The sequence below is a fragment of the Convolutriloba macropyga genome, chromosome 8 (genome assembly GCF_964194025.1).
Source record: "Convolutriloba macropyga chromosome 8, txConMacr16.3, whole genome shotgun sequence".
NCBI lineage: Eukaryota > Metazoa > Xenacoelomorpha > Acoela > Convolutidae > Convolutriloba > Convolutriloba macropyga.
The window spans coordinates 55,251,925-55,396,103 of record NC_134475.1 but is presented as its reverse complement, the minus strand read 5'-3'; the positions used below and the strand labels follow the sequence as shown (position 1 = coordinate 55,396,103).

General features: G+C 35.9%; 2 protein-coding genes and 1 long non-coding RNA gene across 6 annotated transcripts in view; 2 read left to right on the top strand and 1 right to left on the bottom strand.

Moving 5' to 3' along the window:
* Nucleotides 1–8,538, bottom strand: part of LOC142344199 (uncharacterized) — a 23,481-nt gene extending 14,943 nt beyond the window's left edge. For 2 of the 3 annotated variants that reach the window (XM_075395737.1, XM_075395739.1), the window contains exon 1: nucleotides 8,434–8,538. The gene's annotated coding sequence lies outside the window, so the exon portion shown is untranslated. Of the gene's footprint in view, nucleotides 1–8,014; nucleotides 8,152–8,433 lie in introns of those variants that run through there. The other variant, XM_075395738.1, reaches the window with a different exon arrangement.
* Nucleotides 8,539–32,840: 24,302 nt separating this feature from the next.
* LOC142344843 (uncharacterized) lies at nucleotides 32,841–38,468 on the top strand. Its single transcript, XR_012759292.1, has 2 exons — nucleotides 32,841–32,946; nucleotides 37,540–38,468. It is a non-coding gene; the product is annotated as an uncharacterized LOC142344843 (long non-coding RNA).
* Nucleotides 38,469–43,330: 4,862 nt separating this feature from the next.
* On the top strand, nucleotides 43,331–122,792 carry LOC142344842 (uncharacterized). Of its 2 annotated transcripts, XM_075396843.1 has the most exons (14): nucleotides 43,331–43,996; nucleotides 71,660–71,978; nucleotides 83,203–83,283; nucleotides 83,722–83,808; nucleotides 84,059–84,320; nucleotides 84,536–87,598; nucleotides 88,435–88,938; nucleotides 95,834–95,917; nucleotides 95,998–96,075; nucleotides 100,185–100,448; nucleotides 110,962–110,976; nucleotides 111,316–112,055; nucleotides 112,428–112,801; nucleotides 121,696–122,792. In XM_075396843.1, the coding sequence occupies exons 2-14, from the start codon at nucleotides 71,901–71,903 to the stop codon at nucleotides 122,570–122,572; spliced, it is 6,507 nt and encodes a 2,168-aa protein (XP_075252958.1). In that variant the 5' UTR covers nucleotides 43,331–43,996; nucleotides 71,660–71,900; the 3' UTR covers nucleotides 122,573–122,792. The 2 variants fall into 2 exon arrangements, with proteins under 2 accessions (XP_075252958.1, XP_075252960.1); XM_075396845.1 differs by lacking the exon at nucleotides 110,962–110,976 and having other exon boundaries at nucleotides 43,333–43,996.
* The last annotated feature ends 21,387 nt before the right edge of the window (nucleotides 122,793–144,179 follow it).

The window sequence follows — 144,179 nt, the reverse complement described above, 5'->3', positions numbered from 1 at the left end:
ATTAAAAAATTTTCGCTTTTTTCCTACAATACATGAGAACCTAAAAGCAAAAGCTCCTTGAAAATAAAGACTTCAAAACTGTCACACAACAATAGGCTAGCCCTTACAGGCTCACAATTTTCCAGCGCAAAAGTTCAAAAACATTAAGAAAAAGTTGATGATTGTAAACATTATTTTCACAGTTACAATCAACTCATCAAAAGATTTGTTTTTTGAAGTCTAAATGAAACATAACAATGAGGATGAAATCCCTATCATAGCCTGTAAATCCCTATCATAGCCTGTGAATCCTAAAAAAAACCTGCAAACCCCCTGATCAAACAGTAATCCAAAAAAATCAAGAATTAAAAACAAAAGAAAAGTTAATAGAAAAATCCTCATGTGAAAAAAGTTAACTGGCTCAGAGAAAATTAGCCCAACCTCAAAGTGTTTCTCAATTGCTTAAAATAAATGATACAAACAACAGCTACTACATTTTCTCTAAACACCTCAATTCTGTTTGACAGTCAAAGCACTTCAAATTTTTAAATTTTTTCTCAGATTTTTTCAATTTACTCCAATGAAAAGGAGTTTAAAACAAAATTTCTTCGGTTCTGCTCATCGTTTCGTAATAAATACAAACTTTGTCTAAAAAAGTAAAAGTATTTACTATACTTATTAAGTGAAACTTATTACTCTCATTACTTTTAATAAACAATTCCGTTCATCCGTTAACTTTGAGTTATTCACTGAGGTAAGTTTTACCTCCGACTAAAAAATCAAGTGTTCATATATGTTCATGCGTCGCACTTTTGTTGTTTCTAGTAATTCCATTCTTCGTCAGTTGATTCTCAAATTCAGTTGATTGGCAATCTCTTCTGTTTTGGACTGAGAATAGTTTGTTAGTGAAATCGCGTCAGCATTTCCTAACCAGAGAAAACAGTTGGAATCGTAACACTATTCAAATATTCCAAAACAATCCTGAAAGCTGTAATTTCAATCTACGTAAATTAAATTGGATTCGCTCCTTGAATCCAGTAACAAGTCTTAGAAAAATATTCGCTCTTCAATTACATACCTTACAGACTAAGGTATCACATGGCGCAGTCAGCACCTAAATAACGAGCACTCCTGGGGATAATACAGTTTTGGGAACAACCAACACTAGAACCCCTCATTACGATGTGAACAATGGAGGATCATCCTGATGTTGGCAATATTGGCAAAAGAAGGTATCTCAATTGACAGACTACGAGAAGCATCCCCTAACAAAGTTAAATTTCCTCCTGAGCCTATTTATGATGAAGATCTGGACAATAGCACAGCTCAAAAAGAGAGAGATCGAAGAAAACGAAATGAACAACTCGAAAATGCGCGGTTCAAAAAATGTCAGAAAAACGCAGCAGCGAGAATTTTGTGTGGCAATAGGCCATGGAAATTTTGCAAAAACAAGCCGTTTCACTTACATACTTTAGTTTAGGCACGGAAAACCGACGGATTTTTAGGTCCCAAGCACACACAGTACAAATCGATCAGATCTCTACGAAGGATCTCTGCATTAGTCTGGACAATGTTTTCACAAAACAAAAGAATATAACATTCGATTGATATATATTCCGTACACGAAAACAACTCAAAGGAGAGCCAGTAGAAAAGTTTTACGGAGGCTTCCGTGAACTTTTCCTAAATTGTGATCGCGGCAGCCATGGGAAATCTTTAATTCGCATCGTTTTTATCGCTAAGATGCAAGTCGTATTAAATACAACTAGAACTGTTAAAAGAGACAAGGACGGCCAGGAAAACCTTGGAACTGGCAATAAACATTGAAATGAGCGTTCAAAATCAATTGAAAACATCGTGAACTGCGGCATATACTGTCTCCAATCAACTTGCCAATGCATCTGTTAAAAGCCTTCAAAACTCATGGAACAGATGCAGATCAACAACAAGTAATTCAAACGCACGATTTGTCCGAAATGCAGATACGCTTGGTCAGTTATTCGTTATCAAAACTGCCCGGTACGGGAAAAGAACTGCAAAATTTGTGGAATCACAAGTCAATTTGCAAAAATTTGTCGCAAGACAAAAAACCAAATAGAACCGAAGTCATTCAACTTGGAAACACTGAAGCAAAAGCTTTAACGGATTTGGGGAGCATTTGCACTATAATAAAAAAAAGTCTAGCAAACGTGGTGGTATTGGATAGTTAAGAAAGCTACTGGACACAAACAACCTATTTCCACGAACTCAAGACATTCACCAATGAGTTAATCAGGACAATTGGTGTTATCAATACTACAGTGGATTGTAACGATTGATTAGCAACAATTGTGAACTTTACCGTCATAGAAGATGGTCAGAGACCTATAAATAGCCGAGATCTTTTCCCACAACCCTGATTCTCTTCAGCACAATCAAAATAATTATTAAACTTCGATCAAAATCAATGATCAGTCAAGAAAAACAAATAGCCCTTGATTTTCCAGGTCACATCTCCAGAAATGATAAATCTCTCATACACACAGTTAAACCTAAATATCATAAAAATTTCGCACTAACGCATCAAAAACGAAGACGAGTCCTTATAAATCCTCAACCCTTAGTAAACGCTGAACTTAAAAAACTGTTAGATGAAAAAGATATTAAAATTGAATAGTTGCTCCGACAAAGTTCATATATCCAATTGCTATAACTGTTAAAAGAGATAAATTTGTTTAAGTTTGCACTAGATTCAAAAATACTGAATAAATTAATACACAAGAATACATATCAAATGCCTAGTATTGATAATTTAATTGACACGATACGACAAAAATTAAATACAAACGCATCAATTGAAACTACATACTTTTCAACACTGGATTTGAAGTACGCATACAGCCAATGAAGCTTAGACCCGAAAACCTCTCGCCATTGTAACTTTAAATTTGTTAGTTGTGAAAGCACCGGCACATATCGTTTTATTACGGAATTTTATAACCTCACTGATATGGCTGTGGCATTCCAAAAAATAATGGATTACACTATATTCGGATTTAACAATACTCATTGTTTTTAGACGATATTATCATTGTTAGTCAAGGATCAAAGAAAGACCATATAAAGTCAGTCTATGAATGCTTGAAAAAATTAGCCTAAGTGCCACTTCGCTTAATGGGAAATAGACCGGTTGGGATATAAATTTAGTCAATCTGGAGTTGCACCACTTGAGACTAAAACATCAGCCACCTCAAGGTTAACAGCACCCAAAAATTTGAAACAACTACGTTTATTTTTAGGATCTGTCCACTACTTAGGTAAATTCGTTCCCAAATTTTCTCGATTATGTCACCGAATCTGACCACTCCTTAAACAAAACACTAAATTCAACTGGAATAACGAACTTAAAACACGGTTCCAACACATAAAAGGCAGAGTAGCAAGCGCTACAGAAAATGCACATTTTAATCCACACTTGCAAAACCCGAATCAATTGCGATACTTCTACAGCTGGCTTAGGGGCTGCATTAGAACAGTGTTCACCGACAGGATGCCATACATTTGCATTTGCGTACCAATTCCTCAAATCATTCGGGGAACGGTAGAGTGTGAACGAACTAGAATTATCAAAAGTGGTGTGTTCTGTCGAATAATTTAATGTTTTTTTGTTTGGAAAATCATTAACTATCATCACTGATCAAAGAGCGTTATTATCAATCATGAAGGAACATAGATCCAACAAACCTAACAAAATCTGACTAACCCGTTGGGTAGATCGATTATTGCCCTTTTATATTAACATTGAACATATACCAGACGCTCAAATGGGACTGGTGGATTACATTTATCGCCAACCGAATCTAAAAGCGAAAATTAAAAACAAATATAATGAGGAATTTGAGGTTGCGACAATTACCTGCAATCGTGACGGGATTGCAGCAATTTATATAAAATCCACAACAAAAAAACTGTCAATCACAGCAGTTTAACACAGTAATTCACACATATTCCACGCGTGCCTCAAATGCTCAACAAACAAACCTTTCCAATTTCTTTCCTGCCTTATATACTCGCACGAATCAGTTCTACTACTACTAAAAACGCAACACAAATCCAAACTACAAACAGTTCAAACATGAGTGCACCGAATACATCTCCACAAACTCCCTCTGCAGCTACAAATGGACAAGTAATTTTCCAGTCCACAACAAATTCAGGAGTAAACTCAACGAGGTCGTCGAACGAAGGTCCCACAACACCTAATCTCGAACTTTCCAAAGAAGAGGTGTTCGAGAAGAAACTAAGATAAATTTTCACCAAGGGATTCTCGGCTGTCTTAACAAGTATGAACGCCGTATTGAAAGAGGTACGCGATTGCATATTACAAGGAGACGCGCAGAGATGTAAGGACGTGAATCCCTACCCAAACTCCTTCTGGAGCGACCTCTACGTCAGATCAGGTTCTGTCTGTTGACAAACGGTAGCAGTACCCAATTGAAATCAAGATGCAGTACTAGAGTCCCTGCATCTAACACATCCAGGAATCTGGGGAAAGATAACTCTGGTCCAGTATGCATTATGGCCGTATATGCATCGCAATATATTGAATAAGGCTGCAAAGTGCAAACCGTTTACAAAAATTGGTAAGAACCCTAAACCAATAATTCTTGCGTTGAAAAGGCTTTCTCATTAAAGCTGTTCTGAACCTAATAAAGAAATTTAAATAGACTTTGATTGAACAATTACAAGTGAAGAAGATCAAGATATACCTTTTCTTGTATGCATTGATCGTTTTTCCAAATACCAACCATAGAAATATTTGAAAAAAAACAAATGGACCTGATGCATTAAAATTCTTAGATGACTAAAATCAAATACTTGGAGTTCCCGAAAATATTAGACTGGATCAAGCGCGCTTCCTCGGAAGTAAAGTTTTAAAAATTTCTGTAAACAAAAAATATTTTCATTGTCACAGCACCTGCAAACGATCACAGAGCTATTGGATTAGTAGAGCGTTTGATACAAATAATTAAACGAGGACTTAACTGCAGGAAATTGGCCAATATAATTAAAAAATTCACAATTAAAGGTTCAGTGAAGTGAAAACTATATCAATTAGGTATATGCAAATAAACGACAACAAATGTAACAACTTTCCAAGCAGACTTTGAAGGAAAGCAAATGCAAAATTTAGTCCACAATTCTCCAAATCACTCATATGAAAACATTTTAAATCAATATTTAGATGCCGATTCGGTCACGGTCGCGGATTACCTCAATGATAACGGATGAGTGACGGGCGAGAGAAGCGACATAATCATAGAATAAGCTTTGAACAAAACCCAAGTGGATGCGGGTCGGAGATACAATAGCGAAAAGAACAAATCTGTGTCTCGCTTCATACTCCAACCGAAACTCACAAATCCTCTACCAAGATCAGAAACTTTTCTTGAACTCAAATATGCAAGGAAAGTAACCAAAAGATCCAAAGAGTCCTCAGAGGCTTGAGGAACGCGTTGGCCATGGGAGTACCGTTGTCCGTATTTCACACTAAACAACAGTTATCAAAGAGCCCGGTGTTCCCGAGGTTAAAGCACGGACCATCAACATTGCCAAGTTCGAAACAAAGGCCCAAACAAATACGGATTTTGTCAAGGCGCATTAAGACGCCCCCTCCCGTACGATAAAACTACGGAGTAAAAAATTGTCTTCAATTCGAAGGAATTGAAAAAGAATTACCGGGGCGATATAAAGATTAGCCATCGACAGTCGGATATTACTTCGGAAGTGTCCTCGGCTAATATCAAAATCTCTAAAACTATGAGTACAAGGAAACCTGCTAAGCCTCAGCCTTCCACAAGTCCCAGCCGCAAACCTTCGGCAACTGCCAATACTTCGGCAGCATAATCCACTTCAAGCCCCGCAACATCGAAAGGAAAACGCAATCGTCGAGCTCCGGACTAGTACGGTTTCGGAAGTTCCGTTTGTTCAGTGAGTAATCAAGAAACTGCACCACTTCCGAAATGACCACGGACAACTAATCTTGTCATCGATGGAGTAATACAAGAGGAGTCTTCACAAACTCCATTGGTAGAAGCTTATTTCGAGTTTCCAGTAGTTAGTCCACCTGATCCGCGAGTCCGACCACTTACAAACTTCCCTCCGTACTACGAGTATGACAATGCTGAGTATGAGCGAGAGGCCAGCATGGGTGTCTTTGATGCACAGAATCAAATTTAAAACATTTTCAAAACATTCTACAAACAATTCTATTTCAGTTTGTCAATTTAAATTTATTTTCAAGCATTTTTAATTTATTTGTCTCTGTTTAATCTGCTACTCATTTGTGGTACTTTTGCCGTTATATGACCTCAATTTTAATTCTTTTTATCATGTTAACGTTAATCGGTTGTTAGTTTCATTAACACCACTACATTCGTTTCACTTCTCCTGTTTCAACTTGAAATTTTTGGTCAACTTATTCTGTACATGTCGTTCATAGGCACTTTATTTTAAAACTTGGAAAAGCACTGCTTTTCCAAACAAGTTTGTTATTGTTTATATTCAGTACAATTGTTATAATTACCCTTTGTATCTTTTTATTTATATTAACCAGTAAAAATGTTGGTTGTTTTTCAAAATTTGATAACTTGTTGATTTCAAATTTTGTCGAAGTCACGGATATGTGATATATACATATCAGATGATTGAAGTACTACGTTTTTACTTCTCATAAACCATTCCGTCCATCCGTTAACTTTTCGTTATTCATTGAGATAATTTTACCGCCCACTAAAAAGTCAAGTGTTCATATATGTTCATGCGTCCCACTTTTGTTGTTCCTACTAAATTCGATTTTCGTCAGTTTATTCACAAATTCAGTTGCGTGTCAATCACCCTTGTTTTGGATTGAGATTTGTTTGTCAGTGGAATGGCGTCAGCATTCCCTAACTAGAGAATAGAACTGGAATCGTTACACTATTCCACAAAAATCTTTAAAGCTGTAAGTTGAAGCTACTTAAATTATATTGGATTCGCGCCTCGAATCCAGTAGCAAATTTTAGACAGGCATTCGCTCTTCAATTACATATCTTACGGACTAAGGTATTGCAACTCGCAATCTAAATGAAAAACTGAAGCTTCGTTCTGTCAAATATATTGCACTCCAGCTCAAGCAAAGTTTTTCACTCGACATAAACTTGATCCAGTTCTCTTAAGTTGGACTTTTGGTGAACTAACAAGTTAATTATTGATTTTCTGCTTGATTTTTGTGCACCGAAGAATATAAAAGAAAACATCCAGTTTATCGTTAATTAATTCTTCAGTTGTGTGAAAACATATCATTGACTTATCGCCCTTCCTTAGTCTGCTTTTTTTACTCGAATTGTTAACATACGTTTCTCAAATTCAATTATTTGAATGACGTTGCGAACTTACTTTATTCAATTTTGATGAACTCACAGTGAAAAAAATTTCTGATGTTTTTTTTTTCAGTAATGAAGTTAAATAAAAACTCCTCATTGACTTCTTTCTGATGATTGTGGACTAAGTTTTGTTTCAACAAATTGTTGTTGCAGTTTTAATAAACCAAGTAATACGGCATTGCTGCCCAGTTCCAATAAATAATTTTTCTATAACAGCGAATATTATTTAGGCTTTTAGCATTTTCACAAAAATCTGTTAAGTTGGATTGCCCGCCTGTGGTATTTTTTAGCGCTACAAAGTAGCTGCTCCAGCATGTGCAAAAGCAAAAAAAAAAATTAAAACATTTAAAATGCGAACTTATGATAATATGTTTCCTCTAACAATGAAAAGACCAAAGTTTACGAAAAATCCTATCCTGGTTTTCAACAAGGTAGCCGGGCTGTATATTTTTTGTCGATATTGATGGTCAGAAAAATAGAACAGATTTAGTGACTCGTCTTACAAACAGCCAAACCCGAGTGAATACTTTCAATAACCATATAAAAATCAAGTTTGTTACCGCATAAAATGCACCCATTTTTGCATTGATTCAGCCTAGTAAGTTCGTATTATTTGAAATATCCAAGCTCACCTGCTGAGGAAACAAAGATGAAAATTTTTGATCTGTTTCCTTTAATCCATATACGACACTTTCATGTTTAATAAAGAGGTCCATCCCGGATTTTGACTAGTTTCGTAATTTTTTTTAGTAGGGTAACTTAAATGCTAACCATGTCCGACTCTACAATGATTAATAATAGTTAGTATATGAATTATAATGACCTTTCCCATTACCACCCCCCCCCCCCCCCACCCCCAGCTTAGTGGTCATATAACCTATATCCCTCCCCCCTCAATCATGGTAATTATACCATAATGGGGGGCTATAATTTCGTGGGGGGGGGGGGGGGAGGGGCTACAATGGGGAAGACCCAAATAATAATAATATAGGCCTTGGTATGAATTTTAAATTAAAAAAAAACTATATGCTGTTCATCCCGGGCAGTTAACAATAATTTTAATCGACTCTAGTTGTAACTTATAATGAAATTGAAATTGACCGCTCTTGAAACACAGCTGTTGTTGGTGCAAAAGTTGAAAGAGATCGGATATAGCCACGCATGAAGAGACAAGTGTTAACAATTGGTGGACCATGAACAATATGATCGTCGAATTGTCCGACATTGGTCGTTAGCCGACAACCAAAAATTAACAAATTAAGCCGTCAGCAGGGCCGCTCTTAAATTGAATGTTAGGACGAACTAGCGATAGTTTGACCAAATAGATTTGTCAACCAATCAGAATTAACTCGAGTCGGTTAAATTTTTCATTATTCTTTGGTCGGCTACACGCGCTGTAGGCCAATGTTCCTGACATACATATGAAAAAATAGGTGGTAAAACTATAGATGATATGCCATGTTATCAAATAAAATCCGAAGATCTGTCATGGCTCAGTAAGTAACGTATTATCGGCGACAGCAATATTTGACTAATGTTGTTCATAAAATAAGATGCTAATGTTTTCGCTTTCTCCTCCCCCCTGAAAAGTAAATCAATGTGTACCAAAAGTATATAGGGACGAAATAAACGATAGAGAAAATAAAAGGAGATGTTACATAAGGTTCTGGCGCGCTGGATCGAGTTTTCAAGATTTTCGGTTCCATACAGCACACGCTTAATTGGGTACAATTGGCAACTTTCAGGGGGCAGTGTTGCATTTTGCCTGGTAATGTAACACATCCTGGGGTGAGGTGGTAGAAAAAAGTTGATAGAATCTGCGCAAAATCATTTGGCTGCACCCGTTGATGTTTCAATTATCAAGGGGCAATAATCAAAGAAAAGAGACCATCAAAATCGTGAGAATATGATCAGAGAAAAAACTCGCTGGCTAATCAAGACGTCAGAACAAATTTGATGCTAATCTTGTACGCAGGTAAAGTTAACATGACCCGAGTAGAAATGCTGCCGCTGAAAGCGCGCATTTAGGAAGTTCTGGTCCATATGCTGGTTTTGCCTAAAATTTTGAAATCAAGCAGAAGCCTTCAGACTCACTTTTATGAGCCTAACGAAATCCTTATAATAGTTTGTGAGACTTTTTTTGGAAAAATGGAATTCTGGCTCGAAAGTGCGACAAAAAATAAGTGCGATAAGAATTTTTGGGACAACGACACGTAAATGATTCATTTCATCTCAGTTATATAACTCCAAGTTCACTCAAGATATTGGATTTCCTTATTTCCTTTTTGATGAATTGGACTCGGATTCCTTAAATTAAAACCAAAAATTCAACAGTCTTTATGCGAAAAATGATATGATGGCAAGTGAATTATAAATAGTGAGATGAACTAAATTATTGAATTAAAGCCTCTAGTTCAAAAGTAGGAAGAAATATCAGCAAGAACTTTGCTTAATAACCCACACGCTAGCTTATTAAGCTTTTCATCAACCAATTTTCAATTTACCAATTTTTTCTGGCGATCAACGATAGAGGACTTATTCCTGATGATAACTGCAAAATAGCTCTCAGAAGTAATGTAACTGCTTCTGACAAACAAAAGAAATCAATGGAGATCAAAGTAAACAACAAACAAGGAAAAAACAAACACAAGAAATCAAAACCTACGAATAAAAGCATCAGAAAAATAAGAAACGAAAGAAATCAATCGAGATCAAAGTTTTTCCAAAAAAACTTATTCAGTCATTCTGCAAACTAATTTTTAGAAAATTATTTTTACTGGCCAACTGATAACACAATTTTCAAAGAACCACCTTTTAAACATTGAGAAGCCCTTTTCCACTATATAATAAACTTTGACGCTTAGAGAAGTTTTAAAGCAAAACTTTTGTTTCCTATATCAAGGAACAAATTTCGGTGGGCTTCTTGCTACCCGCTCCCAATGATCTTGGGAATCCAAGACAAGAAATCAAAATGATGGTTAAAGAACCCAAAACTATAGAATTCACGCTTTCTCAAAAAAATTATCAAGCAGTCGCAACTAGTACCCCCATGAAAGAAAAAAACCTACCATCTGAAACGATTTTTTTTAAACAAAGAGGGTACCAGCACACGAGATACAGACAACAGTACCACGTTTTTCCCAGCAAGCAAATCAACACGAAGTTGCCCGGCAGCAAGAAAACCAACAGGAAATTGCCTTCCAGCAGGAAAACTAGTGCGAATTTCAAGGGCTTAAGATGTCGCCAAACCCAGAAAGCTAGACTTTTTCGGGATTTTAGACGTCAACAGCAAAAGTTCGCCGGACGTCACCTCTGTAGTTCTTCTCCCGATTAGATCTGATTTTTCCAGACAAAAAGTCTCAAAAACCGAAATTTGTCCAACAAAATTTTTTGGTACCAATTTTGAACCAGTTTGTATGACAAACAGAGTTTGGCGAAAAGTGATCACTAAAAAGCGCATAAGAGAAAAACGCAAAAAAACAGGTTCGATCGTTAAAAGATATTAACGTATTCTGAAATTGTGCCCCACTGGCATTTCTCATATTATAACACTATTGCTAACCTTGTTTCACAGTTGGTTCTCGAAGTGCAAAATAACGCAAGAAACTATTTTCAGATCGTTAAAATCAAAACAGAATTTCAAAACTTTTCGGCGAAAAACTCCGGCATTTAAAAATCCAACTATTAGATTAAGCTCCCCACTAGTTGCAAAATAATTTTAAACCACTGCTACACTGCTACATTTATGTAACATTTGTTTCTCGATGTGCAAAATAGTGCAAAAAAATTATCTGTAAAAGCATCAATTGTTTTCTGATTTAGGTGCTTACATATCAAACCATGGAATTGATTTTCTTTTGTACTAACAAAGAGACTTTTAGTTTACTGTTTCAAAAACAGTTTTAAACTCCAAATTTTCGGATTTTAAAAGCAGAAAAATTGAAAAAAGTGTAACTTTTACAGATCAAAAAATTCAATATTCAATCACTTTCTGATCTTTGAGACAATTAAGTCGACGCTGAATCAAACAATTTATTTATTTCAACTTCTCTGCATATTACTGAAAAGCTTATATTCTTTTTAGAAAAAAGGTGCGACTGATTTTTAAGGAAGTTGAAAATTGCAAAAAAATCAAACCGTTGTATCGATCAGAAATTTCAAGGAAACTTCTCTTATCTTGACGACAGAAAAGTTCAATTGTGAACAAAACCAACATTTGATTTCTAATTTTTTACTTTAAGATAATTCATCATAAGTGCTTTTCACAAAACTTCAGTCGAAGTTCGTCTCATCGAATCAAAATATACACTGGAGAAGACATATCCACTTTTCCTTTGAAAAAAAATTTTGTTGCATTACGCTAGCAGCTAGCTTAGTTAATGTGGTAGAATTTACAACTGAGACAAAAAATGATTAAAATCTGACTCTTTTGTTTAGGTTAGCGCATATTAGGAGCCGCTTGGTTAGTAATTGGGATAGAACGCACTGAACAAAAAAAAAAACAAATTATAAAAGCAGAACGATTGAGCAAGAAGAAGTGCAAAACGTTGACATCTTCCCCTGAAAACTATTCACTACCTTGGTCATTTCTGTGATTAGACAACGCTCAATTTTCTTTCAAATAAAAACGCTCTAAGAAATTGCGCAAAGAACTCCCTAATCCACCTTTTGTCTCAGTAGTCACTAATGGAAGAGAAAGCTATTTTCTTGGTCTCAGTAGTCACCAAAATGAAAGTAGGCAAATCATACGTGTAAACACTTAACTAAAAGCAAAGAGAAGTAGTTGCACGGCAGTAGTCGTCTTTAATTTCAAAATTTTTTTAAATAAAGATATCTCTTTGAACAAGGGTTTCGAAATAGCGCCAGCATTTAGGTAATCAGTGTTAACTGTGTGTCTGTATTCCATGTAGCCTCGTCGCAGCGCACTTGGAAAACCAGAATATTTCAGCAGAGTTAGTTAGACACAATTTGTTTGAGTCTTTAGGTTTAAATATTTCACAAGAATTAACAAACACAAAAAAATCTCCTTAAGTTTAGTTGTTCCCGTAAATTTATTGTGATTCAACACAATTAAAACTTGCAGAAGAACTATTCATGAAGCTGTTCTTTTTTACCTTTTAGCACGGAAAGACTAAGAAGAGAAAGATGTCAGAGAAGAAAAGGTGGAATTGTCAGTATGCGTGGAACAAATTCAAAATTATAGAACTGAGTTTAAAAATCAAATTGGATCTTCTACAATCAACAATCGATGAGCGCAAGAGTTTCAGAAACCTCAACTTTTAATAAAACAACCAAAAACAACAGTCAATGGGCTGAAAACAACATTGGTTGCTCTATTAAAGGATAGTCCCGTAATCCCAGTTTCAGTAGCATTTTCTTACGTCACGGAACTATTCTTTAATTTTCTCTTGCGCATATAGAATTATAAAACGACATCGACAGCCTGGATGACGAGAGAGTATTTAGACAATCTTCAAAAATGGCGTGCGATGACGTCCTTTCAACTGCCAGGTATTTAAAATCCTGAAGGCGGTCACCATCTTTGAGGATTGATGAAGCAAGCAATCCAGAACGTTCAACTTTTTTCAACAAAAAATTCCGAAAAGACCCAGAAAATCTTCCTTATTTTTTTCTGAAGATTGCAATGACCGACCAATGTTGTCACAGCTTTTTAAAGACTAATACAGGAATGCCCAATCTATTAGAATGAGAACTACACAGAAATTGTTTCGGACCAATATATATATATATATATATATATATATATATATATATATGTATATATATATATATATATATATATATATATAAATATAAATTTATATATATATATTTATACAAATACAGCTATATATATATATATATATATATATATATATATATATATATATATAAATATATTTATATATATTTATATATATATATATATATATATATATATATATAAAGTACAGGCCAAGCAAAAAGAGGAGTCAATGAATTAAACAAAAAATCTTTACAAAATCAGAATCGACCAGTCGACCATCAATCGCCAGTCTATCGGCAGCAACCTAGTGCAAGTAATGAAGCAATTAAGCCACTTATTTTTGAGATTCTGCTAAGTTACTCTCAATTCCACTTGCCTCAGCCCTTTTTGATCAACAGATACAGTAAAAAAAAAGAACTCTGATGTTTTTCAAACTGTTGCAAAGGAACAGATTCAAACTCAATCATTTCAACCGGGGGTATACTTTTTTCATACTGTTAAGAAACGGGAACGCTTTGACAGACAGACCTCAGTCGCGTCACAAATTACAGACAAGAAAACTTGAAAACAATTCGTTTTCAATTGAATAAATTAAACCTCCGTTTAAATGGAGTAACTTGCGAGTAGAGAAATTGTATTTTTTCTCTAAGAAACCATGTGAAAGCGCAAAATTTGTTCACGTTTTTAACATAACTTCACAACATTTGCAAAAACCAGAGCAATTGAGAACATCAGAAAACAATCTTTTACCTGGAAATTCGACTCTATTTGAGAAACAATCCCAAATTCAAAGCGTCAAAATTGCCCTAAAAACCCATTGTATGTTCAACAATACGCAAATTGAACATAGTGTCTGCAAATGCTCCTGTTGCACCTTCAATAAAAAAACGTTTTAAAACAAAAAAATACGTTAGTATAAAGCAACCCCAAGCATCAACTTCATAATACATATCAATTATGTATATCCCTTCAATCAAACTCAAGTTTACAGCTTTCAAAAAACCTACTTCCAAAACTCCGGCACGTAATTATTCAATATATTTACCACCTCTTACTATTCGAAAATTTAATGGTAACCCATCAAAAATCCAGTAAAGCATCAATAACTTCAGCCTTGTGCACAACAAAAACAGAATTACTGACACATATTTTATTACCTATTTGCTAAACGAACCCACTGGCAAAGCAAAAGATGCTGTCGAAGACAATTTGTGTGATCCTGCCTATTATAGCACTGCTTTGAATGAATAAAAGTCTTTTTTGCGATTCCTACTATCGTAGTTAAAACCTTCATTAATCAGTTAGAAAACTGGCGCTCAACCAGTGACTATAACATGCAAAACTTTGTAGCATTTGCTTTGTTTTTGAAAAATTTAATACAAGTTTTCTGTTACCTAGGTTACACAGCTGATCTAGAGATCTCAATTCTTTTGAACAAAGCTAAAGATGAGATTCGTCATAACATAAGATTCCGCTAAAGGAGAAGATTGTGAATTGGACAGAGCACATCATAACGTCCAACAAGACACCTGCTGCCTTAGTTGTATTTCAGAATATAATGGAAGATCTCCGTAGAAAAACAATTTCGTTAATTTGACGAATAAACCATTCAAGAATTCTGGTTTTTCTTCAGAGCAGACAACCAAAAAACAGTCGTCAACGCAAAACGTAAACACTTCGGTTAAAACACCAACCGCTGCACCTTTTCAAACCTAATCAAGATAAATTGATCCAAGCAACCTTTCCAAAAATTTTGAAGTAACATACGTTTGCGATTTGTCCCAATCATCAAAAAAGCAGCTGAAGCCAGCAATTTTATTTTTCTAGAAAACGATTATTGCTAGAATTGTTTGAGCATTAAAAACAAAAAGCAAAAATGACTTTCAACAAAGCGCTGCCAAACATGCAACGGATACCACCACCAAGCGCTTCATGACCCTATCAAGATCACCAAAAACCAAAAAATCACCAAGCGTTCACCAGCTGCCATTGCTACCAGCAACCCAACATGTTCAAAGAAATTTTGTCTGGAAAACCAGACAGTCTAACAGCAATCTTAATCAGGAAATCACACAAGCGCAGGCATTTTGTCAAAATCAGAGAACAGATGCTACAGACATTCCTTTACAAACAAGAACCAAAGTCAAATTCAACGCACTAACTTGAAAAATAGTTCTAACCAATTGTTCAGCGTTCCACATTTACATTCCACATATATTCCAAACCCACAGAGTATTTTAAACAACTTCAGCTAATACGGGTCTCATTTTAAAACTGAAATAAAGCTTTCATACGCAAGCCCTGCTCAGCCTAGAAAGCCCATTCGCTTTCAATCTTTACAATACCACAGAATTTCTTGGCCGTCGTTGTGAAGCTCGAGAACCTACCACGCCTTAGTGTCTGAACCACAGAACACAAGAAGCCATTGTCAGAAAATTCAGAGCCATTGACGGTTCCACTCTAAAAAAAATGATTAAACCTCCTATATATACGTAACTTAAGCCAGTGTATTTAAGATCAGCCAACCATGCGATGCATTCAAAGAATTGCGTATGATTCATTTCTCCGAAATTGCGGTAGATCAATCTTGAGTGGACCCTCTCTGGAGAATATAGACCAATTGTAGACCGAAAAGAAAATAAAAAACAGTCACACCTGCAGAAGAGATGTTTATAGCATGTGTTGCGGCAACGCTCAGACCACCAACCAATAATTGGTTGGTGGTCCAAAGTTGTTCCAATTACACGAATAATTGGAACAACTTTGGATAACTGACGACAGAGGAACTCAACCACGAAACCAAATTTTGAATGCTAACAGCAGAGAAGCTCTTGACACCCTGGAAAAGACGATAAATCACAACGTTGAAAAGTATGTAAAATCAGTGAGAATTGAAAACAGCAACTTTGCAGAGCTTGGTCAACTGAAGAACCTTGGCAAGCATCTTAGTAATTACGACAGTTTGAAGCAGTTGTATGAACACTCTCTTGCAGCAAATATTCAAAATCTCTACGTCATACCAGTTGGATCGCAACAATCTGAACCCAACAAAATCTTATATCTGCCGTATCTTCCAGTTGCTAATCTAAACAAGCCAGGGAAATTTTGAGGCCAGTCGCCGAATTCAACTTTTTTCCAGAACCAGATTTGCTAACCATTTTTGTAGTTTCCCTCTTTATTAAATATTTTTGAACCATTGGGCAGATCATAATAACCTTCAGTTTCCACAAGCAGTTTTTACAATAAAAAAGAGTTTTATGGACAAATTTAACCAATCTTAGCCAGCGAAACTATTCATCACACGAATGAGCTTTCATAAAAAAGGAGGTTTCCAATTGAACGAGTTTTAGTCAAACGAACCTTAAGACCTCAAAATGAACATTTATCGAAACTTACGATCAGGATGAACTGAAACAGACCAATAAAGTTATCGGTGGAATTTCGAACACTAAAAATGACTGAATTCTTTTGAAGATACTACAACAGTTTCCTCAAAATGTAAACACGTATACGCAAAGAAAAATGTTCAGTTTAGTGAGAACAATTCAGGTTATCACAGCAAGGGATTAAGTTAACTAAAGCAAGGAATCAAGCGGGAAATTTCAAATTCTTTTAAACTTAGTTCCCTTTACTGGCCTTTTTATTTTATTTTTCTATTGTTACAATTGCTTCTATTTTATATAGTGAATGGTTCCAAATCGTGATTTCAATGTCAAGTTCTTTGTACAATATTTTGTTTCTGCATATTTTTGACGTAGTTTATTTAGAGAAACTATAATAAATCCACTGCTCGCGTTTTCTGTTGGTAGATAACCAACCAACCAGTTTTGCACAAAGACTCAACCTGAACCATAGATGTAAGTTTTCATCATTGTTTTCTGTACGCATGTGCATCAACTTGTTTTTGTGTTGGAATACTTGGTTTTCACAAAACTTACTGAGTGGCATATAATGCTAGGTATTAAGTTTAGATATTTCAGACTGTTACTGGAGTAATTCATAAATGTTTAAAATTTAGGGATTCATCAGCGCAGACGCACACCTTGAAGCTATCGTAGCACAACAGTTAGCATTTGACATATCAGTACGAAATTTCCTATAGTTGCAAGAAGTGAATACTTGTCCGATCTCATTTGAGTTTCATCAAGGCGAACTATTGACGTCTTAAAAGTGCAAATTTCTCAAAATAGTAACAAAATTTAAATTTGTACATGAAGATTTTTTCGACATGGAAATCTTTTAAGTTTTTGGTTCGAATAAACTAAAGTATTTTATGTCAGCAACACATTGCTCTATATTGGTTCATTAAAAAAACAGAGCTGACGTTAAATACGTTTCATTTCTTATTTTTCACGATTTCGCAGTTTTGCTAGAGCATTCGTTTCAGGTACCTTGAAAAAAATATTTTCATAAAAACCTTGAGACTGTTGATTCGTGTTTCAAGAGTAAATTGCAGAGCAATAAAGCGTAGTTGACGATTACGTTTTTGCTATTTGAGTACTCAAGGAACAAAACTTTATATGTAGAAGATGGTTTAAAAATCTATTGTTATAGAAGGTACTAATTATCATGAAACTCAAAATTGCGTTTAATTACAATGGTTTTTAACGAAAATAGTGGCAATCAGCACAAGAAGCAGTGGTAAAGTTCGATCTTAAACTTAAGTCAAAGACGCAGTTTTTCATAGTTCTCTTATTTTTTAAGGTCAGAAAAGCTAAAAAACTGCAATTATAAACCGGGTATATTCTCCTATAATCAATATTTGTCTTTTGACAGTTGTTTTTCAAACCAACGTTTGAAAACATAGCAACCATTTTAGAAAGATGCCATCGAAACAAGGTACACAAAGCCATGAATACATTTTAACGCCTAGAAATTTGAAACGTTAGATTTCAAAAACTTCGAATACTTTAATTTTTGAACTTGATGCACTATAGATAGCAAAGTTTTGAATATTTCAATATACTTGCCAATCAAAACGGATAATGTGAGTATCTTAACTTTTTCTATTGTCGGCGTTGACAGTTGTTGATGGCATCAAAAAGTCAAATTTTTGCGTGCTATTTGCTAAAAATTCTGACCATAACCTGAAACTATCTCCATAATGGATATTTTGCAAAGCTTAAAGTTCATTAGCAGACCATTTTTTGAAGAAGTTTAATCATTATAAAAATTGTGCTGAACTTTTCTTTCAAGGATTACTGGTAAAAAAAATGCATCATGAGCAATGTAGATATCGTTTCAAGAAGAAATCGTGAAACTCTCGGGAAAAAAATTAGGTTTTATAATTGATGAATAAAATTGCAAACCTTATAACTGGTTAGGCTTCTTTACTGTACCTTTAGAATATATGGCTGTTTTTCTGGTAAAACAAAACAAACAAAAACTTTGTGACCATGCTTGTTTCCAATACACTGAACGATTACAATTAGTTATAAAAATGAAGTCTCACCATAAAAAATAATTGTTTGTTAGAGATTTCAAGGCATTCTAAAAACTTCTTCTGTCGAACAACCGTTATATTTCTAATATATTTTCATGGAACGTGTGTACAAACAAATGGAAGTCTTTTTAGATATAAAAGACGTATTCTTCTTTGATAAAAAATATTAGAACAAAAAATTTTACGCAAAATCTTTTCTGTGGGGTGTCAGCGTCCCTTCATAGTGCTTACTATCTGTTTTGAGTTAATTATTCTCTGATATAAACAATGCAACTTTTTCGCGTAAATTCTTGTTCGGATGAAACTGAAAGAAGCATCAAAAAAAAGCATTTTACTCTAGATTTCTGATCTTTATCAAACAAATTTGAGATAAAATGTAGGACAAGTTCTAAACTACCAAAACGCTTAGTGAAAACAAGAGGTCTGTTTTGCTGCTTTGACACTATTATAGCTGTAGTTTTATTAGATTTTGAGAAACTTGTTTATTTGTACATTTTAATATTAACTCTACTTGTTTTATTAAACTATATCACACAAATCAACCATTATGACGTAATTATCCTTTGAATGCTGTTTTCAGAACACAATTTCAAAAACAAAAAAATACCTTTATAGAGTTAATGACCAAGTTTCTCCGTTTTATTATACTCGCTACTCCTAAGGTTGTGGAGTTTTGAATACTAAAAAAGTAGTCTTTTTTTAGATTCAGTGAGCACTAATTTTCTGGTTTATTTTGTGTCAATTGAGTGTAAGCAGACATTGAAAACAATCAAATTTTTGTTTACTTAAACCTGAAAAATTATGGTTTTTGTTTGAGGTATCACCCAGCAAGACCGTTTCAATTAGTTTCGCTGAGAAGCGTTTTATGTGGTTGATTTAGTTTTTATGAACAAAATATGATCAAAAATTTTCCTATGATCAGCAAAGATTAAAATAATATTCAATAAAGCTAGGAAAAATTAATACAACAGAAAATTCAAAATCGTGTCTCGCTAAGCTCTTTTTCGAATTACAAGTTCAAAATTATTGTATTAGCTGGCAGCACTAATCATTAGCCAAAACTATGGTTTATATTGAAAATCAACAAATACCTTGTCTTTTTTGTCAAGCAGTCCCAGCAGTTTTTAGCTTGTACAAAAAAATTAAATTGAATGTAATAGGAATAAGTCGTGCATTACAGACAACTGAAATATCATGGGCTTTGAAAAAACATATGAAAACAACTACCTAGTGAAACATCAGTTGTTCGGACAATATAGGTTCGTTATACTGTAATGGTTGCATTGAAAGTACACACTACAGACTTTCTTGAAAAAGTTTGCTTCTTTAAGGCTGTTATTAAAAATAGACATAGCGCAGCGTCGAAGAGAAGCACTCAATGTTTACGCCATAATATGCCTCGAAAGAGAAATTTAAAGAGGTTCGTTTTTCATCTCTTAATTAATCGCTAATGCAATCACTAATGTTTTACAATGAAGAAACAAAAAAACTCAGTTTTTGCACAACAAACATCTAACTCTTGTCACCTTAAGGTTACGACTGACTCATCATTATTAACAAAAGTACAAAAAACGAACATGCAAAAAACCTATCAGAAGTTCTTTATAAAAATTAGTCTTGTTCTGTAAACAGTACATACCCCAGACTTCTGAAATTATTAATTAGTGACCACCTCATATTTCATACTATGTATTATTTTTCAATTGTTAATTCAAAATAATAACATTGTGTTGAAAATGCTTTGTTAATGGATGCAACAAAGCTTTAGTGTTTGGCATATCTTTGAAAAGCCTTCAAACAACTGATTTTTTAATAAAACGATTGGCGGGTAAAATTTTTCTACCTGCGTTAGTCAGGACATGGTACCTAAAAAAAGATAAATACTTCTGTTGTTAATATTTAACCAGTCTTTAGAGATAGGACAGAAAGAGCTGAAAATAAATTGTGGTTAGTTAGTTAGTAATTAATAAGTAGTGTTCGGAGTTATAAATTAGGTTGTAGTGGTAAGTATTAGTATATAAAAGAAAAGAAAAGTAATTGTAGTATTTAGTTGCAGTAAATAGTACTTGTTGTAGGTAGTGATAGTAAGCAGTAGTATTAGGTAGTAGGTTTAGATAATAGTAGTAGATGTTAGCTGTAAGTAGAACTAGTAGATAGTAAGAGTAGTAGGTAGCAGTATTGTTGTTCAGTTCCAAAATGTTCGCCAGATTTATTAGCCCAATTTTAAGGTACATGAATTCAGTTCTTTTTAATTTCAAATTCTTGTAAATGTACCCCTTTTCGATGCTCTATCAATGATTATTACAAAAATGTTATTTCAAAACGTCAACTTAACAATACGTAACCGAAAGTTTTAATTCGGAGTTACTGAATGCACAAAAAATTTGACTAAAAAAATATAAAGTTTTATACTTTTTGTTGGCTTCAGGTGCTCTGTTAACTTACTTCCAGTAAGTTTAGTTCCAAAATGTTTGCCAGATTTATTAGCCCAATTTTATGGTACATGAATTCAGTTCTTTTTAATTTCAAATTCTTGTGAATGTACCCCTTTTCGATGCTCTATCAATGATTATTGCGAAAATGTTATTTCAAAACGTCAACTTAACAATACGTAACCTAAAATTTTAATTCGGAGTTACTGAATGCACAAAAAATTTGACTAAAAAAATATGAAGTTTTATACTTTTTGTTGGCTTCAGGTGCTCTGGTAACTTACTTCCAGTATTCAGTAGTAAGATTGTATTGGAACCATTTACTGAAGAAGTGATTCGCTTTCGTTGAGAATTCAGTCCCAACATGCATTACTTATTAGTATTATTCGTAATACATAAAAAAAATAACTATATACAATCTAAGCTGTTTCTAGCAAGGCCCGAAGATACAGAGGTTCTTTTCGCTCTTTCCTAACTCTTCAAGTCCGTAACTAACTTTGAATATTAAGCGCCTTCTAACGTTCCAGTGCAAATAGCTCTGCTTGTAAAACCTTAGGATTTTTGTCTGATACCAGCTCTTGTTGACTTCTAATCATTCTAACTAATTAAGTTAAAAAATAGTTGCTCGTGCATACCTTAGTTTGTTTCAAAATTTTTTGGTTTTATACAGAATTTTTTAAATTGGCTTAGTTTATTATGTTTCCGTCAACAGATTATCTCATTTACGTTTGCCTCTAAATAATCTTGCTCATTTTTAAAATTGGAGCTGGATAGGTGTAGAGAAATCTGTTTTCAAAGAAGTTTCTCAGAACATACAAAAACTGTTTCGTCTCTGGTTGTCGCATTTTGCTTGCCAAAGATTAAAAGACCAAAACAAGAATTCAGTAGCGCTGAAGGTCAAAAGCTATTTGTAATATATAAATTCACTGATTCCTGGAGACAAGCAACAAATACAGGTGAACAACTATAGTGTCTTCCAAGTACTTCTCTCTTCGTACATCCATGCATTTATAAACAAACATATATAGATACATACAGCCATACATAGATACAAAGCACCATATAAACATAGAAAAACACGCACACAAATATAAAGGTCTTAACTCTTACACATAAACAACAAAATGTAATCACAGGTATAACAACTTACATACACAACGTGTATACTTTCATTATTATAATCATGAGTATTCAATTTTTTTTAATTTCAAAACTTTCGACGCGGCAACCCCCATACTGCCTCCGAGAAAACTGAAGTCGTCAAAAAATAACTATTGAGTGCTATTTGTTTTTTCAAGTTTTTTCAAGTTTCTGCCCACCCCATTTTGTAAGTGAAAAATTTGAAATCAACAAAAACCATTTCTGAGTGATCTTTTATAGCTCAAAATCCAATTCATACTATTTTAAGACCTCACGAAATTTTTGAAGTTTATAAAAATTTTCCAAGTCCAGGCCTTTCGTCTACATAATGGGAAATTTTTCACCAAAAACATAATGAGAGTATAGGAACTGAAGAACACATAATTTTTTCAGCAGAAAACATTGAAATAGAGGTAAGTTGGCAATTCTTTTGCAAGGGCGGGGGTTCAGACCCCACCGCACACAAGAACTTTTACCACTGAAAAACTGATAGTTTGTTGTGAAACAAGTTTTATTCAATTTTCAGCAGTCCATTTCACGCCCCAAACAATACATCAGTTTTTCAAAGCCCTCTACAAGCATATGGCAACTGACTATACTACTAACGGCTCTGCAAATTGAAACTAAAAATTATGGATTATTTTTGGATGGATAAATATTTAAAGACGGGCGAGCTGTCACATTCCTAAAATAATTGTATCCCCCGTTCATTCAAGTGGATAAGTGTGGAAAGAAGGGTACAGTTTGAAAATCATTTTAGAACAGTTTCAGCATTATAAAAATTCCTGTATGAGCATATATTTTCTCGCAGGCAACTATATACCGTGTTTTTGAACTCTCGATACCCTGATAAAAAATCAAATAAATTTTGAGACGTCATACTAGTTTTCTTTAAAAACAGACAAAAGTTTGTGACGTTACCTTAGAAAAGGTTAAAAAAACACGTGGTGGAACATGTACTAGAAAACTAAGCCTTCGAAACATGACAGCCAATCAGACAAGAGCTGTCTCAGATAAAAGGAAACATAAACCACAAGTTTGAATACGTAGTAAAAAAATGAGCCTTCCAACATTTCATCATTTAATTACCGAAGGTGACGGTTCATTTGCACACAACTGCCTAATGCTTACCAAAACTTTCAGTTAAGGTGTTTTAGTAGCCAGAGTGGGCAATTGTGTATCAAGCTTAAGCATGTTTGGATTAAAATTCACAAATATCCAAAGATTTAAGATCAGACTTTTCTCTTTCTAAACAACGTAGAATTCAGTCGCACATCAAGCCTTCATCTTGAAACTTTCTTTAACGCTACTCATTTGTTAACCCAAAAATAATTTTTATATTTTTATAGATTTGCAGAAAGTTTTTTGTTTTCCAGTTTAACGGCCGCTATTTCTTTTAACCAACAATTTATAACAGTTTTTGAATAGCTAAACTAATTTCTATTGGAATTTTGAGATAAAACTGTCAAAAATTTGCCATTTTTGAATTCTCCAAAATTGACCATTTCTTGCCAAGTTTAACTGTTTTTACCTTTAAACATGTTTTGATATGTTTTACCTCACAATTTAATATACACTAATTTGGATAACATATGGCCAGTAAAACAATAAAATTAATAACAACTGTGGATTAAAACCAAGAAAATTTGAGTGAAATTCTTCTTATTGTCAAAATTTAGCCGTGCCTTGTCACTCTATATCACACACACAAAAACACACACACACATACACGCACACACACACACACAGAGAGAGAGAGAGAGACGAACGTTATTTTTTAAATTTTGAATGCTAAAGCCCAGAACATCTGTTCTGACTTAAAAAGGGTTTAAGATTTTTTAATTTCGATATGCAATTTAATCAACCCAAAAAATTGCAAATTTGTTTCAAGTTTTTTCCCCACGTCCACGAAACCTTGAACATTTAACAAGTTTTTGTTGTGTACAAATTTAGCCAAAATTTTTGTCCCGTAGAACGATGGCCTAAGTTTCTTAAATTTTTTCCTGGCCGCACAAAATTGGTGAAATTTTTAATACAAAAGTTTCTGCCGCAGCAGAGAATTGACAAAAATTTTAAAAATTTTGGTCACCATCAAATTTTAAAAAAATTACACATTTTTTTCTGTCTCTAGGGCAAAATCGAGAGAAAATTTTGACACAAAAAAATATAACTCACGGATCTTCACGGGTTGTTGGGGGAGGTGGGACATCCCCCACCTCAGTAAGAATGCTTGAGCTTACTACTGATATAACAAGTGTAAGTGATTTTCTAACAAATGCTGAGCAAACTAACCTTACGAGTGTGATTTTTTCGTTTTGGATTGGACTTTAAACCGCTCGCGTAAATCCTAGTGAAAAAAAAAACAAGTTTTTTGTTCAATTGAACTCTAACGCAAATAACAAATTACAGTGGAATACGGATTTAGACACTGGCTAAATTGGAAAGTCAAGTAAACAGCCCTGTGTTTACTTTCGTGGGTCAGAACAATTGCGAGCAATCTCGTTGTTAATCCTCATGTTTTGCTATTTTCTTACACCACAGAGATGATGATGCGGCATATTGCAGGCCTGTCTGTTTCATGAGTCTCATCAGCATTTTTTTTCGATCCGGAAAACAAGTCATGTATCGCATCAAGACCTGCATCAAACGTATAGCGCGCCCACAGATTCGTTAGAATACTCTATATCAACGATTAATTAAATTTTGGCTGTATTTAGATCATCTGCGGTCTATTTGCTACAAGAATCCATTGCCCATTAAATTAATGTTGTGATTTTAGCTTATTCTTTTTTTGTTCTCGCAAAATTAACAAAATTGAACAGAAGTCGTGACAGTAGGAATCATGGCTCTATAAATGACAACTTTAATTTATGGATAATTTATGGATCAATAATTATCTAAAAACGGGCGAGCTGTTAGAGTTCCCAAATTCATTGTTCCCCCCCTCCGTCCATTCAAATAGATGCGCACTGAAAGAAAGACAGTGTCATTAACTTTAATGCCCAATTTAATTGCTTGCGAAATATGATTTGTTTTATCTAAAATTGATGTGCATCAATTCATTAACTTTAGCAGTGGTCTTTCCCACGTCCGATTTATATGTACTCCAATGGTCTAAAGTAATTTAAAATTGGACTATAAATATTAAATGAAACAATCAATAAATCGGGGAGGTGTTCAAAGGTAGCTGTTTTTAACTGTAAAAGATATTGAGGCATAACTCGTATGGGGCTCCAGAAAGGGGATCGAAATTTGGCAAATATACATCGAGAAGTATTACATTGAGAAGATTGGATAGTGTTTTCATGAGCGTTGTTATTTGGCAATTATTTCCAAATAAAACTGGCTTGAAAATGTGAAAATGTTAGTTTCAATGCTTACACCCAGCGTTTATTGTAAATTACACTAATATCTGTTACTGGTAAAATAACATCTTACTTAGTGCAACTGATAAGTAGCAAGTTGATCGTAAGCGCTGAGAAAACCGAAGGTTGAGATGGCCAAAAATACAAAAGAATTAATTGGCTAGTTTTTCTATTTGGTCAGTTTTTCATTTCATAATTGCGATTGGCCGATATAAATAACGGAAATACAAACGTGACTAAATAGCTGAGTTTCACTTAAAGATTAAATTTCAAGTGTGCGATCAGCTTATTTGGCTACTTTTTGGGCCATGGCTCATACATCAAAGCATGGTAAACAAAAACCTATTATTACGACCCGACTCCAACAACTCGAATTCATATATATTTTAGGGTGGTGGTCAAGCAAGCCGATAGGCAAGCAAGCCGAATTTTGAAATTGAGGTAAAGTAAGCCGAAAAATTTTCGGATACCCGTATTTTAAGTTGCCCCTGGCGGGCTGGTGGGCGCGCTTCGCCGCGATAACCGACTCGCTATTTCCGGATTACATCCCACAGCGGATGAGAGGCATGGCCATGGACAGCGGTCCCCTAAGGCCAGTACCCACTAGATGTCTAAACATTGACGCATTTTTGTTTCTTTGGTGCATTGGAATACATTATGCACTATAATACTACGCGCAGTATTGATTGTAACGGCTGACAATGTATTATTTCTGATAGATTACATAACTATTATATAACTTTCGGCTTGCTTTTCTGTCGGCTTGCTTGCATATCGGCTTACTTTGCATTCGCCATATTTTAGTTCCAGACAATATTCTTAAGTGTTTTAGTAATGTAATTCATAATCCCGGACCGCTAAACCCTTTTCCGCTATTTGGAACTTCGTCTATCTGACCTTCTACTGAAATTTATCTATCGCAGTACAAATTACGCATGTACAAATTCTGAAGTTAGTTGATGTAATGGTCATTTAACCGAAACTCTCCAACTGTGCGCTGAGGCTAAATTTAAACAAAGAACGGCCAATTAGTAAAGTGGCTACTGGTTGTTTCAATTTAGTCAACACAAACAGCTGAATGGTTCATTGACCATTGATTGGACTTCTTCGATCAATATTATCGGCTCTATTATTTTTATTAATATGTAAATCAATTGTTACATTTCGTAAATGGACAGAATCTTCGGCTAGGACAGGCTGTAAACTCAGTAGCATTTTGTAAACTTAACCAAAGTAAAGGAAAAATACTCGCTGTTCATGTATACCTGCTCGGAAAGAGATGAAGGAAATTTCCGAAGCATTTTGATTGGACAATAGCTTGGAATTACATAACGCACTATATATTGAGCAAATCACCTTGAATAATTTATTTAACCTTTCTTTTTGTTTACAGTGCAGCAAGAAATTCTCGCTTGTTTATATCATCTTGCTGCTTGGGAGGAAAATAACTTTATTTATTTACTTTATTATGTATAAATAGTAATTTCTGCTGAAAATCAGGTAATGATCTTTTTCATACAATTGTTAACCAAGTCCAAATGAAGCCATGGATTTAAATCAGGTCTTCCTACGGCAGCAAATTTTGCCCTAATAAAGACCAAAATGCTATGAGTAAATTTTCTGCTAGTCGTACTGCAATATTTGATTAAAAGACCAAAACAAGTATTCAATAGCGCTGAAGGTCAAAAGCTGTTTGTAATATATAAAGTCACTGACTCCTGGAGACAAGCAACAAATACAGGTGAACAACTATAGTGTATTCCAAGGACTTCTCTCTTCGTACATCCATGCATATATAAACAAACTTATATAGATACATACAGCCATACATAGATACAAAGCACCATATAAACATAGAAAAACACGCATTCAAATATAAAGGTCTTAACTTATACACATAAACAACAAAATGTAATCACAGGTATAACTATTTACATACACAACATATTTACTTCCATGATTATAATCATGAGTACACACAAAAATAAGGTTTTCAAACTTTCAATTCTTTCAATTAATCATTCATACATGAACTACATTTTTGATCACATACAGGCAAATATACATAATTCTTTAGATAGAAATATTCATAGTTACAAATGTTGATACAAAGTGGTGACATGTTATCGACATCATACTGCATTGCTGCAGAAATATTGTCTACAGAATTTCATTCTGAGTGTTGTTTCTCTCATTCTATTTTTCTTATTTCAGACCAATTTAGTGCTTGAGAGTTTCTTGCCCCACTTGACTGAAGAGATTGAAGTTGAAAAAAGTCCCTTTTGAGTGTTCTTTATAGCGCAAATTCTTTTTCAGACCATTCTAGGACCAAAATTTTTCCCCTATTTTTTTTAATTTCAAAAATTTTCGACGTTGCAACCCCCATACTGCCTCCGAGAAAACTGAGGTCGCCAAAAAATAACTATTGAGTGCTTTTTCTTAGCGCAAAATCCATATCAGACCATTTCAATACTCAATTTCTTTCTCAACAAATCTTGAAATCTATTCAAGTTTTTTCAAGTTTCTGCCTCCCCATTTTGTAAGTGAAAAATTTGAAATCAACAAAAAACCATTTCTGAGTGATCTTTTATAGCTCAAAATCCATCTCATACAATTTTAAGACCTCAAAAAAATTTCGAAATTTATAAAAATTTTCCAAGTTCATGCTTTCATCTACATAATGGGAAATTTTTCACCTAAAACATAATGAGAGTATAGGAACTGAAGAACACATAATTTTTTCAGAAGGAAATATTGAAATAGCGGTAAGTTGGTAAGTCTTTTGCAAGGGCCGGGGTCCAGACCCCACCGCACACAAGAACTTTTACCACTGAAAAACTGATAGTCTGTCGTGAACAAGTTTTATTCAATTTTCAGCAGTCGATTTCACGCCCCAAGCAAGACATCAGTTTTTCAAAACCCCCCTACAGGCATACGGCAACTGACTATACTACTAACGGCTCTGCTTATTGAAACTAAAAATTATGGATTATTTTTGGATGGATAAGTATTCATAGACGTGCGAGCTGTCACATTCCTAAAATAATTGTCTCCCCCCGTTCATTAAAGTGGATAAGTATGGAAAGAAGGGTACACTTTGAACGCCATTTTAGAACAGTTTCAGCATTATAAAAGTTCCTGTATGAGCATATATTTTCTCGCATGAAACTATATACCGTGTTTTTGAACTCTCGATACCCTGATAAAAAATCGAATAAATCTTGAGACGCCATACTAGTTTTCTTCAAAAAACAGACAGAAAATTGTGACATTACCTTTGACAAGGTTAAAAAACACGTGATGGAACATGTACTAGAAAACTAAGCCTTCGAAACATGACAACCAATCAGACAAGAGCTGCCTCAGGTAAAAGGAAACATAAACCACAAGTTTGAATACGTAGTAAAAAAAATCAGCCTTCCAACATTTCATCATTTAATTACCGAAGGCGACGGTTCGTTTGCACACAACTGCCTAATGCTTACCAAAACTTTCAGTTAAGGTGTTTTAGTAGTCAGAGTGGGCAATTGTGTATCAAGCTTAAGCATGTTTGAATTAAAAATCACAAAAATATCCAAAGATTTAAGGTCAGACTTTTCTCTTTCTAAACGAAGTAGAATTCAGTCGCACATCAAGCCTTCATCTTGAAACTTTTTTTTAACGCTACTCATTTGTTAAGCCAAAAATAAATTTTATATTTTTATAAATTTCCTGAAATTTTTTCGTTTTCCAGTTTAACAGCCTCTATTTCTCTTAACCAACAATTCATAACAGTTTTTGAATAGCTAAACTAATTTCCATTGGAATTTTGAGAAAAAACTGTCGAATAACTGCCATTTTTGAATTCTCCAAAATTGACCATTTTTGCCAAGTTTAACTTTTTTACCTTTAAACATTTTTTGATAGGCTTTACCTCACAAATTAATATACACTAATTTGGATAACATATGGCCAGTAAAACTATCAATTAAAACAACTGTGGATAAAAAACACGAAAAATTGAGTGAAATTCTTCTTATTGTCGAAATTTAGCCGTGCCTTGTCACTCTCTATCACACACACACAAAAACACACACACACACATACACACACACACACAGAGAGAGAGAGAGACAAACGTTAGTTTTGAAAATTTGAATGCTAAACCCCAGAATAGCTGTTCTGACTTAAAAAGGGTTTAAGATTTTTTAATTTCGATATGCAATTTAATCAACCCAAAAAATTGCAAATTTGTTTCAAGTTTTTTCCCCACGTCCACGAAACCTTGAACATTTAACAAGTTTTTGTTGTGTACAAATTTAGCCAAATTTTTTGTCCCGTAGAACTATGGCCTAAGTTTCTTAAATTTTTTCCTGGCCGCACAAAATTGGTGAAATTATTAACACAAAAGTTTCTGCCGCAGCAGAGAATTGACAAAAATTTTAAAAATTTTGGTCACCATCAAAATTTTAAAAAATTTACAATATTTTCTGTCTCTCAGGCAAAATCGAGAGAAAATTTTGACACGAAAAAATATAACTCACGGATCTTCACGGGTTGTTGGGGGAGGTGGGACATCCCCCACCTCAGTAAGAATGCTTGAGCTTACTACTGATATAACAAGTGTAAGTGATTTTCTAACAAATGCTGAGCAAACTAACCTTACGAGTTTCCTGTTGTTACAATTTAAAGAAATTAAAGTCTCTTTAAACGGTTTTTCTGGAACTTCAGTATTGATGTTCACTTCAAAAACCCCGAATGGCTCCCAAATTACTGGTTCGATCTAGAAACATCTATAGGGCTGAAGAGTGGGAAGCTTTTATACTAAACCTAACTGTAACTTTGCGAAACTTAATAAACGGCAGGAAATAGTTCCATAAATGTTTATTTTGTCCCCTTTAATTTATAGAGAGTCCAGTTGCGGAAACATGCACCTAACATCAAAGAGGAACTTCACTTCATCGGATAGGTTGTGAAGCAGTGCTTATAATGGAAAATGCAATTAGTTCGAACTAAGAAGAGTAACAATCTGATTCTGAAAGACTTTAAACAAATGGAAGCTAAATGAGGGCCATATGTCGTTACGGTTTCAATTTATGTGTAATCCATTTTTCCAGAGATCTACTTTATGCAAGGAATTATAGTTTTTAACTTAATATATAAGAAAGAGTGATTGGATTCAAGTTGGACTTTAAAGTGATTGGACTTTAAAACCACTTTTAAACTTTCTCTAAACCGTTTTTCTGAAACCAGTTCTTTCGGTACCACTCAGAATCGATTTGTGAGCAGCCAATTCATAAACAGAGGCGCGTGAAAAATAAAAATACCAAATTTTGCAAAATTGGTGCGTTACTGCCTTTTTGAATTTTTTTGAGCACTCACTGAAAGTAATTTTGGGGTTTGCTGTAGTGTAGGTCGACAAATATTAGCTCAAATTGCTTCATATAAGGATCATTGTAAAGCTCTTGTAATAAACTTCAACATTTGGTTTGCTAATTTTACTAAAAATAAACAATTTTGTACTGCAGAAAATTATTTAAAAAGTTAAGGTAAGTTAAGGTAATTTTACCTTAACACAGTTCAGGTAATTTTTTACCTTAACTCAAGTTAAGGTAAAGTTAAGGTAACTTTTACCTTAATTTTACCTTAACAGAGGTTTACCTTAACTGCGTTAAGGTAACTTTACCTGAACTTTTTTTACTGTGTGCGGTCCATTTTATACAAGAATCTATTGCCCATTGAATTTTTGCTGTGATTTAGCTCATTCTTTTCATGTTCTTGCAAAATTATCAAAATTGAACAGAAGTCATGACAGTAGGAATCATGGCTCTATAAATGACAACTTGTATTTATGGATAATTTATGGATCGATAATTATCTAAAGACGGGCGAGCTGTCAGAGTTCTCAAAATAATTGTATCCCCCCCCCCCCCCCCCGTCCATTCAAATAGATGCGCACTGAAAGAAAGACAGTGTCATTAACTTTAATGCCCAATTATTTACTTGCTTGTGAAATGTGATTTGTGTTATCTAAAATTGATATGCATCAATTTATAAACTTTAGCAGTGGTCTTTCTCACGTCCGATATGTACTCCGTGTATTTATATGTACTCCAATAGTCTAAATTGATTTAAAGTTGAACTTTAAATATTAAATTAATCAATCAATAAATCGGGGAGGTGTTTAAAGGTAGCTGTTTTCAACTGTAAAAGATATTGAGGCATAACTCGTATGGGGCCAGAAAGGGGATCGAAATTTGGCAAATATACATCGAGAAGTATTACATCGAGAAGATTGGATAGGGTTTTCATGAGCGTTGTTAATTGGCAATTATTTCCAAATAAAACTGGCTTGAAAATGTGAAAATGTTAGTTTCAATGCTTACCCCCAGCGTTTACTGTAAATTACAATACTATCTGTTACTGGTAAAAATACACCTTACTTAGTGCAACTGATAAGTATAAAAATGATCGTAAGCGCTCAGAAAACCGAAGGTTGAGATGGCCAAAAATACAAAAGAATTAATTGGCTGGTTTTTCTATTTGATCAGTTTTTCATTTCATTTAATTGCGATTGGCCGACATACAAACGGAAATACAAACGTGACTCTAAATAGCTGAGTTCCACTTAAAGATTAAGTTTCAAGTGTGCGATCAGCTTATTTGGCCACTTTTCGGCCATGACCCATACATCAGAGCATGATAAACGAAAACCGATTATTACGACCCGACTCTCACAACTCGAAGTTATATATATTTTAGCTCCAGACGATATTCTTACGTGTTATAGTAATGTAATTCATAATCCCGGAACGCTCAACCCTTTTCGGCTATTTGGAACTTCGTCTATCTGACCTGCTACTGAAATTTATCTATCGCAGTACAAATTATGCATGTACAAATTCTGAAGTTAGTTGATGTAACGATCATTTAGCCGAAACCGTTTAACTGTGCGCTGAGGCCAAATTTAAACAAAAAACGGCCAATTAGTAAAATGGCTACTGGTTGTTTCAATTTAGTCAACGCAAACAGCTGAATGGTTCATTGACCATTGATTGGACTTCGATCAATATTATCGGCTCTATTATTTTTATTAATATGTAAATCAATTGTTACTTTTCGTAAATGGACAGAAATGTTCGGCTAGAAGGACAGGCTGTAAATTCAGTTGTAAATTTTGTAAATTTAACCAAAGTAAAGGAAAATTACTCGCTGTTCATGTATACCTGCTCGGAAAGAGATGAAGGAAATTTCCGAAGCATTTTGATTGGACAATAGCTTGGAATTACATAACGCACTATATATTGAGCAAATCACCTTGAATAATTTATTTAACCTTTCTTTTTGTTTACAGTGCAGTAAGAAATTCTCGATTGTTTATATCATCTTGCTGCGTGGGCGAAAAATAACTATTTATTTGCTTTATTATGTATAAATAGTAATTTCTGCCGAAAATCAGGTAAATGATCTTTTTCATATAATTGTTAACCAAGTCCAAATGAAGCCATGGATTTAACTCAGGTCTTCCTACGGCAGCAAATTTCGCCCTGACAAAGACCGAAATGCTATGAGTGAAGTTTCTGCTAGTCGTACTGCAATATTTGAACATTTCAATGTCAAGCTTGCGCTTTCAGTTCTTCCCTTATTTCGTTCTTTCTCATGGCAACAAAGATCGCTGTTACATTATACACTGAGGTATTATACACTATATAGCATTGTTCATAATTGTAACTGCGCGGAGGACGGCCTAGCATATAAAAGCAGGGCAGTGGAATTAGAACCGTAGAGGGCAGCGGGGGGGGGGGGGGGGGGTAGTTTCTGATAATGCTGTTAAAAACGGAACACTTGCCCTACATCACTGTGTTTTACGCTTTTTTCCATTTTTTCCGCTTTTTTTGCTCATTATTCTCAAGAACTTGCCTCACTTGACTGTCTTCATACATTTTTAATTGGAAATTAGGTTTTCAAGTTCTCGCGTCGAGCGGGCCGACTGTTTCAATTCTTATCTCCTTGTCAACTCCCCCTTTTGCTTTATCTTATATTCCCCCACCGAATATATTCTTCATTATTTATCTGTAATTTTGTTTCCATTAATTTTATACATCAAATTCTTTCTATATCGATCTTCATGTTCACTACTATTACATCCAGCCCTTTTAAAATGGCTGTCTTCCATTTGTGGATTGCCACTAAAGTATATTTCTCCTTGAAGTGTCATGAACGAAAATGCCTTATTCTTATAGAAAAGTGATGACCTGTTTATCCAACCCTTATAATTATTCTAATGACTTCTACAGAAATACTCACAATCCTATTGCACCTATTTTTCGTTGTATTATTTCTATCCTTTAAATATAAAATTTTTCTATGGGCTTCTTATTACAGTTATCTGTGAGCTGAGTTTTACTTATTTTACATGCCACAATTTTTTTACTTTCTTTTAAGCCCTTTGGCCATCATATATAATTCCAAGAGAGTGATTTCCTTCTGTTCTTCTTTTTGTCGATGTTTTTCTGGTTCCATTTGATATAGTGCTCTTTGCGAGTCCATTACTTCAAAAACTTAATTGTATCAATCGTACTCCTTTTTTCGATGTAGCACACATCACGAGAGCGCGAGAGTTTTGTTTAGAAAAATCTGAGTTACTCTTTTGTTTGAAATTTCCTCGTTTTTCGTTTTCAATACAATTTCAGTTTAGATATTTTGGTTTCAAGGAATTTTCTTAAGGTTTCTCTGAATAAATAAGTAGGTGTTGTGAGAATATTGCATCCACCATACTCAATTTATATCTCCTGCTCTTAATCGAAACTTCTGGAAAAACTGATTCGCATTGTCACATGATCTCATGTTTAAATTTAAAAAAAACTCCTTTACTTCTTAAACAAATCGACTATTGCATTATTATTTTGTTATCTTGTTATTGCAAACATCTTTTTATCTTGAATATCATCTCTAGTTTCGTCTGATTTCACTCAAATTGGCAGGACATACAATAAATATTTGTTCAGGGAATTACACTTTCTCCAAACTGTTTGCATAAAGAACTTTACCGCAAAAAAAATCTGACTGCTTCTTTTTTTCTTTATTGCATATAGTGATTGTTGACTACAAATTACTCTCAGAGCCTGGTGTGTTTCAACGAAAGTAATAAATTTTATTTGTTATAATCAAGTGATTCATGTTTTCAACAGAGTCTTAGTCTTTTTTATGTTAAATTGAGGCAAAATTTTTGTCAAATGTTTGCCTGAACTTATGTAATTCTAAAAACTGAACTCTCCAATAAATTGTTGTCTTTTAATTGCGACTTCCCCGTTCTTTGTCTGCATTTTCCATTGATTCAGTTTTAAAAATTTTAGGTAGCATTTTTTGTGATTTCTATGCTGGAGTTTTTATGAATGTCTTACTTCGATGCATTTATGTTCTCGAGAAAAAAGTCCCCATCTTTTAAACTTGATGATAATTTTTGATCGAGCTACAATTATTTTTGTTATGTCGGCTGGTTTAGTTTTTTCCTGGGCAATCTTTTTTCCTGAGACAACATTCCAAGAGTTTTCAATTTTGCATTTGATAGCTTTTATTAAAGTTTATCTGTCAAAATTTGGCGTCGCTTCTGTGGTTTTTTTTTGTATTCTCACATGCTTGCTGCTATTTTTCAGTTTTTTTTCTAACTCCACTTACTATAAAGTTAAATTTTTAAATAAAAAATTGTTTTGATATAGAATTTGACTGCAACGCCACGCTGCTCTTTTTGTTTTTCTTTTCGAATTAATTAACGAAAACTTGATTTTCATATGAATTTATTATTGGTACTCCTAAATCTTTTTTCTTACGTTCTTTTTTTGCATTGATATTTTGCATACCTGATTCTCTGCTGTGCATAAACATTTTTTGTTAAAACATTTTTCGCCGACCTCATATTGTAAAAAAAAACTTGAGCCATTTCTGATATTTTTCAAGTTCTCAAATTGAAAAAGCAATTTTTTAACTCCGGCACAAATATGCCAATCCGGCATGCTGAGCAAGTTAAGTCCTTTGGTGTACTTGACCTTTTTTGTACTCACAGTTAAATTGCAATTTATAATCAGATTTATTGGCTCTATAAAAAATTTTTTCAACAGAAATTTTTTCCTTTATCTGTTTTCTTTAATAATTTTTTCTATTAATTGTTTGAGACCGCTCTTGATAATGTTTGACGAAGCCACATCTTGATAACAAGGCGATACTTGACTTTTGGTTTTTAATTAATATTGAACAAAAGTGTTTTCAAATTTTTCAGTAGAGCAGACCGAATGATTCAATTCTTATCTCCTTGTCAACTCCTCATTTGCATTATCTTATATTCCCCCACCCAGTATGTTCTTCATTATTTATCTGTAATTTTGTTCCATTAATTTTGTACATCAAATTCTTTCTATCTCGATCTTCATGTTCACTACTATTACATCCAGCCCTTTTAGAATGGCTGTCTTCCATTTGCGGATTGCCACTAAAAATATATTTCTGCTTGAAGTGTCATGAACGAAAGTGCCTTATTCTTAAAGAAAAGTGATGACCTCTTTATTCAACCCTTATAATTATTCTAATTACTTTTACAGAAATACTCGCAATCCTATTGCACCCATTTTTCGTTGTATTATTTCTGTCCTTTAAATATAAAATTTTTCTATGGCTTCTTATTACAGTTATCTGTGAGCTGAGTTTTACTTATTTTCCATCCACATTTTTTTACGTTCGTTTAAGCCCTTTGGCTTTCATATAATTCCAAGAGAGTGATAGATACCATTCTGTTCCTCTCGTTGTCTATGTTTTGAGGTTCCATTTAATGTAGTGCTTTTTGTGAACCCACCATTTCAAAAAAGAGATGGCCGTGCCCACTAAATTTTTTTTTCAATTGGGCACCACGATCAGTCAGTCAGTAATTTCTATGCGAGATTATTCAATGCCCTAATGGTGCATGGTTTTCTCTGATCTATTTAATTTGAATATACAGTTTAGCTTAAAGCGTACCGATCTTCATGAAATCTGCTCTGGAACTCATGTTTGGTCTGAGAGATTTTGTCACCCTTATTTAGAGCCGCTGTCATCTCCTCTACCGTGGGGTAATAGTCCATGAGCCTCTTACCTGCACATCTAATGGAAAAAGATTGTGTTCAAGTGTCAGTTATTGCGAAATGTCAAAATTTCACCCGCAGGCCATCTTTTTGTTCACCAATGATAACCAATCTCGTATGTCAATATGTAACAAGATTCTTTGTTAAAGTCGAGCAAAGGGTTTTCATGGGTCGAGTGAAAGTCTTTTTCTCGATTATTGCTCACTGTCACTTGATCTGTTCCATCTCGCTAAGGTGACGCAGGGATTCAACGACGACGATTGAAAACAAACCTTGACACAATCCGTTTTAACATTGACATCAAGTCATGTGCTACTTTGAACCTGCCTTACAACGTGTCCGTAAATGGGCCTACTAAAATAATGGAAATTGGCCCTTCATGAAACATTTTCCAGACTACTAATTTTTAATCGGAAAAAAGGAATCGGCTTATGCTAAGGACTTATTTTATTGGTTGTGACATCTCTGTCTTATAGATTATTTTCATTTGAACCTGATTAAATTCAGCACAACACTAGGTTTTTTATTTGGCTCTATTAACACACGACTTTTTAGCAGTTGTTGCTGTATTTTTCGGAAAATTTTTTCATTCTGCTCAAAAAAAAAAAGAAAAATGCAGTTAGCTATTAAAAAGAGTTTGTGAAACAAAGTGATTTCTTTCATATTAGTTGGGCAGATAGCCATTGCTTAGAGCCGTTTCAGCTTAGTTCTCAGCTTATAGAAACGGTTATTAGAGCTTTTGATTCAATGTAAACGAGGATTCTTTCAATCTGTCAAGTTAATCAATTTTTGTCTGTATAACAGAAATTCGGCATTTAAAACAACCACACCAATATTATCACACGTTAAAAGTTAAATATAACCAAGGCTTTGCCTCCAAAATCTGTAAATTTTGAACGGCTAATGTAACTTTGCGGTTTATTGTTTGTTTATGTAAGTAGGCGAGAACCTTTAAGGAACCGTGACAGAGAAAATTTGAAGCTGCGTCATCTGTTCATGCTGAAAACATAATAATTGTTGGTCAGTGCTGATTTAAACTGGCATCACGCTCCTGGAAGGAAAACTGTTCAACTAATATTTCCACGTTCTCTCGACATTGTTATAGTTATAATTATAGTCAAATTTAATTACAAAAAGTCGCGTGTTGAAAGGACGAAAACTTGCACTTCGCAAGCCAACTCAGAATCAAAACAAAGTTTACTCGGAATTCCCTGCCAGTCCGCTACTCTTCAACGCAGGTAAGAACCTGAGATGAAGGAGCTGAGCAGAGCCAGAGCTTGAACTACCGCCCTTGGAAGAAGAGAGTAAAGTTGTTGTTGGCGAAGCCCTGTTATAAAACTTGCTTTTGTAGTCATCTCTCGCCAACTTTTACCGTTCGCATGATCGAAACATATTCATGCTGACTCAAAACTCAACACAGTAACAAAAGTGAAATCAAGACCAGTAAATGAAATTTGACTTTATTAGTAATTAAAGTCTCTTGTGAACTCTTATCGGCCTCAAACTCTTGCTAGCAGGCAACGGACGCAGGGTTGGAGCGATTGCTAGGCAGCATTTACTGAAAGTTGATTATAAGTGGAAGAAAAAACTGTCTGTGATCCCTGAGTCTCACGTGACTCCACAAAGAGCTGGACCCCAGATGGTCTTCGCACCGATGCTCTGGTCATCATGGCTTGGAATTCACTCCTGTTAAGGTCTGATGACTAAATACCTAAGGCTCCAGCCAAAGCTGAGGTGTAAAAAGAGAATAAAATAACAAGAACATTGACCAAGACGCTCAAAACAACAATAGCAGCAGACGACGGCTTCCGTTCTATAACTCAGCAAAATATTTCATACAATTTCTTTCAAATACATATCTCTGTCACTATTTTTAGCAGTAAATAAATTGTTTTAAGAAATCAATCTTGAGCAATAAGTCACCAGGTAGTGTGTATTGTTTGAAGCAATTACTCGCACAGTAAATTATTGTTACTGTGGTCTGCTTCGGCAACTAAATTGGACGGTAATTCAACTGTTAGTGTGTCTTGCTTTCGGTAGTCCAAATCGTGAGTACAGAAAGAAACACAGCTTAGGTTTAAGTCAAAAATGTTTTTTTTTGCATAAAAGCGGTCCTAGGCATGTATCTTTGCCTTCAATTTTTTTCTCTCACACATTAAATCCGGATAAACAAGACGATTCCGCAATCTGTAATCTAACAATTCCAGTTTGATATCGAACAACTAAGCTCAATAAATAGTTTCAAAGTGAATTAGTGATACAACGGTAAAAAAAAATATAGCGGATATAAGGCTACGAAAGTGAACTGTATGAACTATGTACTGACATATTTGGAATTGCTAAAACTAAATGCGCGGTTTCAAGCCTTCCTTGTTCGTTTAGGCGAGCAACCGTAATATTTACTGAATTTTGAAGCGATTTCTTTATCTGGATCATTTGAATTATACACGACCAACTTAATGCTTGTAACGTAGCAACTCTTTGAAAACATTTGCCTTAAATTCATCATAACAGGAGCAAGGACTACAATTCTGCAGAAGATGTTATTTTTATCTAATATATACTCTTAGAAAAGGTCAACGAAAATTGAAAAACCCATAATTTCAAGCACTCTGTGACAGAAATCTGTCTTCTATAAGTAATTTTAAGAAAACCTATAATTCAAATGAGTAAACGCCTACTGACTGTTTTAAGCTTTGCAAACGTCTCGCTCGAGAGACTTCAAAGTTTTTACAAACTAACAACCTAAATTTTTATTCGTGATCTAGCAAAGCCTATCAATGTTTGAGCCAATAAATGAAATTGAAGGTTTTTTGACGTTCCACTTCTTATTTTCATAAACGTAGCAATCTCTTTGCGCTGTTCATCATTAAACTAATTTTTGCGTGTTATTCTCTATTTGTTCAGTCTAGTTTTAAGTTTTTGCCAATTTTACTACCGAGAAAATTTAATAAGAAGAGAAAAAGTTTTTCGAGTGGAAACAGTTGTTGGCATTGATTATTTTTTTACTGCGTCAATCCAATTACAAGCGTAAATAATAGATAGGAAATATTTATGTTCCGGTATATTTGGCAAAGTATTTATGTTGTGTACTGAGAGCTCTGGGCGGATAATTATTCGGAATATTGAACAAAAGTTTTCAAATGCGTTACTCACCACCATAATCGCTACGCGCTAAAAAAAATTACCTCGTGCTGAGAGTTACAGCGTGATCTTGTCTCCGGGACAATCTTTTCGTGGACAATTTGTAACTTTTTGCTTTGATTCATTAACAAAGCTTGATAGATCTCATAAAATTCAGAATAAGGTTTTGAGGTTCCCCACTATTTTCTCTTACTATGATATGCCACACATTCACACCATTGACCATAGTAATGGTACTGGTCATCACTAGACTAGGACCTCTTCGGCGACCTGTCGAGTAGATTTGTTATTGTGGTACATAATTTATACCATATGTGTTGCAAACAATTGTACATCCTACTCGAGAACAATTTATTATTATTATATTTTATTAAATTTAGACTTTGCATTTTTGTAAAAGCAGTAAACTTGTCTAAATTTAGGCCTGGTTCGCTTGGAATAGATAAAAGAACAGCAAACAGACGTTCTTTCACGTCTGTGGCCCTGACTTAAATTAATATATCTTGACCCACTTAATTTCGAGGACTGACAGTTGCAGTGCCGAAACTATCCCTCAACTTAAGTAAAGAAGAAGAGATGAATGCAAAAAATGCCGCTGTTTTTAAAGAGAAGAAAGAAGGCTTTGAGCGCCTGGCCTGTATTAATTGGTTTTGCTTCTAGTGTTTAGAGATTAAAGATTCATTTAAATCTCGTATTTCACGTCCAATAAGAAAACTAGAATTTATCTCACTATGAACGTGTGACGCCTCCACCCTATCGGCCGAAAACAGAGCTGAGCATAAGAGGTGAACTTTTAATAAAGTGTGATGCGATAGCTTTGTTGAAACAAACAGCAGACGCACACAAGTGTGTTTTGCTTTTTCTTAAATATTTTCTCTAATCATCTCAATTTTAATCAAGTTCAATCTCAAAAAACGAACTTGAAAAAATTATCGACATTTTGGTTTCATTTTTTTGCTTTGTTTTATGACAAGAATTATCAGCAACACAAACAGAGGACGCGGCCTAACTGACAATGGCCACTATCATATACAAACAGCTCACCTGGACTTAACTGGTATTTGATACGCTTGTTCATTAAATTAATACCTTAGTTAAATTTTTTTGCTCCCAATACAATAAAAATTGACACTTTTGGCTTAAAACTTATTTTGGTTCTCCAAACAAAACAGCTAGATTCGCCGCCCCCTTGAGTTCAATTGGCTTTTTCCTAGGGGTTACTCCTCTGCTGATAGCTTCAATTGGCATATAGTGGATGGATTGTTTCGTCGCAGAGATGTAAAGCTGAAATATTGAATGGATTTGTTGAATTAGCAATGAAATGCTTATTGTGATTTCTTAGGTGGTAATTTACTCCGCCTTTCGAACCGCGCTTTGACTTTGGGTTAAATTTAGTTTTTGGTGTTTTCGTTGGTTTCTTGTGGTTTATGTGGAATAAATGTCTGGAGGATGGAGGCAAAGGGATTGGTTTGGTTGGGGCTTTTTTGGTCTTAATGTTAAGTGTGGAGTTTTAGTTCCGAGGGGTTTGTTTTGAGTGTCGCAGAGATGGAGACTGTTAGAGAGAGAGAGAGGGAACAGAGAAGAGAAAGAAAAAGAAGAGAAAAAATAAAGAAAGGGGGCACCCTCAGTGCACCTTCGGTAGCCAGACCCCCTTTCAGAAGAAAAGCAAGCGGCTTGGAAACTGAGAGTACAAAGGCTTTGTGTGCTGTTGGGTTGCAATTTGTGCCTCTTACTGAAGCCGGTATTTTCGCCCTTGCGGGGGTTGAGTGGTCGTTCCCAAGCGGAAACCGAATGTGGGGCGAGTATCAAGGTCTCGCAGCATGATCCCACGATGATACTGCCCTTCCTTTCTGGTACCCTGGAGTTAGATCAGCTTCAAGACCTATACTGATTCCCGTGATCAGTCTAGTCTCCAACACTGATCATCTTATCGTGGTTTTCATCCATTCTTTGGTATCGTCGCAGAGATGGAAAGTGATAGTACAACTCAAATAACTGCACTCAACAATGTTGATGTTGATTATGCGACGTGGAGCAATTTGATTGGTTACATAGCTATGTCGACATACACTTTTCATAGAGCATCAATACTACGTCAGCTAGCTCTCGATTATTCATATATTTGCATATATGCTGCTCGGCTTATGTAAATTATGTTGCTTATTATTAACAATAAGTCTGTTGATCATCTCTGGCATATTTAAGTTGGGGCTAGTGTATTAGCCGACTCACAAATTAGAAGACACGCCAATTGGTCGACAGATTGCATCAGGACGATGCAAAAATGACAGAAATCAACAGTATAATTCAAATAGTGTTATTAGAAGTTTCGACTTATTTATTTTCGGTCGTGAGACCTCGGGCCGCTGAGACATGGCCAAATTATCTAGTAGTTATCGCCAAAAAATGTTTTCAAACTAAGGGACGCTACTTTACCCGCTTAGTGCGCATGTAATTATCATGAAGAACTGTGGTTTTCGCGTAGTTATATTTGCGTAAGTGTCGGCTAATTTGTATGTCGGCCAATTGACCTGCCACGATTTAAGTTGTAAAAGCCAGGAGCATGTACGAACGGCTGAGTACGAATAGATTATTGAGCTATTATGAGGGGCGGCTGTCTTCTCGTCACCGAGTCAAGAGGCCATTACTTTTGAAACGTATTCCCTTCATTGAGTGGTTTTATGTGGCCGAGGGAGGGTGGAAAATGTTGATTACTGATTTGGTTATTAATAACCACATTGATACATTGTTTTTATAACGCAATGATGATATGTTGATTCTGCTCTGGGGATACATTTTTCAGATTTTTTTCCCATCAGAAACAGAACCCTTCCCCCATATAACGGAAGGCGCCGAATGGGCGTTTAGCAGAAATAGAAAATGAGAAATAAAGCGCAAAAGTCTCACAAAAAGCAATTTTCAGTTTTCTTCAGGCAAAAATAGCATAACTGCGGTCAATCCATGACCGCATCCATCTCAATTGTGTTTTACAACAGTGGCTTCTACTTTCTACATGTACTAAATGGCCCGGGAAAATGAAAAAGCTCCCGCCTTTCTGAAGTAATAGAAGTCAGTCTTTTCATGGGACATAAACCCTGGGGTCTTTCCAATAATAGCCCCTCTCCCGCCTTAGTGGTTATTATGTATTATCTTTCACATGAAATTCTGACGGAAACACGTGAAAAATCGTGTGTTTTTTACACGATTTATCGTGTGATTCACATGAAAAATCTTATGGTTAAGCCCGAGAAAATCGTGTGGAAATACACGATTTCTCGTGTAAATGAGCGCAAACTCGTGTGTCCGTTTTCACACGAGAAATTGGGTAAAAATACACGATTTTTTGTGAAATCCCCCCCCCCCCCCCGGTAGCATGCTAATTATACCATAATGGGGGGGGGGGGGGCATAATGGGAAAGACCCAAACCTTATGTGATTGTTCGACTGTACTCCAATTGTGATCTTCGTCTCCTATTTTGAGACAATTTAAGTAGCCGGTAATTTTAATAATTGAACAAAGGGGGCTGTTATTAAGCAAAACCCAGAAAAACCTATAGTCCACAGTTGTGGCATCAATAGCCGAGTTAATTTTAAGTTCCAGTAAGTTAATTGCTCTAACGATTCACTTAGTACACAATTGTACTCGGCGTCGAGTATTGCCGCTTCTATAAACATAGGGTAATTTTCTACAAAAAAGCTTATGGTTGCATTGAATTTTTGAACCCGTTTCAGGCCCATTTTCGCTTTGTTTACGGTAAATTGCAGTTTATATCAACAGAAATTTACAGGCAGAGCCGCGAGCGGTTGTGCATAGCTACTTACCACCATAAATGCATGCCGGATTTCAGGTCGTCTGAATTTTAGCAGACAGCTCAATCAAAACCAGCCAACAACCTAATACATGAGGCCGTCAAATGGTCACGAAACAATATTGTTAAATGTACGAATTTTCGTTAGCTGGTATTTCAGGCACAGTTAATATCTATATCCCCACATTGAGAAGAAAATTAGAGCATAAAATTATGCCAACTTATTTTCGGTTTGCTGTTGTTTCGAATGAATGTTACTTGACTGTTCTAGAATGCATGCATTCTAGTTTTGAGCTTGATACGTGCGTATAAACTGAGAAAGTGACTTTAGTTCATAATTTATCTGTTCATGATTTGACCTCTGACTTATTTGTGGAGCGAACTTCAGTGTAAAGTCGCATTTCATTTCGCACATTTCAGCGTGAAGTTCAGTTTGGAAGAAAAGGTGCGTATACCATTCTATATGAGTTCAAATTATATTCTACATTTACAATTAAATTACCTTCTGGTAAATCGATTTTGTAACTTAAATATTACGAATGATAACACTAAGTAAGCGAACTAGCGTGTGTAAATAAGCGTATTGGTCATTTACGATTCAATTGTTTACGTTTGTTATTAACAGAAATTCGCATTGCTGCTCAGAGCTTTAACAACGTAAGAGCTCAAGCCAGGTGTTGCAAAGAATTGTTTTCTTTCTATTGTTTCTTTTTGTCTAAGATATTAGAAGTTGCTCAATTATAATTTTTTAGCCTTAAAAATTAAGCTGCTGAGTATAGGCCGTAAACAAACGTGCATCTGAATTTGTGTATGCTGATATTGCTCCCCACGTGGAAAAGCACCTAGCTCGCAGCAGCTAGCTACAAACAATGGATTAAATCGCTGCGTGTTTTCCTTCAAGGTCTCACGCGCTGCAGTTTGAAGAAAGAAAATAATGAAAGGACGTGATATTCAATGACAGGAAATGACGTCATTATGCAAACACAGGGAAAAAGAATGCAACAAACGTTCTGAAAATATTTCACGCACAGCGCGTGACTACGCAAATTTTACACAGCATGAACGCGCAGTGGAATAAACTGAAGACTTCATACAAGAAAGTGGAACAAATTTGCTCTTCTATTGGGAACAAAAGCGAGTTAGTGTGAATCAGCTTGCAAAAGGGAACGGTTCAGTAACGCTAACGAACAACGCAAGACCACTCAACTATAAGAAAAGCTACCAGTTAAGTTTTCGGCCATTTTATATTTACCAGCGCCTTCAGAAAGCTGCACATTTTCAATCCTACTTCAGCTTAGATACTTTACTGAATAATTTTACATTTCAAGTTGCGTCTCGTTCCTCCGTTCCCGATTTATCTATCGAATTCCCCACAGACTACTCCATTAAGGGTTCCAAGACCTCATTTATGTCCCTTTCTTGTGCCCCAAATTTTTACGTGGGCTTATTAGACTCCCTCGCTCTGTATTATTTTCCTATCCCCTACGACTCGTTCTGTTCAATAACATAGCCAACATTAGTGCGTCTCAGTTGTGTCGTTAATGCAACGAGTCAACTCCAACGCTGGGATTTTTCCCCAAACGCATTTTCGCAGCTTGTTATTTCGCCATCCATTTTGATTTCGTGAACCGAAGTTGATATTCCATGAACCGTCCCTGAGATACCGTGTACTGAAAAAGCGCCCTGTGTCTACCTGACATAGTTGCTGGAATCAAGTTGGATTTGCAAACCAATTCGTGCACTCTCTATATGCACTTAGCGTTCTGCTTTGATGCATCAGGTCTTCTTTATATCAATGGCTGTTGATGGGATCGCTAAGACTCCGCTTGCTGACACTGGATAGGTCCAATTAACATTGTGGTCACCGAAAATACCATGTTTAGAGAGCATAAAACCTCGTTTCAGCCTTTTAAACGTCTGTGCACTGGAACACCTTATTCCCAGCCTTTATAGAAATTTAGCTGAGTTGGCTTTGTCTTGTTTGCTGTATTTGGGGCTGCGACTGGGATATCAAATAGATGGTAGCGAGCTCTTAATTTTTACGATTCAAAGAACCTAGTTCGTTGGTGACAGCAATTGTAAGCGAAAGGAAATCAAAGGTATTGTGGGTGCGTGAAGATAGGCAGAATGCTAACCATGAAGTCAGTGGTTCGATACCCTTTCTGGTCATTTGTTGCGCCCAAAAAGCATTTCTCAGATACACGCCCTCTAATTAAAATTGCCCCCGCCTGTCTTTCGAGAGCAATTCACCCCAAGTTAGGTTGGTTTATATTTAAGGTTATGTGACAAATTAAACGGAGTACTGATATTGTCCACTCGTCCTATTGATTCGAAAAGGAATTGACTTCTTTCCTGGAATAATCGCTCCAGGGATTAAAATTGACATTCCAGCTTAGAAAACGTGAGCTGGAAAAGTAGGACGTTAACTATCTGAAGCTCTCATGGAGCTTTACTAGGTTCAAACTAAACGATTGATCCATGCTTCTAAGCGAGTTTTTACGGCGTGCGGGGCAGTTTTTTTTGAAGAGGCTTAGGTTTCCCTTTCGCAGATATTGATGCTTTTTGCTGCCTTTTAACGCGTGAGGAATCTCGTTGGTTCACGAAATTTGATGTTTCTGTATAAGGCAGATTTTGTCCGAGGCGTTAAACATATTGCAATTACTATAATTTTTCCATTTATCGCTTTTGACCTTTGATTCAAAGTGTTCAGTGGGTTCAAAATATAAATTTTCGGGGTTCTTCCTCTTTCTACTACCAACCCCATCCCATCTTTTCCTGTTAACTACCCTCCATAGCTATGCTAAGCTCAAGTGCCTGCCCACGAACCAGCAAACCACTCCACTGTCGCTTGCTCGAGACCAGCTCATACTACGGTAACCAATTTCTTTAAGTTCTTTGTTTTCAAGTGAATTCCAAGTGAATTCAAGTGAATTTCAATCAATAAAAGTTGATATTCGTTCTTCGCAAAAGTCAAACTGATGAAGCCCGGGAACTTGAGCCTTCTGTGAAGCTCTTTGATCTTTATGGGGTTCTAAGTAGCCGGTTTGCTTGAGCTGCTCAGTATAGGCTTAGCTGTTCGTTGTTTTCTCGCATACTTTCTTCCAGATGCTATTCGATTAAAATGTCTGAAAGTTTACTGATTTTGCAAATGTTTATGCAGTTGTTCAAAATATTCGTAGCTTTGAAGTTTAGCGACCCGATGAGCTGCCCTGAATAATAGAAGTTGAGATTTTCTGCTTCCATCCCGCAAGTTCTTAGATTCTAAGCTTTACAGAATCCTAAATTTCTCAATTGGTCTATTGATGTGGGAAGAATTTATCCTAAACGTAATCAAAGTTTTTGCTTTCGATTTCTAATATTCCGTCTTCAAAAATTGGGATGAACTGATTCTTTCCTACACCATATAGCACTCCCCTGTTTTCACTCTTCGTTCTTCTTTTTGGCCTTGTCTTCTGAGTATAGCCACCTTTTTCTTCCTCAGCTAGGTGAAAGCAAAGCCACCCCTCATCATTCGTTCAAGAGCAATTGGACCAACAGAAGTTTGCTTTTTTATTAGTCGGACGGGATTATCAATGAATTTAGAAATTGCTTTTCAGAAATGAAGTTGTTTAGATATTGCCCGATTTTATCGTCGACTTGTGATCAGTTCTTTTCGGGAACACCTGGCTGGATCAATGAAATTGATATTCGTTCTTCGCAAAAGTCATTAACTGGTGAAGCTCGGGAACTTGAGCCCTTTGAGAAGCTCTTGATCTTTGGTGGGTTCTTCGTAACCGGTTTGCCTGAGCTGCTCAGTATAGGCTTAGCTGCTCGTTGACATCTTGTTTACTTTCGCCCAAAACGGTATTCGCTTAAAATGTCTAAAAGTTCTGATTTTGCAAAAAATCTTTGTATTTGTTCAAATTATTCATAGCTTTGAGGTTTAGAGACCTGACGAGCAGCCCTGAATCTAAAAGTTCACTGATTTTGCAAAAAATCTTTGCATTTGTTCAAATTATTCGTAGCTTTGAAGTTTAGAGACCTGATGAGCAGCCCTGAATCTAAAAGTTCACTGATTTTGCAAAAAATCTTTGTATTTGTTCAAATTATTCGTAGCTTTGAAGTTTAGAGACCTGACGAGCAGCCCTGTTTAGAGACCTGACGAGCGCCCTCTAATTAAAATTGCCCCGCTTGTCGTTCGAGAGCAATTCACCCCAAGTTAGGTTGGTTTATATTTAAGGTTGTGACAAATTAAACGGAGTACTGATATTGTCCACTCGTCCTATTGATTCGAAAAGGAATTGACTTCTTTCCTTGAATAATTGCTCCAGGGATTAAAATTGACATTACGCTTAGAAAACGTGAGCTGGAAAAGTCAGGACGTTAACTATCTGAAGCTCTCATGGAGCTTTACTAGGTTCTAACTATACGATTGATCCATGCTTCTCAGCAAATTTTTACGGCGTGCGGGGCAGTTTTTTTTAAAGAAGAGGCTTAGGTTTCCCTTTCGCAGATTTTGATGTTTTTTGCTGCCTTTCAACGCGTGAGGAATCTTTTGGTTCACGAAATTTGATGTTTCTGTATAAGGCAGTTTTTTTCTGAGGCGTTAAACATATTGCAATTACTATATTTTTTCCCATTTTTCGCTTTTGACCTTTGATTCAAAGTGTTCAGGGGGTTCAAAACATAAATTTTTGGGGTTCTTCCTCTTTCTACTAACAACCCCATCCCATCTTTTCCTGTTAACGACGCTCCATAGCTCTGCTAAGCTCAAGTGCCTGCACACGAACCTGTAAACCACTCCTGTCGCTTGCTCGAGACCAGCTCATACTACGGTAACCAATTTCTTTAAGTTCTTTGTTTTCAAGCGAATTCCAAGTGAGTTCAAGTAATTTTCAATCAATTAAAGATGATATTCGTTCTTCGCAAAAGTCAAAATGATGAAGCCCGGGAACTTGAGCCTTCTATGAAGCTCTTTGATCTTTATGGAGTTCTAAGTAGCTGGTTTGCTTGAGCTGCTCAGTATAGGCTTAGCTGTTTGTTGTTTTCTCGCATACTTTCTTCCAGATGCTATTCGATTAAAATGTCTGAAAGTTTACCGATTTTGCAAATGTTGTTTATGCAGTTGTTCAAAATATTCGTAGCTTTGAAGTTTAGCGACCCGATGAGCAGCCCTGAATAATAGAAGTTGAGGTTTTCTTTCTGCTTCCATCCCGCAAGTTCTTAGATTCTAAGCTTTACAGAATCCTAAATTTCTCAATTGGTCTATTGATGTGGGAAGAATTTATCCTAAACGTAATCAAAGTTTTTGCTTTCGATTTCTAATATTCCGTCTTCAAAAATTGGGATGAACTGATTCAATCCTACACCATATTGCACTCTTCTGTTTTCACTCTTCGTTCTTCTTTTTGGCCTTGTCTTCTGAGTATAGCCACCTTTTTCTTCCTCAGCTAGGTGAAAGCAAAGCCACCCCGGGAACTTGAGCCCTCTGAGAAGCTCTTTGATCTTTAGTGGTTTCTACGTAACCGGTTTGCTTGAGCCGCTCAGGATAGGTTTAGCTGCTCGTTGACTTCTCGTAGTTTTGCCCAGAACGGTATTCGCTTAGAATGTCTAAAAGTTCACTGATTTTGCAACAAATCTGTGTATTTGTTCAAATTATTCATAGCTTTGAAGTTTAGAGACCTGACGAACAGCCCTGAATCTAAAAGTTCACTGGTTTTGCAAAAAATCTTTGTATTTGTTCAAATTATTCGTAGCTTTGAAGTTTAGAGACCTGATGAGCAGCCCTGAATCTAAAAGTTCACTGATTTTGCAAAAAATCTTTGTATTTGTTCAAATTATTCGTAGCTTTGAAGTTTAGAGACCTGACGAGCAGCCCTGTTTAGAGACCTGACGAGCGCCCTCTAATTAAAATTGCCCCGCTTGTCGTTCGAGAGCAATTCACCCCAAGTTAGGTTGGTTTATATTTAAGGTTGTGACAAATTAAACGGGAGTACTGATATTGTCCACTCGTCCTATTGATTCGAAAAGGAATTGACTTCTTTCCTTGAATAATTGCTACAGGGATTAAAATTGACATTACGCTTAGAAAACGTGAGCTGGAAAAGTCAGGACGTTAACTATCTGAAGCTCTCATGGAGCTTTACTAGGTTCTAACTATACGATTGATCCATGCTTCTCAGCGAATTTTTACGGCGTGCGGAGCAGTTTTTTTTAAAGAAGAGGCTTAGGTTTCCCTTTCGCAGATTTTGATGTTTTCTGCTGCCTTTCAACGCGTGAGGAATCTTTTGGTTCACGAAATTTGATGTTTCTGTATAAGGCAGTTTTTTTCTGAGGCGTTAAACATATTGCAATTACTATATTTTTTCCCATTTTTCGCTTTTGACCTTTGATTCAAAGTGTTCAGGGGGTTGAAAACATAAATTTTTGGGGTTCTTCCTCTTTCTACTACCAACCCCATCCCATCTTTTCCTGTTAACGACGCTCCATAGCTCTGCTAAGCTCAAGTGCCTGAACACGAACCTGCAAACCACTCCTGTCGCTTGCTCGAGACCAGTTCATACTACGGTAACCAATTTCTTAAGTTCTTTGTTTTCAAGCGAATTCCAAGTGAATTCAAGTGATTTTCAATCAATAAAAGTTGATATTCGTTCTTCGCAAAAGTCAAACTGATGAAGCCCGGGAACTTGAGCCTTCTATGAAGCTCTTTGATCTTTATGGAGTTCTAAGTAGCCGGTTTGCTTGAGCTGCTCAGTATAGGCTTAGCTGTTCGTTGTTTTCTCGCATACTTTCTTCCAGATGCTATTCGATTTAAATGTCTGAAAGTTTACTGATTTTGCAAATGTTGTTTATGCAGTTGTTCAAAATATTCGTAGCTTTGAAGTTTAGCGACCCGATGAGCAGCCCCGAATAATAGAAGTTGAGGTTTTCTCACTGCTTCCATCCCGCAAGTTCTTAGATTCTAAGCTTTACAGAATCCTAAATTTCTCAATTGGTCTTTTGATGTGGGAAGAATTTATCCTAAACGTAATCAAAGTTTTTGCTTTCGATTTCTAATATTCCGTCTTTAAAAACTGGGATGAACTGATTCACTCCTACACCATATTGCACTCCCATGTTTTCACTCTTCGTTCTTCTTTTTGGCCTTGTCCTCTAAGTATAGCCACCTTTTTCTTCCTGAGCTAGGTGAAAGCAAAGCCACCCCTCATCATTCGTTCAAAAGCAGTTGGACCAACAGAAGTTTGCTTTTTTGTTAGTCGGGCGGGATTATCAATGAATTTAGAAATTGCTTTTCAGAAATGAAGTTGTTTAGAGATTGCCCGATTTTATCGTCGACTTGAGATCAGTTCTTTTCGGGAACACCTGGCTGGATCAATGAAATTGATATTCGTATCCTTTCCTCTTCACTTCCAGCAATAGTTTTGCTTAGTTTGAGCTGAATGCATTGAAACAAGCCAACCACTTTACTGCTGTCGCTCGTTCGAGATTAACTCATACCAAGGCGGTCGATTGTTTTTTGTCTTTTATCATTTGACTTTGAAGTTCCTACTGTTTTTCAGCGTTTATAGAATATGTTGCTTCACTGAATGGATTTTCTAGGTTTCTGAGTTTCCTGTTTGCTGTGTTTGCAGCTTCGATGGGGATAGCAAATAGCTGCTAGCAATTTCTTAGACTCTAATCTTTAAAGAATCCTAAATTTCTCAATTGTTCTATTGATGTGGAAAGCATTTATTCTAAACGTAATCAAAGTTTTGGTTTTCGATTTCTAATATTCCGTCTTCAAAAATTGGGATGAACTGATTCACTCCTACACCATATTGGACTCCCCTATGTCTTCACTCTTCGTTCTTCTCTTTGTCCTTTTCCTCTGAGTATAGCCACCTTTTTCTTCCTCAGCTAGGTGAAAGCAAAGCCACCCCTCATCATTCGTTCAAGAGCAATTGGACCAACAGAAGTTTGCTCTTTTATTAGTCGGACGGGATTATCAATGAATTTAGAAATTGCTTTTCAGAAATGAAGTTGTTTAGATATTGCCCGATTTTGTCGTCGACTTGAGATCAGTTCTTTTCGGGAACACCTGGCTGGATCAATGAAATTGATATTCGTTCTTCGCAAAAGTTATTAACTGGTGAAGCCCGGGAGCTTGAGCCCTCTGAGAAGCTATTGATCTTTAGTGGGTTCTAAGTAACCGGTTTGCCTGAGCTGCTCTATATAGGCTTAGCTGCTCGTTGACATCTCGTTTGCTTTCGCCTAAAACGGTATTCGCTTAGAATGTCTAAAAGTTCACTGATTTTGCAAAAATCTTTGTATTTGTTCAAATTATTCGTAGCTTTGAAGTTTAGAGACCTGACGAGCAGCCCGGAATTAGGAGGTTGAATTTTTCCCACTGCTTCCATCCGATACAAAACTTTCCTACCTCTCCGTCACCGCTATGCTCAGCTCAATCTGACTGCATTCAAGCCAACCTCTCACCTGTTGCTCGTTCGACATCAGTTCAGCCGACAGTTGCCGGCTATGATAAATTCTTTTGAATCTATTGAGTGTATTCAAGCTGCTGTTTTGTGCTGCCTTTCGGTGCTTGTGGAATCTTGTTTTTCCACGGATTTGACCTTTCTGTATAGACTGGTTTTTGTCTGAGTGGTTAAATATAGATCAAGATGGGTTATAAGCAAGTTTAACGATGTGAAGGGCAATATTGAATTACTGATTGTTCGGGAATCTGTTTCTGTTATCAGCCCCATCGCATCCTTTCGTCTTCACTACCAGCAATAGCTATGCTTAGTTCAAGCTGACGCAGTGAAACTTGCTAACCACTTTACTGTCGATTGTTTATTTGTTTTTATCAATTGACCTTGAACTTCCTACTGTTTTTCACCCTTTATAGAATATGTTGCTTCACTGAATGGATTTTCTAGGTTTCTGAGTTTCATGTTTGCTGTGTTTGCAACTTCGATGGGGATAGCAAATAGCTGCTAGCAATTTCTTAGATTCTAATCTTTACAGAATTTTAAATTTCTCAAGTAGTCTGATGTGGAAAGCATTTATCTTAAACGCAATCAAAATTTTTGCTTTCGATTTCTAATATTTCGTCTTCGAAAATTGGGATGAACTGATTCACTTCTACACCATATTGGACTCCCCTATGTTTTCACTCTTCGTTCTTCTCTTTGTCCTTTTCCTCTGAGTATAGCCACCTTTTTCTTCCTCAGCTAGGTTAAAGCAAAGCCACCCCTCATCATTCGTTCAAGAGCAATTGGACCAACAGAAGTTTGCTTTTTTATTAGTCGGACGGGATTATCAATGAATTTAGAAATTGCTTTTCGGAAATGAAGTTGTTTAAGATATTGCCCGATTTTATCGTCGACTTGAGATCAGTTTTTTTCGGGAACACCTGGCTGGATCAATGAAATTGATATTCGTTCTTCGCAAAAGTTATTAACTGGTGAAGCCCGGGAACTTGAGCCCTCTGAGAAGCTATTGATCTTTAGTGGGTTCTAAGTAACCGGTTTGCCTGAGCTGCTCTATATAGGCTTAGCTGCTCGTTGACATCTCGTTTACTTTCGCCTAAAACGGTATTCGCTTAGAATGTCTAAAAGTTCACTGATTTTGCAAAAATCTTTGTATTTGTTCAAATTATTCGTAGCTTTGAAGTTTAGAGACCTAACGAGCAGCCCGGAATTAGGAGGTTGAATTTTTCCCACTGCTTCCATCCGATACAAAACTTTCCTACCTCTCCGTCACCGCTATGCTCAGCGCAATCTGACTGCATTCAAGCCAACCCCTCACCTGTTGCTCGTTCGACATCAGTTCAGCCGACAGTTGCCGGCTATGATAAATTCTTTTGAATCTATTGAGTGTATTCAAGCTGCTGTTTTGTGCTGCCTTTCGGTGCTTGTGGAATCTTGTTTTTCCACAGCTTTGACCTTTCTGTATAAACTGGTTTTTGTCTGAGTGGTTAAATATAGATCAAGATGGGTTATAAGCAAGTTTAACGATGTGAAGGGCAGTATTGAATTACTGATTGTTCGGGAATCTGTTTCTGTTACCAGCCCCATCGCATCCTTTCGTCTTCACTACCAGCAATAGCTATGCTTAGTTCAAGCTGACGCAGTGAAACTTGCCAACCACTTTACTGTCGATTGTTTATTTGTTTTTATCAATTGACCTTGAACTTCCTACTGTTTTTCACCCTTTATAGAATATGTTGCTTCACTGAATGGATTTTCTAGGTTTCTGAGTTTCATGTTTGCTGTGTTTGCAACTTCGATGGGGATAGAAAATAGCTGCTAGCAATTTCTTAGATTCTAATCTTTGCAGAATTTTAAATTTCTCAAGTAGTCTGATGTGGAAAGCGTTTATCTTAAACGCAATTAAAATTTTTGCTTTCGATTTCTAATATTCCGTCTTCGAAAATTGGGATGAACTGGTTCACTCCTACATGCACTTAGCGTTCAGCTTTGATGCATCAGGTCTTCTATATATCAATGGCTGTTGATGGGATCGCTAAGACTCCGCTTGCTGACACTGGATAGGTCCAATTAACATTGTGGTCACCAAAAATACTATGTTTAGAGAGCATAAAACCTCGTTTCAGCCTTTTAAACGTCTGTGCACTGGAACACCTTATTCCCAGCCTTTATAGAAATTTAGCTGAGTTGGCTTTGTCTTGTTTGCTGTATTTGGGGCTGCGACTGGGATATCAAATAGATGGTAGCGAGCTCTTAATGTTTACGATTCAAAGAACCTAGTTCGTTGGTGACAGCAATTGTAAGCGAAAGGAAATCAAAGGTATTGTGGGTGCGTGAAGATAGGCAGAATGCTAACCATGAAGTCAGTGGTTCGATACCCTTTCTGGTCATTTGTTGCGCCCAAAAAGCATTTCTCAGATACACGCCCTCTAATTAAAATTGCCCCCGCCTGTCTTTCGAGAGCAATTCACCCCAAGTTAGGTTGGTTTATATTTAAGGTTATGTGACAAATTAAACGGAGTACTGATATTGTCCACTCGTCCTATTGATTCGAAAAGGAATTGACTTCTTTCCTGGAATAATCGCTCCAGGGATTAAAATTGACATTCCAGCTTAGAAAACGTGAGCTGGAAAAGTAGGACGTTAACTATCTGAAGCTCTCATGGAGCTTTACTAGGTTCTAACTAAACGATTGATCCATGCTTCTAAGCGAGTTTTTACGGCGTGCGGGGCAGTTTTTTTTGAAGAGGCTTAGGTTTCCCTTTCGCAGATATTGATGTTTTTTGCTGATTTTCAACGCGTGAGGAATCTGTTGGTACACGAAATTTGATGTTTCTGTGTAAGGCAGATTTTGTCTGAGGCGTTAAACATATTGCAATTACTATATTTTTTTCCATTTTTCGCTTTTGATCTTTGATTCAAAGTGTTCAGGGGGTTCAAAATAAAAATTTTCGGGGTTCTTCCTCTTTCTACTACCAACCCCATCCCATTTTTCCGTGTTAACTATCCTCCATAGCTATGCTAAGCTCAAGTGCCTGCACACGAACCAGCAAACCACTCCACTGTCGCTTGTTCGAGAACAGCTCAAACTACGGTAACCAATTTCTTTTAAGTTCTTGTTTTCAAGTGAATTCCAAGTTCCTAATGCCTTTCAGCGCTTTGGGATTTTTTTCGTTCCACAGGAATAATTTTTGAAGTTTCTGTCTGTTTTTGTGGGATCCTTTTATTGGCTATTGATTGTGTTAGCTCCCTTTTTGCACTATCATTATAGGCGTTTGAAGTTTGCTGTTTTACTATTGGGATGGGATTATAATTGAATTGAGAAGTTGCTTTTTAAAATTGTCGCCAAGTGAAGTTGTTTTGATATTGCCTAATTTTATCGTCGACTTGAAAGGAGTTCAATTTTTCTCTGCAACACCTGGCTGGATCAATAAAAGTTGATATTGGTTCTGCGCAAACTGATGAAGCCTGGGAACTTGAGCCTTCTGTGAAGCTCTTTGATCTTTATGGGCTTCTAGGTAGCCGGTTTGCTTGAGCTGCTCAGTATAGGCTTAGCTAATCGTTGTTTTCTCGCATACTTTCGTCCAGATGCTATTCGATTAAAGTGTCTGAAAGATTACTGATTTTGCAAATGTTTATGCAATTGTTCAAAATATTCGTAGCTTTGAAGTTTAGCGACCCGATGAGCAGCCCTGAATAATAGAAGTTGAGGTTTTCTCACTGCTTCCATCCCATACAAAACTGTCCTACCTATCTGTCACCGCTATGCTAAGCCCAATCTGGCTGCTGTCAAGTCAACCCCTCACCTGTTGCTCGTTCGACATCAGTTCAGCCAACAGTAGCCGGTTATGACAAATTCTTTTCAATCTGTTGAGTGAATTCAAAGGTGCTGTTTTGTGCTGCCTTTTGGCGCTTGTGGAATCTTGTTTTTCCACGGCTTTGACCTTTCTGTATAAACTGGTTTTTGTCTGAGTGGTTAAATATAGATCAAGATGGGTTAAAAGCAAGTTTAACGATGTGAAGGGCAATATTGAATTGCTGATTGTTCGAGAATCTTCTGTTTCTGTTAACAGACCCATCGCATCCTTTCCTCTTCACTTCCAGCAATAGTTTTGCTTAGTTTGAGCTGACTGCATTGAAACAAGCCAACCACTTTACTGCTAATCGCTCGTTCGAGATTAACTCATACCAAAGCGGTCGATTGTTTATTTTTTGTCTTTTATCATTTGACTTTGAAGTTCCTACTGTTTTTCAGCGTTTATAGAATATGTTGCTTCACTGAATGGATTTTCTAGGTTTCTGAGTTTCCTGTTTGCTGTGTTTGCAGCTTCGATGGGGATAGCAAATAGCTGCTAGCAATTTCTTAGATTCTAATCTTTAAAGAATCCTAAATTTCTCAATTGTTCTATTGATGTGGAAAGCATTTATTCTAAACGTAATCAAAGTTTTGGTTTTCGATTTCTAATATTCCGTCTTCAAAAATTGGGATGAACTGATTCACTCCTACACCATATTGGACTCCCCTATGTCTTCACTCTTCGTTCTTCTCTTTGTCCTTTTCCTCTGAGTATAGCCACCTTTTTCTTCCTCAGCTAGGTGAAAGCAAAGCCACCCCTCATCATTCGTTCAAGAGCAATTGGACCAACAGAAGTTTGCTTTTTTATTAGTCGGACGGGATTATCAATGAATTTAGAAATTGCTTTTCAGAAATGAAGTTGTTTAGATATTGCCCGATTTTATCGTCGACTTGTGATCAGTTCTTTTCGGGAACACCTGGCTGGATCAATGAAATTGATATTCGTTCTTCGCAAAAGTCATTAACTGGTGAAGCTCGGGAACTTGAGCCCTTTGAGAAGCTATTGATCTTTAGTGGGTTCTAAGTAACCGGTTTGCTTGAGCTGCTCAGGATATGTTCAGCTGCTCGTTGACTTCTCGTAGTTTCGCCCAGAACGGTATTCGCTTAGAATGTCTAAAAGTTTACTGACGTTGCAAAAAATCTTTGTATTTGTTCAAATTATTCGTAGCTTTTAAGTTTAGGGACCTGACGAGCAGCCCTGAATTAGGCGGTTGAATTTTTCCCACTGCTTCCATCCCATACAAAACTTCCTACCTTACTGTCACCGCTATGCTCAGCTCAATCTGACTGCAGTCAAGCCAACCCCTCACCTGTTGCTCGTTCGACATTAGTTCAGCCGAAAGTAGCCGGTTATGAAAAATTCTTTTCAATCAATTGAGTGAATTCAAAGCTGCTGTTTTGTGCTGCCTTTCGGTGCTTGTGGAATCTTGTTTTTCCACGGTTTTGACCTTTCTGTATAAACTGGTTTTTGTCTGAGTGGTTAAATATAGATCAAGATGGGTTATAAGCAAGTTTAACGATGTGAAGGGCAATACTGAATTACTGATTGTTCGGGAATCTGTTTCTGTTGCCAGCCCCATCGCATCCTTTCGTCTTCACTACCAGCAATAGCTATGCTTAGTTCAAGCTGACGCAGTGAAACTTGCCAACCACTTTACTGTCGCAGATTTTGATGTTTTTTGCTGCCTTTCAACGCGTGAGGAATCTTTTGGTTCACGAAATTTGATGTTTCTGTATAAGGCAGTTTTTTTTCTGAGGCGTTAAACATATTGCAATTACTATATTTTTTCCCGTTTTTCGCTTTTGACCTTTGATTCAAAGTGTTCAGGGGGTTCAAAACATAAATTTTTGGGGTTCTTCCTCTTTCTACTACCAACCCCATCCCATCTTTTCCTGTTAACTACGCCCCATAGCTATGCTAAGCTCAAGTGCCTGCACACGAACCTGTAAACCACTCCTGTCGCTTGCTCGAGACCAGCTCATACTACGGTAACCAATTTCTTAAGTTCTTTGTTTTCAAGCGAATTCCAAGTGAATTCAAGTGATTTTCAATCAATAAAAGTTGATATTCGTTCTTCGCAAAAGTCAAACTGATGAAGCCCGGGAACTTGAGCCTTCTATGAAGCTCTTTGATCTTTATGGAGTTCTAAGTAGCCGGTTTGCTTGAGCTGCTCAGTATAGGCTTAGCTGTTCGTTGTTTTCTCGCATACTTTCTTCCAGATGCTATTCGATTTAAATGTCTGAAAGTTTACTGATTTTGCAAATGTTGTTTATGCAGTTGTTCAAAATATTCGTAGCTTTGAAGTTTAGCGACCCGATGAGCAGCCCCGAATAATAGAAGTTGAGGTTTTCTCACTGCTTCCATCCCGCAAGTTCTTAGATTCTAAGCTTTACAGAATCCTAAATTTCTCAATTGGTCTATTGATGTTAGAAGAATTTATCCTAAACGTAATCAAAGTTTTTGCTTTCGATTTCTAATATTCCGTCTTTAAAAACTGGGATGAACTGATTCACTCCTACACCATATTGCACTCCCAGGTTTTCACTCTTCGTTCTTCTTTTTGGCCTTGTCCTCTAAGTATAGCCACCTTTTTCTTCCTGAGCTAGGTGAAAGCAAAGCCACCCCTCATCATTCGTTCAAAAGCAGTTGGACCAACAGAAGTTTGCTTTTTTGTTAGTCGGGCGGGATTATCAATGATTTTAGAAATTGCTTTTCAGAAATGAAGTTGTTTAGAGATTGCCCGATTTTATCGTCGACTTAAGATCAGTTCTTTTCGGGAACACCTGGCTGGATCAATGAAATTGATATTCGTATCCTTTCCTCTTCACTTCCAGCAATAGTTTTGCTTAGTTTGAGCTGAATGCATTGAAACAAGCCAACCACTTTACTGCTGTCGCTCGTTCGAGATTAACTCATACCAAGGCGGTCGATTGTTTTTTTGTCTTTTATCATTTGACTTTGAAGTTCCTACTGTTTTTCAGCGTTTATAGAATATGTTGCTTCACTGAATGGATTTTCTAGGTTTCTGAGTTTCCCGTTTGTTGTTTGCAGCTTCGATGGGGATAGCAAATAGCTGCTAGCAAGTTCTTAGATTCTAAGCTTTACAGAATCCTAAATTTCTCAATTGGTCTATTGATGTGGAAAGCATTTATCCTAAACGCAATTAAAATTTTTGCTTTCGGTTTCTAATATTCAGTCCTCAAAAATTGGGATGAGCTGGTTCACTCCTACACCAATAAGTCTGCGGGTAACCTCTTAAAGCTTTAATGGCAGATTTTTATGATTTAATGGACGATCTTGTACTCGCTCTATCCTCTTTTACAGCAACTTTGTGCTCTTCCTCTGAGGCTCATTTCCCTGTACACCAGCAGGGTGAAACCACAGGCAGTCCTGATCTGTTGTTCATGAGCAATTGGACCAGCAGAATTTGGTTGTTTTGTTTTCCAGAACGTTTTTTTAATGAGGTCAGTAATGGTTTTTCAGTCACGAATTGAAGTGGATTAATGGTATTGCCCACTTTGATTAATTGCTATCAAACAATAAATTAGTTCTCTCGTCTTCTTTAAATCATTTTTGGGCTCGACTAATTTTTCCCCAGGCCCTTTGATTGCTCGCCCCCAAAAACAGCATGAAAAGGTAAAGATTGCAGAGCGTTAAATTTTCCTAAATATGCTTTTCAAACTGTTTTTAATGGATTAATTTATTTTTTAAAGGCCGTTTACTAAAACTTTGGGCCCTCAATCACTTGGCTTCTCAACGGTCCGTTCTTCACTTACCCAAAACTACCCCGACGCGATACCAAGCCCTTGCATGGTATTTCACCCGTAAACCAGCGTGCCAGAACTCCCCCTCAAAAGCTAGCGTCCCTAAACCGTAGCGAGCTACTAAAGCCATCATTTTGCCTGTCGAATGAGGGCAATTAGTCCGAAGTTAGTTGTTTATAATCATTATTTATTTTCTGGAAATCTTGCTTGAGCGGTTGAAATTGACTTTGCGTCTTCAAAAACTTACTAACTGTTAACGACCCAGAACGTTTATCATCTGAAAAGCTCCCTGGACCTGCTCAGTTAGCTCGAAGCTGCTCATTGAACTTCAAGACTGCTTAGGTATTTGTTCGAAATATTCTTTGCTTTGGACTTAAACGACAGCTTTGAATTAATAGAGGTTCTCCTCTCTCTCTCTCTATCTCTTTCTCTCTCTCTCTCCCTCCCTCTCTCTCTGCCACCACCCTGTGCCAACCTTTTCTGCTTCCTCCATTTCAATCCTATGCTAAGAGGCTGGCTGCTGGCAAAAAAACAACCATTCACCTGCGTGCTCCACATCAGTTAGGACGATGATGGTCGGTTTTGAAGGTTCTTTATGATCTGTTTTTGAATGAAGTCAAAGCTATCACTGCTTTTTACTAACTTTAAGTGCTTGCAAGGTCTTTGTAATTTTGCTCCCAATTTTTGTAAAATACTAATTTTGCTCCTAATTTTTTGATCTTCACTGTTGACTTTATACAAATTTTTGTTAGTATTTAAATCCAGCTGTGCTGTGAGGGGTAACATTAAATTTTCTTTGCTCCCCCTTTCTGCTACCAGACCAATCCCATCCTCTACTGTTAACTACCCTCCACTGCTATGCTAAGTTCAAGCTCGCTAAAGTGAAACAAGCTAAGCACTCAACTGTCGATCGTCGTCCTGAAATCAGCTAATACGACGGTGACTGATTTTGTTTTGTTACTCAATTAAAAGCTCCTGTCTTTCAGCTTTTATGAAATGTCTGTTGTCTCTTGGAATCGGTTTTCTATTTTTTTGGAGCTAGTTCTTGTTTGAGCCTTTTGTTTGGGTCTGGTTGTACTGGGTCCATTTTTGATACAAGCCAACCTCTTTACTGTCGATCGTTCGATATCAGCTCATACGATTGTGGCCGATTATGTTATGTTTTCAGTTGACTTCATTGTTCCTACTGTCTTTCAGCTTTTATGAAAACTGTTTTTTTTTTCTTGGAATAATATTTCTAGTTTTGTATGGGAGACAATTTTTGACCGGGCATTTCGTGGGGTTTTGATTGTGTTTCTTGTCGCGTTCACTAAATTATGTCGCGCGAGGCAATTTTTATTTGACATCTCTATAGAAATGTAGCGGCTTCCCTATTCGCTTTATTTGGAGCTGCAATGAGGCTAGCAAACAGCTGCTAGCGCATTCGTGGATTCTATGATTTAGAAATTTGAAATTTTTAAATTGGTTAAAGAATCGTGGATCACTTATCATTAACAATTTTTTCAGCACAATTTTTTGCTCTAGACGTCTGATTTTCTTAGTTCTTACTGTCTTTCAGGGTCTATGGAAAGTTTGTTGTTTCCTGGAATTGATTTTCTAGTTTTTGACAGTTTTTGATTGAGCCTTTTGTTGAGATGTGATTGTGTTTGTTCCATTTTGCCCATTTTTCTCAACATGTTGCGCAGGGCAAATATTGATTACTGACATCTCTAATAAAAATGTAGCTGTTTCTTCTCGCGTGCTGCTTCTGGAGAGGCAATGGTGATAGCAAACTGCTGCTTGCACATTCATGGATTCTAATATTCGGAGAACCTTAAAAATCTTTGTTGCTCTACAACGAAGCGTGGATAACATTGTAAAAAAATTTCTAAATACAATTTCGCTCTCGACTTCTGATTTTCTGTCTCCAAAATTGGGATAATCTTGTACATCCCTGCTCTGAAAGCTTTAAGCTCTGATTTTTTATTTAATGCGTGATCTTGGACCTTCATTATCAAACCCCCTTTTTGTGGTCTCTCTGAGTCTAGCCTCCCTGTACATCAGCTGGGTGAAATTAGGGGCATCTGCGATCTGTCTATCAAAAGCTAATGGAGTGGCAGAAGTGGCTTGCTTTACCTTTGAAAGTGTTATTAATGACGTTAGTTTTTTCGCTTGAACGATTTTTCGCCGGATCCTTTTGATTGCTTGTCTTAAAAAACAAACTAGATGTACAGTTTAAGATCCAAGGGCATTAAAGGCCGCCCTCAATCAATCTCTACAGGTTTTTTCCGTAATCCAGCGTGCTCGCCCCCCTCCCCACTCCCAACAGATCGCCAGTCGGTTAAGAGCAATCAGTCCAATGTTTGTTGGTTATGTTTATTGACTCGAACGGAGATTTTCGTTTCTGAAAACTTTGTTTGAGTGGTTAGAGTTGACTTTGCGTCTTCAAAAAAGTTGTAAACTGATAGAGCCCGACGGCTTTAACCATCTGAAGAGTTCTTCTAGAGCTTTGGTCTGACTTAACTGCACGGTTCATCAAATGTGCTCAGTTAGCTCGAAGCTGCTCTTTGAACTTCAAGACTGCATTCGTACTTCGACTCACAATTTTCGGCTAAGTCTTCTTTTTGTTTTCTTAAAAATTTTTCTTAATGCACAAAAACACGTTGCAAGTATTTTGTTCATAATGTTCATAGCTTTGAACTTAAAAGCTTGTAGGGCAGTGTTGAATTAATAGAAGATAGGGCTTTCTCTCTCTCCTCTCTCTCTCTCTCTCTCTCTCTCTCTCTCTCTCTCCTCTCTCTCTCTCTCTCTTCTCTCTCTCTCTCTGCTACCAAACTATCCCGACCTTTCCCGCTACCTCCATTCTTAAGCTCACCAGTGCCCGCCAGAATGTGACCAGATGTGATTAGATTGAACCGCTAGAATGTGATTGTTTTTACTATTAGGTGCTGACTACACGGTAAAGCAAGGCTTCTCAGCAAATTGTCACTGAGTTCAGGGCGTTTTCAATTGAAAAGAGGCTTGTTTTCCCCTCCCTCCTTTCCTCCTCCTCCTCCTCCTCCTCCTCCTCCTCTAAACCTTACTGGATTTTTATAGTTTTTGTATGATTTTGGTGCATGTTTTCCCAATTTTTGCTGGCTTTGAATTTTAAAGGCGTGAAAGGCAATTGTTAAATCAAGAGTAGAGGGTTTTCCCTTTCTACCATTTCTACCATTCCACTGCAACCGTTCCTGGTACCTCTATATGCTGAGCGCAAGATGACTGCACTCAAACAAGCGAACTTTGACCTTTCGAGTTCAGTTCATCCGACGGTTTTGGTTTAACTTTCATTGGCGTTTGATTGCGTTAGATCCACATTTGATCGATTTTCTTAAAACACATTGCGCGGGGCAATTATTTTTGACTTCCCTACTACTAGTCTCTTCTTGCTTACTGTCATTGATACTGTTACGGCTGAGCAAACGCTGGAGGCAGATTTTCATGGTTTAAACAGTGATCTTGAAGCCGCTCTACCCATTTTAATACCCCGCGTTTATTAACTTCCAACTCTAATGTTAACCTACCTGCCCCCAGCTGCTTGATAACAATGCCGCCCCTCATCTGTCATTCAAGAAGAATAAGATTAAGATTGGACCACCAGAATGTGGTTGTTTTACTGTTCAGAAAGGATTAATAATTTCGGCAATTGCTTTGTTGTAAAGTTGTAATTGATTTTGCCCACTTTTCATTGATGCAGAAGACTTTGTTTCTCGTAACCTCGCGTGACAAATTCAAATTGACTTTCCTTTTTTGTAAACGTGGTAAACAGGTAAAGCCATAGGGCGTTAACTATATGAAGCTCTTGGAGCGTTAGGTGCTGACTATACGATTAACCCAGTCTTCTTAGCTATTTGTCACTGCGTGCATGGCATTTTTGGTTGAAAAAAGGTGAGTGTTTTTCCCCTTTCTCGTCATCTAAAACTATAACTGGATTTTGATAGTTTTTGTGTAAATTCGGTGCAGGTTTTTGTTCAGAATTTTGATAGCTGTGAACTTCAATGGGTTGAAGGGCAGTTGTTAATTGAATAGAGAATTGGTTTTTCACTTTCTGCTAACATTCCATCGCAACGGTTCCTGTTACCTCCACTCCATCTATGCGGAGCTCAATCTGACTGCACTCAAAAATATAATTGGATTTTGATAGTTGTTGTATCAATTTGGTGAGGGTTTTAATCCAATTTTTTTTAGCTTTGAATTTTACGGGGTGAAGGGCAGTTGTTAATTGAATAGAGATTAGGGTTTTCACTTTCTACCATTTCATCGCAACCGTTCCTGGTACCTCCCCTCCATCTATGCTGAGCTCAAGGTGACTGCACTAATACTATAACTGGATTTTGATAGTTTTTTCATCAATTTGGTGCTGGGTACTTATTCAAATTTTTGTTAGCTTGAAATTTTAACGGCGTGAATAGCAGTTGTTTGAATAGAGAATTGGGTTTTCACTTTCTGCTACCATTCCATCGCAACCGTTCCTGGTACCTCCCCTCGATCTATGCTGAGCTCAAGGTGACTGCACTAATACTATAAGTGCATTTTGATAGTTTTTCCATCAATTTAGTGCGGGGTACTTATTCAAATTTTTGTTAGCTTGAAATTTTAACGGCGTGAATAGCAGTTGTTTGAATAGAGAATTGCGTTTTCACTTTCTGCTACCATTCCATCACAACTGTTCCTGGTACCTCCCCTCCATCTCTATGCTGAGCGCGAGCTTACAACACTCAAATAAGCGAACTTTGAACTGTCAAAATCAGTTCATCCGACGGTTTTGGTTTGACTTTTATTGGCGTTTGATTGGGTTAGTTCCACATTTGACCAATTTCCTCAAAACACATCGCGCGGGGGGCAGTTATTTTTTGATTTCTCTCGTATAAAGAATGTAGCTCTACTAATTTACTCTTGTTTGTTGTTTTTTGTACTGTTGGGGCTGAGCAAACGCTGTTGGATGCAGATTTTCATTGTTTAAACAGTGATCTTGAGTTCGCTCTACTCCAAAATTATTAACTCGCGTTTTTTTGCCTTCCAACGCCATGGTTAACCTCCCTGTCACTCAGCTGGGTGATAACAATGCCGCCCCTCATCTCTCGTTGAAAAGTAATTAGATTGGACCGACAAAATGTGATTGTTTTACTATTCGGGAAGGATTAATAATTTCAGGAATTGCTTTAAAGTTGTGGCGTCAATGAGTTTGCCCACTTTTTTCATTGATTCACGAGACTTTGTTTCTCGTACAAAGTCTTTTGTAAAGCCATAGGTCGTTAATTATTTGAAGCTCTTGGAGCTTTAGGTGCCGACTCTACGATTAACAGGGGCTTCTCAGCGATTTGTCACTGCGTGCAGGGCTTTTTTTGATTAAAAAGAGCCTGTATTTTCCCACTCTTTCTCCTAATCAAAAACTACAACTCGATTTTGATAATATTTGTTTGAAGTTGGTGCAGGTTTTTGTTCAAATTTTGGTTAGATTTGAATTTTAACGGCTTGAAAGGCGGTTGTTTGAATAGAGAATTGGGTTTTCACTTTTTGCTACCATTCCATCACAAATGATTCTGGTACCTTCCCTCCATCTCTATGCTGAGCGCGAGCTTACAACTTTCAAATAAGCGAACTTTGAACTGTCAAGATCAGTTCATCCGACGGTTTTGGTTTGACTTTTATTGGCGTTTGATTGTGTTACTTCATTTGCCCTATTTTCCCAAAACACATTGCGCAGAGGCAATTATTATTTTTTGTTTTTTCTGGTATAGAAATGTAGCTTTATTAGTTTCCTCTTTGTATTTGGTAGCGTTACGGCTGGGCAAACGCTGGAGGCAGATTTTCATTGTTTAAACAATGCTGTTGAATCCGCTATCCCCAAATGTACTGTCCCGCGTTTATTGCCCTCCATTTCTAAGGTTAATCTCCCTGCCCTTCAGCTGGTTGTTAACGGTGCCGGCCCGCATCTTTCGTTCAAATAAAAATATTTTGGACCACCAGAATGTGATTGTTGTAGTATCCTGAAAGATTTAATTTCAAATTGCTTTTTAAAGTTCCGGCCTAAGGATATTGCCCACTTTTTTATTTAGAAGACTTCGTTTCTCGTTCACCTCGCCTGACGAACGCAAATTGATTTTCCTTCTTTGTAAACGTGGTAAACAGGTAAAGCCAAATGGCGTTAATTATATGAAGCTCTTGGAGCTTTAGGTGCCGACTCTACGATTAACCGATGCTTCTCAGCGAATTGTCTCTGCGTGCAGGGCTTTTTTTGAATAAAAGGAGCCTGTATTTTCCCACTCTTTCTAAATCAAAAATACAACTCGATTTTGATAATATTTGTTTGATGTTGGTGCAGGTTTTTGTTCAAATTTTTGTTAGATTTGAATTTTAACGACTTGAAAGGCGGTTGTTTGAATAGAGAATTGGGTTTTCACTTTTTGCTACCATTCCATCGCAAATGTTCCTGGTACCTCCCCTCCATCTCTATGCTGAGCGCGAGCTTACAACACTCAAATAAGCGAACTTTGAACTGTCAAGATCAGTTCATCCGCCGGTTTTGGTTTGACTTTTATTGGCGTTTGATTGTGTTACTTCATTTGCCCTATTTTCCCAAAACACATTGCGCAGAGGCAATTATTTTTTTTTACTTTTCTGGTATAGAATTGTAGCTTTATTAGTTTCTTCTTTGTATTTGGTAGTGTTACGGCTGGGCAAACGCTGGAGGCAGATTTTCATTGTTTAAACAATGCTCTTGAATCCGCTATCCCCAAATGTACTGTCCCGCGTTTATTGCCCTCCATTTCTAAGGTTAATCTCCCTGCCCCTCAGCTGGTTGTTAACGGTGCCGGCCCTCATCTTTCGTTCGAATGAAAATAGCTTGGACCACCAGAATGTGATTGTTGTTCTATCGTGAAAGATTTATTAATATGACAAATTGCTTTTTTAAGTTCCGGCCTAAGGATATTGCCCACTTTTTTTATTGATTTAGAGGACTTCGTTTCTCGTACACCTCGCCTAACGAAATCAAATTGATTTTCCTTCTTTGTAAACGTGGTAAACAGGTAAAGCCAAATGGCGTTAATTATATGAAGCTCTTGGAGCTTTAGGTGCTGACGATACGATTAACCGAGACTTCTCAGCGAATTGTCACTCTGTGCAGGTTAAGTTGGATTGAAAAAAGGCTTATTGTTTTTCCCCTCTTCCTTCTCTTCTAAAACTATAACTGGATTTTACGAGTTTTTGCATAGATTTGGTGCAGGTTTTTCAAATTTTTGTTAAATTTGAACTTTAATGGCATGAAGGACAGTTGTTAATTGAATAGAGAAGTGGGTTTTCTGCTATCGTTCATTCACAAACGTTCCTGGTAGCTCCCCTCCAGCTCTATGCTGAGCTCGAGCTGACTACACTCGAATAAGTGAACTTTGAACTGTCAAGATCAGTTCATTCGACGGTTTTGAATTGACTTTTTTCGGCGTTTCATTTTGTTACGTCCACATTTGCCCGATTTACCAAAACACATTGCGCAAGGGCATCTGATGTTTTTTGACTTCCCTGGTATAGAAATGTGGCTCTTTTTATTTCCTCTCTGTGTTTGGTAGTATTACGGCTGAGCAAATGCTGGATGCAGAATTTCCTTGTTTAAACAGTGCTGTTGAATCGGCTCCACCCCAAATGTATTGCCACGGGTTTTTTGCCTTCTTACTCTAAGGTTTAACTCCCTGCCCCTGAGATGTTTGATAACGATGCTGGCCCTCACCTTTCGTTCAAAAGAAATTAGAATAGACCACCAGAATGTGGTTGTTTTGCTATTATGAAAGGATTATTTCAGAAATTGCTCTTTAAAATTCTGGCTTAATGATATTTACAACTTTTTTATTGATTTAGAAGACTTCGTTTCTCTTTCACCTCGCCTGACGAATTCAAATTGACTTCCCATGTTTGAACACGTGGTAGACAGATAAAGCAATAGGGCGTTACTTATATATGAAGCTCTTCGAGTTTTAGTAGGTGCTGACTATACGATTAACCGAGGCTCTTCAGCGAATTGTCACTTTTGGATTTTGATTGAAAAAAGAGGCTGTGTTGTTCCCATCTTTATCCTCTTCTAAAACTATAACTGGATTTTGAATTGTTGGCGCAGGTTTTCGTTCAAACTGTTGTTACCTTTGCATTTTAACGGCGTGAAAGGCAGTTGTTAATTGAATAGCGAATTGGGTTTTCGCTATCTGCTACCATTCCATCACAATTGTTTCTGGTAGCTCCCCGCCATCTCTGTGCTGAGCTCAAGCTGACTGCACTCAAACAATCGAACTTTCAAGATCAATTCATACGACGGTTTTGATTCAAGTTTTATTGGCGTTTGATTGTGTTAGTTCCACATCTGCCTTGTTTTTTCAGCAAAACAAATTGCGCCGGTAAATTTCGGTTTTTCGACTTCTCTTGTTAAGAACTGTAGCTCAGTTTGTTGTATTTGGAGCTGCAGTGGGGATAGCAAAGAGCTGCTAGCGAGTTCTTGCATTCTAATATTTATACATTTTTAAAGTTTTTAATTGCTCTATAATGAAGCATCGAACAATTATCTTCAGCTATTCTTGGAGCCTAATTATTGCTGTCGAATTGAATTTCCGTGTTCATAAATTGGTTAAACTGGTACACCCCTAGGCCATTAGATGTGCGGGCAACTCGTTTTCGTTCAGGAAGAATTAGATTGGACAGCCAGAATGTGATTGTTTTACTATTTGGAAAGGATTTATAAATTCAGAAATTGTTTTGTTATGTTGGAATAGTTTTGGCGTAATAATTTTGCGCACTTTTTCGTTGATTCAGAAGACGTCGTTTCTCATACACCTTGACTGATGAATTCAAATTGACTTTCCATTTTTGAAAACGTAGTAAGCAAGTAAAGCTATAGGACGTTAAGCATATGAGATGCTCTTGGAGCTTTAGTAGGTGCTGACTATGCGATTAACCGAGGCTTCTCAGAAACTTGTTCCTGCGTGCAAGGCGATTTTGATTGAAAAAGCTTGGTTTCGCTCTTTCTCCTCTTCTAAATCTATAAATGGATTTTGATGGTTTTTGTTTGAATTTGCTCGTTTTTTTCAACGAAATGTGTGTTTAGCAGGTCAAAGTGCTGATTAATGGTATAAGTAAATTACATTATTTATGATACAGAGATTGAGCTCAATTGGTTTTGTACTCTTTGCTATGCCTGGAGCTGCAATTGGGGTAGCGAAGAGCTACAAACAAGCTCACTTATTTCAGAGGATTAAAATTTTATTTTGTTCTATATCAAAGCAATTATCGTAAACGCGTTTTGCAAATTTTTCAGTTTTAGTTGATTATCTGTCTTCAGGAATTGGATAAACATGTTCACCCTTTGGTAATTGTGTCTCCGGGGAACTTTCCGGTAGATTTATTTAGCTGTAAGTGTACGGTTAATAAAGGCTGCTAAAAAAACTTGATGGAGCAGCTTTTTATGATTTAATGGGCGACCTTTGACTCCCTTTACCCCCATTTTAACACATTGTTTTTATTGTTCTCGCCCCATGAGGTCAGCCCACCTGTCTCTCATTTGATCAAACCCAAGCCACCTTTCATCTTTCGTTCAGGAGCAATTGCAACGGCAGTCGTTGATCGGTCGTTTTTTTTCGGGAAATAGTATCAACGGATTCAAAGTTTTTGAGTTGTGGCAAAGTGAAGTTGAGTAATTATATTGCCCATCTTTGTCTTCGAATCTAAAAGAGATGATGAGCTATTAAAATTGACTTTCCTTCTTAAAAAGCGTCATACACTGGTAATGCGCGAGGTTATTTAACAGCTGAAAAGCTCTCATGCAACTCTAACTGCACGGTTCAGGTAGCTGTACAGTGAGCCGGAAGCTGCACCTTGAATTTCGAGACTTCATGCATACGGTAGCTCCGAAAAGGGTTTTTGGCTAAATTTTAAATGTTACCACTTTCGCAAAAACTTAAAATTGTTTTCGCTTAAAATATTGATGGCTTCAAAGTTCAACGGCCTGCTGTGCAATTCACCTTTAAAAGAGGATTGGGGCTTCTAAAATTTTTTGCTGTCATCCATATCTCAAATTTTCATCTATATGCTAGGCTCAAGTTCGCTGCCGTCAAACAAGCAAACCCATCCGTCGCTTGTTCAAGATCAGTTCCTCCGACGGTAGTTGGTTAAGTTTTCCAGATCTTTTTGCGAGTTAAATCAAAGCATTTTGTGTTGTTTACTGGCCTCCTACCATTTACTGCCTGTTCATTTTGCTTCATTTATTTTTTGCAAGATGTTGTAAATATTTTCTTTTGAATTGGTCATATTTGGTGATGATTTTTCTGATGTTCCTTCGTGCTTGTATGTTTTTATGGGCTTTATTGTGACATCAGCTACAAATCTAATAAAAAGTCCGCTTTTCAATTGATAAAGATGCAAATTAATTTGTGGTTGAACCTAATTTAAATTGATGTTTTCGTTCAATTAAGTTTTCACATTCAAGATTTAGTGTTTAAAATTTCGGCTGTTTTGAAAGGCATTGATGTATTCAATAACCCGGCTTACCTATATGTAAGCAATTTTTTGGCTGAATTTTTTTAACTGTGTGGAATCTTGTTGGTTTAGTTTTTCTGAAAATCAAATGATGAAAATTTGATTTTTCATTGCAAAAATATTTTCGAAGTGTCATTTGGAATTTGTTTTGGAATTTGTTTTGTCATTTGTCATTTGGAATTTGTTTTTGGAATTTGTTGAATCAACAGCTCAAAAAGTAAAATTATTTTTCCGTGTTGGCTCAAATGAGTAATGAATAATTACCAAATAAATAATTTGAAAATACTAAAGTAGTCTACTAATATATTTTGTTTTTTTTGATATAATAGTTATCTATTTATTTTTAATATATAATTTATGTAGATTTACACACAAACACACACGCATATATATATATATATATATATATATATATATATATAGATATATATATAATATATTATGTATATATGTATAAATATATATATATATATATATATATATATATATATATATATTATATATATATATATATATAAATTTAGTTATAGATAGATAGAACTAGACATATATAGATCTAGGTTTGCATATGTAGATATAGATAAAGATATAAATTAATAGATATAGTTATAGATATATATTTAGGTATATTTATTATATATACGTGTATATATCTATATATATATATATATATATATATATATATATATATATACATATATATATATATTTATAGATATGTATAGATCTATATATATATATATATATATATAATGTATATGTATAATGTATAATGTATAATGTATATATATATATATATATATATATATATAACTACATCTATTTATTACTATATCTATACAACTATATCTATATCTAGACATCTATATCTAGATCTATATATCTATATGTAGATATATATATATATATATATATATATATTAGATCTACATATAGATATATAGATCTAGATATAGATGTCTAGATATAGATATAGTTATATAGATATAGTAATAAATAGATGTAGTTATAGATATATAGAGAGATCTAGATATAGATATATAGATATATAAATATAGATATAGATATAAATACATAGATATAGATAAAGATATATAGGTATAGATATAGATATAGATAGTTATATAGTTATAGATATAGATATAGATTTAGATATATAGGTATGGATATATAGATTATACTTTTTTTTTGCAAAACTTGAAACTAAAAAGTTTTTTCAGTGCTTGAGTCCCATTCAGTAAAATGGGGGGGGGGGGGGGGGGGGGGTCAATCCTTCCAACAGTGAAAATGTCTGAATGAAGTTAATAACTATTAGCGAATAGTCAAATTGATGATTAGATATGCTATTATCTCAGCAGCTTAAAATACTGGCATATGTCTATCACAACTTATCATAAAGTAGCTTTAACTTTTTTTTACCTTTCAAATAAACTTTATGTTATTGGCTTGACCATTGTCCTGTTTGGCTACTGGTTACTTATTTCATACTAACGTCCCATTTTTTCAGATAGAAAAAAATGGTTCTAATTTGCTTTTCTCTGAGGAAGTAAAAAGTTGCAACAAAAGCTGTTGTCGCTTTGCTGGTTCGCAAGAGGTCAGTGCTCAATTTTACGACATGCTCTAGCTCTGTGCGAACCCCCACGGACATGAAAACAACCTGTAATCTCTTCCTATCCATTTTGATCCTTGACTCCATTTCCTGATTGTTTGATTTCCATTTGAAGTTGCAGAGGAGCTTAAACTACATCATGAGTCGTGTCGGCAGCAGTCCGGGACAGACGACAGCACAGGCTGTTCCACCAGTCACAATAATCGACTTAACAGAGGTCAGTTGAAAGTGAATTTTTAATGATAGGAAATTTAACCCTTTGCTAACTCAGATTCATAATTTTAAATATTCCTAATAGCTGATTCCATCGGAAAGCCAGAAATCATGTGCGTTAATGAGAAGAGTTAAATTTCAATTCGAGATGGTTGGCAAGCTGAAAAAGGTAAGCCTGAAAAGGGTAAATAAAAGTTGGTGAATGAGCGGCTGCATCTATCGGGTTGACATCTACCAAAATCATCACAACGATCTCGTCATTGGCGGACATGTGGCAGAGAGTGATCATTACTGGCAATTAATACTGCTCACATATGTTGTCTTTAGTTCCATTTGATAATAGCAGGCATAACATCGACACTAGTGTTAATGCGATCAACATGGTTTCCTTGACTTAACAAGACTCCGCTGCCATGGTTAAAATCAAAAATATACGAAATAACACTCGCTGCCTGGATTTGTCTTATTAACCATGAACGTGGTGGACCTTTTGCAATTCAGTTTTGAACCGAAATCGCTCTGTTCAGATTAAATTGGGCAGTTAAAAGAGGGCAGAGCAAAGAAGCAACAAAAAAGTATTTCGGGATCGTTCAAAACGACGGTAATAACGATTTTTAAAAAGAAAGTTGCTGAAACTTAGACCACACAACATGCTGAAAAATATGAATTTTTGTAGTTAATGGTGCAAAGCAGAATATTTAAACTGAACTTGACGGATACAGAACGGGCCGGTAAACAGGACAAAAAAAGTTTCTTTCTGCAAAAAAAAAGAACTTTGTCATTAGGGTTCCTGAAATACCTAATCTTCAACACCGTTACTACGCTATTCTGCAAAAAAAATGAAATTTACATTTTTGTTATACGAGAAAAACATCAAATGCTCTGCAAAATCAAGAGAAATTTTTCAGCTGAATTATGAAAAAGGAGCGGCTATTTGTTTACGCAGGGTGAGCGTCCTGTTAAAAATCGGATTTTCGATGTGCAATACCGACTTGTGGCATCATTTCAATGTCTTAAGCAAAAAAAACCTTAGTCCTGAAAACATATTTTAATTTCTCGACGTGAAGATAACGCCTTCCTAAAATTCTGAGTTACTTAGAGGATTAACGACCTCAAAAATTGCTATTTCGCTCTTATCTGTAAATATGAAGTCACCTTATTTTGCCAAAAGTTTAGTTTTTTAAATGTCACCAAAAATTATTGGTCAAATACGGATATCTTTCTTTAATTGAAGGTTATTTGAGGTCAGGATTTGCAGTACATAAGTTAATCAATTAAAAATATTGCAGCAAATGGAGTTCTGTTCTGTGGGTCTCGTGCCGGAAATCATCTATGAATTGGCCATCTTCTGCAAAATTTTTATACCAAATTTGTATACAAATTTTATACAGCATTTATATACGAGTTGACTAAGAGCTTCCTGGTTTTTTTTAGAAAAATCAATGATACATCAAACACAAAAACAACTGGCAAATTCTCTAATTTTAACCTTCAACAACAACGTTTTTGACGCCCAAAAGACAACAAAATTCTTCACATTGAGAAAAAAAATGTTTTTTGATCTTGTATTGCTTTTAACAATAACAAACATGTATTGAGATTTAGCAAAAAAATCTTAGGAAGTCAGTTTTAGGTGAATGGCTGAGTGTAGTTCCACTGTTTTAAAAGGCTTGAGAAAATTGGCTTGGATTAGCCTCCCAGAGGAGTAAATACACGCGTTTGGATTGCAATATTTTTATCTTGGTTCTAAAAATGGCTCCTTTTTGCTTTGAAGCTCTTGAAAATGCAACCGTTCCATTCAATTCAGCCCCCTTTATTTCAGTAATGAATTGCAAATTTGTCCAACAAATTATATTTTCCACAAATGCCGAACAAATGAGAAAAACCGAGTGCATCAGGAGCTCATTTTTGTTTATATTCAGAACAGCGTTTAATATTTAATATTGTAAAATTTTTAACATTATCTTTTATATAAAATAAGAAATTAACAACCATCACGAGGGCAATTAGTAGCCTCAGCGTAATTTCAAAGTTCTCCGGCTATCGATAATAAGTTCATTAGTTCGAGTAAATTCTTTGATAGCCTTGTTAATTACGTTGACTGCATGATTTTCATATAAGGAAAGAATATAGGAAATTTGCGATTTGAATTCTCGGATAGATTAAATTTCCTCGTTTTTCAGATGTATGGCAAACCTCGGCTTGTAAGACGTTTGTTGCAATATTAGGTTATGAATTTATCGAAAGGATTAATGCACAGATTTAATTATGCGTTATATCAATTTTTAATTGATCTAATATGAAGTCTGCAGCAATTTTTTGTGTTCTGTTGGTCTTCTTCAACGCGATGTTTTGCTTGATCGGCTATTCGTCTGATGCTTTGACTTTTCCTGAAAACTGGAAAGCTTAACGCCCGAGAGCATGAAGTGTCTGTTTAGCGTTCCAAGAGCTCTACTGGTCTCTAAGTATATGTTTCACCGCTAGTCTTGAGGAGGGTAAGATTCTTTTAAGTTTAAGCTAGCTATTATCCGTTAATTTTGTGCATTTTAATGCAAAATATGTGCTTGACCGATTTCATTTTGCTAGTCTTTTTTGACCTTGACTTTGAGGTTCTACATGATTCACTTATCGCTATTTTCAGCAGCTAGTTTCAATTGGAAACGGTTTACGTAGTCAAATGAAAAGTGCATCAAAACTTTTTTTCACCATACAAACTATGCTAGTGGCTTATAAGCTCTAAAAATATCATTTGTAATCTGTTACTGAAGTTATTAAACCCAGCTAAACAAGGCCGAAATGGCAATTAGTTTAAGCTGCGCAATCGAGGAATTTTTTCCTCGCAGTTCAATGTTAAAGTAACTTACAAAATTTTTAATTTATTGCCTGTAAATTATAAATTGCTGGAAAATTGTGCTTGTAGCCAGAACATTTTTGCTCGCAGATTGCGCAAGCTGGAGAACATTCATCTTGTTCATTTATTATTTTTATCCTTTGTCGTGTTTTTCATACTTTCTAGCAATGATTTGAACATTGAGCTCAAAAGAGTTCATTTTCACTATCTAGTGCTCATGAGCTCAATAAATTGATGCCGATTTTTCTAATAAAAATTAGGAAAAGGACAGTTAGTGGTTTTTTTACCAGTGACCTGATTTAGCTAGAGGTAAAAATCGTCTCTTTAGCAAGTTGTATTCTAGAATTATTTGAAATCATATTTTGGTTGCTTTTTTTGTGATAAGCAGAGCCTGTTGTCCGAAATTTTGCAATGTTTGGAATATATGCAAGTCGATGATATTATGGTTTCTTCCATTAAAATATTGCGCTATTAAAGGTCATTTTTTTGGCTGGATTTCGATTAACTGCTCTCAAACAAAGTTTGTAGCAATTATATTAGCCCTGTGATCTTTTTCATGCGATTTTTTTGCTTGACCAATTTTTCGTCTGACAAATTTGACTTTTTCGTCCTCAAAAACGGGATAAACAGGTAGCGCTCGGAGATAATTAAGTGGCCGAGCAGCTCTCTGAGAAACTCAGGCCTTATCAGTCTCTAAGTATGCGATTCACCGAAACTTTGAGGAGAAATTTTCAGGGTGTGAAGGGCGGTTTGACCTCCCTCAGTTAGTCCCCTAACCACCCTACCCCACCGCCAAGACCCCCGTCCACCCTGCTGCAACCTGTCGACTTGGACTCGCCTCGTCCAGTTCTCGCACAACCCTATCCCCCACCATCGCTTGACCCCCCCCCCCCACCCCATCTCCTTAGGCTAGGCTAGCATCCCTAAGACCAAGCTGGGTACTACCGAAGCCAACCGCTTGCCGGTTGTTTGAGAGCAATTCGCCCGACGTTAGTCGGTTAAAATATTTTGAGATCATCTCTGTTAGGTGTGATTTCCTTGGAGCTAACTGCAGTAGAATTGTTTTGCAAGTTGCTACCTCTCAGTCTGTTGGCTTGTTTAATGTTTTTCGGTGGAAAATAAATATACTAATTTTACCCTCAAACAATTCATGTGAAACAAAGACAGTAAATTGAAAACGCATAGTTCCTTTTTTGAAACTCCAAAACTATCATTTTTTGAAGTGTCTGGTTTAAAGAGCTATCTGTAATATTGAGGTTTCATATTCTTCTGGTTGACAGAACGCTGTAGGTTAAACTGAACCCAGGACAACTTCAATTACAAAACGAAGACTCCTCTGAATTTTAACCGATTTAAAACGATTGGTGATGATAAGAATGCGTTTGATTATTTTTTGACCTCATGATTGGTGCATTATTTAGAATTGTTTTCCCGAATGAAATCAGAATTTGGCTCCAAGTTTTTATATAGCAAAATCTCAACTTTCGAAAAAAAAGGTAATAAAAGGTAAAAAGGTAATCTGAGATTTTAAATGAATTACCAAATTTGAATTTTATTTGCAAATGGATTACTCGAAATTTTTGGAAGAAAGCAGGCCTTGGCAGTAAAAGGTAATCTGAGATTTTAAATGAATTACCAAATTTGAATTTTATTTGCAAATGGATTACTCGAAATATTTTGGAAGAAAGCAGGCCCTTAACCTAATTTAAACCAACTAATCAATCTCATCATTTAACTAAATAGATATCTTGGTTTCTCACTGGAAAAGCTAAAAGTCATTGCAAAACATATAGCATCTATGGGCGATAAAGTTATTAACATACCTTGTTGTTAAGGTAAGATACGTTGTTTTTCATTGCAGGGAAGTTTTTATAATACAGAATGCATCGAGCTTGCAATTTTTTATGGTTTTGAGAATCAAAGGTTGGGAAAGCTTCAAGTTTTTCGCTGTTTAAATTTGTTGAGACTTTGTGAGAAGAAATATGTGTGAAATTGCTGCTTCCTATCATTTGCTGTTTTTCAAAGTCGTCAAGAGATAGATAGAGCTATAATTGGCCTTCTCTTCGTTTTTCTATGTCAAGATTTTTGTTACGACCATATGACGTCACAATCTCTTCAAATCTGCTTTTTGTTCATCCGTTCATGAAATTTCAACTGAAGTGCGTGCGTGACGTCATTTTTCGCTCTTAGTGGAGCGAGTTTTTTTGTACATTAGCAAGTGTTTGGTCACACGTGACTTACCTCATTCTCAAAAACGATTTGTTCTTTCTGAATTTGACTTTTCTTGACTTTAACTCAAAGAGAAAAGGTCAAGTGAATTTGTGTCACTAATTGAAGCTCATTTGAGAGCAGATAATAGAAGTAGCACTAAGTTTTACGGATTCCTAATAAACAATAACATCTCAACATTCAATAAAAACAAGTGTTTTATTGCTCTGCCTATTTTATCTTTGAGACTGCAGATCAAGGACACTATTGTGGCTATTTTCTTGCAATATGTCGGCTGTGTAATATGTAATCCTCTGAGTATGATGCAACAGTGTTTTTGAGAGCCTAAAATGCGTTTCTCTTGTAAAATTTGCGTTTATTTGTCATTTTTGAGTTGAATTTTTGACTTTTTTGGCATTTTTGGTGTTTCCTGCATGTTTTGTGATTATTCATGCGTTCATTGCCTATTTTTAAGGTATTTATTTTAAGGTAAGTATTTTTTTTAAAAAAATCGTACACTTGCTAATCCGATTTTGAGTTTGTCCATTTTTTCCTAGTTTTGTCTTTGTTACAGTTTTAAATATTGATTAAATACAATTGTTTAATTACAACACAATATTGTTTAAATACAAAAGACAATTAATGTGTAATTTTAAGACATTTCTTGCAATCAATTAATGTGTTTTGACATTTCTTTTCAAATGTTCGTAATGTTTTGAATCTTTGAACTGTTTGTTTTCATTTTTCACTTTTTTGTTCGTTAGTTTTTTCTAAGCATCACAGAAATCAAGAAGTTTGTGTACAATACGTCCATACTCACCGCATTCTAGCATGTATCATTCTCGCGTTCTTCTAGGATGTACGCTTTTCTAGGATGTATAGTTTTGTCTTAAAATTTTATTGACTTTTGCCTGCGAATTAAATTTTGTTGGTTTAAGTATATGTCATTTATTATAATGCAGGGTTGAGAATGCTGGAATTCCGTTGAAAAGTGTTGACTCATTATTACGTCCTGCATACTATGAATTTTGACTTTTTTCAACGTTAGAAATGATTTTATAGTATATAATTTTGCGTTATCAAGATTGCAGTGAGTTTTTTCAGATTTTTTATTTCAAATCTCTTATTTTTTGTTTTGTCGCTGCATGATGTAATTTACTTTTCTTTACATTGTTCCCATTGTATGAATGCTCAAATCTTTCTCGTTATAACAGCGGTGTAAATTTTACCTAATTTTTTATTCAATTCTAGTGCGGTTAAGAGTTACTGTTTTAAGACAAAAGGTAATCCTTTTTCTCCAGGTGCGGTTTGTAAGATCAGACGCTTCCAATTTCTTCCGACTATGTTGTTTTTCCGCCGTCAAGTTTTTTGTCACGGCCATATGACGTGACACCTGCTTTTTGTTCATTCGTTCATGGGCTTTCATTTGAGTTGCGTGTGTGACGTCCTTTTTCACTCTTATTAATTCGCGTGATTAATTTTTTTATCACACTTGACTTACCTTACTTCCAAAAGTGACTTCTCAATCTGAAATTAACTTTTCTTTGCTTTAATTCAAAGAGATGAGTATGTGTCACTATAATTGAGGGTTATTTGAGAGCAGTTGCTAGAAGCAGCAATTAGTTAGAGAGAAAGATTCCTATCAAAATGTAACATCTCAGCATTTAATATAGTGTTTTCTTCTTTGGTCTGTTTCTTTTTGGACCAGGTCTACGAAGCTACTGGCTGGCTATCGACCAGCCATGCTAGAAAAAATTGGAGAATGTTTTAGTACTTTATTTTTTCTATTATTCATTTAGTGTAGTGTCGCATGTTATGCTGTTATCTTTCGGTTTCCCATGGAATAATGTCAGAAGGGTAGTTGGTCTTTAAAGAATTTTGTTGACTGCTTTAGTAAAATAACGTCGTGATCTGTGTTCGTGGGTTGAGAATTTATGTCCCTGAGTTTCATTTGATTCGATTCAAAATAATCTTGAGCAAATTTAACCTTTCGGTTGCTTATTGACACACTGTAACCTGTGCAAATAAACACTCAGAACAGTTTCAAAGATTAAAAGTTCAGTGATCAAATAAGAATGGAACAATCTCAGTTTCAGCTGAATGTTGTATTTTCCTTGCGCATACTTTAAAGTCGGGGGTATTTTGTGAGTATATAAGATTTCAGTGTGGCCTGATTTGTTTTCATGCCTTAGGATTGACTTCAGTTAGAATAATAAAACACCAGACGATTTTGAAAGGCAATAAAATTTAGGGTTTGTCTTTTACCCTCCATTTTGTACTGATTACTTTCTCTTTGCCCACGAATGGAAGCATAAAATACTGTTTCCATGTAGAAACATTGGCAAGACAAATCAAGAGACATTTTGTACCAATATGAGTGGGGATTTAATTCAACTCGTTCAACAAACACTCACTGAAGCGAAAATGCTATTCAAAATTGCAAATATGTCTGCTTAGAGATACCAATACTCGGTTTATCACGAAGCAATTATGTCCTCTAGAATTTTAACACGCACGTGCTCGCAAGTCGATAGTGCCGCTGAAGTCAAAATGCCAGAAATTGCTTTATTCATAGCCAGAAGTTGGCTTTCATTGACTGCCGTCATTTCGTAATAATGTTAGTAAAATTTGATAACATCGTTGGAACGACAATTAAACTGGGGGATTAAAAGCGAGATTCTTCTGATCCAAACATAAAATTTCAAAAGAACTCAAACTCAACAAATTTTAGGCGTGCAACAGTGACTTGACTTACGTTCAATCTTGTTTTTTTTATGATTAAATCACTAACAGAAAACTGCCATTCAAAGGAAACTTGAAACAACCGAGCGCAAATAATCATATTCACGGTCGAACCAATAAAATTATATTACAAGACCATCGTTGGTCTAATTATTTACAATTTTTTTTTCATGCTACGGCCACTAAATGGAACAATCTGTCATTACAAATAAAAATTAAATCAGCGTTTGAAAAGATATTTTTTACTACAATTTGGTTATCTTCCTACTTTTTGGAATAGCATTGGGAACTCCTGCACTGGAAAAATTTTCGATTTGGTCAATAGATAATTGGCAAAGCGGAGAAGGCAGTCTGTTATTTGTCAATTAACATTTTTTTACCCTTTTTGGTAAATTATGCCTATGCTTGTATATATTTATACATTTAACCAAATTCAAGCGTCATTGCGTGCAAATTGCGTGTTTTAAGAAAGGGTATTTGACTCTACAGCGGTTCAGGCGGTTCAGCAAACTTTTGCAAATTTAGTGGTGAACATAAGTGGTTCCAAAATTTTAAGTGGCTCCAAAACATCTCCAAAGTAATTACCTTTTTGCATGAGATTAGTTGTCAAATGTGATCCCCCATCAGCCTCTCAAAAGCTATTTAAGCGTTCTCGTTTTTATGACCCGAAGAAGAATAATAGTGACCTCGTTTCAGCAGCTTTTGAGAAGTCTTGTAATCAGTTTTATTACAGTGATTTTGAAGCAAGAAATGAAATACCTGAACAAATTTGCAGTGGTACGGTTCTTTAACAAAACTGGAGAGTGCAGCTTAAAGAGAGTGATTTTTCTTCATGCCGTTGTTTTCGAGAGAGCGAGAAATATGATTGAGAAAAATTCTTGTGAGCGAACAAAATTTGGTGTTCTAGTGCAGCTTTTTCATGCAGTTTTTTTTTTGGTTTATGTGGTTTGATTTATATTTTTTTGGTTAAGAGGTTTTCATAGGATGTACTGATGATTTTAAGATGTACTGATGTTTGACTTATCATTACATCCTATAAAAACCGATCATGTTTTTCAGTTTTTTAAAATCGATTTGAGTTTTATGCTTATTTGTTGGTTTTTCTCTTACAATTTTCTTCGGCTATTGTTTGCTTGCGATTCACCCGCTGTATTCGGTGCAGATCGAAGAAGCTTTTTGCTCAAAAGAATTTTAGGGTATTAATTTGTTTACAATTTGATTGTATAAACAGTATTTTTGTTAAGAAATATAACAGAAAATGGTTACTTTTTTTTATTTCTGGCTATTTTTCCATTCTTCAGAGATCTGCAACTGGGTCTGCCTATTATGTCCTACCTTTATTTTGTGGGGCTTCCAATGCTCGGAGTTGAGTTAAAGAAAGGCTTTAGTTTTGAGGTGTTCTTCTATTACATAAAGAAATTGTTGAATTTTTCTAATTTTTTGTTCAATTGAATTTTTTTGTTTCACGAGTGGTTTTAGTGATATTGGTTTTTTTTAAAATAATGTCAGCATATTTTGGAATGAAATTTATCGGGTCGTAATGATTAGAGAACATATTTGGTTGCGATTTTAATACTCCCTAATTACCTCAAAAGTAATGTGCGTTTAATTCTGTTTGTCCGAATTATTAGCCGACGTGAATATTGGCCGAAACAATTTAGAATGAATATTTGAAGAATTGTTTTAACATTAGTGGGACACGCTGTTATCTTGTTAGCGAAAACGAGACTAGCGCATTCGGTTTTGCCTCAATGGTTATGCTTAGGCCTTAATATGAATCTTTTGCAACCGAACAAATTATTAGGACCGAACGCTTTTCGAAGAGATCCAAAAAATTTTCAAATGGGCGATGAGGGAAATTTTTGGGTGATAAGTTAAAACAAATTTTGCAGCTAATTAAATTGCTTTCTGAAATAAGACTGCCAAATTCTCAACCAATCATAACCCAGTATTTTAGAAATGAAATTTTAATATTTTCTAGCTAAGAAACTGAAAGCGAATTAATAATTATGTTAAGAAATTATCGCGGGGCATGGCCATGGCTCAGGGAACTTGATATGGAACTAACACAACCGAACATGAGACCAATTTACCCAATTAAATACTTTCCTTGGTAATCAACTAACAATTAAGGGTAATTAAAGGCCACCTTCGGGTCTTCTTAATACGTCAGGTTTCGGCGCTTTCTGACGTCGGCTCTTTTACACTTAATCATTCACAACACCTAGTGGGGTGAAATTAATTGGCGTGTGTTTTTAATTTTAATTATACTGTAATTAGTATTAAAGTCATGTGAGATGTTATATTTTTGAAGGTTTGGGTTTGTTTAATGACTGAACATAATTGGAATAAGTTTTATTACTACCTAATTATCTGCAAATCAATTATGACAGGTTGTAATTTTGCGTAAAGATACTCGGGTTATTTTGTTCTGGGTAAATTTTTGTGGCGTATGCTTTTAATTGCCCCTAATTATCTTCAAAGTATTTGTGACATATCGGGTTTTTCTTTGCCGCTTGGACATTTGTTTACCCATAATAATTTCAGTTATTTTGCAAAATATTTGGGTCTTCTTTAGTGTAGTCATATTACTCCCTAATTAACTGCAACGTGATGTGACGACAGGTTGATTTTTGCTTATAGTTATTTGGGTCATGTTTGGGGTAAATTTAATTGGCGTGGATTTTTAATTAACCCTAATTAAATTATCTTTAAAGTAATTATGTGACATGGATGCTTTTTGGGAGAATATTTGGGACATGTTTAGAGGTGAAATCAATACGCGTGGGCATTTAAGTACCCAAACTATCTTCATGATCATTCTGCGTTATATGGAGTTTTGTGTAGAGATGTCGTATTTGCAGGAAGCAATTATTGATTAGATTGAACAGTCATTTTTGCAAAATAGTTGCTGCTGAAGAGTACTATTAACATCATCAAATTTCTCAATAACTGATGTATTACAGCTAGAGCTGATATTCAAAAGTTGATTGCCCATTTTTGCAGCAGACGATTACACAAAGAGTAATTTTATCAGTACCCGAATAAAGGGTGAATTTGTCCTATTTTCGACCATTATTCAATTCAACCATGTGGCCACTGATAATGTCTGGTCCTTTTTTTCTGCCACGAGTCGTAAGTTAATATTTGGGCCTCTAGTGAGCCTTGTTAACTTAAATCAGTGGTGTCCGTGGAAAGGTTATTGGGACGCTATTTTATCCTTCATAATAAGCTTTGCTACGGCGAAGGGAAATTAATCACATGATACTAATTGGGTTTTTATGACTAACTAGGTTTTTATAGTGAACAATTTTAAGCGCTTATAAATTTGTAGTAATCGAGAGTTAGGGTTTGCGCATTCGACATCTGTAAACTGCTTCTTTTTCGAATATTGTGAAGAGAATGTTTCATTTTGTTTCTTTTTCAGTCGAGTGACGATGAAAATAGCAGTGATGTGTCGAATGCAGCCACTACTGCTTATATGAGTGGAGACGACACCAACAAACAGGTAGCTAATAGGCAACGCATTCTACAAACAATTTTTGCAATTGCAATAAAAAATGTTTTGTTCATCATCATCATCGTTCTCATTAAAGATAACCGAGGATAGTTCATACATTCTGAAACCGAATTGAAAACGAAACATTTTTCTCTGGTCCTCCTCCGAACCAGCTCCATTCCCCCACCCCCATCCCAGCTTAGTGATGTGTACTAGTATATAGTGGATAGTGTACTGGAGGGGGAGCGATTTGAGCAATGACGAAAAGATTTTTCCATTTGTGTCAATTACAAGCTTTTGTTTGTTGCAGAAACATTTTGGCCAGTATGCATCATTCGTAGGGACAGTTTTTGTTCAAACACCTGATAAAACCAATCAGTTCTCAATCAAAGCGTGCGTGTGGAAAATAGTTTTTAGTAAAAAAAAGCAATTTTGATGAAATTTTAGGAGACAGGAGGCTCTGTGGATGCTGTTCCGAGTAGGTCTCTGCAGGCGGAGTCCACCCTTTGCACTTCAATCAGTCCGCTTTTCAAGGTAAAGGTCACTCTATCACTCCCTAGTCGTCAATTGATGAATAGAAATAGAGACCCATAGAAATAGTCAAGGGATCTAATATTTCGGTTTTCAAATGATTTCAAATTATGATTATAGAGTGGTTCTGCTGAGGTTACTAAAATCATGGTGTGAAGGAAAACTTTGTTAGGTTTAGACCGCCCGCAACCCCTGCCTCCACAATGTCATTACTCCGACTTGATTTGTAATGAGATTAAATTTTGCTTTGTAGCCCTGTGTGTCTGTAACTTTCGGGAATGATAGAAGCCGGCAGTCAACAAGTTCGTCTTCTTCCGCCTTGTCCTACCCTAGCAACCAGCAGCATCCTCAACAACAGTCAAGAAATTCTCATTCTGGCATCAAAAATGTTGCCAGAAAAACTGTGCGAGGGGGCAGTTTTGCATCTTCAAGATTTGAGCAAGTCCGGCAGCCTAGTATATCTCCGACACAAACAAATTCCGAACATGATGCATCTAATCTCAGTTCAATGCCGGGTAAGGCTCACATTCATGCATCATTTCAAACTGAAGTTTTTGGTAAGTTCATAAATATTTTTTAAAATAATCGAAAGTGGTAAAGTATACAATTTTTATAGCTGCTACCACCCCAGCTCTGAAATAAGTTAAATCACTATCTATCATAAAATATATCTTCGTAGCTAAGCGTTTAGAGGCGGGTTTCTTTCTGTTAACTCTGACCTGTCGTGTAGGAATCACCAACTCCTCGCCGAATTCCCCGGAATCAGCAATCCCGTCATCACCCGAGGCTGCCGTGACGTCAATCAGACCCGTGCCGCCTGCAGTACCTCAAGCATCGAAGAAACAGAAGTGCCTCAAATGTTTCAAACACTTTGTACACTTTAAGCGCCATCTCAAAAAATCTGCTAAATGTGCAGCTGCTTACGCCTCAATTCCTACTTTAATCTCGAACAGACAGCCAGCCATATCAACAACAGTGCCTAGAGAACCAGCGACACGACCGGTTGTTGCTGCTCCGGAGCCTATACAATCAATGGCTTTGATCCGGGAACCGGAATGTATTCGCAACCGCCAGTGTCGTTGGTGTGGAGGCGTGAATGAATTTTTCTCGACTATTCGGGAAACGAAACGGCATTACAAACAAGTTCACCCGAATACGTGTATTGAGTGCGGGCTGAAATGTCGAGATGAAAAGGAAAGATCCTTGCATGAAAGGGATGAACATCAGCTGCAGTATTCGCTTGATGACGAAATTGAACCACATCCTGCCGTTCTTAGCGTACCAACTTCTATCAATGCGGCACCATCAGCTCGTCCGTTATCGCAATCACCATCTTTTAATCTTCCTTCTTCGATGGACGAGTTGGTGGAATCAACGGCTGTGCTCGATTCCGAAAATGTTCCACCTTCTAGTTCTCCGCCTCCACTTAGGTTGAACGCAACTGTGTTGCCAACTGTTGCCCGCATTCAAACTGTTCCCTGTAAGCAGAGCATTCAGGTCAAGAAATGCAATGTACGGAATAAATCGCTTCCAACATTCAAGAATGCTCCACTTCTAAATTTATCAGCAGAGATGGTTGATATTGAAAGTTGCAGTGCGCTAGAAACGGTTCAAACCCTTTCGGCTTCAGTCAATGATGCCAGAGCAGTTTGTAAGAACCACACTACTAGTTACACCAGCGCAAGGTTTACTGTACCTCAAATTTTGAACGCGCCATTGTCTGACATCACACCACAAGCCGAAACTGAAGAAGTTTCAGAAATGGAACCTTTTGAATTAAAACCCGTAATCCCAGAAGTACTTGCCGAGCCATCGCGTTCCAGAGCATCAGTTAAGCAAAAGCTGATGATGTTTAAAGCTAGCCGGCTTGAGAAAAAAGAAAAAGGTCCCGATTTCCAGACCATTGAAATGCTGGTACCATGCAGTGATATGCCTTGTGAAATTGCGCCTGAAGTCTCCGTTGTTGAAAAACTACCGATACCGAAGGTCATTACTGAGCAGCCTGAGGTTAGAGTTTTCCAAAAACAGGAGAAAGGCCCAGAATTGAAAACCATTGAAATGCTTGAAACTTGCGACCATGTCTGTTCTCCATTAACTGCAAAAACATCTTTGACTGCTGCGTGTACTAAGTACAATGTTATCGTTAATGAGCAGCCCGTAGTTAAACTTGCCAAAGTCACAGAAACGAAGATAGTCCATAAGGAGCAATCTAAAGTTAAAGCTGTGAAAGTCTCAGAACCGAAAATTGTTGGAAAATCGACTGCTAGCACTGACAAGACTGCCAAAGTTTTGGAACAGAAAGCTGTCAAGTGCCCAGAGCTTAAAGTTGCCAAAAATCCAGAACTGTTAGTTGCAACGGCTCCAGAAACAGAAATTGTAGAAGTTTCAGAATCTAAAGCTTCGAAAATTCTGAAACATGCAATTAAAGTTCCAGAACGTACTTCTGCGAAAGTTTCAAAGCCCAAAGTTGCAGAAGTTGGAGAACCAAAGGTTTCAAAAGTTACTTCAAACACGGAAGGAGCGAAAGCTCGGAAACCCGAAACTGTCAACGCCCTGGAGCCAAAAATTGCCAAAGCAGTGGAACCAAAAGTCGCTAAAGTGCCAGAACCCAATCTTACTCAAATTTCGGAGCCCAACGTAGGTAGTGATAAGCCAGAAGTTAAAGTACCTAAAGTGAGGCTTGACTTCAGTGCCCTGAGAGCAGCTCAAAAAAACCTATCAGCTCAGAAATCGACTGGCTCCCTTGTGGCGGTTACGGTGCCGTTGCCTACATCAGAGACCGACAAAGGTGCTAAGGTTTCATCAATGCAGGGTCGAGCCAGAAAAACTGTTCCTAAGAAAAAGCAGCACAGTGATGGAAGTTCCAGTGCAACTGTAGACTCATCAAGTAGTTCAACGCACGACGAAATACAATCTAAAAGGAAACGCAAGAAGGACGAGAGGGAATCGAGTTCTTCAAGGGAACTAGAAAGTACGAAAAAGACAAAATTGGATTCCAAAAATTCTGAGCCGGTTAAGAAAGTAAGCCGCGAAATCGAGGTTGAAAGACCAGATAGGCAACGATCTATTTCAAGTTCCCCAGAATCGGAGAGATGTCGAGAGGTGGAGGCTGAAAAACCTGAGAGCCAGCCTTGCTCAAGTTCTGCTGATTCGACGAAAAAAAGCTGCGAGAGCGAGATTGGAAACTCTGCTAGCCATACACCGTGCTCAAGTTCCACAAACTCCAAAAACCGCAGTGAAACCGATATCGAAAAACCAGCGAGGCATTCACCTAGCTCAAGTTCTGCAGAGTCCAAAAGACATCGTGAAACCGAGATGAAAAAATTAACGGGCCAATCACCTATCATAAGTTCTGCAGAACAGAAAAGAACCCATGAAGACAAGGTTGAAAAATCATCTAGTCAATCGGCCAGTTCTGCAGAATTGAATACTTCAACCTTTTTGCATGAGCCACTTTCAAATACATTTTCTTTTGAACCAAAGAAACGTGTACAACACTCCAGACGGGAAACGGTTACTGTTTCAGCGAACACTCAAATTAAAAACTCGGAGTCTAAAAGCCAGAAAACATCACCTGTGAAGTATTTCTTCAATGCTGGTTCTACTGATAAGACCAAACCTGCATCTGAAACATCACAGAGGGGAACTTCAATACCACCTCCGAAAGTTGCAAAGCTGTCTGCCGAGATCAGTAAACAGAAGTCATCTGACAAGGAAAGCAGGACTAAACAGTATCATTGCGCAGCTCTGCCTGGTAATTTGCAAAAGCCGGGATCTACAGAAACTCGGAAAGGTAAGACACTTACCTTTAGAACTTTGCCAACTGTGGCGAGCCAATTTTGTACACTAAGCATGAACATTTTCTGTAAATGTTCATCAAAATTGTAACTGATGCTTTTTCGAATATCGGTGGAACTAGCCCGCACCTAACGCCAAGCCAAGTTCAGTACTGGGCAAGTCTAATTACAAGTCTCATTTCATTACTGATTCAGAACCATGATCATGTCACTTTTTACACTTGGCAGTCTAAATCCAAGGATTGGCTGAAACTTGACAATTCCAAATCCAAGTCTGATTTAAGAATTGGCAACTCTAAATCCAAGTCTGATTTAAGAATTGGTAACTCTAAATCCAAGTCTGATTTCAGATTTGGCCAGTCTGATTTAAGAATTGGCAAATCTAATCCAAGTCTGATTTAAGAATTGGCAGGTCTAATCCAAATCTGATTTAAGACTTCGCAATTTTGAAAAGTTTGTTTTGACTTGGGAATCAACTTCCAAGTGTTATCCAAGTCTGGGCTAAGAATTGCCAGACTTGTAAGGTTTTGTAATTGGTTTTGTATTTTTTCATGCTTTACTTCTCAATTTCACGCTTCAGAATTTTAAGTTGAATTCAATAGGCGGCAGTTTATTGCAACAAGTCAAATGAATGCGCCAAAATTGGTTTAATTGTTCACTTTGAATCTCTGTAGAACTAAAACCCCTACCCCGCCGCTTGTCGCTTGAGAGCAAATCGTTTAACTTGTGACAGTTATGTCTTTTCATTTGGTTTTGGCGTTGAGTAATAAAGTTGTGAACTAATTTGAACAACACAGTTGCTTTATGTGGTACTTTTTACTCCACATTTCAGAGACAGTTTCTCGAACAACAAATTCCCGACCTGAAGACAGATCAGGAACTAATGAAAAGCAACCTCGTCCAGACAAAAGAAGCGTTAAAACCAGAGACATATCATCATCAGTTGAAAACAGGTCATCCAAACAGTCTGCATCCAAATTGAGCAGATTTTCTGATCGCCCCACCAACACTTCAAGCAACCCCAGAAAACAAACTAGTGACGACAGTTTGTCAGGATCAAAATTTGGACTGTCTTATAGTTCTAATGTAACCAGCAGGTCAATATCACTCGACCAATTGACAGTGGTAGATGACAATCAATCTAGGGTATCGCGACAGATCTCAGATACAAGCGATTTAACACGGTGTCAGCCAACAGCGGTTGTGTCGTCGGTGAGTTCAGATTCGGGCAGTAATTACAGTGGCAAGCGGAGAACGGCGTTTTCGGAAACGAAGAGTCCTTTCAGCAGTTTCGGGAGTCCTTCTAAAAGTGTTCCATCTTCAAATCGAGTTCAATGTAAGTTCTGATTTTTAGATTGGGTCTTTTAATTTATCAAAAGTTGAAACAAGCTGGTTATGTAACATATTGTGTTTACGGAATTCACTAAGATTTAGTCTTTCAAATCAAGCTTACTGATCGGTTTGATTTGTTTTTTATACAGGGTACTATTTTAGCCAGAGAAGGTGAGTTCTCAACAAATTGATCTCGATATTACAGTAATTTAATGATTTTGGAGAGTGATTGGTTTTTCTGAAAAGCACTATAAGCTTGCTGCAGTCAAACATTATGATAAATTCGGGGGTCATATTTGTTTTCTACGTGCCCCCAGATGACAGTTGTTTGTAGAAATTGTTTGGGTGCTGCTGTACTTTTTGTTACCGATTTACATTTCTGGTGAAAGAGTTGATATCATCCATCTTCAGAAAAGGTTGTTTATTGTAGTTTATTACTGTAGAATAGATGGGGTATCGCTCGTCTGACATTCAGACGAGCGATACCCCATCTATTCTACAGTAATAAACTACATTAATTAGCTGTTTTTAATGTTATGTTTTACTGGATATAGTTTGATATCATAATCTGCGGATTTAGTCGCTCATGTATTCAAGATTGTCCTCATTTTCAAATAAGATTGAGTGTATTCTGCTTTGTAGATGTTTTGATAGATTGTAACCACCTGTAGGATGAATAACGAGCTGTTGTGGCACTAAATGTACCCACTATCTTCTTTTAATACTACAAGATAGAAATTACTTCACATGTCATTTTTGACTGTAGTTTTTTTAATAACAAAGCAGATATTATCTCGAATGAGAGTTTGTTCAAGTTCTTTCATTGTATATTGAAGGGTGTTCTCCTTTTTGATGCCTCATCAGTGGACCGATTAATTAAATTCTTGAAAAAAGTAAACGCTCAAATCCCAATTTTACATAGTAAGCGGCCTATTTTTGAAGTAATTTTGTAGCTGCGAAGCGATAAACCGAGCGTAGCTATATTGCGGTGCTTTTGGTTTCTACAATCCTAAGTATTTGGATTGTATTGGTGTGCTGTTTTTTAATAAGATCAATTCACATTTTTTTCGGCTTTTTCGCGTCAAAGAGAAGTCAAATTGGAGTGGTGATTTTAGTCACGATGAAGTATAAAAGGGAGCGAAAAATCGAGTAGGTCTGAGGCATGATTTTTTTTGCCAAACTACCATTAAAGTGGAGTGAAATTGTTGTTTGAACAAATTTTCAGATGCATCAATTTGATTTCTGATTTCAGTGTTTAATTGCTCTCAAATAAAGTTTGTAGCAATTATATTAGTCCTGTCGATCTTTTTTGTGCGATTTATCGCTTGACCGATTTTTCGTCTGACCCATTTGACTTTTCGTCCTCAAAAACGGGATAAACAGGTAGCGCCCAGCGGGCATTAAGAGCTCTTAGAGCTTTTTAGCTCTGTTTCAGCTCAAATTGTTTTGGAGACTTAAACTTATGGTGTGAAGGGCGGTTCTTAGAGGTTGAAGACCCCTCACTGTTGACACCCCCCCCCCCCAACTATTGCCCCAGCCCCCGCGCTGTTGCTCCCCCACGCGCTGTTGCACCACCCCATTCTGCAACCCTGTGCAACACCAACCCCCCCCCCCCCCCCCCCGGCTAGCTGTTGACGAACAACCGCTCGCTAATAACACGCAATTTATTCTAGTTTTCACTATTTTTTCAATTTTTTGAAAGTTTTTATTTTTTAAGGTTTCTCAAGCCTTATGAGTCACAAAACCTCCTCTAGGGTTTGATAATAGGTTACTGCATAGTTTCAAGGTGTAATTGAATGTTTTTCAGCATTCAATATCACGAATTCAAACAAATTTCAAAATCTTTGCAATTTTTGAGTTTTTTTGAAATTTTTTGAATTTTTTTGTCCACCCGGGACCTACTCCGAGGTTTAATAGTAAGCAGCTGCATAGTTTCTAGAGTTAATGTAATGGTTATATTTATTTTAATGACTGAGTTTTTGCAATTGTTTCTTAAAAATTAATTGTGAAAATTTTCGAAAAATTGTATTCCGAATTTTTACGTCTTTATGAGCCAATGAAACTTAAAGGCTTGTAATAGGGATACTGGATAGTCTCTTGAGACGATGAAATGGTTCTGAAGATATAAAAATTACGATTTTTAGTAAGCTTCTAAAAAATTTTACAATTGTTTTAAAATTTTTTTGAATATTTTTGTTCTTTTCTCAGTTTAACGATCCTTAATGGCCAAAGAAATGTTTTCAGTCATGCAGATGGATTACTTGACAGCACTCAATTGACGAAAAATGGTTTTGAACATTTTTTCTTTTTAAAGTGTGAAAAATGTTCTTTTAAATTTTAAACTTATCAGTTTTCTATTAGATTTAACTACCAAGGATAGAAACCTAAAAGTTGCAGAGTCGAATACCATCATGAAAAAAAGTTCCTAAATTTTTCTGTTGGTTGGGGTTTCTTTCCGTCTGACGTTTTATCTCTTGCACACCCTCTCTCCTTAACTCTTTTGTTGATGCCGCGCGGTTGTTATGTCGCCCTCTTCAGCGGCTGTTATGTGGCGTGATGTCATCGTCTATTACACTAACCTCACGCCCCTTCAATCAAGCTTAAGCTAGCCGCACTAAACAGTGGCTCGGTACTGACGAATACAACTGCTCGTCGCTTGTTTGAGAGCAACTCGCGCGACGATAGTTGGTTATGTTTCTTCTCTTGAGCGCTATTAAAATGATACACGTTCTTATTGCGTCCAGTTGCAATTGCTTGCATTCATCAACTGGCAGCTATAGACTTTAAACTTATTTGTAGAAATAAATTTTTAGAAAATGTTTGAATTTTGCCATATTTTTTCAAATATTTCTCTCATCCTATCACTTAGTATCCTTGGTGACAGGTTTTGCTGGCTGCTAATCAGACAATTAAATTTAATTACTGGTTTGAGTCCATAGCTAGTCGCTTTCATGACTTTTGACACTATTTATTCTCAACAATTTTCAGTGAATTTCGTTGTCTTGTCATTTGATCACATTGGGGACAGATCTCATAGGTTCCTAATTGAGGTTGGATTGATCGATTTTTCTTTTTCAGTTGAAGGCTATTTACTTCTTTGAATGTGACACTAATTGTTTTCGACAAATGTGGGTTTTTATTTCTGCGAGTTTTTTGTTACTTTGTTTTTTTTCTCTTAAGGTCTTAATGGCAGGTCTCATCAGTTGACAATGACGCTTAAATCAATCCAGTTCATTGTTTTGGGTCTTAGTTGTTGCTTTCCATGAACTACAGGCTTTTTTCAAATAATGAATTTTTGAGTTCTGCATGTATTTGTTGTACTTATTGTTGTCTTATTTCTTATTCTCAATATTGATAGTTCTCTTCGTTTGCTAATGAAATTACAAGCTTCTTGTTTAGTTTTTGAAAAAATTGATTTCATTTTTGTTCTTTTTGTTTAGTCTTATTTAGGACAGTTTTCATTGGTTGCTAATGAGAAAAAATAGATTTAGTCGCTTAAGTTTTTAGCAGTCTTTTTTGATTTTAAAACGTTCTTTTCAAATAATGAAGGTTGATATTTCAATCTTGAAGTTTTTTTTGTTATTTCTTGTGGTCTTCTCGTTCTTTCTCAAACAAGTTATCATTGGCTGGGTTTTGCAGTGTGATATTGATCATTTTTGATTCAATTTAATGGCTTCAATTTCAGCTTTTTCAATGACTGACACAACCGTATGTTTGCGAATTGTTGAAGTGAATTCGTTTTTTTGTGTTCTTTTGTTTTTATTGTCCTTTTTTTAGTCATTTGAACTGCTGAAATATATTTTACTAGTTCCAAATTGGTTGAGGATTCTGGAATGTAATTGTATATTTTACTTTGACTCCACTGATTTTCAAAAATTTTTTGATTTCATTTTTTTTAGTTTTGCCTCTTTTTCGTTTTGTCTGCAATTGTTTTGCTCTAGATTGTTGTATTGTTTACCCATTCTAAGGTTGCATAGGGTCGGTGGTTTTCAAAAAAAATGGTTGATATTGTTATTGTTTCTCACAGCAGTAAATCTTGCAAAACGAAATTTTCCTAGTGTTTCATGATTTGTTTTATTTTTTGGGCATAAAGGGCCGTGGGTTTTTTTTGCGTGTTTTTATGGAATATTTCTGTTAAAATGTTTTTTTGTGAGGTCAGTAGATAATTGAGGTTTTTGAATTGTGTTTCGGGAGAGGTCCTGCTATCTGTTTTTGTTTTGTTATCTGACGCTCTTTTACATTTGTTTAATTGCTCTCAAACGAAGTTTGTAGCAATTATATTAGTCCTGTCGGTCTTTTTTTTTATGCGATTTTTCGCTTGACCAATTTTTCGTCTGACGCTTTTGACTTTTCGTCCTCAAAAACGGGATAAACAGGTAGCGCCCAGCGGGCATTAAGTGCTCTTAGAGCCTTTTAGCTCTGTTTCAGCTCAAACAGTTTTGGAGTCTTATACTTATGGTGTGAACAGCGGTTCTTAGAGGTTGAAGAACACCCCCCCCACCCCCACCCCCACTGCTGACCCCCCCACTATTGCCTCCCCACCGCCCTGTTGCCCCCCCCAACCGACTGTCGCCACCCCCATCGGCACCCCCGTGCACCCTCCCCCCACCCGTGGCTAGCTACTGACGAACAACTGCTAGCTAAAAACGCAAATTTATACTAATTTTCACAATTTTTTTCAAGATTTTTGAAAATTTTTGTCAGTTTTTAAGTTTTTTCAGCCCTAGCAGCCCTAGGTGTCAAGGAATCCACTCTAGGATTTGATTATAGGTTATTGAATAGATTCTAGTGGTAATAGAATGGTTTCAACATTTCAACACTGCGAATTTTTTGCATTTTTTTGATAAATTTTGCAAATTTTTTCAATGTTTTTGAAAGTTTTTGTCGTTTTTTAGGTTTATCCAGCCTCAAGAGCCAAGGAACCTCCTCGAGAGTTTAATAATAGGTTACTATGTAGTTTCTAGAAGTAATGGAAACATTTTCAATATTTAAACATCACGAATTTTAGCATTTTTTTGATAAAAATTGCTATTTTTAAAATTTTTAGACAAATATTTTCATTATTCAAGATTTTTCAGCCTCAGGGTTCAGACAACCTCCTGAAGGGTTTGATAATACGTTGCTGCATAGGTTCCATTGGTAATAGAATGTTTTTCAACATTTGAACATCACGATTTTTAGCAATTGTTGGATAAAACTTGAATTTTTTTTCAAATTTTTCAAAATTTGTCATTATCTAAGTTCTTCCGGCCCCAAGAAACCTCGTATAGGCTTTGATAATAGGTTACTGAACAATTTTTATTGCGATAGAATAGTTTTGAACTTTTTAATATTACAAATTTTATCGATTTTTTAACAAAACTTATGATTTTTTCAATTTTTTGAAATTTTTGTCATTTTTTTTGCAGTTTTTGAGTCTTTTTTTGAGTTTAACTTTTAATACTGGCCAACGAAGCTTTTTAAGTCTTGCAGATGGGTTACATGACAAAAATCCAGAGGCAAAAAATGTTCTTTGAACATTTGCGTCACTGCGAAATGTGGAAAGTTTTCTTCTGAATTTTGCACTTTCATTTTTTTATATGATTTAGTTACTAACAAGGCTAGAATCTCATGGAAAAAATTTCTAGCTCTCTCTCTTTCTCTCTGTGTGTGTGTTGGTTGGCGTTTCTTTCCTTCTCTTTCTCGCTCACGTTTTACCTCGCACTCTCTCTCTCTCTCTCCTTAACTCTTTTGTTGACTTCAGCGGCTGTTATGTGGCGTGATAATATCGTCTATTACCCTAGCCTCACGCCTCTTCAATCAAGCGAAAGCTAACCTCACTAAACAGTGGCTAGGTGCTGACAACCGCCCGCCGGTCGTTTGAGAGCAATTCGCCCGACGTTAGTCGGTTATGTTTTACATTTCTTCTCGAATATTTTTTCGTTGGACTTTTTCGGTGACTTTTTAATGCTTGATTTCTTGCGCGATCTTTTGCGTGATCTAAATTGCCCGCATTCAGAAATCATGTCTGTTGCTAAAACAAAAATGATAATAAAATAAACCGTGAAAAGGGCGTGGTAGTCGAGTGCTTAATGCTTCTGATTTTCAGGTTGGGGAGAGTGGTTCGAACATCTCCGTTGTCGAAAATTTTTTTTTTGCACCCAGAAGCGTTCTCAATGATACACCCCCTTTGAATTAAAGTTTTTATGGTGGCCGCAATATCTTTTCCAACTCATTTCTATCTGTGTTTTGCGGCACGCAAGTCTTTCACAGCTATTCCGGCAGTCTGCCGGCTACGGGTTAAATTTTTTATGAACTGACTAAAATTGTAAATCGTGTACTTTTAGAAAAATCTTTTAGAGAAGTTTGTCAGTTTGCTCTAAACAGCCGTAATTCGAGTCTCGTAAAATATCTTTAACTTGCTCATAAAGCTTTTGAATTCACAATGCAAACGCTCATTTAAAATGATAAATGCATGATCAAGTTTTAAAATTTGCACTTGTGACCGAGCTTACTGCTGCGCATGCATAACTTGGAAACTTCTCACTGAATTTTCTGCGTGATTGTCATTTTTCTAAAATTAAACGAGTTAGCATTCCAGCCATGTTCAGTGGAATCAAATAAGATTTAAAACAATCGGCTATAGGAATATGGCTGATAATGTACTTCGAAAAATAGACAGTTTACTATATAAAACGGCTATTTGAGTGTTTACTTTTCTCGAGGAGTGTTTTATCTGATGAATTTGCGAATAAAAGTGAAGAAATATTGCAAAATTGAGATTCGTGTGATGATACAAACCTAGCAAAGTATAGCAGATAGAAAGACGTTTCTTTTTAGTACAGCAAATTGCTGGCGAGGTACGACAATTACTGAGGTGATAGTTTTGAGAGACATTATTTATCTTTGGCCTGTTCTAGGGGGATATCTGGACTTGCACCCTGGGTCCTATTCGCAGAGTGGCACTACGTTCAGATGGTACTGGAAAGTGTACAATGGAACACGTGAGTAGCTATGCTGAGTTGTTTCATTTTTGAAACTTTTCAACGACAGAATCTGTGAATAATAAAGATTTCCATTTAAGGATCGGTTGGGAAGTGGACAAAAGAAGTGAACAAAAAGGATCCCAGACGAGCGTCTAAGATATCATCACAGCACAGTGGTTAGCAGTGCATTCTTTGTCCATAATAACATCGACTTAAAGACTCAGTAGACATATATTGATTGTAATGAACCGTTTCCTGGTGTTACATTTGTTCTAAAAATCTGACAGATGTTTTAGATCCGTTTTTAAATGCTGGTTTTAGTGGAGGTTAAACTCTGTTTGTTTTCTAAAACTTATGATTGCATAAAAAGAATAATATGAAATATATATAATATAGTACATAATATATAATTTAATATATTACAAAATGTATTTTATAATATAATACATATGATATAATATATAATATAATAGTTCCGACCCCACTTGTGGGGGGGGGGGGGGGTGGGGAGAGGAACTATATACTCAAATGGGTTTTTTTGTTCAGACAATTTTGGCCGATCGATATATTCATCGTAGAGAAATGTGAGTGGTATCATTAAAAAGCTGGTCCAGCGTAGAATTCAAAATTAAAATGATTATTTTGATTTTCGTTTTTTCGAGGAGTTATCGAGGATTGAAGTTTTGTGTGAACACGGGATATATGTTCACTTTGTGTCATTTTTCTTCAAATTAAAATAGTTTTCATAAAAATAGTATTTCAAAATTAAATTTCACGCCGGAAAATGAACCAACTTTGACTAAAGGCGATAAAAAAGTTCTGGTCGCATAGAAAAGTTCACTATCAAAAAAAAATTCGAATTCTATTTGAGAGCTCTTTTTTATACATTTTTTCTTCTTTTTTTTGCTTTTTTAAGTCACCTAGAGACATGTCACTTTTCATATTGAGGTTCTGATAATGACAAACCTCCTTTACAGTCAAATGAATACCGATGAACAAAAAAAATTGTTTTTCGAGGAATTGCTCATGTTTTTTTGTCTTCGACTCGTATTTTTCGTAATTTTAAATGAAATTTTGAGATTTTTTTGAGGATTACTAATTTTTGGTGTCCTATGGCGTGAGCTCCATGACTAACAGTGCATTTTGTTCCGTAATGAGCATTAACGAAAATATCTAATGCTTTGAGTGGACAGCTAATGGCTGTTAAGACTTTAAAAATAGTTTTGCAAAAATTCTTTTGAACATTAACTAATCATAAACTTTTTTCGTGAACTGATAGTCAGTCTCAGCATTGACAGCACCAACTTCCCTTCTACTGCAACTAAAATAAATCTGGTTAGCGGATTTATTTTCTAACTATTGGTTATATGACTTGAATGACACAAGATTTCAAAAAAAAATTTTAAACTTTTTGGAAAATTTCGTATTACTGGTTACTTTTGAATTCTTAGCTCCCATTGGCCTAACGAAGACGTTCAGGGTATCATAGATAAATGTTTCATAGGAAAATTTATTGTTTAAATGGCTTCGGTGCTTTCTTCTTGCACTTTTCTACTGAATTTTTGGGTTTTTTCCGGTTTTTGTTGTTGTTTTCATAATCATAAGACTTATTGTGATGTCTTTTTGATTGTCTATTTAGGATAATTATCCCTGTACTCCAATTGGGGCATATTTGAGCGTTTTAAATGACTTCCGATGAAAGCTTCTGAATTTAATGGCTGTTAAGACTTTAAAGATAATTTTTCGAAAAATTTTTATCAACATTAACCAATATTAAACTTTTTTCTGAACTGTTAGTCAGTCTCAGTATTGACAGGACCCACTTGCCTTCTACTGCAACTAAAAATAATCGGGTTAGCGGTTTTATCTTCTAATTACTGTTTATATGACTTCAATGACACAAGATTCCAAATTTTAAAAATACTTGGATATTTTCGCATTGTTGGTTACTTTTGAACTCTTATCACATTATTCAAATATTATACACATTATCAAAATATTAGTCTAATCCCAATGGCGTAAAGAAGACGTTAAGTGGATCACAGATAAAGTTTTCAGAGAAAAGCTAATGATTTAATTGGCTTCGACACTTTCTTCTCGCATTTTTTTACTGAATTTTGGTTATTGCCTGTTTTTGTTGTGGTTTCCATAGTCTTAAGACTTGCTGTGATGTTTTTTGGTCATGAGAAACATCTTGTCACTACCATCGGTTTATATCTGAGCGTAGTTAATGACTTCCGTTGAAAGCTTTTGAATTTAAGGGCTTTTAAGACTCTAAAAATAATTTTTCGAAATTCTTTTTGAACTATAATCAATCCTAAACTTTTTCATGACTTGTTAGTCAGTCTCAGTACTGACAGAATCATTTTGTTTCCACTGCAGCCAAAATTAATCTGGTTAGCGGTTCGCGGTTCTACCTATTAGTTTTAAAACTTCAATGCCACGAGGTTTCATAATTTTTGGGTACCTTTTCTTTTTTGGATCCTTTTGAAATCTTGTCACTTTGTCCTATTACTGATAGTTCCCACTGGTTTAGTGAAGACGTTCAACAGATCATAGATGAAGTTTTCAGAGAAGAGCTTATGATTTAAATTGCTTCAACTCTTTCTTCTGGCTTTTTTCTACTGAATTTTTGCTTTTTGCCTGTCCTTGCTGTTGTTTTCATAGTCAATAACTTTTTGTATGGTCATATTGATGAAATATGAATGGCAAACAAAATTGTTGTCTCATCGGGGCAGAATTTAGCGTATTTACTGGCTTACGTTGAAAGCTAATAATTTTAATGGCGTTGAGTTTTCTCAAGAGTTTTGTGGATCTAGTATATTTGTTCATATTAGATGAATTTTTGAAGTTATATTGATGAAAAAGAAGAAATCCATTGCTCTAAAAAATTGAGAATAGAAAATTTTTTAGTGAATTTTTCATTTCTTAATGCTTTCGACACTTTTCTCGATCATTTTTTTCATGAATTTGCCTGTTTTTGCCTGCTTTTGTTCTTTAGGTAGCCTTAAATTGTTGACAGGTCTCATAAGCTGGTAATTGAGGATTGAGTGAATGATGTTACTGGAAGCAGTCAGTTTATAGCGATTGGTTTTTAGGTTTATGGTATACATTTTCTATTTTTTTTCAATTTTTTTAGTTTTTGTTCTTTTCGTCAAGTTGTAACTTATTTTCATCAATGAGAGGTCCCATCCAATTTCTTGTATTTCAAAAAATAACATATCTACTGATATTATTTGTCACCGATGTTTTGTTTGTTGGACAATCTGCGTTTTTACAAACATTTATTGAGTGGTCAGTTTTTGTGTTTCTGTTTCTCTTCTTTCAGAAAAATCGCGTAATAGCAGAGCCCAATGGTTTTCAAATATGGCCTAATCAAACTTATTTAATCTCTCAGTATAAATCCTTCAACTGAATTAGTAGAAATAAGAATTGAATTAAAAATACATAATTTTCAGATAATAGCTAACTATTTTAATGGTAGCAATAGTTTGTGTTTTCGCAAATCCTTTGTAATTTTTGAGTTCTTCTTAAGTTCTTTTCTATGGCTTAGTTTAACCAAATACAGGTTTTTTTGTTTTTTTAGTTCATCGAGGAGTCTTTAGTTAAAAGCTTATGATTTTAAAGAATTTTGAAATTTCTTGGTTTAAAAAGCTTTGATTAATTTTTGAATTTCGCCTCATTGTTCGTTCTCTTTGTCGACTTGTTACCTAGTCTCATTAAGAAAACTTTCCATCTGCTGTTTAGTTAAGAATAAGTAAATTTGTGTAGTTGAGGTTTTATCTGATTGCTTTTTCGCTTTGTTTACTAGTTGCTTTCACATTTAGATATTGAGTTTTTGCCGTTAATTTTTTAGTTTTGCTTATTTTTTTGTGTTTTTGCGTAGTCTTTTTTGGCAGATCTTGTGAGCGCTGTTAGTCATGGCATTATGTAATTCAATTAGTAGTTTGGGCGTGAAACGATTTTTTTAAAACTCAAACATCAATTTTTGTTCTCTTCATTTGGTTGACATTTAAGTCAAAAATGTAGATGAGCTCGGGTCGGAACATCATGTGCGAACGCACATTAACGAGCCTCCTTGTATAATATTTAATATAATATTATATAATATAAAATAATATAATATAATATATAATATAATATAATATAATATAATATAATATAATATAATATAATATATAATATAATATAATATAATATAATATAAATATAATATACTATAATAAATATAATATTGACCTATATTATTGTAATTATTGACTTGTACTATAACGTTTTGATTTAGAACACATCCGATCGCGAGAAGAGTTATACGTACCAGCAATAGTCACGCCCTCAAGTCCCGAACGCAACACAGAAACCCCAGTTCAAGATGAGCCTCTCCTCACTGGTGACAGCCCGAAGCAGGACGGAAAGATTGTGAACATTCCTCTCGATCCGTCGTGGGATAGAGTGATTGCCAGTTGCAAGCAGGTTTTGGACAGTGGGGCTTTGGAGAAGTCTCAGACATCTCATCAGACCAAGACAATACCTCTTAATCCTATATTAGGTTTGTTGGGACATAAAAGTATTTTTTTTTTTACAAATTTTGCAGTTGTTACCTAATTCCTTACATTTTCAGACTTTCAGCCTTATACCTAGCTTGTGTTCCGACTATTGTAATTCTTTGAAAAGGTCTGTTTATTTTGCAAGATCTGTTCAGCACGTCGAGGGAAAAGTCTCAGAAAGAAATGGGTTAAGTTGGTTGATACAAGCCCGGAGTATCAGGTTTTTGAAATAGATAGGCCGAAGTATTTTCTCTATGACCGAGCTATTCTAATCTTTAATCCGTAAATATCTTTCACTTAATGAAGTTTGCTTGCTTCATCCCAATAATTTATAACAAGACGATGTTTGTCTCAGAAAGTACATGTCTGTGCCAGAGTATCGCGAGAGCAAAACTGTCGAAAATAAAGTACTATTAATAATTTTGATTTTTTAACGATTCAAGTTTTCGGCAGCAATTGAGGAAATGTTTTCTGTTTTGCAAATGACATTTCAATCAAAAAGTCGGCATAGGTTATATTAGGACTGTGGATACCTCAGACCGCAGGAAACTGAATGGGATACAGTTCTTGGGTCTCATTTTTTGAATTCATTTTTGTGTAGTTTCAAGTTTTGAGATCAGGCCCAACGGTTTTTTTTTGCTTTTTTGTAGCATCAGTTAATACAGAAAGTTTCATGTTTGTGGTTTTTTAATGTCACAATGGATGGGTGGCTTTTTTGCGGAACATTCAATTAGAACTTCAGCAGTTGTTACGTATTTTTGTGTGTGTGGTTTTGCCTCTCAATAAGGAAAATCATTAGTGGCGTACTCGCAATTAAAGGAGTTTTCCTTCCATTCGTATACACTTTAAGGCTATATTTTTGCTCGATATTGGAGCGGGACTTTATGGATTGATCTGGTTGTAAGTTAGCAATCTTGGCGCGTTCGTGAATACTGTGTAAATCTCCTGATGATCATTTCGAATTTATTTTACCATATGGCATAAGTTTTCTGCGGAAAGCTTCCGAGAAACTGTTTGGGGGTGGCGCATCAAGAAATTTCTGAAGATTGAATCGTTATAGTTCCATGCCGTACATGGGACCATATGTGGAGGTCAGCGAGTTCTGAAAAAAGTCTGAAACATGTAGTTTTTGAGAAGTCACAATCAAGCCACATTCTGAATACTTTCAGGGTAAATTCAAATCTTTTACTACTTGTAATACTACAACTACAGTTTTAAACCTGAATATTTTTAATCAGTATACACAAATATTTGTAACAATGCAGTAAATATTCCGTTTTTTGTGGTTTTTCTTCAAAAAGCGCTTGTTTGTAATATTTGAAGTGTGACCAAGATATAAGGGGACAACTTTCCGTGACTGATGCCTCAGGCAGCACGAACCCGAGTTCGAATTTGTTTAGAATTAAATTTCCCTTTTTGGCGCGCCCGGTTTTGAGATCCTTTCCTGAAAAAACGTATTTTATTTGTTTTTTTAATGTATGTTGCTTGGTACAGTTTGATATATGTTCGGAGTGATTATATTAGAAGTTTGTCGCACGTCGCAGCCCTCAATAAGAAAGAGCATCAGTCTTATGCTCTCAAGTGCAGGCTTTTCTTGGCATGTTTTACTGCTATTTTATCAGCTTGACTTGTGAGCACATAGCGAATCAGAATTTCAGCACATATTTTAAGATGCTTTGAAAAGGTTTAGACTTTTGCTTGGCAGATGGACGACGTTGGGACGCCTTAACTGAGGCCTTATGTGAAGTCAGGTGCTGCTACTTCTAAGCAAAGTCTGAGACGTGAATTTTTGGATGACTCAGATTTACAAGTAATTGGGAAGAGCCGAGTTTTTGCCAGCTTTTTTTTTACTGAGGCCCTTAATTGTTGGGCTATTGCGGTCTTTTAAATGGCTGCTCGTTGACGTCAGTGTTATTTTGTATTTTTCAACTTTGCTTCATACTTTGAATCTTTTTGCCTGCGTGCGATTTGCAATGTAGTTTTTTATGATAATCTTTTCAGACTTTCTTAAAGTAAATGTTGATTTTTTGTGCGTTGATTTTTTAAAAACATATTTGTGGTTTAGTTTTTATCAAAATGAATTAATTTTTAGTCTGCTGTCCAAATAGAGACGTTTTCGTATATTAACATCATCTATTCATGTTCGATATTGGTATCTGAATAAATATTCTACGCGGAATGATCTGTGGCTTTTACTCCAGTGATTACGAAACATTACAAAAAAAATGTGGTTTTCAAATTGCCCAAAATTGCTTTATCAATTTGCTGATCATTAAAAGTATGCGAATTCCATTGTAGCGTTCTTTTTTCAAGACTGTGCCTGAGATCACAGAGGGAATAATTTAGGCCTAATCGGATGCCCCGATTGTGGGAATTGCAATTGTCTTTTTTGTGTCAAATTTTTATTGTTTAAAAATTTTCTTGCACCAGTTTTTAGGAAGTCATGATTCAGCTTTTTTGACGTTTTTGGTTTTGAGTTCAATTCGTAAGTTATACATACAGAGATACTTGTTCAATTTTTTCAAACACAGCCAAAGAAGACAGTAAAATTGTTTTTTTGATGGTCTAAGCGATCTTTAATGGGTTGAGTGGTTAGTCAGAATGAGCACGCCCGACATGGGACATTATGTAGGCGTTAGTTGCTTCAAAGACTGAGCAAAGTCTGAATGTAGGGGTTTTGGCGGAGACTGTGATTTATACGCCAGCCAAGTTATTGACATTCAGTTCTGTTTTAGGTCATTTTTGGTGATTTATTCCTTCTGACGTAGCTTCGATTCTGGGTGGGCAGCTCTAATTTTTTTATGCGTACGCGGTTTTGACAAATTCTTGAACTTTTTTTTTCTGAATGAAGTGGGATCATATGATTGTTTCAAATTTTTTTACAGTACCTGATATTTTTCGGGTTTTTCTTTTTTTGCTCGAAAATAAACTGGTATGTTAAGTAGTTTTTATAAACACGCATTCATTGCACTATATCTGTTGTTTTACACCTTTGTGACCGTTGAGTCTGAAATCTCCTTCTGAGGTCTTGACTGAGGCTGAGAGCTCACAGGGTCAAATTTTAGCCTTGAATAAAGCACCAGATGGCTGGAAACCTTTTTTTCGGCCAAATCAATGAGTTCGTAGACTTTTGCGCTATTTTTGACATTTGGCGCAACATTTTCGAGCACTCTAAGATCACATTCTTCTTGGGATAAGGTTAGTTATCATTGTGAACATTGATGCTGCTTTTTTAAAATCTCATTACGCTTTAAAATGTTTACAGATATGCCTGGCAGGGGAGCAACCTTCTACCAAATTGATCCAAGAATTCGTTCTGGAACGGCTGAGCAACAAACAACCAAGAATTGCGTGGATAAATTCAAGTTGGGACAACTTGCCTGGGACTGCATGTGCAAGTCATCCGCTGCCAGCACTGAGCAAAGAATAAGCCGTGTATTTTTTCACAAGACTGACGTTTACCAGAAACCCAAAACAATACCACTCAATTCTATATCAGGTATTTTTGAGCAATACTTACTTCGCAGGTTTTTGATATTGACTAGGCCGTTAGGATTTTTTATGCGCGTTGTGACTTTTTTCTCTGATTGTACGAATACATGAATTGGTTTTTCTTGAGATTTTCCATTGGCTTTTAATCCAATGATTATTTAACAAGCAAATCCAAGTTTTCATGTTTGGTTGTTGGTAAATTTCCCAAAATCAAAGTTGCTACATTAGTTTGCTTAACTTTAAGATCCCACAGAAGAATAATGTGGCCTAATCGGATGCCCCAACTGCTGGAATCGGAAGTGTTTTTTGTCTACTGTTTTTAGTTCATAACTTTTCTTGCACCAATTTTGATCAAGTCGTGATTCAGCTTTTCGGACCTTTATGGTTTTGAGTGGAATGCATAAGTTATACATAGAGCGATACTCTTGTTCAATTTTTTCAAACATAGTCAATGAGGACAGTAAAATTGTTCTTGATGGTCTGTGAGCAATCTTTAACGAGTGGTTAGTCAGAGCGGGCACGCCCTACATTATGTAAGCGTTAGTTGCTTCAAGCAGTGAGTGAATTCTGATTGTAGGAGTTTTGGCGGAGACTCTGATTTATCCGCCAGCCAAGTTATTGACATTCAGTTCCGTATTAGTTCATTTTTGGTGATTTATTCCTTTTAACGTAGCTTCCTTTCTGGGTGGGCAGCTAGTTTTTTTTATACGCAACTAGTGTTGCCAAATTACTGAACATTTCTTTTCTGTTTTTGTGAATGAAATGGGATCATATGATTGTTTTAAATTTTTTTACAGTACCTGATATTTTTCGGGGTTTTCTTTTTTTTGCTCGAAAATAAACTGGTATGTTAAGTAGTTTTTATAAACACGCATTCATTGCACTATATCTGTTGTTTTACACCTTTGTGACCGTTGAGTCTGAAATCTCCTTCTGAGGTCTTGACTGAGGCTGAGAGCTCACAGGGTCAAATTTTAGCCTTGAATAAAGCACCAGATGGCTGGAAACCTTTTTTTTGGCCAAATCATTGAGTTCGTAGACTTTTGCGCTATTTTTGACATTTGGCGCAACATTTTCGAGCACTCTAAGATCACATTCTTCTTGGGATAAGGTTAGTTATCATTGTGAACATTGATGCTGCTTTTTTAAAATCTCATTACGCTTTAAAATGTTTACAGATATGCCTGGCAGGGGAGCAACCTTCTACCAAATTGATCCAAGAATTCGTTCTGGAACGGCTGAGCAACAAACAACCAAGAATTGCGTGGATAAATTCGAGTTGGGACAACTTGCCTGGGACTGCATGTGCAAGTCATCCGCTGCCAGCACTGAGCAAAGAATAAGCCGTGTATTTTTTCACAAGACTGACGTTTACCAGAAACCCAAAACAATACCACTCAATTCTATATCAGGTATTTTTGAGCAATACTTACTTCGCAGGTTTTTGATATTGACTAGGCCGTTAGGATTTTTATGCGCGTTGTGACTTTTTTCTCTGATTGTACGAATACATGAATTGGTTTTTCTTGAGATTTTCCATTGGCTTTTAATCCAATGATTATTTAACAAGCGAATCCAAGTTTTCATGTTTGGTTGTTGGTAAATTTCCCAAAATCAAAGTTGCTACATTAGTTTGCTTAACTTTAAGATCCCACAGAAGAATAATGTGGCCTAATCGGATGCCCCAACTGCTGGAATCGGAAGTGTTTTTTGTCTACTGTTTTTAGTTCATAACTTTTCTTGTACCAATTTTGATCAAGTCGTGATTCAGCTTTTCGGACCTTTATGGTTTTGAGTGGAATGCATAAGTTATACATAGAGCGATACACTTGTTCAATTTTTTCAAACATAGTCAATGAGGACAGTAAAATTGTTCTTGATGGTCTGTAAGTAATCTTTAACGAGTGGTTTGTCTGAGTGGGCACGCCCTACATTATGTAAGCGTTAGTTGCTTCAAGCAGTGAGCGAGTTCTGATTGTAGGAGTTTTGGCGGAGACTCTGATTTATCCGCCAGCCAAGTTATTGACATTCAGTTCCATATTAGTTCATTTTTGGTGATTTATTCCTTTTAACGTAGCTTCCTTTCTGGGTGGGCAGCTAATTTTTTTTATACGCAACTAGTGTTGCCAAATTACTGAACATTTCTTTTCTGTTTTTGTGAATGAAGTGGGATCATATGATTGTTTTAAATTTTTTTCAGTACCTGATATTTTTCGAGGTTTTCTTTTTTTGCTCGGAAATAAACTGGTATGTCTAGTAGTTTTTATAAACACGCATTCATTGCACTATGTCTGATTGCTGACAGGGTCAAATTTTAGATTCGAATAAAGCACCAGATGGCTGGAAATCTTTTCTTTTTTTCGGCCAAATCATTGAGTTCGTAGACTTTTTGCGCTATTTTTTGACATTTGGCGCAACATTTTCGAGCACTCTGAGATGACATTCTTCTTGTGATAGTGTTAGTTATACTTGTGAACATTGTTGCTGCTTTTTAAACTCTCATTACGTTTTTAAATCTTTACAGATATGCCTGGCAGGGGAGCAACCTTCTACCAAATTGATCCAAGAATTCGTTCTGGAACGGCTGAGCAACAAACAACCAAGAATTGCGTGGATAAATCCGAGTTGGGACAACTTGCCTGGGACTGTATGTGCAAGTCATCCGCTGCCAGCACTGAGCAAAGAATGAGTCGTGTATTTTTCCACAAGACTGACGTTTACCAGAAACCCAAAACAATACCACTCAATTCTATATCAGGTATTTTTGAGCAATACTTACTTCGCAGGTTTTTGATATTGACTAGGCCGTTAGGATTTGTTATGCGCGTTGTGACTTTTTTCTCTGATTGTACGAATACATGAATTGGTTTTTCTTGAGATTTTCCAGTGGCTTTTAATCCAATGATTATTAATTAAGCAAATCCAAATTTTCATGTTTGGTTGTTTGTAAATTTCCCAAAATCAAAGTTGCTCTATTAGTTTGCTTAACTTTAAAAGCACTTGCGTTCATTTATAGATTTTTTGTTATTAGGTATCGTTTTAGTCAAATCCTGTTGTTTTTCAACTGTGAGTGAGATCCCACAGAAGAATAATGTGGCCTACTCAGATGCCACAACTGCGGGAATCGGAATTGTTTTTTGTCTAATGCTTTTAGTTCATAAATTTTCTTGCACCAATTTTGATCAAGTCCTGATTCAGCGTTTTGGACCCTTATGGTATTGAGTTGAATGCATAAGTTATACATAGAGAGATACACTTGTTCAATGTTTTCAAACATAGTCAATGAGGACAGTAAAATTGTTCTTGATGGTCTGTGAGCAATCTTTAACGAGTGGTTAGTCAGAGCGGGCACGCCCTACATTATGTAAGCGTTAGTTGCTTCAAGCAGTGAGTGAATTCTGATTGTAGGAGTTTTGGCGGAGACTCTGATTTATCCGCCAGCCAAGTTATTGACATTCAGTTCGGTATTAGTTCATTTTTGGTGATTTATTCCTTTTAACGTAGCTTCCTTTCTGGGTGGGCAGCTAATTTTTTTATAGGCAACCGGTGTTGCCAAATTACTGAATATTTTTTTTCTGTTTTTTTGAATGAAGTGGGATCATATGATTGTTTTAAATTTTTTTTCAGTACCTGATTTTTTTGGGGTTTTTTTGCTCGAAAAAAACTGGTATGTTAGGTAGTTTATATAAACACGCATTCATTGCTTTTAGTTTTTAACTTTTCTTGCACCAGTTTTGATCAAGTCGTGATTCAGCGTTTTTGACCTTTATGGCTTTGAGTTGAATGCATAAGTTTTACTTAGAGAGATGCTCTTGTTCAATTTTTTCCAACATAGTCAATGAGGACAGTAAAATTGTTCTTGATGGTCTTTAAGCCAACTTTAACGGGTCGAGTGGTTAGTCAGAGTGGGCACGCCCTACATGGGACCTTATGTAAGAGTTAGTTGCTGGAAGCACTGAGCAAATTCTGAATGTAAGAGTTTTGGCGAAGACTCTGATTTATCCGCCAGCCAAGTTATTGACATTCAGTTCCGTATTAGTTCATTTTTGGTGATTTATTCCTTTTAACGTAGCTTCCTTTCTGGGTGGGCAGCTAATTTTTTTATACGCAACCGGTGTTGCCAAATTACTGAATATTTTTTTTCTGTTTTTCTGAATGAAGTGGGATCATATGATTGTTTTAAATTTTTTTTCAGTACCTGATATTTTTTGGGGTTTTTTGCTCGAAAACTGGTATGTTAGGTAGTTTATATAAACACGCATTCATTGCTTTTAGTTTTTAACTTTTCTTGCACCATTTTTGATAAAGTCGTGATTCAGCGTTTTTGACCTTTATGGTTTTGAGTTGAATGCATAAGTTATACGTAGAGAGATACTCTTGTTCAATTTTTTCCAACATAGTCAATGAGGACAGTAAAATTGTTCTTGATGGTCTGTAAGCAGTCTTTAACGGGTCGAGTGGTTAGTCAGAGTGGGCACGCCCTACATTATGTAAGCGTTAGTTGCTTCAAGCACTTAGCGAATTCTGAATGTAGGAGTTTTGGCGGAGACTCTGATTTATCCGCCAGCCAAGTTGACATTCAGTTCCGTATTAGTTCATTTTTGGTGATTTATTCCTTTTAACGTAGCTTCCTTTCTGGGTGGGCAGCTAATTTTTTTATACGCAACCGGTGTTGCCAAATTACTGAATATTTTTTTTCTGTTTTTCTGAATGAAGTGGGATCATATGATTGTTTTAAATTTTTTTTCAGTACCTGATATTTTTTGGGGTTTTTTGCTCGAAAACTGGTATGTTAGGTAGTTTATATAAACACGCATTCATTGCTTTTAGTTTTTAACTTTTCTTGCACCAGTTTTGATAAAGTCGTGATTCAGCGTTTTTGACCTTTATGGTTTTGAGTTGAATGCATAAGTTATACGTAGAGAGATACTCTTGTTCAATTTTTTCCATTATAGTCAATGAGGACAGTAAAATTGTTCTTGATGGTCTGTAAGCAGTCTTTAACGGGTCGAGTGGTTAGTCAGAGTGGGCACGCCCTACATTATGTAAGCGTTAGTTGCTTCAAGCACTTAGCGAATTCTGAATGTAGGAGTTTTGGCGGAGACTCTGATTTATCCGCCAGCCAAGTTGACATTCAGTTCCGTATTAGTTCATTTTTGGTGATTTATTCCTTTTAACGTAGCTTCCTTTCTGGTTGGGCAGCTAATTTTTTTTATACGCAACCGGTGTTGCCAAATTACTGAATATTTTTATTCTGTTTTTCTGAATGAAGTGGGACCATATGATTGTTTTAAATTTTTTTCAGTACCTGATATTTTTCGGGTGTTTTTTGCTCGAAAAAAACTGGTATGTTAGGTAGTTTTTATATACACGCATTCATTGCTTTTAGTTTTTTACTTTTTTTGCACCAGTTTTGATCAAGTCGTGATTCAGCATTTTTGACCTTTATGGTTTTGAGTTGAGTGCATAAGTTATACGTAGAGAGATACTCTTAATCAATTTTTTCCAACATAGTCAATGAGGACAGTAAAATTGTTCTTGATGGTCTGTAAGCAATTTTTAACGGGTCGAGTGGTTAGTCAGAGTGGGCACGCCCTACATGGGACCTTATGTAAGAGTTAGTTGCTTGAAGCACTGAGTGAATTCTGATTGTAGGAGTTTTGGCGGAGACTCTGATTTATCCGCCAGCCAAGTTATTGACATTCAGTTCGGTATTAGTTCATTTTTGGTGATTTATTCCTTTTAACGTAGCTTCCTTTCTGGGTGGGCAGCTAATTTTTTTATACGCAACCGGTGTTGCCAAATTACTGACTATTTTTTTCTGTTTTTCTGAATGAAGTGGAATCATATGATTGTTTTAAATTTTTTTTCAGTACCTGATATTTTTTGGGGTTTTTTTGCTCGAAAAAAAACTGGTATGTTAGGTAGTTTATATAAACACGCATTCATTGCTTTTAGTTTTTAACTTTTCTTGCACCAGTTTTGATCAAGTTGTGATTCAGCGTTTTTGACCTTTATGGTTTTGAGTTTGAATGCATAAGTTATACGTAGAGAGATACTCTTGTTCAATTTTTTCCAACATAGTCAATGAGGACAGTAAAATTGTTCTTGATGGTCTGTAAGCAATCTTTAACGGGTCGAGTGGTTAGTCAGAGTGGGCACGCCCTACATTATGTAAGCGTTAGTTGCTTCAAGCACTTAGCGGATTCTGAATGTAGGAGTTTTGGCGGAGACTCTGATTTATCCGCCAGCCAAGTTTTTGACATTCAGTTCTGTATTAGTTCAGTTTTGGCGATTTTTTGCTTTTAACGTAGCTGCGATTCTGGGTGGGCAGCTATGATTTATGATATGTACCCTGTTTTGACAAATTCCTGAACATTTCTTTCTTTCTGAATGAAGTGGGATCATGTAATTTGTTTAAAGTTTTTTTCAGTACCTGATATTTTTTGGGGTTTTGTATTTGTTCAAAAACAGAATTGCTACGTGAAGTAGTTTATCTTCAAAATAACACGCATTCATTGTAATTTTTCTGTTATTTTACACTTTTTGTGACCGTTTAGTCTGAAATCCCCTTCTGATATGTCGACGGAGACTGAGAGCTCACAGGGTCAATTTTTAGACTTGACTGATGCCCCAGATGACAGGGAGTCTTTTATTTATTGTTCTTGCGTCCAAATTATTGAGTTCATCAACTTTTTGCGCAATTTTATGATCAGTTGTGGCTCGGTACGATTTTTGTTCTTTTGGGCCTACATGGGCCCCGAAGCGCTTTCGCTTTTTGAGGCTGTGATGTTATTCATTCCTTTTTGACTGAGCATGCTATTCTTCATTTTGAGTATGCTTTCTCGTTTTATTTTTTAAAGCGATTTGAAGATACTCATGTGTACTGCCTTGAGCCATCTGGAGAAAATTTTGGTGCAGAAAATGTCTGAAATTGCCAAAACAGTTTTAGACATTTTTGTTTAACGTCAGTTCTTCGTTTTATATGTGAACTGAGTAAATTTTGTCTGCTGTTTTAAACAGAATTTTACTTAGCACGTAAGATTACTTCTGTCTCTGTATTTTTCAATACGCTGATTCTGTTCTCTGTTCTCTTCTGTTTTCATATTGACTGTTGAGTGTCTTTTTATATCTTATCTTTATCAGAGCAGAGTCATGTTGAAAAATGTGCTATTTGAAAGTTCTCTAATAAATAGAGGCAATTTATTTGCACACCCTCATAAATTCTTGACTTTTAGGCGTGTAGTTATAGGAGGTATATGATACTGTCTTAAACAATTTTAAACAACCTGTGCAATTTTTAATGGAACCGATATTGGCAACAGACTAACAAGAGGAACAAAGCTTCTTTTGCTGACTGAAAATTTTCTTTAACAGTTCGACCTCCACCGCCTCCTCAATCATTGATAAGTACAATTACAACAGAGGAGATACTGTCGCCTTCATCATCAGAACCGAGTTCCAACAACAACCAAAGCAGTATGAAATCAACAACAGGATCTGCGACTCCTATTACGATTCCTCTGGCTCCACAGAAAAAGCAACCTCCAGTATCCAAAACTGGTTCACCTGAAAAGTCAGCTGCATCGATGAACAACACCGTCTCTACAGAATTTCCATTGCATAAGCATGCTACAAGACTAAGTGGTGGAAATGATATGCCAAGAAATGGCACTGAAAGGTTTCACGTGGACTCTGTTTCTAAACAGACATCAAATCCAGATGTTTCGTCCAAATCCAGCGAGGACCCCAAATCAAGCTCTAAACGCTCTCGAGAGATGACAAGTCCTCCGAAAACTAAAAAATCGTCTCATGATCTTTCAGTTGATCAAGTATCGCAAACTTCTTGCCACACCAAAACCCCAAATGCTACAAGTCCAGCTCACATTGCCTCTTCCTCCCAATTATTAAACCCGAATTCAATGCGGGCAAAGGGTGATACAAAGTCATCTACAGGATCATCTGGCATATTCAGTTCAACAGCTGTGAACAGATCAAACAGTGTACAGAGTTCTGATTTATCCCATTCTCGGCTTACTATTGGATCTAATTCTCGCACTTCAAGTTCTAGTTCAAACATGACTGCAGCAGATAAGAAATCCGATCCTCGCTTATCGGTAACTATCTTCATATCTTTTTTGGATCCCCTCAGTATGTTATGCACACCCCCGTTAAGGAACACGTGCCATTACATATTAAATCATTGCGAAAACATGGCACGTAGTGGGGGGGGGGGGGGCTAATAATATGCACCCACTAAGCTGGGAGGGGGCACGCTCGGAAAAGATACCCTTTTTGTACAGATATGTCAAAGCTTGAGGAAAATATGTATACAAGAACTATGGTAATCAAAATTGTCAGAATGGCGCTACTTTGTGCTCTGAAGGACGTGCCAAGAGATCAAGGATGTTAGAAGCCCATAGTGATGTTAGAACACCAAGTGTAAACACGCTACAATCTACCTAATTTCTTTTTAACTAATTTTGTAGGCTGATAACGAAGACCGTACTCAGACAGGCACACGAAAAAGACCATTAGAACCCCAATACAGCAGTAAGGATGAAAGGCCAGGTACGATCAGGCGCAATGATTCATCAGGGTCAACAAGGTCAACAAATTCCCGGTCACCCCTAAGAGCAGCAGCCCAACCAGAAACGGGTTCGGAGAAGCCGCTCTCATCGAAGTCCAATGGTCTTCATAAAGATGAACTGAGACGTTCCCCGCAGTATGTGGATATTAGCGACGATGACGAAGACTTGCCTCCGCCTTTGAAGGCGGTTGACACTCAGGAGGAACCTAACAACAATCAGGCAAAAAAATGCAAGAATTACACCACTGAGCTGAACAACAACCATACTTCAAGGTAGGAAGGGGAAAATAAGTTCTGATCAGGCTTAATCATTTTTTTCACTTTTTGTTTGCACTAAAGTTGTTGCCTATAAATACCTTTATACCATCTCAAAAAATTAAGCAGAAGTAGTTAGAGAACATTCTTGGAGGACTGCTATTTTTAGAGTAGCATTTTTAAAATTCGCTTTACCTCCGGTTTTTAATAGCCGTACAGCGATAGCTGGGGCTATTATTTGCCTTCTCCTGGTTTTTACGACTCGAAGAGGAGTATTGGTTTTCTTAAGGTTTTTTTTTTACAGGAAGTAGATTTGTTCACGCGGCATTTTGACCTAAAAAATAAAGAGCGAGTAAAATTGCCATATGAACTAATTTTTTTATTAGCGAGAGAAATTTGTGATCATGCGCTTCGATCAGTGAATAACTTTTTGACTTTGAAAAGTGTTTTTTTATAGATTGCCGCTTATAACCATTTTCAGCCGTTTTTTTTCGTCCAATTGGCCCAGGTTTTTGCTTATAGCATTTTTTTGTCGAAAGTTTTTTATAGAAATTTTATTATTAATAGCCGCACAGCGATAGCTGGGGCTATTATTGGCCTTCTCTTGGTTTTTTTTTATTTCGTCGTCATGATTTTTGTTACGACCATATGACGTCACAGCCACTTTTTGTTCATTCGTTCATGCAATTTCAACTGAATTGCATGTGTGACATAATTTTTTGCTCTACGTGGAGCGAGTTTTTTTGTTCATGCGCGTGATTAAATTTTTGGTCACACTTGACTTACCTCACTCTCAAAAATGACTTCATCACTTTTAAATTGACTTTTATTTACTTTAACTCAAAGAGATCAAGTCAAATGGGTGTGTGTCACTCTAAATGAAGGTTATTTGAGAGCAGCTAATAGAGGCAGCAAAAACGTCGACAGATTTTTAATCAAAATATATTATATCAGCCTTCAATGAAAAGACGAATTTTTTGGTCTGTCTTTTTTACTGTTTTTTTAGACTGCAGATCTACGAAGCTATTGCGGCTATTTTCTGGCAATCTGCCAGCTATGTTTTATATGTGAAATTAATACCACAGTGTTTATGAGAGTCTGATAAAGCGTTTTACATTCTAAATGAGCACATATTTCCCAATTATTTATATCATTTTAGGCTTTTTTAATTAAGTTTCTTCAATTTTCTATTTTGAAGCCGATTTTTTTCTTGAAAAATCAGTACATATGGCAATTAATCTTCAATATGTCACGCACTGAATGCATCTTTATAACGTGAAGTATTTTTGTTTTATAGAATTGTACACATAATTTCCCGATTTTGGATGTTTTTTGTCCAATTTTTTTTGGATTTAATTACTAGAAAAATATTTTTGTGCACTTTCAGGGGTCTGATTTTACTTTTACTCATAATTGAATAATTTTGTGGCGTTTAGTAATTGAAATTCTGCAAGATTTTTTTCATAAGTATAATTTTGAAAATTTTTTTGATACTGTTTTGCAAAATATTATATTGTTTCCAATCTTTGAACTACGTCTCTACCTTTTAACCTATACAGGACGTTAGCTATATAGTTTTATGCTAAAGATTGAAAGGTAATTTGTTTTCTTTTTCAATTTGTTTTTTAACTTTCAAAAATCAAGAACAAGTCTTTTCTGTTTTTTTAATGTTTTTGTTTCTGTCCGTATTTTCCGCATTCTAGCATGCATCAGTCTATCTTGTTCCTGAAACCCATAGTTCTTATCGGCTCTGCTTTCATTACTTGTTAAAAATAATGATTAGCCTTTTTTCTTTGGTGTTTTGTTGATTGTCATTGATTTCATTTGACATAGTGCGGCACTGAGAATTTGCTTGATGCCGTTTAAACTATTTGACTATTTGATAATTTGCTTGATGCCGGTTAAACTATTTGACTATTTGATAATTACTTTCTACGAATAGTAGTGGACATTAGTTTTGATTTTAAACGTTTGTTTTGTCGGTATATTGTGTTTCTTTTCTTTTTCTGGTAATTAATTTGAAAAATTGAGCTAATTTGCTGATTCTTTTTTTTGCGATTTTGGCACACTTATCGTTTTATTAAAATCATTGGTAAATGCATTAAAGCGTAATGCCTGTAGCCTCTTTTCGCGACAAAGGATACAAGTTTCTTTCGCTGCAAAGGCGTCCCTTTCTATGCAATTTGACGAAAAAAATGAATTTTTTTTCCAAATTCTCCTTTTCCTCAAAAATTAATATTTGAGCTCATTAAGGCTTGGCTGATATTTTGTGGTTGGATAAAATTTTTGTTACGACCATATGACGCCACAACCACTTCAAACCTTATTTTTGTTCATTCGTTCTATCAATTTCTCCTGAATTGCTTGCGTGACTTTATTTTTCACTCTTAGTGGAGAGACTTTTTGTTCATTCGCGGGATTACGTTTTTGGCCACATGACTTTCTTCACTCTCAAAAATGACTTCCTCACTTTGATGTTAACTATTCTTTACTTGAATTCAAAGGGACTAGGTTGATGTGTGTCACTCTAAATGAAGGTCATTTGAGAGCAGCTAATAGAAGCAGCTATTCTTTATCAAAATATAACATCTCATCCTTTAATGAAAAGAGACTTTTTTTGGTTTGTCTTTTTTCTGTTTTTTAGACTGCAGCTATTGCGGCTACTTTCTAGCAATCTGCCGGTTATGTTTTTGATTTGCGCAAGTCACAACTTCAACGTGTGACACCTAAACACCCGCGCCCCACCTACACCTTCCCCCTTCCCCACCTACCCCAGCACCTACTCACAACCCTAACTTTCACATGTGACTCCTGGCTCACTCACTTTTTCAACTAAGTGCATTTCAATTCTTTCACTCATTGAATTACGCAATATAGTGAGTACGGGCAATGTAGGAAAATCAAAGGAAAGGGATAAAGCAGTCATTAAGTCAGTGCAATAGGTTATCAAAGTTCATTGCAAGCTGGCATTTGTATTAAGCTTTACAGCCTTAAGTTTAGAAGCTGAATTATGTATAATTTTAGGATTTAACTGAAGCTGCACACCAAATGTAAACACTTTTTGAAACTTGGAAACAAATTCTGTCAATTTTTATCTCTTTTTTCTTTCCTGAGAAATTCCCCCAAAATTCAGCAGCAGCACACATTACAAAAACTGCTTCGCACTCGAGAGCAATTAATAACTCTTCCAATTTCACTGACCGGAAAAAAGTTATAAAAATGTTTCACCGATCTTAAAAAGAAATACATTCCAAATCTTTTAAATTCTACAAAAGACGTCTAAACAATAACTGCTGAGAATCATAAAAACTCATAATAATAAAAATAACTGTAAGATGTTCTGATTTGGGTAAGTTAAGCTTAGAGATTTTAGGGCAGGACGCTTCGATTCGTTTCCGGTATTCTACTGGCTATATTTTTCTGCAGATTTTTCGCTTGACAATTTTTGCGCTTCTCTAGAATAATATTTGACTTCTCAATCGACTTTTTCACTCACTTCTTGATTTTTTAGCGATTGCAATCGCTCTCACTCCTAAAGTTCGTTGTTCAAACAAAACCTATTGTTAGAGATACGATGGCAAGGTCGTGATAGCCGAGTAGTTAATGCCGCTGTCTTGGTGGAGGAACTGGACTCAGGAGGTTGGGGTTCGGACCCTACCTTCTGATTTCTGATGTTCTTCACCAAAAAAGAAAAATTAACGCCCCGCCTGTCATTCAAGAGCAATTTCTCCGACGCTAGTCGATTTATGTTTTTAGTCACACTAGAGTAGTTTCAAAGTGAGTAATTGAAAGCTTGAAATATTTTCAAACTGATTTCAGACATCAACGGGCAGCTAATTGTTTTTGGTTAATGAGGTCTAATTGAAAGAAGTTGTTAATTGGTGTCAAACAAAGTTCTCTTTTTATTATTCCTGCGGTTTTTTTTCTTGCGACTTTTTGCTTATCAAAATCAACTCTGTATGACCCTTTTCGTCCGCGAAAACGGAATAAACAGGTAACGCCCATTAAGTTCTCTGAGAGCCTGTAGGCTTACTAGATTCTAATTATGGGATCGACCAAACTGTTTTGGAGACAAATTCGTGGTATGAAGGGCGGCTCTCAGAGTTTGACCTTCACCCCATACACACGCACACACTGCTCCCCAAGCCCCACCCCTACACATCGTTGTAACCCAACGCGCTTAACTCCCCCGTGCGCTCCCTGTCATTTCCTGTTTTCAGTCCCCTTCACATCATTAACGAGAGGTCATCGGTTTTCTAATGGTGCATAAAATAGTTACCGGTTTTCTTTTATTATAATACTACTCAGAACATAAATTCCCGAGTTTCACACGTAATTTTTAGTTGTTCTTGAACGAAGTTCATAGCAATTATTTTAAACGTGTGTGTCTTTTTTATGCAAATTTATTGCTTGACAATTTTGCGCTTTTCTTCTAGAACATTCTTTGACTGCTCAAGTGACTTTTTCACACTTTCGTTTGAGTGATCTCTATTGGTCTCACTCCGAAGTAAAGCTTGTTGCTAATTTAAATTGGTTGCAGCACAGCAATAATGAGGTTCTGATGGCGCAGTTGGAAGTGCTTTGGGGCACAGTTCTGGAGGTCGATGGTTCAAATCCCGGACGTGAGGGATTTTTGCACCCTTAAAGAAAAATTGATCTAGTCTACATCCCCTGAATTAACAGCCTCGCCTGTCGTTCAAGAGCAATTCTTCGGACATTTGTCGGTTTATGTTTGTGTCTTGATTTTCGTTGCTTCGGTTCAATGGTCACAGGTCCTATCGCTTTCCTAATAAGACATATGAGAATTTATTAGGTGTTTCAGTTGAACCTAATGAATTTCTTGACCTTTTTTCCTTTTCTTAAAAATGTATTGATTTTGCCCGTAAATGTTTGTTTATTACTACTGACTTTTTGACTTATTTGTTTTAAAAAATGTTTACTGAATTTTTGTTTTAATCATATATATTGACCCTTTTCTGGTTTTGTCTCTAAATCTCAATAACAAAAATTTTGACAGATTTCACTGGCCAATTAATGACAGATCTCACTGAATTTGGCCTATTGTTCATGTGTAGTAGAATGTGTTGAACGGTTTCAGTTTAGAACTCACAGTTTTAACAGTTTTGGCCTTACTTGTTATAGCACAATTTAATTTATTTTTTAATTGCCGTGTCAGCAATTCCAGGCTACTATTATTGCGCTCCTAATTTTTAAAATTCAAAGAATTTGAATTGTATTGGGGCGCTGTCTTTTTTTAAAGATCTGTTCACACATTTTAATGATATTTTTAACTCAAATTGGAGTAGTGATTTTGGTCACGCCGAAACAGGAAATGGAGCGAAAAAGCGAGCTGTTTGGCGGCGTTAAATTTTTTCGCTCGAATTTTGAAGTAGAGTGAGAAAACGGTGTTTGAAGAAAAATTAGTTTTCTCCCTAGTGGTTTTTTTCACATGCGGCAATTTTACTTTGATTTTTACTGCTTTTTCGATTTTTTGCATCTGATTTTTTTTTTAGAAATGTCTTTCCCAATTCACTCATAGTCCGTTCTAGGTCTAGTTTTTTTTAGTCATTGAAAATTCTTTGAATTGTATGTCAGGACTTGTCCTGCTATGTTTTTGATTCGTCTAACAGATTTTTGTTTCGTCTTACCCTGACTTCTTGGAATTGACTTTTTCAATGGCTTCAGTGACTTCTACTGCTTTGCAGTTAAAATTGGCGTTCGTGATGTCATTTCTGCTGTTAGGTCAATTGCGTGACTTACCTCACTCAAAAAATGACTTTGAACTCACTTATGGAACTTTAAATTTTATGAACATTTACTAATTAAAGGTCAATAGTGTGCATCTAAAGTAGTGCCAAACTTATATGCCCTAATTTCTGAGTAATAGAGTCTTGAGTTTTAATATCGAATAAAAATTTTGAAAAAGCTCAATTAGGGTTTTTTTCCTTGTAGAGCAAATGTGTCTCATAAAAATGACAGTCGGAATCTAACCCAAAAAGTCTGGTGGTCTATTAAAAAGCTGGTGGTCGATCTGTCAATCTTATTTCTTTAGTTGTTTCAATTCATGGTAGGTCACAAGCGTCTATCGCGGCTATTTTCCGGCAATCTGCCGGCTGTTTTTTAATGGCAGATAATTTTTTTACTTGCTTATAGTTTGATTTGTTTAAGGTTATCTAATATTTTGATACGTGTTTTAATTAGTCTCACGTCATGTTTCTGAATGGTAACATAGCTGTTGTTCTCGAACTAAATGGCAGTACTGATTTTCTTACACAAGAGGGATGAAACGCCCACCTACCTGCCCCGCCTGCCTACCCTCTTACCTACCATAACCCCCCCCCCCAACGATCCCAAACCTACCTATATCGCTAACTACTTATCCCCAAAAGTTAGCTCCACCCCCACCTGCCTGCCCCCATGAACCCCAGACCCATTTACCCCCCCCCCCCCCCATCTACACACATTCCTAAAATGAAAGCTTTGTCTGCATTAAACACTTTCCTTGCCATAGTTAGTCAACTGTTTTTTTCATTGTATAACTTTATGGAACTTGTATATTTCAGGATTTTCTGACTCCTTTCGGGTATTCTACGGGCTATGTTTTGGTGCTATTTTACTGGACCGTTTTGACTTTTCCTGCCACTTTTACGCCTTTGACTTTTTGTGTGGTCTGGATTTCTTTCTCATTCACAATTTTAAGCAGCTGAAAAGTGGCGGCAGTTTACTGTTAGTCAAATGAAATTTACAACCAAATTGTTCGCGTTAAATAGTTGTTCATAATAACCTATGATGGCGTCAGTTGTAGCCCTTTATTAGACTTCTTAGTCGTCTGGGCTACACCCCCCCCCCCCACTGAAGCAAGTTGCAATAGATTACAGCTCCCACTAGTAGTTCGAGAGTAGTATGTTTAATAGCCGCCCTCAGGGGCTGTTATTGCGCTCCTATTTTATAATTGAATTACTTTGAATTGTATTGGGGAGCTGTCTTATTTAAGATCTGTTCAAACATTTTCATTATTTTTGAAGTCAAATTGAAGTGATCATTTTGGTCACGTCGAAAGAGGAAATAGAGCGAAAAAGCGAGTGGTTTTGCAGCGTATAATTTTTGCTCTAATATTGAAGCAAAGTGAGAAAACGGTGTTTGAACAAAACAAAAATTCAATTTCTTGCTTGTGGTTTTTTGTTCACATGCGGCAATTTGACTTCGATTTTTACTGTTATTTTTAGGATTTTTTTCTTAATGACTTGTGCAATCCATTCGTAGTTCCTTCTAGGTCTATTTATTGATTAGTTAATAAAAATTCTTTGAATTGTTTCAGGATAAAAGTTGTCGAATAAAAGTTTGTTTCGCTTTACCTCATTTCGCAGCTTTTTCGACATTTTGCGTGAAATCTTTCACTTTTTAGGCTAGTTTCGTTCTTCGCTCATTCTGCTCAAAGTGCAATTTTTTAAAACTGCAGTTGTTCAGCAAAGCAATCTAAAATGAACGGAGCCAAAAAACGAAATCAAAAATAGAAACGGAATAAACCATAAGGCCCAATTTTAGATGTCCGCTACTTGAATTTTGTTCTTATAAGTTACTGTTACCATCTTTAAGGCTTATTGTTATTGATACTAGACTCTTTATCTTCTCATTAATTAACAGGATTATATCTAACAACAAATTGAAATCGAAATAGTTCGCACTTGAAAAAAGTTTTACATCAATCAGTTTTCCATTTTTTTTCTGTTTAATTGCTCTTGAACGAAGTTCATAGCAGTTATTGTAAACTTGTGTGTCTTTTTGCATGCAAAATTTTTGCTTGAGTTTCGACTTTTCGTGTGACTTCTACGTCCTTGACTTTTTGCGTTTCGCGTGATTTAAAATTCTCTCTCAATCACAATTTCAAACAGCTGAACTCAATTGGCGGCAATTTAATACTAAAAGTCAACTGAAAAGTGCGCCGAAACTGGTGCCATTTTTACTTTAAATCTTAATAGTGGTATATGTTAACCTCTAATGTGGTTATTTGAAGCCCACTATTGAACTTCTTAGTCCCATTTAGGCTCCCCCTCCCTCCCTCACCCCCCCCCCCCCCCGACTGAAGCAGGCTGCAATTGATTTAGAGCTTCCACTAGTCGTTCGAGAGCAATTCTTCCAATGTTTAGTTGGTTATGTTCTTTCAATCCCAATCGGGAATATGGGAATCAATTGCGCCTACTTTTAATGTTAGGTGTGCATGCATCATTAGATGGTAGATATCGATTTGTTTGTTGCAACCATTTGTGACCTGATTTGGTAACGTGTTGTTTTCAGTGAACTGAAACGAAAGGTTTGATTTTACTACTAACAAATTCTAGTATCGGTCTGTAGGAGTGAATACCAAGCAAGCAATTGATCAAAATGAGATCAAATACTAAATGATTTTGTGATTACTTTTTCCTGGTTTTCGCCCCAAGACCGAAAGTCGATGCATGCTTAACTAGTGATTTGATACGCCGTGATTCCAATGGATATTGTAATAGTGCTGTAATTATTAATCATTTGTCTTCGTATGAGGCTCAAATAATCGCAAGAGTGTTGATTTATGTCAAAGCATTTTAAGATAGTTGGACAGAAAATTAGGCATATTTATTGGTATCATAAAACTGAAATTAAATGTAAACATAGACCTAAATTAACTGATTTTGGTGTCCTATATGTCCTCCCGGCTCTGTGGGCATGATAAATTCAGAACTACATTATGGTAATGCTCGAATATTGGGGATCGATAGTTGATCTTGCTTAGTCTTGTATATTGTCTTCAGTCGTACTGAAAATTGTGGATCAATTAATGATCATCATTGACCGAAATAGGTCTAAGCGATGAGCGTTAGATGTGCTTCTTGGCCGTAGAGTTTTGGATTTTCAATGACCAAACTTTTTTGTTTTAGATTTGGGAAAGAGTTGAACAGTTCATCAGAACAGACAAAACGTTCCTCTAAATTGCAGCTTAGAGATGGCGATGCAGTTCTCATCAATATAAGCTCTGATGAAGAGAACCCGGATGACTATATTCCTTCGAAACCTACTACGTCGCAAATTCCGATTTCTACCAGTTCTACTAATTGTCAACAAACTGCAACTAGTTCACGTGTTTCATGTTCACCTTCGTCTAATCCCACACCGAATAATACAGTGGTTGCGGCGCAAGAGCTATCTCATTTGTCACAAAAACGAACTATCGAACGTTGCAATGGAATTGGATTTTCAGTCTCCGTCAATAACGATCAAAACCGACAGGAGACATCAACTTCCAGCTACGATTTCAGATCTGGAATTAATGCGCTTCCAACGTCATCGTCTGGTCAAAAGTCGGAGAGTTTTGCAAAATCGGCCTCCAATGCAGCCCATGATGCACAAATTCCAACCGTAAATTCCGAGAGCACGGCTGCAGGATCTAGATGCAACATTAAGTTCTCTGAGGAATGCACGATATGTGGGAAGAGTTACCCGGACATAGACCATCACCTTAACCGTGCACATTCACCGACCCCTTCCAGAACACGGCTGCCCGAGAGTGTCTTTTGCAAAGATTGCAATCTTCACTTCAGTGATAAAATGAAATACCTCAAGCACAGACAGCGGTACCACTCCACAACAAGAAACAGATTTCCTTGCTCATTTAACAGCACTTGTAAAAAGGAGTTCTCGAGAAATGGACATTACATCGATCACATGTTTTATGAACATCGATATGACAAACCACCTTTCCCTAAATTAAAATCATCTGAAGAAAAATATCGCCATCGTCTATCTGAGCGCGACTAGTTTTACTTTCATTCAAATATCTGTGGAGTTAATAAATCTCTGGTGCAGCTAATAGTGCTTCTGAAACTACTTCATCTTAACTTTAAAAACACTTGTTCCATTTTACAAATACTTTACAAAGATTTTGTACACATATATGAATGTATTTGATACAAGTTCATGATTTTGTCCATTCAGCTCAAACTTGATCAATTTAACTTGGCTCAATGTCTTGCAATTATTAGCGCCTCAATCAAACTAAGTGTGTAGCGATTATTTTAGCCCTGCGCTTGTCTTTACTCAGTTCGTTCAACCGATTCGACTTTCTCACTGATTCAACTCTTGATTCCGCGTGAATTCTTGATTCCTGAACAATTGACTTCCACCGCTGCATTCAGAGCCGAATCTAGAAGTCAAATGAAAGGAATTACACTCAACTTCAAAACTAGAAGTCACCTCCACGTATATGTTCATGAAAGAAAAACTGATTAATTGTTCTCGAACAAAGTTTGAACCAATTTTTGTGAAAGTGTATTTTTTATGCAAAATGTTTGCTTAACAATTTTGGGCGCCTTTGTTCTAGAACATTTTTTGCTCTCAAGTGACTCACGTTTAACTTCTTGATTTTTGCGCGATCTAAAGTGCTCTCATTCTGAATTTAAGTCTGTTGCGGACATAAAAGCGATTGTAAGCGATGTGGTAGCAGAGCCGATATGACTTAGTGGTTAAGATGTGAAACTTCTATTGTGGGGGACAGAGATTTACAGCCCTGTCGGGTAGGTTTTCGAACCCATAAAAACTATTCAAGCTATACCCCCTCTAAATTAAACTGTCGTTCGAGAGCCCTTCGTCCGATGTTAGTCGTTTTGTTTCTTGACGTGATATTAGACCAATTTGTGGTTATTTTCAAGACGATTTCTGCACAATTGATCCCCTTTACTGGTTGTATCTACATCTGATATCGACTTAATGCAAAGTTAACTAACCAGGTACTCCAATGCAAAGTGTATGAACTCCATCCAAATTTTAAATTGAAAAAATATTTTCAGAAATTTTAGTGAAAGAGTTTATTTACCTTTGTACCAGAATAATTAAGTAAGGATCTAGTTTACTAAATTCTTCTGTGATGCTTGTTATTTTCATTTCTCACAAAAAGTTTGTCCCAGTTTCTGTAAACGTGGATATCTTTACGTGAAATTTGCTCGCTGAAGTGATTTGACTTCTTGTCTAAGAAAGAAGTTAAACTGGTAACGCCGAGTTCATTGGGTCGCTAAGCTCTTCCATTAGAGATTTACTAAATTCTAAATGTGAGGTGCTGCAATAGTTGCTGAGGAACGCTTGAGAGCCAGCTTTTTTGCGATTTGAAGCGTGATCTGGGACGTCGCACACTTTTTATCCCGCCCATACTTTACTCGTGCTCTGAAGCATCCAGACTGTGCTTCTCGCGTCCCGATACTTTAGCCAGCTACAGTCAACGCCAACCCCTGGCCTTTGGTTCGAAGGCAGATCAAGCAAGGGTAGTGTGTTTTGTTTTAGTTTACTGGGATCCTAGCCCTGCACTGTAAACGCTAAGAACTCGGCGAGCCCATTTGATTTTGCAACGAGTGGGGCTATAAATTTGTTCTTTTAAAAAGCCGTCATCAGCCTCTCAACCGCTATTATTTTAGTGATCTCCTTTTTTATTCGTTTTACTTAGCGATCACGCTTTTCGTTTTGACTGACCTTTGACTTCTCACTTACCTCACTCACTGTTTCAACTGAATGGCATTTAATTTCTCAACAAACTTAAACACATTCACGGTGAAAAGCTGGATAGACCAATAAAACCCGGGGACTAAGACGATGTTTAAGGACTTAGTAGTGAGTCTCTGTGTTATTTAGAAAAAATATTAGACTATTGTAAACTTTTGTAATTTTTTCTAATCCCAATGAAGGTCTGGGCGCAACGGCAGCGGTTTTGCAATTATCTGCAGGCTATGTTTTTAACAGCTGTGATAGATAGTTATGGCTAATGGATGCCAAAGAAGAACGGAGAAGAATTATGTTTCTAGTCTGTCAGTGCATTTTGCTGAGAGCGTGACTAAAAGTTGCAAAAATAGTTTTGCCTTCTAAGCACAATCTTCTCGTTAATAGATGGATTGCAAAATTTCCTCGATAATGTAGATAAATTTTACAACTACGTTGATAAAATGGAATTTATATGAGGCTAATTGATGGCATGAGCTCGCTTGGTATTATTTATAGTTAAAAACTGTTATCCTTGTGGTGGCTAAAGAAGTCATGATGACAACTTGTAGAAATTTTCAGTTTCAAGCTCCAGCTTTTTAAACTTTTGCTACGCTTTCGTTTCTAACGCAGTTAATAAATATTGTCCTAATTCGAACTTTTTCAAAATGATCCTGTGTTGCTTCATATTTTCAAATATTCTAGGCCCAAATGTGAGGCAATTAGTTTCCAGTCACTGTGAGTTTTCAAATATGAGTTTTCAGGCACTCTCTGTAGTGATTCGGCTCCTCGTCTGAAGTGGGTAAACTGGTACCGCTTTAGTGACTTAAATTTTTCAGCAGCTCCTACTAATCTTTACTGAGTTGCGAATGAACTGTTTAGCAAAGTTACTGAGGAACGTTTTGAGGTTTTCGGCACAATACTTCTCATACTGTCAAGATTGCGTCTTTCAACTTGTATTATGTTTGCTTTTCAAACGCAGGAGTTAAATATTGTTCAATTTCATAATCTTTTTAAAAGCCCCTTTGTTCATTCATATTTTCAATTGTTCAAGAACCGAATGTGAAGCAATTAAAGCAAGCTTGTCTGACAGAATTTTTTTGCTCAGTTGAGTGATTGAAGTTCACGACTAAAGAAACTATTTAAAATGGCAACACTTGAATGCATTAACTAACAGCAGCTTGCCCTCTCATTGTGATCCAATTACCATGATTGGCGCTATAGAATATATGGAAACTAAGCGAACTAAGCGTTTGGGGGGGGGGGTTGGCTATAATGGGAAAGACTGAAATTCAGGACGTCACCATCTATATCACACACGAAGTCACTCCCACAGAGAAAGAGTGTGGACTCAAGCGTCGCGACCCAACTATTAAATAATTGGATCTATTCTGTCCCACCCAACTTGGTGAGCATAATTTTGTTGACCCCCAGACGCAGGTGCTATTTTTTTACATAGTAACGGGCTATATAATAACATTTGTATCGGGGGGTCATAAAAAACATTGGGGGGGGGGGGGCGAAGCCGAATAGATCCGAATTATTCATTATCTAGGAGGGATTCAGAAAAATTAATGGAATTGCATTAAGTGGCAATTAATTGATTACAATATCTGATTACAACAGCACAATTAATTACCCCATATTTGGAACAACATTCTCCAACCTACGAAACCTGGAACCAGAGGAAAAGTTCCCAGATTACGATTTTCGTTCACAGGTCGTATGTAATTTGACATGTTTGTGTTGAGATCCTTTTCGTCCTAGAATTTTTTTTTCAAATGGGATCTTTCTGGTTAGTGCCCCCAGTATGCTCCCCGCCGTTATACAGATATAGAGCACGTGCAATTATTACACAGGGAAGCATTATGTAATGTTACACGTGCATCTGAGGGGTGCAAATAATGGTTACATGACAATTTACCCAATGCCATTATACCCAATTCCAAGATACCCAATGCCATTATACCCAATTCACATTTATATTTTCGTTCCATAATCCGAGTAATAGTTAGCAGAAAATAGCTCTTTCACGTATGATTTAACAAGCGTGTAATTTCATCCCATATTCGGTTGTGATAGTTTCATATCGAGTTCCACGGGCCGCTGAGGCATGGCCATGGCCATTAAGTATGTTAAAACATACGGGTAATGGCGACTGCCAATTCGTTGTCGGATTATTGAACGAAAATATCAAAGTATATTGGGTATTTTGGCATTGGGTATAATGGCATTGGGTAAATTGTCCTGACACCGCAAATAATATGCACCCACTAAGCTGCGAGGGGGGGGGGCAAAGGGAAAACATCTAATCTCAAAATAATCTTAAGGATAAAATCAAATGGCACTATTTGCTAGAGAGAAACTTGCATGATGTCAAGACCGTAAATTTTAGAGTTTAAAAGTTATTATCTTTTGTGGAGTCTATTGAAGACATCATAATTTGTTAAGCAAAGCTCCTCATATTTCTTGTATGAAATTTGGGTCTTTTTCCTTTGTTTCTAAGTCAATAATTAAATTATGTTCTGTTTGAAAACCTTTTGTAAGGCTCACAAGTCACTTTTCTGTATACTTTTTGTTTGGTAAATTCTTGATGCGTTTACCTATCTACCGGAAACCTAGGGCAAAGTTGTTTCCTTATTTGTATGGATGGCGTTTATATTGGCCAGTTGCTCGAGGGAAGATGGTGTGTCACTAACATTATTTAGAAAATAAAATGCTTCTCTTGTAGGGGCATAAGTAAAAGTGTCGTTGGACCAAAGTTGTTTCGGGTTCCAAATGCTCCCTGAAAGCAGGAACAGCTGACTCGCAACCGCTGCTCAGCATATTTGTGAACTAGACATTACTAGTGTTTCTTCCCAATTTCTCATGAACGATACGATTTTAGGCTAGGCTCATTTACACGAGAAATCGTGAAAATTCACACAATTTTCTCGGGCTTAACCATTCGATTTTTCATGTGAATCACACGATAAAGCATGTAAAAAATCACGATTCTTCGCAAATTGCCGGCAGAAAGTCATGTGAAAAATCACACAAAAATTCGTGTAAAAACATGATTTTTCTGTTTATTTCACACGAAAAATTTCGTGCAATTTACACAATTTATTGTGCGATTCACATGAAAAATTGTGCGGTTAAGCCCAAGAAAATCGTGAATTTGCACATTTTCTCAAGTAAGTAGGACTAAAATTTTGTGTCCGTTTTAACATGAGAAATCAGGTAAAAATGCACGATTTTTCAGAGATTTTATATGATTTCTGGTGTGAACATTTTTTCCATTCTGCAACTAGAAATTCTCGTTTTTCGTTATGAAATTCGACTAAGCGAACGACAAATGCCTCGTTTCAATTCTGAAAACAAGAATTACGCAGTCAATTGGTTTTGTTTTGAGTTTTTTAAAGGTTTTCCAACGAATCTTGTTCAAAACTTGGTACATAATAAAGATGTATCAAAATTAATAAAAGCTGTATTTGATGAAAATTTTGTTTGAACGCAACTGGAAATGGAACATAGCACAAGAACATAAACGCTGTTAATCAGAACATTTAACTGTTCCGGTGCAAAAAATTAATTGTATCAAAAACTTCAAGACTACACTGGACAGTCGTGCATTTAGCCAAACTTAGGATTAAATAACATGATTTTAATAACAATCACGAAAAAAGACACTTTAGCTACATATACCGCCGGTTGCTTGATTTTTTGGATTTTACTCTCATGAACTCTGTACCATCATATCTTTAAACGAATTCATGCCGTTTTGGCGTTTAGCTGGGATTTCTGGTAATGTCTGCAATACAAACAGCTTCAATTAACCAGAATTTGCTCGACAAACAATGTTTGTTTCATTTTATCTCAACAATTCAAAGGGCTGAAATAAAGATAGTAAATTGTAATAAACTGTTTATGGTTGGTACAGTATCATTATCGTTAATTTTACTTTGATTACAAAAATAGAACACTATTGGGTAAATCAATAACAATCGCACCGACCAAGAGCACACTATTAGGTCTCAGTGACCTTTTTTCAAGTGCTTTTAGCAGTAAATAGGCCACTATCAATACCTATTCCTAAAGGGTAAAACAAATTACTTTTTTAAAAAAAACTGAAGATTAAAAAGAAAAAATTAAATACAATAATCGGTTGTTTCGTTTTGTTTGTTAACTAAAAAATGCTTCGGTTAGTAGTTCATTTTCTAGTATGAAATTGTCTTAAAAGTTGTGTGCAAGTTTACCTATTTCTTTCTCTTTAAGGTTTTTTACTTTGTCTGCAAACATTGGTTCGATTATCAAAAACAGGTTAAATAAACATCTCAACCTTGTATACAATGAAATTATCACGCATGAGCGTTTACTGGTTGAGATTTGTTAGACTGACTGTTTGAAAAGATCCACTTTTGCATTCACCCCAAAAGGATTTCAACCAAAGTTTTGAAAAAAATCATTTATGTGAAATTCCCTTTCAGTGTAGAGTTTTTTTTCTTCCCTCAATGAGCCCAGCAAATCGGAACTCCGTTTGTGGGAGATAATTTTATTTAATCGTTTTATACTTTGTTCCAGATTATTGGCTCATTTTTAGAGGTTGAGTCATAGATGAAAACTCCACATTGCAATATTGGTTTGATGTATGTTCAACAAACTTGGATCATTTGACTTTCTGGGCCCGTAGAAAAGGCTAAAAAACATGACAATGAATTTTTGACCTCAGTTACATGATGTTAGAAACTTAACTGACAATCCAAAATCATAACTAAATATTTGTACTGCTTTACAGAATCAATCATTTCTTTACCCAGAGAAAATTCCTTTTCAAACAGAAAATTCCGTCGACCATTAAAAACCGCGTTTTTTGTTTTCTTTGCGGTGAGGACTAGCTAAATTTCTTTTATCCAATCATTTGTGTCTTTCAGCGCCAACTGATGATTGTTCAGTAATTCTATGTTTCTGCTTCCTGTTATAGATGTTTTGTCATCAGAAGACAGTATTATATCTCTTTCTTTCTACATTGATTTGTCGTCGTTAATATAAATAAGGAAGAGAACTGATCCCAGTATAGACCCTTGGGGACACCTGTTTCTATAGGTTGCAACGAAGGTTTCTTTGTTACAACTTGAATGTATTGCTTATGGGTCTTGCGGAACGACTCAATAAGCTTATACTTTTCCCTACAAAAACCTTAACAATAACATTTCTGTGATAAAAGTTTGTGATCAATAGTGTCGAATGCCTTCTTTAGGTTTAAAAAATGTGCAGCAAGGCACATTAATTCGGTTTGTCCATAACTGACGAATTGTGTCCACCAATGTAGCATTAACATCAACTCTGATCCGTTTGTTCCGAAAACCAATCTGTTTCTCACTCAGAATGTGATAGCGATCGAGGAACTGTACCTACCTATTATACATCTGTTTATTTAAAATATTCCCGATTGTCGGTAACAAAGAGATTGGTCTGTAGTTTGTTGGCTCATGTTTATCACTCTCTTTGTGTTAGGGTACAATTTTGGCAATCTTTGAAGTATCGGGAAAAAGCTTTTGATAATGCTTCTATTAAACAATTGTTCCAAATAGGTTGCAAGAGGATTAAACATTTTTTTTAAATAAGTAGTTTAGGCCATAGCACTTTAAGCAGTGATTAGGTTTTTTATGCAGTACCTCTTCTATCTATCTGCTTGGTAATTTCGCTGAGGGAGAAAAAGTTGCGGTTTTTCTGAGGTAATTTAGTTTTATTGTTGGCTTCAGTTTCAGACGAAAGTACTTTTCCAAAAATTATGAAAAAGTAATTGAACAAGATTTTGGGTGAAAATATCTTTTTCCCGTTTTTGTGTTTTTCCCATTAACTCATTTTAGATGTTGGAAAATTTTTTTTCGTGTTTTGCTTTTTTTCCACGTGAAATTTTTCTTCATAGAAAATCCCCGTTTTTTCTATTGCACTTTGCTTTTTGTATGCAAACTTATTTTGTTCGAAATTTAATCCATTCATTTTTCTTCTTAGTTGTTTTCTTTTGTAGCCTCTTGTTTTATTTCATTGCCATCCAGTTTTTTGATTGCTAGGTTTCATGGGGCTAAATTGTCTAGCGCTATCAAAAAAACTACTGCGAAGATCAGAGAGCTGTTTATTGATTGTTTTCTTGGGGCTGGAGAGATATTTCAGTTTTTCTTTTAGAAAATATTTGGCCTCTCTGATTAAATTTTCCTCCTCTCATGCTTTCCAGTTTCTCGAAAAAGTATTTGATTCTTTCAAGCTGACTTTAAATTTTTTGTTCAAAGGTGCTAGTACAGTGTGATGATCTGAACCATCCGATTGGTCCAATGTTATTTTCAGTGGAATCTTAGAAGAAAAGACAACCAGGCAACAAGCCGTTTTCCTTGCTGGTGTGAAAACTATTGGAATATCTAGGATGGTTCTGTTCAATAGGTTTCCAAACGCTTTTGTTTAATTCCGTTTTGAATCAAATTAAACATAAAATCACCACGAATAATGATGAGTTTCTGGTGAAACAACAAATTAATCGAGATATTGTTCTAATTTCTCCAAAGTGTAAAAAGTTGCATTGTTAGGTGGAATGTATACACATGAAACGAACAATTTAGATTTTTTCAGTTGAACCGCAACACTCCTGATCTGCAGATTGTTTGTTGTTAGTTTCTTTTCCGCACGGGAACGAAAAGTTTCTTTCACAAACAGACATACGCCTCCTGCTCGTTTTTTGTCTCAAAGCCACTCAAAGGGGGATGCTAACCATTCAAATTATAAAGTTTCTCTGGAATTCTGTTCAGAAAACCAAAAAACCAATTTTCTGTGATGCAAATCAAATCAGTTTTTAATTGCACGGTATTCAAGTAAACATTAAACTCGTCAAAGTTGCGCCGCAGTAATCTCTTGTTTTGCAGCAAGATTAATGAATTTTTTGTAATGCTAGCGTCCTTTTCGTCTCTGTTGATCATCAGTTTTACTCATAAAAGACAAAAACACAGACCAAATCAATCCCCCGCACACATAAACAATAGCCTGAATGTAGCCTGTTTGTTGATTTTTGCGGCTCTGCATATATGAGGAACAGAGAGAGAAAAATTAAAGATAAGATACGAGATTAAGATGTACAATTTGAACGTAGCGGGTTCAAAAAGATAAAGCATTTGAGTAACGTTTTCTGAGGGCTGCTTAAAATTTCAATTGACCAGGGCGTTAGTAAAGTAAGCTGTGTTTTTATTCAAGAAGACTTGTCACCCAATAGAACAAAAATGTACAAAAAATATACATTTGCCGTTTCGCATTTTGTTGAACAATTAAAAACAAACAGCGACACGTGAGCTAATCACGACGTTGCCGATCCTTCCTTTTTTGTCGCGTCAGATCTCCTCTCTTCCAATTATTTCAAGTTTCAAGTTGTAATTATTTAGTTTTCTTGTTTGGTTTCCTAACGTACATGACTTTACTTTAATCTTCTTGTTAGCACTCATTAAAAACATGGCGCTTTACACAAATCAATTAGCAAATATGGCGGCTTAAATTGATTCAATGAAGAAGTTAATACTAAGCATTAACATGAGAGTTTGAAGAGGTTGTGAAATAGAACATTATACAGTTACTGCTTTAGAGACAGGAACAAGTGGAAGTCCCAATTTTGACAACCCTGAAATAAGAAAAACTGGATCTATTCTGTTTTGCCCCCCAGTGTTTTTTATGACTCCCAGTTACAAATTTGATGTTGTTTTATAGCACGTTACTATGTAAGAAAATAGCACGTGCGCCTGGGGGTCATAAAAATTTATGCTCACTAAGCTGGGGGGGGGGGGGGGGGAACAGAATAGATCCGAAAAGCTTTCCACAACAGGTTAACATGCCTTCAATAGCATTCACAAATGATAACCATTTTCAATTCTAATTGTCTGAGGCTTGATTGTATGTCAAGTGCTTCAGAATTCCATACTGAATCAAATGCGTCTGACATCTAACTGAAACATCTGTGGTAATGTCTGCAAAACGAAGAGCTTTAAATAATCAAGGCGGCTCGTTAATGTGCGTTCGCACATGATGTTCCGACCCGAGCTCATCTACATTTTTGACTTAATTGTCAACCAAATGAAGAGATAACAAAAATAGATGTTTGAATTTTAAAAAATGCTACTTTTTAAGTTAATTAAACACACTAAATTCTGCCTCGATGAAATAGCAATCATAGGTTTCATTCATGTGACATCAATAACTCATCACAATAAGTCGTATGGCAAAAAAATACATCAAAACCACGAAATTTTTGAGAAAACGCATAGTATCAAAGTCAAAAAATTATACAGCTTTCAACGGAAGGCATTTAATACGCTAAATTATGCCTAGATGAAGTGACGACTAGGATGTTTGTCATTCAAAATTTATCAATAAGACATTACAACAAGTCACTGACTTTGAAAACAACAACAAAAACAGGCAAAATCCAAAAGTTCGGTAGAAAATTGAGAGAAGAAAGTGTCGAAGCTATTTAAACCATCAGCTTTTTTCTCTGAAAACTTTATCAACGATCCATTGAACGTCTTCACTAAGCCAATGGGAGCTATCAATATTAGGATAATGTAATACGATTTCAAAAAGAACCAAAATTACTAAAAAAAATCCAAAAATTATAAAAATAATGAAAACTCGTGCACCGAAGTAAAAAAAACCAATAGTTAGAAGACAAAACCGCTAACTAGATAAATTGTTGCTGATGTAGAAAAAAAAGCGGTTCTGTCATTACCGAGACTGACTTACAATCCACGAAAATAAGCTTAAGATCGATTTATGTTAAAAAAAAATTTAAAAAAATATTTTTAAAGTCTTAACAGCCATTAAACTCAAAAGCTTTCATAGGAATTCAATGAATACGCTCAGCTATGACACGATGTGAATTTAATGATGTTTACGATGCCTAGTTAATCAATAGGACATCACAATATGTCTTATGACTAGGAAAAAAAAACAACAAATACAGGCAAAAACCAAAATTTCTTTAGAAAAATGGGAGAAGAAAGTGTTGAAGCCATTTAAACCATATTTTTTTCTCAGAAAGTTTTATCTATGATCCTATGGACGTCCTCACTAAAGGAAGACGTAGCCATCAATATTAGGATAACGTGGTAAGATTTCAAAATGAACCAATAAAACGAAATGTCCAAAAATTTTTTTTAAAAAAATTGAAATCTTGTGGCATTGAAGACGTATAACCAATAGTTATTTGATAAAGCCGCCAATGAGATCAATTTATGTTGCAGTGGTATGAAGGAGTTCAATCCTGTTTTTACTGAGACGAACTTACAATTCACAAAAATAAGTTTCTGGTTTACTAATTTTAAAAAACTTTCGAAAATTTATTTTCAAAGTCTTAACAGCCATTAGCTGTCCACTCACAGCTCTAGATTGGTTCACTTAATGCTCATTAGCAAATCTACTGCACCTTTAGTCAACAACTTTATGCCATAGGATAATAAAACTATAGTAAAACCTCAATAAATAAATCAAAATTTCATTTGAAATTACGAAATTTGAGATACGAGTCCAAAAAAAACATGAGCGATCCCTTCGAAACAAATTTTTTGTTCATTGGGCTTCATTTGATCGTAAAAGAGGTTTGTAATTAACGGAACTTCGATATTAAAAGTGTCTAGTAGTCTCTAGGTGACTTGAAAAACCAAAAAAATTGCAAAATTTTCTAAAAAAAGAGCTCCCAAACCTAATTCGATTTTTTTATATATATTAGACTTCCCTCTAAGACTAGAACTAGTCTTTATTATCTCCATTCGTCTATTAAAAACCTAAAATTGATTTACTTTTTGGCGTTAAATCTAGTTTTGAATTAAATTTTTTGCAGAAAAAACGTTAATTCGAACGAAAATTGCGATAAAAGTGAACAAAAGTGAACCAAATATCCAGTGTTCACATGAAACTTTAAACCTCGATAACTCCTCGAAAAAAAAAACGAAATTCAAAAAAATCTTTTTAATTTCGAATTCTACGCTGGACGAGCTTTTTAATGATACCACGCACATTTCTCTACGATGAATATATCGGTCGGCCAAAATTCACGGAACAAAAAAAAACCCATTTGAGTATATAGTTCCCCCCCTCCACAAGTGGGGTCGGAACAAAAAAGCATTTACTTGGGTAAAACAAAGCTGTTTTATTCTATCTCAAGCCGTCAGAAGTTAAATAACACACGTTGGTATTTGCAGAATTTCTGCTGTGCGCTGTAATATACCTCATCTATAATAATCACAGCTGTTCATTATAGATAATCACAGCTAATTTTATGGATGGCTAGCTAAGAACTCAAATTATAATGTTAAAGATAAAAGCTCTCAGCTCTGTAATCTAAAACATAACCGACTACTGTCGAACAAAATGCTCTAAAAAATTGGGCGGCGGATTGGCTTTGTTTGCGAACAGGGCTGAGAGAGGCGAGAGTCATGGAACTTCGAGAGTCAGAGTAAAAAAATAGATGGGTTGTTAAAGCGCTGGGGTTCCAAAATCACCTTTGAACACACGAATAGCTTCCTACCCAAGTAATCATCAGCAGTGGCAGAGAGCGGAGAATATTTTTTAAAGTTCTGAGAGATAATCTTATACCCTAACTGCCCTCGAGCGTTACTATTTAACGCATTCGTTTCGACAAGACGAATCACACAAGCAATCGAAATTTGTACCAAGCGCCATCTTTGCAGTGGCTTCAGATAGCTAAACCATCTAGAGGTTAAACGCAGGGGACGAAGATAAAAGGAGGGCGAATAAAAATTTTCGAATGTATGTCTCTCAATAATTCCTGAGGAAATTTTCTTAATAGTACACTTAGTGCTGAATAAAGCTTTTTCAGCTCTGCTCAGAGTTTTACCGCACTTATCCGTTGGCAACGTAAACAGTTTTTTTCCTGTTGAGGAATTCTAATTACTCACACGAGCTAGAAAAATTGGAGAAAAATTTGACCATGCAAAGTTTTCTTTAAAGAAAATATACGTTTATATAGTAATTGCTTTACATTTGGTTGAACTACAATTAAGAATTCGAAGCAACACCGGAGCATTTCAAAAGTTTGTGAAAAAGTTCTTGATATGATTACTGCTTATAGAGAGATTAAACGCAGTGGACGAGGATAAAAGGAGGGCGAACAAAAATTTTGGAATATCTGTCTCCTCAATAATTCCTCCGCAGGTTTTCTTAATAGAACACTGAGTGAGAAGTAAAGCTTCTTGAGCTCTGCTCAAACTCTTACCGCACTTATGATTTGGCTACTAAAAACTGTTTTGATTTTCATATTCGGTAATTTTAATCACTCAAACAAGCAAAAAAAAACGAAAAAAAATTGATCTGGCAATTTTTTGCTTATAAAAGACACAATTATATAGTAGATGCTTTACATTTGGTTCCAGCAGAATGAAGAACGCGAAGCAACGCCAGAGCATTTGGAACATTTCAAAAGTTAACAAGGGAACTACAGCTTTGGAAACTTAGCTTACCAATTTAAAGACCCTAGTTTGACAGCCAAGAAATATGACCGGCTTTTCTCAGCATATATTATGCTTTCTTCAGTAGCCTTCACCAAAATTAGCATTTCTTTAACTCTAAAATTTACAAGCTTGACTTCTGCCCGTTTTTTTCCCTGGCAATTAGAGCTATTTGATTTTTATCCTGATTAAGAGATCTAACATTTAGTTACAATTTCATCAACCAAAAAGAACCTGCTAAGATTTATTCAACGGTCAGTTTTATTCAACGGAGCTTTTAACTCTTGTCCCAAAATACCGTAGTTATAATTATCATTTTTATTCAACGGAGCTTTTAACTCTTGTCCCAAAATACCGTAGTTATAATTATCATGGCTGTTGTTTAACTGTTGGGCCTAAATAATCTAATTTATCACAAATGTTCTATGTTGAATTGCCCTCAAATGGCAAACAAGAACTTATCAGTATTTTTCAGCATATGGAGGCTACACTCATAGGGCTGGAATAAATGGAGAATGAAAAATTATTGAGAGAAAAAAATTACAATGGCCTTAAATCACTCCAAGAAGTGCCAAACTGTCGCTTCTACGTTCCTCAAAAGCTTCATTAAACAAAACGTTTCTTTAGTCGGGATGTCCAATCACTCAATCGAATAGCGAAAAACTGGACAATAGATTGTTTGGAGATTATGGAACAATTAACAATACAAAATAACACGCAAGAAACTCAAAAGGTACTGAATCTGCGTAAGAAAAGTGGCCATAAGTTGACAAAATTTGACAGTCATGAATTACGAGGAACCTCGTGTAACAATATATCTTGCATTCAACAGCCCTCACAGAAATGGGCATTTTTAACTTCAAACATTACCGTCCTGATTTTCTCTCATTTACTCTCAGGCAACTAAAACCATTCGATTTTTTTAAAATTTTTTTTACCATTTGCAGGTTTATTTATTAAAGTCGGTATGACATTTAGCAACAACGTTGCATATGAAAGACAATCTTAGAATAATTGTTTGGGATCGAGAACAATTAAAGACACACAGCAACAGATCAGCTGTTCAAAATGTTGTGAAAAACATTACTATATAATTACTGCATTATTATTATTATTATTATTAAATTGACTTGGTACCCGCGATGCGGGAATCACTTTGTTAACTAATTAGAAACAGGACCAATTAACAGGATACTGATAGTATTTAAAGTTCAAAGCCTTTAATTTCAACAGCGAGTTCAGCTGTTTCCGAAATAACACTGTTGGACATGTCCAGTCAAAAGTTGAGATGTCATTTCGCTGAGAGAGAACATTTGCATATTTCACAACTCTCAAGACAAAATACTCTTCTAATTTGACTGATTTCGTCCAATTAAAATTGGTCTTCAAAAATTGTTTTGCTGCAGAACGGTTACTGCGTGGTCCCTTGAAAACTTTCCAATAATCATCAAACTTAAGGGCAGTATCACAGTTGTAAATTTTGTTCAGCATAAGAAGATCATTTCGAACCAAAAGAAAACTGATCGGCAACAAATTGTTGTAAATGAGGCTCTGATTGTAGTCACTATCTGTAAAAAATTTCTTATTCAAAGCCCACTTGAGCGCTCGTCTTTGCATCTTTTCGAGTTTTCTGCAATTTGGCCAATTCGAGAACCATACATTTGACGCGTACAGGAGAATTGATAAAATGTAACTTTTGTATAAACTTACTTTTACTTTCGTATTTGTAGAAAAGGGAACGTTTCTCTTCAAGAAAAAAAGCTTTTGTTGTGCCTTTGACAGCCGCTGATTGATATGACTGTCCCATTTCAAGTTATTAGTAATTACTACACCAAGATCATTCACCAAGATCATTATGAGCATTGAAAAATTTAAAAGACGAAATATTGACAGCGATGAAATATGGGAAGCTTTGTTCATCATATTATACAGCTTTCAATGGCCCTACGGGAAACTTAACAGTTTTTGTCTCTACAATTTAAGGGAAACACGCTTGCTCTCTAATCTTCAAAAATCTTGCTCTCTAATGACTACTGTCAATTGCTGGGTATCTCATATTCTCAGTAAAATAGTAAAACTAATAGCAACTGGTTGGATTCAACGAACGTTTCAACTCGCCTTCCCAATATACCGCAGCTATACCCATCAAATGAATGACAGTGGCATTTTAAAACTGGATGAAGAAATAAGAACTTAAACTACCACTTATCCGTCGTTTCAGATACTAATACCATCTCTTTGTGGAGTTTTTTATCCAATCGAGTATGAAATACCTAATTTAACCTCAAAATACCTATTTTAATTTGGAAACCAAAAATGATGGATGTTCAGGAAGCAATTTTAGTGCAGTTAATAGAACCCATACTGTTGACGCCACTTCGAATCCTAAGCAAGAGAAACCAGACAGCAAAATTTAACTTTTGAAATTGAAAAATTTCACTCTTTGTCAAAACTAAAAAATGGTCAAAACTGAAAATTTTTGCATGTTGGGACTCCAAAGTGAACTCTTAGTTTTTTATGTGAATTCCTAGTTATCTGTTTATGCTCAAATCCTTTATTATCAAGACATCTAGTACTACGTAATAACCATCCGTGATTTTGTCAATAAAACCAAATTGAGCAGTTACTTGACATTTACAGTGTAAATATTGACCTAAGTCGCTTTACTTGATTAACCAATCGTAACCAATCAGGAACGAGTTATGATGAAGTTATAGGAGTTACTTACCTGATTATTTACCATATCAAGGAACATACTAAGACTCAAAAAGGGGGTTAAAAAGCAAGAAACGCAATACTACTAGTGCTATTTCATCAAGGAAGCGCGATTAAATTGCACCTCCTCAAGAAAACACTGTGCTTTTCAATTCAAGAAACTTTTCTCGTTCAAATTGCTGCACCACCAGCGATGCCTAAGGAAACGTTAGTAGTATGCTCATCTGCTATATCACTGGAGGGGGGGTTCGGATCCCCCCTGCAAAGAACTTTACCACCGAAAAACTGATTTTCTCTCAGTGAAATCAAGTTTTTTGTTTAAGTTTCACCAGTCTGAGATATTTTCCTTGTGATACGCTGACTGGTGAAACTTAAACAAAAAACTTGATTTCACTGAGAGAAAATCAGTTTTTCGGTGGTAAAGTTCTTTGCAGGGGGGGTTGTCCGGACCCCCCTCCCTCCAGTAATATAGCAGCTGCCGGTTGCTGGTGTGCTGGTGTTAAGGCAACCTAGAGCAGTTCCTCTTTGGCTCGACGGTAAAAACTTATTTTCTATAGAACAAAAGTTTTCCTATAGGGCCTCAAACTTGGAATAAATTTCAAAATTTTCAAAAACTTTTTGCGAAAAAATTTGAAAATTTTTTGAAGTCTTAAAATGGTCTGAAATGGATTTTGCGCTATGAAAAAGCACTCAAAAGTGATTTTTTGTTGACTTCACTTTTTTCAACTCTGCAGTATAGGGGTTGAAATATACAAAAATTTCAAAGTTTTGAGAAAAAAATTCCAAACTTATTCAATTACCCATTTAGGAATGACCAAGATTGTTTACAGAAAAAAGTATTTGAGATAAATTGTTGAGAGAAGATAAACAGTAAATTGAGCAAAGAACTTTGCCACCGAAAAACTGATTTTCTCTCAGTGAAATCAAGTTTTTTGTTTAAGTTTCACCAGTCTGAGATATTTTCCTTGTGATACGTTGACTGGTGAAACTTAAACAAAAAACTTGATTTCACTGAGAGAAAATCAGTTTTTCGGTGGTAAAGTTCTTTGCAGGGGGTTGTCCGGACCCCCCTCCCTCCAGTCATATAGCAGCTGCCGGTTGCTGGTGTGCTGGTGTTAAGGCAACTTAGAGCAGTTCCTCTTTGGCTCGACGGTAAAAACTCATTTTCTATAGAACTAAAAGGTTCCTATAGGGCCTCAAACTTGGAATAAATTTCAAAATTTTCAAAAATTTTTTGCGAAAAAATTTGAAAATTTTTTGAAGTCCTAAAATGGTCTGAAATGGATTTTGCGCTATGAAAAAGCACTCTAAAGTGATTTTTTGTTGACTTCACTTTTTTCAACTCTGCAGTATAGGGGTTGAAATATACAAAAATTTCAAAGTTTTGAGAAAAAAATTCCAAACTTATTCAATTACCCATTTAGGAATGACCAAGATTGTTTACAGAAAAAAGTATTTGAGATAAATTGTTGAGAGAAGATAAACAGTAAATTGAGCAAAGAACTTTGCCACCGAAAAACTGATTTTCTCTCAGTGAAATCAAGTTTTTTGTTTAAGTTTCACCAGTCTGAGATATTTTCCTTGTGATACGTTGACTGGTGAAACTTAAACAAAAAACTTGATTTCACTGAGAGAAAATCAGTTTTTCGGTGGTAAAGTTCTTTGCAGGGGGTTGTCCGGACCCCCCTCCCTCCAGTCATATAGCAGCTGCCGGTTGCTGGTGTGCTGGTGTTAAGGCAACTTAGAGCAGTTCCTCTTTGGCTCGACGGTAAAAACTCATTTTCTATAGAACTAAAAGGTTCCTATAGGGCCTCAAACTTGGAATAAATTTCAAAATTTTCAAAAATTTTTTGCGAAAAGATTTGAAAATTTTTTGAAGTCCTAAAATGGTCTGAAATGGATTTTGCGCTATGAAAAAGCACTCTAAAGTGATTTTTTGTTGACTTCACTTTTTTCAACTCTGCAGTATAGGGGTTGAAATATACAAAAATTTCAAAGTTTTGAGAAAAAAATTCCAAAATTTTTTGGAGTACTAAAATGGTCTGAAATGGATTTTGGGCTATGAAAGAGCACTCAAAAGTGATTTTTTGTTGACCTTACGTTTTTTCACCCATGCAATATAGGGGTAGAAACATACAAAAAATTTAAATTTTTGAAAAAATTCCAAAAGATTTCGAAGTGCTAAAATGGTCTGGAATGGATTTTGCGCTATGAAAAAGCACTCAAATGTGATTTTTTGTTGACCTTACGTTTTTGCACCCATGCAGTATAGGGGTCGAAACATACAAAAATTTAAATTTTTGAGAAAAAAATACTAAACGTTTTCGAAGGCCTAAAATGGCCTGAAATGGATTTTGCGCTATGAAAGAGCGCACAAAAGTGATTTTTTGTTGACTTCAATTTGTTCAACTAAGTAGGTTAGGAAAAACTCAGGTTCTTAAATGGTCTGCAATAACTCAATGAACAGTCAGAAACAGTTTTTGCTGACAATACTTTGCAAAATGTGCTGTATGTTGTGGAAAGCATGTCTTTATTTTTTATATACAATTGCAGTTTTGAATGTTTCTATCTTATTAAGTATGTGTGTTTGCGTGCAAATGTTCAAAAAAGAATTTATCATGTATGAATTAATAAATGAATGAAATGAACGAACGAAAATTTAATGTATAAATTTTAATGTTTTTAATATATTCATGTATAAAATCTAGAAAGTGTGTATGTTTGCACATATAAGTGAAAATACCGGTGCTTAAATTTAGTCATGTGGTTGCATGAGTTAAAATTCAATGTTTGTATGTGTGTAGAAATTTTTCATGTGTGTATATATCAAGACATTTTTGTTTTTTATGTGTATATCTTTTCTATATCTATGCAGTGGAATGTATGCATATATGTCTGACTGAGTTTATGTCTGAATCGATTTGTGTTTATATGCATGCAAGTGTGACACAGAAGAGAGAAGTCCTTAAAAGGTAATTTAAATTTCTAGAAAAGTGCTGTTCTTTGTAGCCAGGATCCAATACTTTTATATCTTTTAAATAGATTTTGGCCTTCCGCGTTGTTAAACTCATGTTTTGTCCTTTAAACATTGGCAAGCAAAATGTCACAACTGGAGACGACAACCATTTTTTGATGTTCAGAGCATGCTTTTTGTAAACAAAATTTCCTACACCTATGCAGCTACTATAATAAAACATGTCAAGATTATTTACAGGAAAAAATTAAGTCTTTTAATGCTATGCAAGAAAATGAAAAATGTGACAACCCGAGACAAAAACAACTTTTGATCTGAGCATGTTTTCTGAAAACAGTTTTCTCCACACTTATTCAATTACCGATTTAGGAATGACCAAGATTGTTTACAGAAAAAAGTATTTGAGATAAATTGTTGAAAGAAGAAAAACAGTAAATTGAGCAAAGAACTTCACCACCGAAAAACTGATTTTCTCTCAGTGAAATCAAATTTTTTGTTTAAGTTTCACCAGTCTGAGATATTTTCCTTGTGATACGTTGACTGGTGAAACTTAAACAAAAAACTTGATTTCACTGAAAGAAAATCTGTTTTTCGGTGGTAAAGTGCTTTGCAGGGGGGGTTGTCCGGACCCCCCTCCCTCCAGTCATATAGCAGGTGCCGGTTGCTGGTGTGCTGGTGTTAAGGCAACCTAGAGCAGTTCCTCTTTGGCTCGACGGTAAAAACTCATTTTCTATAGAACTAAAAGTTTTTCTATAGGGCCTCTGTCCTATACTAACTGTCTACAACAATGTGTTTCAGTTTTTCTAAAAAATGAAAACAATACTTATCTCTAGAGCCTCGTTGTGCATAAACAACAGAAGCGTTTCTCAATCTCACGGCAATGTGTCCTGACTGACGCAGACCGATAGAATTTAGCCGCCAATTTTTTCAATAAATCATTAAGTGTTTGAAGTTTTTTCAAAGATATAAAAAACGCTGTCGTATACATTAACTCGGTAATTTTCAACTCAAAGTTAATTTCCTAATTACAATTAAAAAATCCATGGTATGATACATTAGGTGGTATTTAATTAAATAAATCAATGCTGTGTTTTACTGTTTAGCGAACCGGTCTAACTTTTAGAATTTCAAATAATTTTTTTGCTATGTGCTTTTTTTGAAGTGCAGTTTTTTGTATATTATCTTCACTTATGAAGGACCAGTCATAAACTTAAGTGCTGTTTTTTTCAAAAACGCTGTTGTTTTTTATTCAATGTCTGACATCTGATTCCAATTGCAATTAATTGATAGATATGAAACGCAAACTTTTAAAAATTTTTAATATGAAGGATTGTATAGCGTAAACAGTGACTGGTTGACAATGGCGTTGCACTATGTTTATTTATAATATCAACTTTATAGAACCATGCTTGCTTCAAAAATTCTATAGTGTTCACCTTAGTGGAAACAAACAATTTACAACGTACCTACATTATCCAAAAATCTGAGGTTTTCCTATATCTAGTTGTTTTCGTATGTTTATTCAGAGTCACCTGTTGTTTCAGTTGTCAGGAATTACATAACTTTTTCTGAATCCTTGGGTTTCAAAACTTTGTTTAGACGGAAAACTGCTGGGATAGCATGCCAGAAGGACAATGTGTTTCATATTAAACTTATCTTCGGCTCAGGATGTGTTCACAGCTAAGACTGTAATTGTGAACTTGCTATTCATTGAAAGTTTTGCGCTACATAATTTTGCAATTTTTTGTGATTTTAACTTTTTCCCAATTTTGTTGAATTTTATTTGCTCATTGTTTTTCTGAAGAAAATTAGAAATAAATCAAGCTATTGAAACGTTTCTCAGCAAAATTAAGTGAAAACAGTCTTGTTGGAATTAAAAGCTCAAACAAAAACCTTAAATTTAGGTGTTCGGTGAACTAATTTTGTTTGTTTTCAACGTCTGCTTATACTCAATGTCTAGCAAATAGTTCCTTAGAAGTACTTTTCGAGGAATTTGAAACAGAATTCTTCTTTATTTTTGTTCAAAACTCAACAACTGGAGACGGTTTGGCTTTGGATAAGCAAGTATAATAAACATGGTCGGTCACTTTACCTAAAAGTTGAAACATTAAGTTCGAGTTTTGCGATCTGAAAAATAGTATTCAAGGATAATAGACTTTTTTTAAAAAAAGACTTCTTTTAGTATTGCAAACTCAAAAATTGGAGGCGGTATGAATTTCGATAAACAAGTATATTAAAATGGTGATGCTTGGTCGATCGGTCTACAAGAGAATGGAGATTTTGAAATTGTGTTTGAATTTGTGATCTAAAAACACGGTTCAAGGATATTTGACTTTGAAAAAATACTACTCTTAGTATTAAAAACACGATAATCGGTGACCGTGTAACTTTGAATTACCAAATACAATGAAATGTAAAAACTCGGCCTATCCTTCCACTTAAAGTCAACGTTTGAGTTCGAGTTTGAGTTTGTGATCTATTAATAGTTTTCCAGGGATAATTACGTCATATTAGATGAGTTGTGCTATATAGTTGCGAACGCCAAACAATTGAAATACGTTCTCAAAATCTATTTAAACTACAGCTATTTTTGCGTCAAAAGTGAAGGAGACCTTCTGGTTTTACCAAGCTTTTTGATATAGTTTACTATATTATATAGACTATATTCACATGGTCTATTATGCAATCTTTACTGCACAAGTTCTACAAGCATTTTAAGATGAAGAGTATAATTTTG

What these genes read in the sequence shown, in the direction of transcription:
- LOC142344842 (XM_075396843.1), top strand. Translation starts at nt 71,901, where the DNA reads ATGAGTCGTGTCGGCAGCAGTCCGGGACAGACGACAGCACAGGCTGTT. An exon ending in TAATCTCAGTTCAATGCCGG is followed by an intron (nt 84,321 to 84,535) that starts GTAAGGCTCACA and finishes CCTGTCGTGTAG; the next exon opens with GAATCACCAACTCCTCGCCG. An exon ending in GATATCATCACAGCACAGTG is followed by an intron (nt 96,076 to 100,184) that starts GTTAGCAGTGCA and finishes GTTTTGATTTAG; the next exon opens with AACACATCCGATCGCGAGAA.